The sequence below is a fragment of the Panulirus ornatus genome, chromosome 7, assembly GCF_036320965.1.
Source record: "Panulirus ornatus isolate Po-2019 chromosome 7, ASM3632096v1, whole genome shotgun sequence".
NCBI lineage: Eukaryota > Metazoa > Arthropoda > Malacostraca > Decapoda > Palinuridae > Panulirus > Panulirus ornatus.
Window position 1 is genome coordinate 25,530,026 of NC_092230.1, and position 139,777 is coordinate 25,669,802.

The 139,777-nt window shown below is 43.2% G+C and overlaps 3 protein-coding genes and 1 long non-coding RNA gene across 5 annotated transcripts; 1 reads left to right on the forward strand and 3 right to left on the reverse strand.

Annotated features, from left to right (window-relative positions):
- Window positions 1-32,453: 32,453 nt before the first annotated feature.
- On the reverse strand, window positions 32,454-96,891 carry LOC139749461 (acyl-coenzyme A thioesterase 3-like). The gene is made up of 6 exons (XM_071663361.1): window positions 96,547-96,891; window positions 79,174-79,356; window positions 78,384-78,606; window positions 77,062-77,841; window positions 42,692-42,796; window positions 32,454-33,677 (listed from the first exon to the last, which is right to left on the reverse strand). Exons 1-5 carry the CDS (start codon window positions 96,793-96,795, stop codon window positions 42,747-42,749), a joined length of 1,485 nt encoding a protein of 494 aa, XP_071519462.1. The 5' UTR covers window positions 96,796-96,891; the 3' UTR covers window positions 32,454-33,677; window positions 42,692-42,746.
- Window positions 64,066-65,273, forward strand: LOC139749458 (uncharacterized). The gene is made up of 2 exons (XR_011712976.1): window positions 64,066-64,321; window positions 64,552-65,273. It is a non-coding gene; the product is annotated as an uncharacterized lncRNA (long non-coding RNA).
- Window positions 96,892-100,189: 3,298 nt separating the features above from the next.
- Window positions 100,190-107,688, reverse strand: LOC139749462 (uncharacterized). The gene is made up of 2 exons (XM_071663363.1): window positions 105,792-107,688; window positions 100,190-100,574 (listed from the first exon to the last, which is right to left on the reverse strand). Exon 1 carries the CDS (start codon window positions 107,679-107,681, stop codon window positions 106,206-106,208), a length of 1,476 nt encoding a protein of 491 aa, XP_071519464.1. The 5' UTR covers window positions 107,682-107,688; the 3' UTR covers window positions 100,190-100,574; window positions 105,792-106,205.
- A 533-nt stretch (window positions 107,689-108,221) lies between these two features.
- Window positions 108,222-121,107, reverse strand: LOC139749463 (uncharacterized). Of its 2 annotated transcripts, none has more exons than XM_071663365.1 (9): window positions 120,304-121,107; window positions 116,735-116,833; window positions 114,671-114,795; window positions 113,905-114,004; window positions 111,856-112,095; window positions 111,175-111,424; window positions 110,552-110,775; window positions 108,859-109,174; window positions 108,222-108,357 (listed from the first exon to the last, which is right to left on the reverse strand). In XM_071663365.1, the coding sequence occupies exons 3-8, from the start codon at window positions 114,757-114,759 to the stop codon at window positions 108,860-108,862; spliced, it is 1,218 nt and encodes a 405-aa protein (XP_071519466.1). In that variant the 5' UTR covers window positions 114,760-114,795; window positions 116,735-116,833; window positions 120,304-121,107; the 3' UTR covers window positions 108,222-108,357; window position 108,859. The 2 variants fall into 2 exon arrangements, with proteins under 2 accessions (XP_071519466.1, XP_071519465.1); XM_071663364.1 differs by having other exon boundaries at window positions 113,905-114,009.
- Window positions 121,108-139,777: the final 18,670 nt, after the last annotated feature.

Genomic DNA, 139,777 nt, shown 5'->3' on the forward strand with positions numbered 1-139,777 from the left:
CGCGCTCCTTACCTCTCGAGAGCCTAGCGGGCACACAGAGTGTCGGAGGGCAAAAATGTGCCTGAAGACGCTCCGTCACACTGCGTTCTTGACCTCTCAGCCTAGCTGGCACAGACTGTCGGAGGGCAAAAATGTGCCCGGAGACCCGTCACTTTGCGCTATTTACCTCTCAGCCCAGCGGGCACAGACTGTCGGAGGGCAAAAATGTGTGCGGAGACGCTCCATCACTTTGTGCTCCTTACCTCTCAGCCTAGCCGGCACAGAGTGTCGGAGGGCCATGAAGCGCCCGGAGACGTTCAGTCACTTTCCGCTCCTTACCTGTCAGCCTAGCGGGCACAGAGTGTCGGAGGGCAAAAGTGCGCCCATACACGCTCCGTCACTTTGCGCTCCTTATCTCTCAGCCTGGAGAACATTGAGGGTCGGAGTTGGAAAATGTGCCAAAGGTGCTCTGCTAACCCTTGCACCCTCCTTGCATGGGAGGTAAGGGGGAACATCAGCTGACAATTATCGACGCCAATTGCGTCCTCAGCGAATTTCCTTCTTACCTGAGAACATATGAGTCACAAGGTGAGGGAACACACTTCTAATGCCTGGTGGAGTCTGATCAATATTTCCTCTCATAGCAGAGGTGAGGGACGATATCTTTATCCGACATTGCGACTTAGAGCAATGAACGCTCTGTGATGTGAGGATTTACGGAAACGAGCGACCGAGGGAGGGACCCAACCACCCAGCAACCTCACCTTCGGTGACAGGAGGAGAAGGAGGAGGAGGAGGAGCAGCAGCAGCAGCAGCAGAGGCACCTCATACGTCATTCCATTTCTCTATAGCCAATCAACCACATGACTGCGACCTACCTTTCAGTGCTAAGGCGAGCCGAAAACTCCCCCAGACCATCAGAGAATGTAACATTGGTTTTCCGCAAAAAACGCGTAGCAATCTCTAAATTCCTCCATGACGGGACTGGCGGCAGGCGGAGGTGGCTTTCTGGGTGTTGGGGGAGCCAACAACACCATCTGGCCACCGGAAGGGAGCAAAGCGCGTTTCCACAAAAAACGCGTAAAATTCACTAAAATCATTGAAAATCCCCCAGGCACACAGTGCAGTGGGCTTGTTGGGTGTGGCCCCACATCACCACCAGACGACCGGGGGGGAGGGGGGGGACCTAGACTACGATTAGACGACCAAAAGGCATTCCTGGACATTCTCAGAAAAACCCGTAAAAAAATGTTATTCCTCCGTCAACCAAGGACTCTCTCCTTACGTCTCAGGCCAGCGGGCACAGGGAGTCAGAGCGCGAAATGTGTCCAGAGAGGACTCCGTAACTCCGCGCTCCTTACCTTTCGGCCTAGCGGGCATACAGTGTCGGAGGGCCAAAAAGCGCCCGTTGGCGCTCCGTCACTTTGCGCTCCTTACCTCTCAGCCTAGCGGGCACACAGTGTTGGAGGGAAAAAATGTACCCGGAGACGCTCCGTCACTTTCCGCTCCTTATCTCTCAGCCTAGCGGGCACAGAGTGTCGGAGGGCAAAAATGTGCCCGGAGACGCTTCGTCACTTTGCGCTCCTTACCTCTCAGCCTAGATGGCACAGAGTGTCGGAGGGCAAAAATGTACCCGGAGACGCTCCGTCACTTTGCGCTTCTTACCTCTCAGCCTAGCGGGCACAGAGTGTCGGAGGGCAAAAATGTACCCGGAGGCGCTCCGTCACTTTGCGCTCCTTACCTCTCAGCCTAGATGGCACAGAGTGTCGGAGGGCAAAAATGCGCCCGGTAACGCTCCGTCGCTTTCCGCTCCTTATCTCTCAGCCTAGGGGACATTGAGGGTCGGAGCTAGAAAACGTGCCAAAGGTCCTCCGCTAACCCTTGCACCCTCCTTGCATGGGAGGTAAGGGGGAACATCAGCGGACAATTATCGACGCCAATTGCGTCCGCAGCGAATTTCCTTCTTACCTGAGAGCATATGAGTCACAAGGTTAGGAAACCCACTTTTAATGCCTGGTGGAGTGTCTGATCAATATTTCCTCTTATGGCAGAGGTAAGGGACGATATTTTTAGGCGACATTGCGACTTAGAGCAATGAACCCTCTATGATGTGAGGATTTACGGAAACAAGCGACCGAGGGAGGGACACAACCACCCAGCAACCTCACCTTCGGTGACAGGAGGAGGAGGAGACGGAGGATACCGAGCAACTTTCAGAAAAAACGTCTAAGTTTTTCCTCCGTCAACCAAGGGCTCTCTCCATACGTCTCAGGGTAGCGGACACAGAGTCGGAGGGCAAAAACATGCCAAAGTCCCTTGCACCCTCATCGCATGAGAGGTAAGGTGTGGTGGCAAACCAGCGGACATTTATCGACACTAATATGCGTCCGCAGAGAATTTCCCCGTAAGCTGAGAGCATAGGAGTCACAAAGTGATGGAACACACTTTTAAGCTAGGAGGAGTGTCCCATCAATATTTTCTCTGATGCCAGAGCCAAGGAAGGATTTTTTTAGGGGCGACACTGCATCTTGGGGGTGATAGCCGCAAACAGTCTCCGTGGTCAAATTCCTTCTAACCACAGAGCATAGGAACTACGACGGGACACACACACACACACACACACACACACACACACACACACACACATACACACACACACAGCTTTTAAGCTCGGTGTGCCTCAGAACATAATCTCCACAAAACCCTGTGGGTTTTCGAGGAGGAGGAGGAGGAGGAGGAGGAGGAGGAGGAAGAGGAGCACAGCAGACGTCATTCCACTTCTCTAAAACCAATCAACCACATGACTAGGACGTACCTTTGAGAGTGCCAAGGCGAGCCCAAAACTCCGCCAAACCATCGGACAATGTTACATTGGTTTTCCGCAAAAAACGCGTAGCAATCTCTAAATTACTCCATGATGGGACTAATGGGAGGCGGAGGTGGCTTTCTGGGTGTTGGGGGGCGCCAACAACACCATCAGGCCACCGGAGGGGAGCAAAGCGCGTTTCCACGAAAACGCGTAAAATTCACTAAAATCATTGAAAATCCCCCTGGCACACAGCGCAGTGGGCTTGCTGGGTGTGGCCCCATATCACCACGAGACGACCGGAGGGGGCCTAACCTACAATTAGACGCCCGAAAGGCATTCCTGGACATTCTCAGAAAAACCCGTAAAACCAAGGACTCTCTCCTTACATCTCAGGCCAGCAGACACAGGGACTCGGAACGCGATATGCGTCCGGAGAGGACTCCGTCACGCCGCGCTCCTTACCTCACAGCCTAGCGGGCAAAAGTGTCGGAGGGCAAAAATGTGCCCGGAGACGCTTCGTCACTTTGTGCTCCTTACCTCTCAGCCTAGCGGGCACAGGGTGTCGGAGGGCCAAAAAGCGCCAGGAGGCGCTCCGTCACTTTGCGCTCCTTACCTCTCAGCCGAGATGGCACAGCGTGTCGGAGGGCAAAAATGCGCCCGGAGGAGCTCCGTCACTGCGCTCCTTACCTCTCAGCCTAACGGGCACAGTGTCGGAGGGCAAAAATGCGCCTGGAGACGATCCGCCACTTTGTGCTCCTTATCTCTCAGCCTAGGGGACATAGAGGGCCGGAGCTGGAAAACGTGCCAAAGGTGCTCCGCTAACCCTTGCACCCTCCTTGCATGGGAGGTAAGGGGGAAACATCAGCAGACAATTACCGACGCCAATTGTGTCCGCAGCGAATTTCCTTCTTCCCTGAGAGCATATGAGTCACAAGGTGAGGACACCCACTTTTAATGCCTGGTGGAGTGTCTGATCAATATTTCCTCTTATGGCAGAGGTATGGGACGATATTTTTAGACGACATTGCGACTTAAGAGTGAATAGCCGCAAACGGACTCCGTGGTGAATTTCCTTCTTACCTGACAGCATTATATGAGTCACAAGGTGAGGGAACACACTTTTATACCTGGTGGAGTGTCCGATCATTATTTCCTCTTATGGCAGGGGTAAGGGACGATATCTTTAGGCGACATTGCGACTTAGAACAATGAACCCTCTGTGATGTGAGGATTTACGGAAACAAGCGACCGAGGGAGGGACACAACCACCCAGCAACCTCACCTTCGGTGACAGGAGGAGGAGGATACCGGGAAATTTTTAGAAAAAACATCGAAGTTTTACCTCCGTCTCTCCATACGTCTAAGGGTAGCGGGCACAGAGAGTCGGAGGGAAAAAACGTGCCAAAGTCCCTTGCACCCTCCTCGCATGAGAGGTAAGGGGTGGTGGCAAACATCAGCGGACATTTATCGACACTGCGTTCGCAGAGAATTTCCCCGTAAGCTCAGAGCATAGGAGTCACAATGTGATGGAACACACTTTCATGCTAGGAAGAATGTCCGATCAATATTTTTTCTGATGCCTGAGCATCGCATACGTCAATCCATTTCTCTAAAACCAATCAACCACACGACTAGGACGTACCTTTGAGTGCTAAGGCGAGCCCAAAACTCCCCCAGACCATCGGAGAATGTTACATTGGTTTTCCACAAAAAACGCGTAGCAATCTCTAAATTCCTCCATGATGGGACTGGCGGGAGGCGGAAGTGGCTTTCTGGGTGTTGGGGGGCACCAACAACACTATCAGGCCACCGGAGGGGAGCAAAGCGTGTTTCCACAAAAACGCGTAAAATTCACAAAAATCATTGAAAATTCCCCAGGCACACAGCGCAGCGGGCTTGCTGGGTGTGACCCATATCACCACGAGACGACCGGAGGGGGCCTAGACAACAATTAGACGCCCGAAAGGCATTCCTGGACATTCTCAGAAAAACCCATAAAAAAAATGTCTGTTATTCCCCCGTCAACCAAGGACTCTCTCCTTACGTCTCAGGCCAGCGGGCACAGGGAGTCGGAGAGCGAAATGTGTCCCAAGAGGGCTCCGTCACTCTGCGCTCCATACCTCTCAGCCTAGCGGGCACACACAGTGTCGGAGGGCTAAAATGTGGCCGGAGACGCTCCGTCACTTTGCCGCTCCTTACCTCTCAGCCTAGCGGGCACAGAGTGTCGGAGGGCAAAAATGTACCCGGGAGAAGCTCGGTCACTTTGCGCTCCTTACCTCTCAGCCTACAGGACACAGAGTGTCGGAGGGCCAAAAAGCGCCCGGAGGCGCTCCGTCACTTTGCGCTCCTTACCTCTCAGCCTAGCGGGCACAGACTGTCGGAGGGCAAAAACGTGCCCGGAGATGCTGCGTCACATTCTGTTCCTTACCTCTCAGCCTAGCGGGCACAGAGTGTCGGAGGCCAAAAAGCGCCCGGAGGCGCTCCGTCACTTTGAGCTCCAAACCTCTTAGCCCAGCGGGCACAGATTGTCGGAGTGCAAAAATGCGCCCAGAGACGCTCCGTCACTTTACGCTCCTTATCTCTCAGCCTAGGGGACATTGAGGATCGGAGCTGGAAAACGTGCCAACGGTCCTCCGCTAACCCTTGCACCCTCCTTGCATGGGAGTTAAGGGGGAAACATTAGCGGACAATTATCGACGCCAATTGCGTCCGCATCGAATTTCCTTTTTACCTGAGAGCATTATATGAGTCACAAGGAGAGGGAATCCACTTTTATGCCTGGTGTAGTGTCCGATCAATATTTCCTCTTGTGGCAGAGGTAAGGGACGATATTTTTAGGCGACATTGCGACTTAGAGCAATGAACCTTCTGTGATGTGAGGATTTACGGAAACAAGCGACCGAGGGATGGACACAACCACCCAGCAACCTCACCTTTGGTGACAGGAGGAGGAGGAGGATACCGGGAAATTTTCAGAAAAAACGTCGAAGTTTTTCCCCCGTCAACCAAGGGCTCTCTTCATACGTCTCAGGGTAGCGGACACAGAGTGCCGGAGGGCAAAAACGTGCCAAAGTCCTTTGCACCCTCATCGCATGAGAGGTAAGGGGTGGTGCCAAACATCAGCAGATAATTATCGTTACTAATATGCGTCCGCAGAGAATTTCCCCGTAAGCTGAGAGCATAGGAGTCACAAAGTGATGGAACACACTTTCATGCTAGGAGGAGTGTCCGATCAATATTTTCTCTGATGCCACAGCCAAGGAAGGATTTTATTAAGGGGCGACAATGCGACTTGGGGGTGATAGCCGCAAACAGTCTCCGTGGTCAAATTCCTTCTAACCAGAGAGCATAGTAATTACGACGGGACACACAGACACACACACACACACACACACACACACACATACACGTACAGCTTTTAAGCTCCGTGTGCCTCCGAACATAATCTCCACAAAACCCCGTGGGTTTTGGAGGAGGAGGAGAGGAGGAGGAGGAGCACCGCAGACGTCATCCCATTTCTCTAAAACCAATCAACCACATGACTGGGACGAACCTTTGAGAGTGCTAAGGCGAGCCCAAAACTCCGCCAAACCATCGGAGAATGTTACATTGGTTTTCCGCAAAAAACGCGTAGCAATCTCTAAATTCCACCATGATGGGACTGGTGGGAGGCGGAGGTGGCTTTCAGGGTGTTGGGGGGCGCTAACAACACCATCAGGCCACCGGAGGGGAGCAAAGCGCGTTTCCACAAAAACGCATAAAATGCACTAAAATCATTGAAAATCCCCCTGGCACACAGCGCAGTGGGCTTGCTGGGTGTGGCCCCATATCACCACCAGACGACCGGAGGGAGCCTAGATTACAATTAGACGCCCGAAAGGCATTCCTGGACATTCTCAGAAAAAACCGTAAAAAATGTCTGTTATTCCTCCGTCAACCTAGGACTCTCTCCTTACGTCTCAGGCCAGCAGGCACAGGGATTCGGAACGCGAAATGTGTCCGGAGAGGACTCCGTCACCCCGCGCTCCTTACCTCACAGCCTAGCGGGCACAATGTGTCGGAGGGCAAAAATGTGCCCGGAGACGCTTCGTCACTTTGTGCTCCTTACCTCTCAGCCTAGCGGGCACAGAGTGACGGAGGTCAACAATGTACCCGGACACGCTCCGTCAATTTGCGCTTCTTACCTCTCAGCCTAGCGGGCACACAGTGTCGGAGGGCCAAAAAGCGCCCGGAGGCGCTCCGTCACTTTGTGCTCCTTACCTCTCAGCCTAGATGGCACAGAGTGTCGGAAGGCAAAAATGCGCCCGGAGACGCTCCGTCGCTTTCCCCTCCTTATCTCTCAGCCTAGGGGACATTGAGGGTCGGAGCTGGAAAACATGCCAAAGGTCCTCCGCTAACCCTTGCACCCTCCTTGCATGGGAGGTAAGGGGGGGAACATCAGCAGACAATTATCGACGCCAAATGCGTCCGCAGCGAATTTCCTTCTTACCTGAGAGCATATGAGTCACAAGGTAAGGAAACCCACTTTTAATGCCTGGTGGAGTGTCTGATCAATATTTCCTCTTATGGCAGAGGTAAGGGACGATATTTTTATGCGACATTGCGATTTAGACTGATAGCCGCAAACGGACTCCGTGGTGAATTTCCTTCTTACCTGAGAGCATTATATGAGTTACAAGGTGAGGGAACACACTTTTATGCCTGGTGGAGTGTCCGATCAATATTTCCTCTTATGGCAGAGATAAGGGACGATATTTTTAGGCGACATTGAGACTTAGAGCAATGAACCCTCTGTGATGTGAGGATTTACGGAAACAAGCTACCGAGGGAGGGACCCAACCACCCAGCAACCTCACCTTCGGTGACAGGAGGAGGAGGAGGCGAAGGATACCGAGCAACTTTCAGAAAAAACGTCTTTTTCCCTCCGTCAACCAAGGGCTCTCCATACGTCTCAGGGTAGCGGACACAGAGAGTCGAAGGGCAAAAACATGCCAAAGTCCCTTGCACCCTCATCGCATGAGAGGTAAGGGGTGGTGGCAAACATCAGCAGACATTTATCGACACTAATATGCGTCCGCAGAGAATTTCCCCGTAAGCTGAGAGCATAGGAGTCACAAAGTGATGGAACACACTTTCATGCAAGGAGGAGTGTCCCATCAATATTTTCTCTGATGCCAGAGCCAAGGAAGGATTTTTTTAGGGGCGACACTGCGACTTGGGGGTGATAGCCGCAAACAGTCTCCGTGGTCAAATTCCTTCTAACCAGAGAGCATGGTAATTACGACCACACAAACAAACACACACACACACAGCCTTTAATCTCGGTGTGCCTCCGAACATAATCTCAAAACCCCGTGGGTTTTTGGAGGAGGAAGAGGAGGACCTCATGCGTCATTCCATTTCTCTAAAACCAGTCAACCACATGACTGGGACGTACCTTTGAGAGTGCTAAGGCGAGCCCAAAACTCCCCCAGACCATCGGAGAATGTTACATTGGTTTTCCGCAAAAAACGCATAGCAATCTCTAAATTCCACCATGATGGGACTGGCGGGAGGCGGAGGTGGCTTTCTGGGTGTTGGGGGGCGCCAACAACACCATCAGGCCACCGGAGTGGTGCAAAAAGCGTTTCCACAAAAACGCGTAAAATTCACTAAAATCACTGAAAATCCCCCTGGCACACAGCGCAGTGGGCTTGCTGGGTGTGGCCCCATATTACCACCAGACGACCGGAGGGGACCTAGACTACAATTAGACGACCGAAAGGCATTCCTGGACATTCTCAGAAAAACCCGTAAAAAATGTGTTATTCCTCCGTCAACCAAGGACTCTCCTTACGTCTCAGGCCAGCAGGCACAGGGAGTCGGAGGGCGAAATGTGTCCCGAGAGGGCTCCGTCACTCCGCGCTCCTTACCTCTCGAGAGCCTAGCGGGCACACAGAGTGTCGGAGGGCAAAAATGTGCCTGAAGACGCTCCGTCACATTGCGTTCCTGACCTCTCAGCCTAGCTGGCACAGACTGTCGGAGGGCAAAAATGTGCCCGGAGACCCGTCACTTTGCGCTATTTACCTCTCAGCCTAGCGGGCACAGACTGTCGGAGGGCAAAAATGTGCCCGGAGACGCTCCATCACTTTGTGCTCCTTACCTCTCAGCCTAGCCGGCACAGAGTGTCGGAGGGCCAAAAAGCGCCCGGAGACGTTCAGTCACTTTCCTCTCCTTACCTGTCAGCCTAGCGGGCACAGAGTGTCGGAGGGCAAAAATGCGCCCATACACGCTCCGTCACTTTGCGCTCCTTATCTCTCAGCCTGGAGAACATTGAGGGTCGGAGTTGGAAAATGTGCCAAAGGTGCTCTGCTAACCCTTGCACCCTCCTTGCATGGGAGGTAAGGGGGAACATCAGCGGACAATTATCGACGCCAATTGCGTCCGCAGCGAATTTCCTTCTTACCTGAGAACATATGAGTCACAAGGTGAGGGAACACACTTCTAATGCCTGGTGGAGTCTGATCAATATTTCCTCTCATAGCAGAGGTAAGGGACGATATTTTTATGCGACATTGCGACTTAGAGCAATGAACGCTCTGTGATGTGAGGATTTACGGAAACGAGCGACCGAGGGAGGGACCCAACCACCCAGCAACCTCACCTTCGGTGACAGGAGGAGGAGGAGGAGGAGGAGCAGCAGCAGCAGCAGCAGAAGCACCTCATACGTCATTCCATTTCTCTATAGCCAATCAACCACATGACTGCGACCTACCTTTCAGTGCTAAGGCGAGCCCAAAACTCCCCCAGACCATCGGAGAATGTTAAATTGGTTTTCCGCAAAAAAACGCCTAGCAATCTCTAAATTCTTCCATGGTGGGACTGGCGGGAGGCGAAGTGGCTTTCTGGGTGTTAGGGGGCGCCAACAACACCATCTGGCCACCGGAGGGGAGCAAAGCGCGTTTCCACAAAAACGCGTAAAATTCACTAAAATCATTGAAAATCCCCCTGGCACACAGTGCAGTGGGCTTGTTGGGTGTGGCCCCATATCACCACCAGACGACCGGAGGGGACCTAGATCACAATTAGACGCCCGAAAGGCATTCCTGGACATTCTCAGAAAAACACGTAAAAAATGTCTGTTATTCCTCCGTCAACCAAGGACTCTCTCCTTACGTCTCAGGCCAGCAGGCACAGGGAGTCGGAGCGCGAAATGTGTCCAGAGAGGGCTCTGTCACTCCGCGCTCCTTACCTCTCGAGAGCCTAGCGGGCACACAGAGTGTCGGAGGGCAAAAATATGCCTGAAGACGCTTCATCACATTGCGTTCCTGACCTCTCAGCCTAGCTGGCACAGACTGTCGGAGGGCAAAAATGTGCCCGGAGACCCGTCACTTTGAGCTATTAACCTCTCAGCCTAGCGGGCACAGACTGTCGGAGGGCAAAAATGTGGCCGGACACGCTCCATCACTTTGTGCTCCTTACCTCTCAGCCTAGCCGGCACAGAGTGTCGGAGGGCCAAAAAGCGCCCGGAGACGTTCAGTCACTTTCCGCTCCTTACCTGTCACCCTAGCGGGCACAGAGTGTCGGAGGGCAAAAATGCGCCCATACACGCTCCGTCACTTTGTGCTCCTTATCACTCAGCCTGGAGAACATTGAGGGTCGGAGTTGGAAAATGTACCAAAGGTGCTCTCTGCTAACCCTTGCACCCTCCGTACAGGCGAGGTACGGGGGAACATCAGCGGACAATTATCGACGCCAATTGCGTCCACAGCGAATTTCCTTCTTACCTGAGAGCATATGAGTCACAAGGTGAGGGAACACACTTCTAATGCCTGGCGGAGTCCGATCAATATTTCCTCTCATAGCAGAGATAAGGGACGATATTTTTATGAGACATTGCGACTTAGAGCAATGAACGCTCTGTGATGTGAGGATTTACGGAAACGAGCGACCGAGGGAGGGAATCAACCACCCAGCAACCTCACCTTCGGTGACACGAGGAGGAGGAGGAGGAGCAGCAGCAGCAGCAGCAGAGGCACCTCATACGTCATTCCATTTCTCTATAGCCAATCAACCACATGACTGCGACCTACCTTTCAGAGTGCTCAGGCGAGCCTAAAACTCCCCCAGACCATCGGAGAATGTTACATTGGTTTTCCGCAAAAAACGCGTAGCAATCTCTAAATTCCTCCATGATGGGACTGGCGGGAGGCAGAAGTGGCTTTCTGGGTATTGGGGGGCGCCAACAACACCATCTGGCCACCGGAGGGGAGCAAAGAGCGTTTCCACAAAAACGCGTAAAATCCACTAAAATCATTGAAAATCCCCCTGGCACACAGTGCAGTGGGCTTGTTGGGTGTGGCCCCATATCACCACCAGACGACTGAAGGGGACCTAGACCACAATTAGACGACCGAAAGGCATTCCTGGACATTCTCAGAAAAACCCGTAAAAAATTACTACTATTCCTCCGTCAACCAAGGACTCTTTCCTTACGTCTCATGCCAGCAGGCACAGGGAATCGGAGGACGAAATGTGTCCCGAGAGGGCTCTGTCACTCGGCGCTCATTACCTCTCGAGAGCCTAGCGGGCACACAGAGTGTCGGAGGGCAAAAATGTGCCCGGAGACCCGTCACTTTGCACTATTTACCTCTCAGCCTAGCGGGCACAGACTGTCGGAGGGCAAAAATGTGCCCGGAGACGCTCCATCACTTTGTGCTCCTTACCTCTCAGCCTAGCGGGCACAGAGCGTCGGAGGGCAAAAATGCGTCCATACGACGCTCCGTCACTTTGCGCTCCTTATCTCTCAGCCTGGAGAACATTGAGGGTCGGAGTTGGAAAATGTGCCAAAGGTGCTCTGCTAACCCTTGCACCCTCCTTGCATGGGAGGTAAGGGGGAACATCAGCGGACAATTATCGACGCCAATTGCGTCCGCAGCGAATTTCCTTCTTAACTGAGAACATATGAGTCACAAGGTGAGGGAACACACTTCTAATGCCTGGTGAAGTCTGATCAATATTTCCTCTCAGAGGTAAGGGACGATATTTTTATGCGACACTGCGACTTAGAGCAATGAACGCTCTGTGATGTGAGGATTTACGGATACGAGTGACCCAGGGAGGGACCCAACCACCCAGCAACCTCACCTTCGGTGAGAGGAGGAGGAGGAGGAGGAGGAGGAGGAGGAGGAGGAGGAGGAGCAGCAGCAGCAGCAGCAGCAGCAGCAGCACCTCATACGTCATTCCATTTCTCTATAGCCAATCAACCACATGACTGCGACCTACCTTTCAGTGCTAAGGCGAGCCCAAAACTCCCCCAGACCATCGGAGAATGTTACATTGGTTTTCCACAAAAAAACGCGTAGCAATCTCTAAATTCCTCCATGATAGGACTGGCGGGAGGCGGAGGTGGATTTCTGGGTGTTGGGGGGAGCCAACAACACCATCTGGCCACCGGAGGGGAGCAAAGCGCGTTTCCACAAAAACGCGTAAAATTCACTAAAATCATTGAAAATCCCCCTGGCACACAGTGCAGTGGGCTTGTTGGGTGTGGCCCCATATCACCACCAGACGACCGGAGGGGAACTAGACCACAATTAGACGCCCGAAAGGCATTCCTGGACATTCTCAGAAAAACCCGTAAAAAATGTCTGTTATTCCTCTGTCAACCAAGGACTCTCTCCTTACGCCTCAGGCCAGCGGGCACAGGGAGCCGGAGCGCGAAATGTGTCCCGAAAGGGCTCTGTCACTCCGCGCTCCTTACCTCTCAGCCTAGCGAGCACAGAATGTTGGAGGGCAAAAATGTGCCCGGAGACGCTCCGTCACTTTGCGCTCCTTACTTCTCAGCCTAGCTGGCACAGACCGTCGGAGGGCAAAAATGTACTCGACGCTCCGTCACTTTGCTCTCCTTATCTCTCAGCCTATGGGACATTGAGGGTCGGAGCTGAAAAACATGCGAAAGGTCCTCCGCTAACCCTTGCACCCTCCTTGCATGGAAGGTAAGGGGGAAACATTAGCGGACAATTATCCACGCCAATTGCGTCCGCAGCGAATTTCCTTCTTACCTGAGAGCATTATATGAGTCACAAGGTGATGATACCCACTTTTAATGCCTGGTGGAGTGTCTGATCAATATTTCCTCTTATGACAGAGGTAAGGGACGATATTTTTAGGCGACACTGCGACTTAAGAGGAATGAACCCTCTGTGATATGAGGATATAGGGAGGGACCCAACCACCCAGCGACCTTACCTTCGGTGACAGGAGGAGGAGGAGGAGGAGGATGATACCGGGAAATTTTCAGAAAAAACGTCGAAGTTTTTCCTCTGTCAACCAAGGGCTCTCTCTATACGTCTCAGGGAAGCGGGCAAAAATGTGCCAAGTCCCTTGCACCCTCCTCGCATGAGAGGTAAGGGGTGGTGGTGGTGGTGAACATCAGCGGACCATTATCGATCGACCCACATTGCGTCCGCAGAGTTTGACCTTACTCACTAGGTCGGCGGTTGTTCTTTAGCAACCTCTCCTCTCTCATGTGAGGAGGTACGGGAGCGAGCGAGCGACCCCTCCCTACCAAACACACACACACACACACACACACACACACAGCCAGCCACCTCACTCTCACTTTCGCTGACGGAGGATGAGGAGGAGGATGGTGTCCAGCCAGCACAACGAAATACAAACACCTACATCATTGGAGGAAGAGCTTCTTATTACAACCAGTCATTATTGATTATCATTAATATATGTAGAGGCTTTTGCCATCGAATGGCGTGACCAATCCCCTAACCTTTACCCGGGTAAAACCTTAGTGGGTCGCAGTGAGGAATCTGTTCTGCTACTTACGGCACCCTAGCTGGTATGTAAGTCGTATGCAAACGGTTTGATACAGCACATCAGGTTTTGGTCGATCCGTATGTGGGACGGGATAGAGCTAGTGTAGCTCTCAACTCTACCCAATTTCCCCTTGCATGGGCCCATTCAAGCTTCCGATCCCGGTCACTTTGGTGTGAAGACCGTCCGGAAGCTTGTCAATGTAATTGTGGCCTTAACCTAATGCTAGCCGTACACATACCGCTGCTTCTATAGCTGGGATGCTGCCTTAGAGGCTTTCAGGCATAACCCCACGGACGCAGCTTGGCTCCAATGGCCGCTCAACCAACAGCCGAACCATATGTCCGAAACTGCCGTTCCTCTCGTACTGAGCAGAGTTGCTATAGCAACGAGTGTCTAAACCAGACTTTGAACAGAAGGTTGAAACTAACTTGTCTCACGACAAACAAACCGCCCCCGGGGATTGGGACCCACCTGTACGCCACGGGGCAACGGACAGCCAACCGTCTCCCACAAGCACACAGAGGGGGACGCGCATCTAGCAGCCCAAGAGACGACACCAGATAGACACGGCGGGCTATTGACCTAACTTGTGCTCTTGGACCACATCCTGTAAAGGGTATGGGTCCAGGTTAAGGCTTTCACGGAGCACACCTTTAGGTCCCGGTAGGAGAGCCCTAGCCCACGGAGAGCACTCGAGCTTTCTTGACACCATGCTCAGCGCCAGTTAAGAGTGGCAGATGTTACTCGCACGGTCTTTCCCGGATAGTTCCCGTACACCCCTAAGGGCTTCCGGGGTACCGTAGTAGCTGCACTTAAGATGGTGTGCAGCTGGAAGAGCGAAGCCGACACGAGACCTGTGTATCAATGATGACGGTCTCTGACCCTCTGGAAGCCACGACGTCCGGCTTCCGGAAGGACCCCACAACAGGAATGCGAGGCTCGCAGACCACCTCGTAACCTTTTTGTCTCAACCGCCCAGCTAAAAAGGCACTGATGTTGTCGTGCCTTTTAATTCTTCCCTCGCAGGTACGTGGGCACATCTGTGAGATGTGCGCCAACGTCCCGGGCTTGTGACATGTGTCACAGAGGCCAGAGATCTCGGGTCGGCCTCTTCTAACCCCTGCTGGGGTAGCAAGAGATGCAGATCGCACTTGGACTGCTTTAACGTAATCACTACCTGAGAGGAGTCGGGACCCGCTAGTAACCTATCTGCTGACCTGAGGTACGGCAGCAGAGAGTTCGAGACCCGACCCATCACAGGTGTTGACCAAGTTAGAGCGCCATGCGCGCGATCTCTCGATTTTATTTCCCACCTGTCGACCAGCAATGCATGCGGGACCCGACCGCCTCTGCAGATGTTGGTTGAATCTCTTCACTTTGACATTCAGAGCACTGGGCAGATATCACATTGCGTCAACATCCATTACGACCATCGCAATGCTTTGTTTTAATTAGACAGTCGGATTCCCCTACTTCCGTGTATGGCCCAATACCAATCAATCCCCAGGTCAACTGAACTACTAGCTCTACTAACTCCAACAACAACTCCTCCTCCTGAACCCCTGACTAACATACATACATACATACATACTGAGACGACCTGCTTAGAGCTTATTAACTTAGCTGATGACTAATAATAGCAAACCGACTGACTGTTACAACTAACAGCAGCGGCAGCACCTTGCAGAGCAACACAGATATACCAACAATGGATGGAGGAAGAAGATTGATGTAGACTTGACACCAACACCTCTTTCACCTTGTCCAGTCCTGCGCCCGAACCCAGGCCCGCTTCCTGCACAGGCCCGACTGGCTCAACCCTCGGAGCCAATCCTTGTCCCGAAGTTACGGATCTAACTTGCCGACTTCCCTTACCTACATTAATCTGTCGACCAGAGGCTTCTTACCTTGGAGACCAGATGCGGATATTGGTACGCGCTGGCCCGAGACTTGGCGTAGCCAACTTTACAGGGAGGAAAAGTCTGCTCTACCTCAGTGACCTCCCTCGCGTTTTCAAGGGCCGGCAGTGGAGCGCGGGACGCCCCGAGAACCGCGGCGCTCTACGGCTAACCGTCTTACAAGCACCCTTTCTTCCGGCGAATGGCTTCCAGGGTCACGGCGCCTTAAACAGAAAAGAAAACTTTCCCGGTCCACAATAGAATAGAGGTAGTACGTAGGAGCAATACGCATGAGCATTAGGCAGAAGTACTAGATTGAAAAAATAGGTAGACGCATTAGGCAGAGGTAGTCAGTAGGAATATCAGTTAGGAGCCTCTGAAAACGCTCATGAAAACACTGCTAGATTTGTCCTCTACCAGTGACCTGTAAACAGTGAGGCAATAATGATTATAGACTATGAAGCAGCACTGAAGTTCACCAGCTATGGAGACTATTTTGCTGTGGCCACCCCGTCGAGGGAGTTTCTGGAGGGAACGGGCATCAGATATACATATATAAATATAAATATATATATATATATATATATATATATATATATATATATATATATATATATATATATATATAGCATCAGATTGCGGAAGAGCAGTGTGGTTTCAGAAGTGGTAGAGGATGTGTGGATCAGGTGTTAGCTTTGAAGAATGCACGTGAGAAATACTTAGAAAAGCAAATGGATTTGTATGTAGCATTTATGGATCTGGAGAAGGCATATGATAGAGTTGATAGAGATGCTCTGTGGAGGGTATTAAGAATATATGGTGTGGGAGGCAAGTTGTTAGAAGCAGTGAAAAGTTTTTATCGAGGATGTAAGGCATGTGTACGTGTAGGAAGAGAGGAAAGTGATTGGTTCTCAGTGAATGTAGGTTTGCGGCAGGGGTGTGTGATGTCTCCATGGTTGTTTAATTTGTTTATGGATGGGGTTGTTAGGGAGGTGAATGCAAGTTTTGAAAAGAGGGGCAAGTATGAAGTCTGTTGGGGATGAGAGAGCTTGGGAAGTGAGTCAGTTGTTGTTCGCTGATGATACAGCGCTGGTGGATGATTCATGTGAGAAACTGCAGAAGCTGGTGACTGACTTTGGTAAAGTGTGTGAAAGAAGAAAGTTAAGAGTAAATGTGAATAAGAGCAAGGTAATTAGGTACAGTAGGGTTGAGGGTCAAGTCAATTGGGAGGTAAGTTTGAATGGAGAAAAACTGGAGGAAGTAAAGTGTTTTAGATATCTGGGAGTAGATCTGGCAGCGGATGGAACCATGGAAGCGGAAGTGGATCATAGGGTGGGGGAGGGGGCGAAAATCCTGGGAGCCTGGAAGAATGTGTGGAAGTCGAGAACATTATCTCGGAAAGTAAAAATGGGTATGTTTGAAGGAATAGTGGTTCCAACAATGTTGTATGGTTGCGAGGCGTGGGCTCGGAGGATGGATGTGCTGGAAATGAGATGTTTGAGGACAATGTGTGGTGTTGGGTGGTTTGATCGAGTAAGTAACGTAAGGGTAAGAGAGATGTGTGGAAATAAAAAGAGCGTGGTTGAGAGAGCAGAAGAGGGTGTTTTGAAATGGTTTGGGCACATGGAGAGAATGAGTGAGGAAAGATTGACCAAGAGGATATATGTGTCGGAGGTGGAGGGAACGAGAAGTGGGAGACCAAACTGGAGGTGGAAAGATGGAGTGAAAAAGATTTTGTGTGATCGGGGCCTGAACATGCAGGAGGGTGAAAGGAGGGCAAGGAATAGAGTGAATTGGATCGATGTGGTATACCGGGGTTGACGTGCTGTCAGTGGATTGAATCAAGGCATGTGAAGCGTCTGGGGTAAACCATGGAAAGCTGTGTAGGTATGTATATTTGCGTGTGTGGACGTATGTATATACATGTGTATGGGAGGTGGGTTGGGCCATTTCTTTCGTCCCTTTCCTTGCGCTACCTCGCAAACGCGGGAGACAGCGACAAAGCAAGAAAAAAAAAAAAATATATATATATATATATATATATATATATATATATATATATATATATATATATATATATATATATATATATATATATATATATATATATATATATATATATATATAATAATGTGGCAGTTGAGGGAATAATTGGTGTACATGGGGTGTTGAGTGTTGTAAATGGAAATGGTGAAGAGATTGTAGATTTGTGCGCTGAAAAAGGACTGGTGATTGGGAATACCTGGTTTAAAAAGAGAGATATACATAAGTATACGTATGTAAATAGGAGAGATGGCCAGAGAGCGTTATTGGATTACGCGTTAATTGATAGGCGCGCGAAAGAGACTTTTGGATGTTAATGTGCTGAGAGGTGCAACTGGAGGGATGTCTGATCATTATCTTGTGGAGGCGAAGGTGAAGATTTGTAGAGGTTTTCAGAAAAGAGGAGAGAGAATGTTGGGCTGAAAAGAGTGGTGAGAGTAAGTGAGCTTGGGAAGGAGACTTGTGTAAGGAAGAACCAAGAGAGACTGAGTACAGAAAGGAAAAAGGTGAGAACATAGGACGTAAGGGGGGTGGGGGAGGAATGGGATGTATTTAGGGAAGCAGTGATGGCTTGTGCAAAAGATGCTCGTGGCATGAGAAGCGTGGGAGGTGGGCAGATAAGAAAGGGTAGTGACTGGTGGGATGAAGTAAGATTATTAGTGAAAAAGAGAGAGGCATTTGGACGAGTTTTGCAGGGAAATAATGCAAATGAGTGGGAGATGTATAAAAGAAAGATGCAGGTCAAGAGAAAGGTGCAAGAGGTGAAAAAGAGGGCAAATGAGAGTTGGGGTGAGAGTATCATTAAATTCTAGGGAGAATAAAAAGATGTTTTGGAAGGAGGTAAATAAAGTGCGTAAGCCAAGAGAACAAACAAATGGGAACATCGGTGAATGGGGCAAATGGGGAGGTGATAACAAGTAGTGGTGATGCGAGGAGATGGAGTGAGTATTTTGAAGGTTTGTTTAATATGTCTGATGATAGAGTGGCAGATATAGGGTGTTTTGGTCGAGGTAGTGTGCAAGGAGAGAGGGTTAGGGAGAATGATTTGGTAAACAGAGAAGAGGTAGTAAAAGCAGTGCAGAAAATGAAAGCCGACAAGGCAGCGGGTTTGGATGGTATTACAGTGGAATTTATTTAAAAAAAAAAAAAAAAAAAAGGTGGGGGCGACTGTGTCGTTCACCGGTTGGTAAGGATATTTAATGTATGTATGACTTTTGGTGAGGTGCCTGGGGATTGGCGGAATGCATGCATAGTGCCATTGTACAAAGGCAAAGGGGATAAAGGTTAGTGCTCAAATTACAGAGGTATAAGTTTGTTGAGTATTCCTGGGAAATCATATGGGAGGGTATTGACTGAGAGGGTGAAGGCATGTACAGAGCATCGGATTGGGGAATAACAGTGTGGTTTCGGAAGTGGTAAAGGATATGTGGATCAGGTGTTTGCGGCAGGGGTGCGTGACGTCTCCATGATTGTTTAATTTGTTTATGGATGGAGTTGTTAGGGAGGTGAATGCAAGAGTTTTGGAGAGAGGGGCAAGTATGCATTCTGTTGTGGATGAGAGAGCTTGGGAAGTGAGTCAGTTGTTGTTCGCTGATGACCAACGTACTCTACCGTAAACTATGTACTGGTATGCTTACCTGGATTAAACTCAGAGCACTGAGAGCTGCGGTCGTAGTGGTCTTCCTCCTTGTCATCCACAAGTCACACTAGCCGCTGTTTCTTCGACTAGACTGCGGAGGGTAGAGCTTGCTGGCAGTGACGAAGTGGTGTAGAATCCTCTCCTCGCTGCAGTGTGACAATCATGTATTGCACCAAGTGCTGTTTGAAGGACACGGCCTCGTTGCCAGGCTGCGTCATCCAGTCCACAATCACTTCTGCATGCGAATATTGGTGTTGTGTGGGTCAACAAGATTCTTGGAGAGGTTAATCCTCATAACAAGCAGGCTACCCACTTGCCACTCACAACTGTTGTCCCTGGCCGTATATACTGCTTCATTAAAGGAAGCAGTGTAGCCGAGTGCGTTTAAGGGAAACACGTACAATTTCTTGCCTGGTTCTTAATGCCGCCAAACACCCAGGTGTCACTAAAAACACGGCCTTTCTTGTATTTCCTTTTTTCACATCGCGATGGCCAATTTCCACAATATCAAGGCTGCCTAGTGGCTGCTGAAGGTCATTTCCGAAAGGACACTGTGACACGACCTCTTACTAAGACAGGTTCAAACACTTGATATGACTCCAGACCTCATGGAACCAATGATCAATAAATAAAGTCAATTTCGACAAATGTTCCTTTAAATTGACACTTGGTAATTGCACTTCACCTTGCTCCTGGGAATAACTCATCTAACATAACTGCCATTTTTCTTTTGTCAGCTCGGTAACTCCAAGGCTGGTTACACTTGTACAATTCACTTCTTCCTTGTTACACTTCTAAGTTCACACAATTCACTTCACTAGGGATTACACCTTGCTCTTCGAGAACTTTCCACGCTTCACCATCTTTTCCGTAATATGTAATATGAAATCTTGCAACACTTTCGAATTATTCGTGCCAGATCCACAGCAGAGAGACAACATGGCGGAACTGACTTCAAATTCAAACGCGGGGCTGCGGAGGCCTATACTGAGCTGTGATTGGTTGATATAAATTCAAGCCGACCAATTAATGTCTAGAAGGCAACTGCGCATGCGTAAGGTTTGATCATGCGCACTGTAGCCTACTACCAATAACATATGAACACACACGAGCTTTGTTCGACGTTCGTCACGTAAATAATGGACAGAAAAGAAATACTTGATTTTCCAACAAAAAGTATTGTAGTTTACGAAATGAGTAATCGTTTGCAGGAAAAATTGTGAAATCCCAAAATTCGCTGAATGTCCGGAATGGTAATTGCCCACAAAAAAATTTCTGTAAAGAGTAATTATACTACAATTTACCATACCATTCACAAAAAATAATGTTTTTTGTTTATGATCGCATGCCTTACCTTGCTTACGTGAATTGTAAACGTTCATCTGTAGCACCTGACATTTCGTTTTTTTCTTAATGTCATTTATTTTTTGCGTGAAAGTCTTAAACCTACTAAAGAAATAATGCACAGAAAAACATTTAAACAATACCATTTACCGTATCATTTACCAAGTAAGATTTCTAAGTTTCGAACTGAGCTGACCGGCGACCACTCCACACACCCTTCCGGAACCAAAAACTTTCAAAACTGTGCACTGCTGTTTGCTCCGCTCATATTTCAGGAACAGTATTTTTTAATATTGTGCTTAACATAATCAATTTTTATTGTATAGATTATTCTTGTACCTACTAAATAATGTCAATGCCATGTGTTGTTACTCGTAAGTGAATAAGGCAGGACTTGTATATTCTGGAGCAGTGTGATACGAGTTTGTGCAATAGGAGAGATTTGAGGACGGAAGACGCAATCAAGAAGAAGAGCATGAATCAAAAGATTATAACATTCTTTTTATTGTATACCAATTGTACTGAATATTATTTGCAGTGCGCTATTGCCGTAGTCTATCTAACGACATCTCTATCACCCATTCCTTCCGGGAAGTTCCATCCAGTGGATGACCACAAAAAACGTCTCCACTAATCTGTCCTTACATGCCTTTCTCGCATACATCATACCATGCATTCTTCCACCACTTCTCTCACTCACTATTATTGTAGTAAATGACAGACATAACACCCATATCCAAATCGATGTCAAAACAGAACAAATAGGTTTTCCTAATATGAAAGTAAAACTATACGAATTGCAAAGAAAACCATCGTTCATTTGGTTAGTAAGACTGTCTCAAAAGTGAGTTAGTATGGACTTGTTCCAGGAAAGACTACACAAATACAGATACTAGCTCATTATAACTAAGTGTTAATGTTTAATGCATGGGAAAAAGAATGAGCAACATCTTTGTAGATTTTGCCAAAGCATTTGACAAAGTAGGTAACGTAGAGTTATTAGCCTGTTTCAATATATCCCAAGACACTTCATAAAGAATGCACCGAGAACTTAACGCTCAGCTACCCTGCAGTCTCGGCTTACAGAACATTTGACGTGGACCCAACGAGGAACTAGTAACTGTGGCCTCTTTCCTGAGTACTGCGGGAGCCTCATAAGGAAAGAAGATATTCCCGGAGAAGCAAGATAGTTTTTTTTTTTTTATTCTTATGCTGTTTCCTGTGTTAGCAAGATAGTGCCAAGAACAGATAAAGAAAGGCTGCATTTGCTCTCATCCTGTCTATAGCAGTCATGTGTAATGCTGACAACACAGCCTCCTATCCATATTAGGCCTCACAAACCTTTCCATGGTTTTCTCTGGATGCATCATATGGGCTGTATAGATAGGGTGGTACGGAGGGTGGATGTGTTGGAAACGAAATGTTTGAGGACAGTATGTGGTGTGAGGTGGTTTGATCGAGTAAGTAATGAAAGGGTAAGAGAGATATGTGGAAATAAAAAGAGTGTGGTTGAGAGAGCAGAAGAGGATGCGTTGAAATGGTTTGGACATAAGGAAAGAATGAGTGAGGAAAGGTTGACAAAGAAAATATATGTGTCAAAGGTGGAGGGAGCAAGAAGTGGGAGACCCAATTAGAGGTGGAAGGATGAAGGGAAATCGATTTTGGACGAACGGGGCCTGAACGTGCAGGAAGGGGAGAGGCGTGCAAGGAATAGAGTGAAGTGGAACGATGTGGTATACAGGAGTCGATGTGCTGTTAATGGAAACGTCTGGGGTAAACCATGGAAAGGTCTGTGGGGCCTGGATGTGGATAGGAAGCAGTGGTTTCGGTTTATTACACATAACAGTTAGACTGTGAACAAACGTGGCCTCTTTGTCCGTTTCCCTGGTGTTACCTCACTGAAGCAGTGGGTAGAGATCCTGTTTCCTGTGGGAGAGGGGTGACATAGGGAATGGACCATTGTGGTATACTGGTGTCGACGTGCTGTCAATGGACTGAACCAGGGCATTTGAAACGTCCGGGGTAAACCATGGAAAGGTCTGTGGGGCCTGGATGTGGATAGGGAGCTGTGGTTTCTGTGCATTACACATGACAGCTAAAGACTCGGTGTGAACAAATGTGGCCTTTTTTGCCTTTTCCTGGCGCTAACTTGCTGAAGCAGGTGTGTGTGTGTGTGTGTAGCGATACTGTTTCCTGTGTCATGAGGTAGTGCCAAGAATGGATGAAAGCGTGAATATATTCATGCAAATAATTGTATATATCTGCGAATGTATATGTGCGTGTGTGCGCGATCATGTATATGAGTGGAGGAGCCATTCTTTGGCTGCTTCCTGGCACTACCTTGCAGATGCAGGAAATGATCAAGTATAATGAAATACATATATGTGTGTCAGAGATGTAAGGAACGTGGGTGACCAAATTAGAGGTGGAAGAATGGAGTGAAAAAGATTTTGAGCGATCGGGGCCTGAACATACGGGAGGGTGACAGGTGTGCAAGGAATAGAGTAAATTGGAACACTGTGATATACCGGTGTTGACATGCTGTCAATGGACTGAACCAGAGCATGTGAAATGTCTGGGGTAAACCATGGAAAGGTCTCCAGGGTCTGGGTGTGGATAGGGAGCTGTGATTTCGGTGCATAACACATGACAGCTAGAGACTGAGTGTGAACTAAAGTGGTATTTTTTGTCTGTTTTCCTGGCACTACCTTGCTGAGTTGGAGGGTAGCGATGCTGTTTCCTGTGTGGTGGGGTGGTGCCAGGAATGGATTAAGGCAAGCATGAATATATACATGCAAATAAATGTATATGTCTGCGAATATATATGTGCATGTGTGCGCGATCATTTGTATATGAGTGGAGGAGCCATTCTTTGTCTGTTTCCTGGCACTACCTTGCATATGCAGGAAATGGTGATCAAGTATAATGAAATACATATATGTGTGTCAGAGATGTAAGGAACAAGAAGTGGGCGACCAAATTGGAAGTGGAAGGATGGAGTGAAAAGATTTTGAGCGATCGGGGCCTGAACATACGGGAGGGTGAGCGGTGTGCAAGGAATAGAGTAAATTGGAACACTGTGGTATACCGGTGTCGACATGCTGTCAATGGACTGAACCAGAGCATGTGAAACGTCTGGGATAAACCATGGAAAGGTCTGTAGGGTCTGGGTGTGGATAGGGAGCTGTGATTTCAGTGCATAACACATGACAGCTAGAGACTGAGTGTGAATGAATGTGGTATTTTTTGTCTGTTTTCCTGGCACTACCTTGCTGACTTGGGGGGTAGCGATGCTATTTCCTGTGTGGTGGGGTAGTGACAGTAGATGAAGGCAAGCAAGTTTGAATATGTACATGTGTATATATGTATATGTCTGTGTATGTATGTATATGTTGATATGTAAATGTGCCTGTATGGGCGTTTATGTATATATGAGTGGATGGGCCATTCTTCGTCTGTTTCCTGGTGCTACCTCTCTGAAGCGGGAAACAGCGATTAAGTATAATAAAAAGAATATAACATGACAGCTAAAGACTGAGTGTGAACGAATGTGGTCTTTTTTTCTTTTCCTGGCACTACCTTGCTGGAGGGGGGGAATGATGTTTCATGTGTGGTGGGGTGGCAATAGAAATGGATGAAGGCAACAAGTATGAATATGTACGTGTATATATGTATATGTCTGTATACGTTGAAACGTATATGTGCGTGTGTAGGTGTTTATGTATATACATGTGTATGTGGGAGGGTTGGGCCATTCCTCGTCTGTTTCCTTGCGCTACCTCGCTAATGTGGGAGACGCTAATTAAGTTTATTAATAATAGTAATATATATCTTTTTTTCTTTCATACTATTCGCCATTTCCCACCTCAGCGAGGTAGCGTTAAGAACAGTGGACTGGGCCTCTGAGGAAACATCCTCACCCAGCCCCCTTCTCTGTTCCTTTCTTTGGGAAAAAAAAAAAAAAAAAAAAATGAGGGGAAGATTTCCAGCCCCCCCCCCCCACTCCCTTCCCTTTTAGTCGCCTTCTGCGACACGCAGGGAATACGTGGGAAGTATTCTTTCTCCCCTATCCCCAGGGATAAACAATATATATATATATATATATATATATATATATATATATATATATATATATATATATATATATATATATATATATATATATTACTTTGTTTTTTAATAAAAATTTCACAACTTATAATTGCAATTTGTTTTACCTTTCTTTCACTATTAGCATGAAGTTAAACTACTAATAAAATGTAATTTGCAGCTGGTTGACATTATATTCAGGAGTAATAAAATACTAATAAACTATGCTCTTTTATGATCAAAATCATGTTAGACAATAAATAAACTGTCTCCTTTTTTAGACAACAATAACTCATTATTACTAAACATTCACTGTTAGAGAAGACGTGTCCAATTCAGTGGTACTTATGACCAACATAAATGTGCTATCAATGGAGTCCAACTTGTTTTGCTTACTATCAAAACTACTGTATGAGATTTGTTGCCCATAATGTATTTTCCATTTACAAAGCAAAAACTACATTTAAACTCTTAGGTACAAAATAATCTTTTGGCAACTTATGCACAACAAAATGTCACAAATTTGAAAATTCTTTAGTAACCCTTTTCATACAATATCCCATGTATCTGTTCTACTCACACTCTTATGGTTTACTTTCCATAGTTACTCATGCCAAAGGCACAAAAAGTAAATAAAAGACAATATCCTGCTAAGTTTATGAGAAGCGTTTTAATTCTGGGTAAGATATCCAAATGAGTCCTTAACCTATCTTTGCAAAGACTTAATGAATATAATATACAAAACTATCAAACTATACACAGTTCACAAAATCTTATGGGTAAAATGCCATAGCTACAACACAGTAAAATAAATAATTCCATTATTCTGATGATCCACACCCTTGTAGTCACAATTCACAAAACATATTTTCATAAAAATCATGCACTCTTCCTTCACAGAGGTTTTTCTTCTTAACAGCAAATATCTCAATTTTTAGGTGATCATATTTACAAACTCAAGATTAGAAAATGTCAGAAGTTTAAAACACACATTGACCAGTATATTTACCCTTCTAAAATTCTACTTGTCCCAGTCCTTTTCACACTAAAAATTCCCTTTTTTCACCAGTTTCCTATCAAATACTTCACATGTGCAAATAACCATCTTCAGATGTGCAGCATCACTAGTCATTTGTCACACCACCCCCTGATGCAGGACCAGGACCTGCAAATTTAGAGCATCATCATCAATCAGAGTCACAAATTTATTTATGGACAGTGCCACTTTCCTGCAACTAAAACAAGATGCTAAGTGTTGAAACTTATCTTGGCCATCAACTATCTCTACATGTTCTACACATCAAAGTCCTAACAGCAAAAGGCCTAGCACTTGATAAGGGGTTTTACATGGTGGTTTGGCTGTCATGTATGAAAAGCATTTGCCAACCCTTCATCCTATTTCATCTATTATCCTTAATTCACTTCCCATGAAGTTGGAGGCTCCAGTCACGGACTTAAATCCACATGAAGGCTTGGCCTTAATTGAAATAAAGAGAAGTTAATAAAAGAGAAAAAGAGGAGACATGGAAAAGTATTTACTAACTTTGCAGAAAGTGAAAAAAACCAGTCTTTCAAAATGTGCCAGGTCACAGTTATTGGGAAAGACATAACAGGTTACAGAGTTCCAAACATTTGAGGTGTAGGGAAAGAAACGCTGATCAAATTGGCCCAATCTTGAGTTGCCAATGGTCACACAGTAATCATATGATGTGGCATCTTGCCAAGTATTGCATGGTTTAGCTAGTAGTGGGAGCTTAAAACCAGCCAGCTGTCCAAATAAAAAAACCAAAGTAATACCTATAGAAGAGGGGAAGTGAACTAACATTGTGGTGGATGGTAAGTTTTCAAGATAGCTTCTGTAAGAGACATGAACATTTGACACAATATACTGAGATGATAGCCCACTTGCACCCCAACTTTTGGTGCAGAACTATCCAATATCCAGCACCCTATCCACAACCAGGCCCAACAAGCTTTCCACAGCTTACCCCAGCCACTTCACAGGCCTTGGTTCAGTCCACCAACAGCATGTTGACCCCAGTATATGACTTCTTTCTAATTCACTACATCTCATGTAAGCCTTTCATCCTTCTGCGTGTTTAGGCTCCGATTGCTCAAAATCTTTTTCACTCCATTCTACCATATCCAATATGGTCTCTGTTCTCCTTGTTCCATCCATTTCTGACACATGTATCCTCTTTGTAAACCTTTCCTCACTCATTCTCTCCATATGTTTAAACATTTTAGCACACCCTCTTCTGCTCTCTAAACCACTCTTTTTAATATATTGCACATCTTTCCTACCCTTCAGTTACTCACATGATCAAACCACCTCACACCACATACTGTCCTTCAATATTTTCATTTCCAACACATCCACCCTCCTCAGCAAAGCCTCATCTATAGTTCATGTCTTACATCCATATAATATTGTTGGGAATACTATTCCTTCAAGCATACCCATTTTTGCCCTCCCAGATAACGTTATTTCTTTCCACACATTCTTCAGCGCTCTAAGAACCTCCCCCTTTACCACCACTCACTTCTGCTTCCATGGTAGCATTTGCTGCCATATCCACTTCCAGATATCTAAAACACTTCATTTCCTCTAATTTTTCTCAATTCTAACTCAGATTCACTCTGAACTCTCTCCCTTCACCCAATTTTCCAAACTCAGTCACCAACTTCTGCTGTTTCTTACCTAAATCTGCCACCAATGCTGTATGATCAGCAAACAACAGCTGACTCACTCATCTCTCACAAGACTCATTTGTCACTCACTACCCCATCCATACACTAACTACACAACTATATATATGTATATGGAGTAAACCATGGAAAGGTCTGTGGTTCTGCTGCATTACATATGACAGTTAGAGACTGAGTGTGAGTGTATGTGGCCTTTTTCGTCTGCTTCCTGGTGCTACCTTGCTGGTGCAGGAAGTGGTGATGCTATTTCCTGTAGGCCAGGATGGCACTGGGAATGGATGAAGGTGAGCAAGTATGAATATGTACATGTGTATTTATGTATATGTGTATGTATATGTGCATGCAAGGGTGTTTATGTATATATACGTGTATATGAGTGGATGGACCATTCTTCTTCTGTTTCCTGGTGCTACCTTGCTGACATGGGAAACAGCAGTCATGTATAATAATAATAATGATAATGATAATAATAATAATAATTATATGTATGTCTATGTATATGTATGTACGTATATATATATATATATATATATATGTGTATATAAGTGGATGGGTCTTTCTTCGTCTGTTTCCTGGCGCTATATTGCTGACACAGAAAATTGTGATCAAGTATAATGAAATATAAATAAAAGTATTTATTTTTTTCATTTATTATACTTGATTGCCATTTCCTGTGTCAGTGAGGTAGCGCCAGGAAACAGACGAAGAAAGAATGGCCCATCCACTCATACACACACACACACACACACACACATATACATACATATATATATATATATATATATATATATATATATATATATATATATATATATATATATATATATATATGTGGCCATACATGCACATATACATAAATAAACATGTACATATCAGCATCATTATTTTCTATTATCATACTTAATCGCTGTTTCCCAAGTCAGCGAGGTAGAGCCAGGAAACAGAAGAATGGCCCATCCACTCATATATACATATATACATAAATGCCTATACACGCACACATACATACATATACATAAATAAACATATATACACATGTACATATTCATACTTGCTTGCCTTCATCCACTCCTGTTGCTAACCCACCCGACAGGAAATAGCATCACTACCCCCCCTGCTTCTGCAAGGTAGCACCAAGAAAACAGATAAAAAAGGCCATATTCGTTCACACTCAGTCTCTAGCTGTCATGTGTAATGCATCAAAACCACAGCTCCCTATCCACATTCAGGCCCCACAGGCCTTTCCCTGGTTTACCCCAGATGCTTCATATGCCCTGGTTCAGTCCACTGACAGCACATCGACCATGGTATACCACATCACTCCAATTCACTCTATTCCTTGCATGCCTTTCACCCTCCAGTATGTTCAGGCCCCGATCACTCAAAATCTTTTTCATTCCATCCTTCCACCTCCAATTGGGTCTCCTGCTTCTATTTGTTCCCTCCACCTCTGACACACATATATCCTCTTTATCAGTCTTTCCTCACTCATTCTCCCCATATGTCCAAACCATTTCAATACACCCTCTTTTGCTCTCAACCACACTATTTGCTCATCTCACCCTTTCATTACTTACTCGATCAAACCACCTTACACCACATATTGTCCTCAAACTTTTCATTTCCAACACATCCACCCTCCTCCGTACATCCCTATCTATAGCCCATACCTCACAACCATATAACGTTATAACAGTGAACAAAAAGTATGTTAAAACACTTTCATTGTGCAGTGTCTGGCAAAATGGATGAGAAGCTGCCTGAGGAGGTGCAGGAAGAGGAAGGTGGGGGCGGACTGAAGATGCAGACGTCTTTCAGGATGATGATCCGGCATCGGTATTGGAAGGTAAATAGGGATTATTGATAATTTCTTGATTTCTTCAACTTTACAAATCATGTAAAGTATTTTATTTTCACTCAACCATACTAATTAAATAAATCTAACATTTGTTTTCAGCCAGTTTGATGGAAGATTCTGAATATGTCCTGTTGAAGCACACCAGGTGCGCTGCCCACACCATAAACTTAGTGGCCACCTCTGATGCTGACAAAGCCTTGAAGGACTCACCATCCTACAGGAAGATGTACTGGACTGCTCTTGGTAAAGCTACGGAGCTGTGGAATAAGCAGGCAAGAAGTTCACAAGCCTCAGACACCATCAAGGCCGAGATAGGGATGCTGCTGACTGTCCCCACCATTACAAGATGGAACTCAGTCCACGGTAGGGTGTCTCATCTGGCCAACATCTTCCAAGATAGGGAGAAGCTTCATGGACTACATTGGGCATGCAACATTCTTGGGGTTCCTTCCTTCTTGTCTAGTGAGTAATTTTTTACTCTTCTTTTGTTATTTTATTCAAAAGTAAAAAACAAGACATATAAACTAAAAAATTTAAGTACAGGAATAAAATATTCACGGTTTTTCTTTAGGTTAATATTTGCTTCTTCAGAGTACCTAAAGGTGATGCAACTGGTCTGTAAGGCATTGGGCATCATGCAAGGAGAGGACAAAGCCAACATGAGGGCACATCTGCCCACCTTGGCCATCTCTCTCAAAATGTTGAAGGAGCTGAAGGAAAGCACTGATGTTAAGATGTGTCAGCCACGGGTTGTTGCTGTCTGAAGTGGCATCAAAAGCAGGTTTGGTCCCCCTTTTGAGGACATGGACTTCCTCCTGGCAGCTGCACTACACTCTCAGTTCAAACTGGGCTTGGTGAGACTGTTGGGAGAACAGTGTCATGTATGACATCAAGATCACAGCCACAGTGAAGAAGCAGATGGTGATAATCGTGTCGTGGAGAAGATTCTGACGGACTCGGGCAAAGAACCCAGCAGCATTGAGGGTGAGAATGACCAGGATGAGGACTTCTATGAAGGAGGGGCGAAAAGCAAAGAAACCAGGATCAAGTTGGTGGAAACATTTCTCAACGAGAAGCCTGTGAAACATTTCATCAAGAACAAATACTCATTCCCAAGCCCAGCACTGAAGGATTTGTTCATACAGTTTAATACGCCTAACAAGGGTTAGGCGTATTAAACTGTATGAACAAATCCTTCAGTGCCTCCATAGAGTGGCTCTTCTCTCTGGGGAAAGGCTTCCTCAAACTGAAAAGCCCATGGCTCAGTGACAGCCATTTTGAAATGCTGGTTTTCTTGAATACTATTAATTACTATTAGTATTACTAGTACCAGTGTTTTCAATTGGTTGTTTGTGTTTCATTTCAAAAAAATATTTTTCATTTAAAATAAGTGAACAAGTAGTGATGAAGTGAGGAGGCAAAAGAGTGAATATTTTGAAGGTTTGTTGAATGTGTTTGATGACAGTGGCGTATGTAGGGTGATTTGGTTGGATGGTGTGCGAAGTTTGCTGAGTGTACCCAGTAAGTTGTATGAAAGGGTGAAGGCATATGCAGAGCATCAGATTGGGGAGGAGCAGTGTGGTATAGAATGTGTGGATCAGGTGTTTAATCTGAAGAATGTGTGTGTGAGAAATACTAAGAAAAACAGATGGATCTGTATGTAGCATTTATGGATCCAGAGAAGGCATATGATAGGGTTGATAGAGATGCTTTTTGGAAGGTACTAAGAATATAAGATGTGGGAAGTAAGCTGCTACAAGCAGTTAAGGTTTTATCAAGGGTGTAAGGCATGTGTATGAGAAGGAAGATAGGAGATTGAATGGTTCCTAGTGAAGGTTGGTCTGCGGTAGGGTTGTGTGATGTCACCATGGTCTTTTATTTGTTCATGGCTGGGATGGTGAGGGAGAGGAAGATAAATGCAAGAGTCTTGGAGAGATGGGCAAGTGCACAATCCGTTGGTGATGAAAGGGCCTGGGAAGTGAGATGTTGTTCCCCCATGATTCAAGCGAGAAACTGTAGAAGTTGATGACTGAGTTTGGAAGAGTGTGTGAAAGGAGAAAGTTGAGAGTACATGTGAATAAAAGCAAGGCTATTAGCTTCAGCAGGGTTAAGGGGTACATTAGCTGGGATGTAAGTTTGAATGAAGAAAAACTGGAGGAAGCGAAGTGTTTTAGATATCTGGGAGTAGACTTGGCAGCAAATGGAACGATGGAAGTGGAAGAGAGTCATAGGGTGGGGCTGGGGTGAAGATTCTGGCAGTAATGAAGAATGCGTGGAAAGAGAGAACGTTATCTCAGAGAGCAATTATGGGTATGTTTGAAGGAAAAGTAGTTCCAACAAAATTATATGGTTGTGAGGCATGGGCTATAGATAGAAGGGTGGATGTGTTGGAAATGAAAGGTTTGAGGACAATATGCAGTGTGAGGAAGTCTGACAGAGTAACTAATGAAAGGGTAAGAGAGATGTGTGGAAATAGAAAGAGAGCGGTTGAGAGAGAAGAAGAGGGTGTGTTGAAATGGTTTGGACATATGGACAGAATGAGTGAAGAAAGGTTGAAAAAGAGGATATATGTATCAAAAGTGGAGGGAACAAGACCTGGGTGATGAAACGGATATGGAAGGATGGAGTGAAAAAGATTTTGAATGATTGAGGCCTGACCATCTTTGTCTGTTTTCTGGCGCTATCTCGCTGATGCAACAAACGGAGACCAGGTACAAAAAATAATATGAATATTCTTTTTTTTCTTCTTTTTATTCACCATTTTCCGCATTAGCGAGGTTGCGTTAAGAACAGAAGACTCAGCCTTAGAGGAAATATTCTCATTTGGGCCCCCTTCTCTTGTTTCTTCTTTAGGAAAATTAAAACGGAAGGGGAGGATTTCCAACACCTGCTCCCTCCCCTTTTAGCCGCCTTCTACGACACGCAGGGAATACGTGGTAAGTATTCTTTCTCCCCTATCCCCAGGGGGATATATATATATATATATATATATATATATATATATATATATATATATATATATATATTTTTTCTTTCAAACTATCCGCCCTTATAAAACACTATACTTCATGGACACATAAGATCTATTTTCTAATTCATTATAGTTTCAGCTTTTCACAATCTCTTCTTAATTAGAATGAGATAAAAAGCAGAGAACCAAGCTATGTATACACACACAATGTAATATCTTTACCTAATACAAACCCAGCCATTACCAAACTTAACCTCTTACCCTGCCCTGCTGTCTGGGGATTAAGTGAACCCACTATATATGTTGTCAGTTTTACAGACTTCTTAACTTTATTAAATACGATTTTGTTACATAAGTTATCCTTGAAAACATTATCTATTGATTCAATATGATTGAATTCAACAATTCTGCATTTTAAATAATCATTTGATTTTAAAACAATGTTACAAATACTGTTGAAATCAATAGCATGGTCAGCATTTCTTATGTGAATGAATAAAGCACTTTTATCATTTCAAACTCTCACATGTCTATTGAGCTCATAAATTTATTTACTGATATCTCTTCCCATTTCTCCCACATTATCAGGACATTCTTTGCATAGTATTACATATACACCTGTGTCTTCATTTACAGTTGTCAATAGCTAAAACATCTTTTATGGAAATGCTACATTAAAATGCTCCATTAATGTGTATTTCTCAACATGATTTCTTGAGCTCTTTCAAGCATTCACTGCAGGGGAGGACAATACTCTTCTGAAAACTGTTGTTAGCAGTTGCACAATCATTAAACGAACATATTTCTAGCTAAATGGACAATGAAGAAGACACATTTACGATAATATATTCATTCAAATATAATGTAATTTTTTGTATTTTATCAACAATATATGAAGTATGCCCAATTCTGTGTACTCTTAGGAACAATGAAGAAACTACTGACTATTTTTTTGCCAGATCATCATGAGAAGTATTGCATATAAAAATGTGAGTTGGTCACTTCCTTACGTACCGATAATCTTATTGTTATATTCTGGCCACACTGAAAGAATGTTGTCCACTTAGCTATATTTGATAATGAAAAGAATTCTACAAAACAATTTTTTGTCATATATCTCCATAAATAAAATGGCTAAACAGGGGAAAGAGGATTACCCATGTTTATGCCATACTTTTGTTTGTAGTATGATCCATTTGCTATAAACACATTCTCCTTAACACTTATAAAAGCTGCAATATAGAGATAATAACATGCAGTAAGTTAACTAAAGCATCAATTACAAACATGAAGTTCTCAACTCATACCAAATGGTTACCCAATTGTATGATTCACAATTATGTCTATGTTGGCCATAAAATATCCTGATCTCACTGCTGTTTAGAAGTCTCACCTCTACCATCACAAGCAACAATCTTCAACTTGTCCACTTGCGCAAATTCTTGAACTTCTCTAAACTCCACCTCAGTCATCAGAAAGGTCCAAACATTATCACAAAACCGGTAAGTGTTCAATTTGTTAGCCTGAAATAAAGAATCTCAGTAAGATATTCTATTTCCATAGAACTAGTGTTTTCCATAGAAAGGTAAGCAACTTATGCAAAAGCATACCCTAACTGTAGCCACTTTGGAAAAAATGAGAAACAAAGAGTAAGAGGTAAAGAACAGAGATTATCCTAATCTGTTTGTACACCTTAGCTATTTGTTAAACTGACACTTAAATGTGGAAGGGTAATACAAAGAGGGAAAACAAGTATAAGAATGCCACAGCTTTGCTGTGTGAGGAAAGGAAGTATAATAAGAAGTATAATAAGTCAATATTTATGTGGCTGGTCTCCAAACAGAAACTATGGGAAGCAGCAGACAGTCATGGTCCACAAGTCCAAACCTTTGTAAGTGGGACATATGCAGGCAGGTCACAAGAGTACTGACCAAAATAATGAATGTAAGACTGAGAGAAGATAGCAACATTACAGAAGATGGATAGGGATGGCTGAAGAGTGATATAATAAAAGGAGGTGATGGGCCAGAAAAAGAGAAGTGAAGAAGGAACGTAGACAGATGAGTCAGTAATGCACAAACACAAAGACATTATCAAAAATTTATCTATGGTACTGTAACGGATTGTAATATTATGCAAAGAGTAGCTTTAACCAACTGGACTATGATTACAATGGTATGCCTAAGGATTCTTGTTTACTAAACACATAATTTCCCAACACAAAATACCAAAGCAGGCCCATAATTCAGGATCTTTATGTGTAATTTTCCCAAATCTATAATGGGACAGTCCATGCAGGATCATACCAATACATCTATATCAATGATCAAAGCTTCACTCTTTCAAGAAATAAAGATTTCACAAAAAACCTGAGATAGTAATCAACTCATTAGCTGTTGCCAAAGAAACAGGTTTTCTGATCTGCCTTTGACTTATCTTTAAATAAAAAATATATATACACACTGTATTGTGAATATGAATGCATAAAAAAATAAATAATAATAAATAAGAAAAGAGAATTCAGAGTTAAGTGTCACACCCCAGCCACTTGATTAGTATTGTTTTTGGCCATACTCTTTTTCAACATGAATTTATTCATAACTGCTCTGCTGATTTGCTGCATTCACCACAGTAAATATTATAACTTTAAAGTGATTATATTGTTAAGCAGTTTTTGGTCTTATTTTTGTTCTTTACTTGCACTTGTTCATAAATGCTTGCTCTCTATTACTATTTACACCATATCATTTTATAATAACTACTATTACAAAAGAATTGTACTAAGGTAATTACTACCACCATAACATAAATGTTGACAACATTTAACAAACTGTACTGCTGTCTTTGGTCTTACATTGATTTTTGTACATGCATTTATTCATAAATGATAATTTTACTGTAAAGCACCGCATTTGACATTTAATAAATCTAATACCAACATAACCATCACAAAAGAACCTTAGTGTTACCTAGGAAGGATTTCCAGAGGCTTCTACAGCCCAAGGATGTGCTACTTCCAGTAACAGGGTAATTTGGACACCTTTGGAGTAAAAAGTTCTTTGACAAGATTGCACACCCAAAAATACAATACTGCCAAAAGTGGCTTTTCACTTGTGGTGTAAACACATACAGGTGGAGTCTGGTAACACCTAAACAGTAAAATAACATGATTTTCTTCATATTTGTTTGCCATTCCTCCATTAGCAAGGTAATGCTAGGAACTGATGAAGACCACATTTGCTCACATTCATTCTCAAGCTGTTATGTGAAATCAAATCCACAGCCAGGCCTGATAGACCTTTCCATGGTTTTGCCCCACTGCTTCACATCCCCTGACATATTTGTTCATTTTACTCATAAATACCCCAGGACCAATTTCTATGAAAGAATCCTGGTGTTACCAGTTCCTTTATAAAGGCTCGTGCAATGCTAGGCTGCCCTATTTCCACTAGCAGAGAAATGCTGACGCATTTAACAAGACTGTACTCCAATAATACAGCCTCGCCAAAGGTGAATTTTCACTCATGGTGTAACCTCAAGCTGGTAGAGTGCAGTAGCATCACATGAGTGAGGAATAGGATGTATTTAGGAAAGCATCACATAGATGAGGAATGGGATGTATTTAGGGAAGCAGTGATGGCTTGCACAAAAGATGCATGTGGCATGAGAAAGGTGGGAGGTGGGCAGATTAGGAAGGGTAGTGAGTCGTAGGATGAAGAAGTAAGGTTGTTAATGAAAGAGAAAAGAGAGGTGTTTGGACGATACTTGCAGGGAAGTAGTGCAAATGACTGGGAGATGTATAAATGAAAGTGGCAGGAGGTCAAGAGAAAGGTACAAGGATTGAAAAAGAGGGCAAATGAAAGTTGGGGTGAGAGAGCATCATTAAATTTTATGGAGAATAAAAAGATGTTTTGGAAGGAGGTAGTGACAGGAATAGGTGAAGGCTAGCAAGTATGAATATGTGCATGTGTATATATGTATATGTCTGCATATATAATTTTTTTTTTTTTTTTTTTTTTGCTTTGTCGCTGTCTCCCGCGTTTGCGAGGTAGCGCAAGAAAACAGACGAAAGAAATGGCCCAACCCACCCCCATACACATGTATATACATACGTCCACACACGTAAATATACATACCTACACAGCTTTCCATGGTTTACCCCAGACGCTTCACATGCCCTGATTCAATCCACTGACAGCACATCAACCCCGGTATACCACATCGCTCCAATTCACTCTATTCCTTGCCCTCCTTTCACCCTCCTGCATGTTCAGGCCCCGATCACACAAAATCTTTTTCACTCCATCTTTCCACCTCCAATTTGGTCTCCCTCTTCTCCTCGTTCCCTCCACCTCCGACACATATATCCTCTTGGTCAATCTTTCCTCACTCATTCTCTCCATGTGCCCAAACCATTTCAAAACACCCTCTTCTACTCTCTCAACCACGCTCTTTTTATTTCCACACATCTCTCTTACCCTTACGTTACTTACTCGATCAAACCACCTCACACCACACATTGTCCTCAAACATCTCATTTCCAGCACATCCATCCTCCTGCGCACAACTCTATCCATAGCCCACGCCTCGCAACCATACAACATTGTTGGAACCACTATTCCTTCAAACATACCCATTTTTGCTTTCCGAGATAATGTTCTCGACTTCCACACATTCTTCAAGGCTCCCAGAATTTTTGCCCCCCTCCCCCACCCTATGATCCACTTCCGCTTCCATGGTTCCATCTGCTGCCAGATCCACTCCCAGATATCTAAAACACTTCACTTCCTCCAGTTTTTCTCCATTCAAACTCACCTCCCAATTGACTTGACCCTCAACCCTACTGTACCTAATAACCTTGCTCTTATTCACATTTACTCTTAACTTTCTTCTTTCACACACTTTACCAAACTCAGTCACCAGCTTCTGCAGTTTCTCACATGAATCAGCCACCAGCGCTGTATCATCAGCGAACAACAACTGACTCACTTCCCAAGCTCTCTCATCCCCAACAGACTTCATACTTGCCCCTCTTTCGAAAACTCTTGCATTCACCTCCCTAACAACCCCATCCATAAACAAATTAAACAACCATGGAGACATCACACACCCCTGCCGCAAACCTACATTCACTGAGAACCAATCACTTTCCTCTCTTCCTACACGTACACATGCCTTACATCCTCGATAAAAACTTTTCACTGCTTCTAACAACTTTCCTCCCACACCATATATTCTTAATACCTTCCACAGAGCATCTCTATCAACTCTATCATATGCCTTCTCCAGATCCATAAATGCTACATACAAATCCATTTGCTTTTCTAAGTATTTCTCACATACATTCTTCAAAGCAAACACCTGATCCACACATCCTCTACCACTTCTGAAACCACACTGCTCTTCCCCAATCTGATGCTCTGTACATGCCTTCACCCTCTCAATCAATACCCTCCCATATAATTTACCAGGAATACTCAACAAACTTATACCTCTGTAATTTGAGCACTCACTCTTATCCCCTTTGCCTTTGTACAATGGCACTATGCACGCATTCCGCCAATCCTCAGGCACCTCACCGTGAGTCATACATACATTAAATAACCTTACCAACCAGTCAACAATACAGTCACCCCCTTTTTTAATAAATTCCACTGCAATACCATCCAAACCTGCTGCCTTGCCGGCTTTCATCTTCCGCAAACCTTTTACTACCTCTTCTCTGTTTACCATATCATTTTCCCTAACCCTCTCACTTTGCACACCACCTCGACCAAAACACCCTATATCTGCCACTCTATCATCAAACACATTCAACAAACCTTCAAAATACTCACTCCATCTCCTTCTCACATCACCACTACTTGTTATCACCTCCCCATTTGCGCCCTTCACTGAATATATATATATATATATATATATATATATATATATATATATATATATATATATATATATTATATATATTCTTTTCTTTGCTTTATCGCTGTCTCCCGCGTTTGCGAGGTAGCGCAAGGAAACAGACGAAAGAAATGGCCCAACCCACCCCCATACACATGTATATACATACGTCCACACACGTAAATATACATACCTACACAGCTTTCCATGGTTTACCCCAGACGCTTCACATGCCCTGATTCAATCCACTGACAGCACGTCAACCCCGGTATACCACATCGATCCAATTCACTCTATTCCTTGCCCTCCTTTCACCCTCCTGCATGTTCAGGCCCCGATCACACAAAATCTTTTTCACTCCATCTTTCCACCTCCAATTTGGTCTCCCACTTCTCGTTCCCTCCACCTCCGACACATATATCCTCTTGGTCAATCTTTCCTCACTCATTCTCTCCATGTGCCCAAACCATTTCAAAACACCCTCTTCTGCTCTCTCAACCACGCTCTTTTTATTTCCACACATCTCTCTTACCCTTATGTTACTTACTCGATCAAACCACCTCACACCACACATTGTCCTCAAACATCTCATTTCCAGCACATCCATCCTCCTGCGCACAACTCTATCCATAGCCCACGCCTCACCACCATACAACATTGTTGGAACCACTATTCCTTCAAACATACTCATTTTTGCTTTCCGAGATAATGTTCTCGACTTCCACACATTCTTCAAGGCTCCCAGGATTTTTGCCTCCTCCCCCACCCTATGATTCACTTCCGCTTCCATGTTTCCATCCGCTGCCAGATCCACTCCCATATATCTAAAACACTTTACTTCCTCCAGTTTTTCTCCATTCAAACTTACCTCCCAGTTGACTTGACCCTCAACCCTACTGTACCTAATATCCTTGCTCTTATTCACATTTACTCTTAACTTTCTTCTTTCACACACTTTACCAAACTCAGTCACCAGCTTCTGCAGTTTCTCACATGAATCAGCCACCAGCGCTGTATCATCAGCGAACAACAACTGACTCACTTCCCAAGCTCTCTCATCCCCAACAGACTTCATCCTTGCCCCTCTTTCGAAAACTCTTGCATTCACCTCCCTAACAACCCCATCCATAAACAAATTAAACAACCATGGAGACATCACACACCCCTGCCGCAAACCTACATTCACTGAGAACCAATCACTTTCCTCTCTTCCTACACGTACACATGCCTTACATTCTCGATAAAAACTTTTCACTGCTTCTAACAACTTTCCTCCCACACCATATATTCTTAATACCTTCCACAGAGCATCTTTATCAACTCTATCATATGCCTTCTCCAGATCCATAAATGCTACATACAAATCCATTTGCTTTTCTAAGTATTTCTCACATACATTCTTCAAAGCAAACACCTGATCCACACATCCTCTACCACTTCTGAAACCACACTGCTCTTCCCCAATCTTATGCTCTGTACATGCCTTCACCCTCTCAATCAATACCCTCCCATACAATTTGAGAACAGAGGACTGGGCCTTTGAGGGAATATCCTCACCTATGCCCCTTCTCTGTTCCCTCTTTTGTCTCCATGGTTGTTTAATTTGTTTATGGATGGGGTTGTTAGGGAGGTGAATGCAAGAGTTTTCGAAAGAGGGGCAAGGATGAAGTCTGTTGGGGATGAGAGAGCTTGGGAAGTGAGTCAGTTGTTGTTCGCTGATGATACAGCGCTGGTGGCTGATTCATGTGAGAAACTGCAGAAGCTGGTGACTGAGTTTGGTAAAGTGTGTGAAAGAAGAAAGTTAAGAGTAAATGTGAATAAGAGCAAGGTTATTAGGTACAGTAGGGTTGAGGGTCAAGTCAATTGGGAGGTGAGTTTGAATGGAGAAAAACTGGAGGAAGTGAAGTTTTTAGATATCTGGGAGTGGATCTGGCAGCGGATGGAAACATGGAAGCGGAAGTGGATCATAGGGTGGGGGGAGGGGGTGAAAATTCTGGGAGCCTTGAAGAATGTGTGGAAGTCGAGAACATTATCTCGGAAAGCAAAAATGGGTATGTTTGAAGGAATAGTGGTTCCAACAATGTTGTATGGTTGCGAGGCGTGGACTATGGATAGAGTTGTGCGCAGGAGGATGGATGTGCTGGAAATGAGATGTTTGAGGACAATGTGTGGTGTGAGGTGGTTTGATCGAGTAAGTAACGTAAGGGTAAGAGAGATGTGTGGAAATAAAAAGAGCGTGGTTGAGAGAGCAGAAGAGGGTGTTTTGAAATGGTTTGGTCACATGGAGAGAATGAGTGAGGAAAGATTGACCAAGAGGATATGTGTGTCGGAGGTGGAGGGAACGAGGAGAAGAGGGAGACCAAATTGGAGGTGGAAAGATGGAGTGAAAAAGATTTTGTGTGATCGGGGCCTGAACATGCAGGAGGGTGAAAGGAGGGCAAGGAATAGAATGAATTGGAGCGATGTGGTATACCCGGGTTGACGTGCTGTCAGTGGATTGAAGCAAGGCATGTGAAGCGTCTGGGGTAAACCATGGAAAGCTGTGTAGGTATGTATATTTGCGTGTGTGGACGTATGTATATACATGTGTATGGGGGGTGGGTAGGGCCATTTCTTTCGTCTGTTTCCTTGCGCTACCTCGCAAATGCGGGAGACAGCGGCAAAAAAAAAAAAAAAAAAAAAAAAAAAAAATATATATATATATAGTGCCATTGTACAAAGGCAAAGGGGATAAGAGTGAGTGCTCAAATTACAGAGGTATAAGTTTGTTGAGTATTCCTGGTAAATTATATGGGAGGGTATTGATTGAGAGGGTGAAGGCATGTACAGAGCATCAGATTGGGGAAGAGCAGTGTGGTTTCAGAAGTGGTAGAGGATGTGTGGATCAGGTGTTTGCTTTGAAGAATGTATGTGAGAAATACTTAGAAAAGCAAATGGATTTGTATGTAGCATTTATGGATCTGGAGAAGGCATATGATAGAGTTGATAGAGATGCTCTGTGGAAGGTATTAAGAATATATGGTGTGGGAGGAAAGTTGTTAGAAGCAGTGAAAAGTTTTTATCGAGGATGTAAGGCATGTGTACGTGTAGGAAGAGAGGAAAGTGATTGGTTCTCAGTGAATGTAGGTGTGCGGCAGGGGTGTGTGATGTCTCCATGGTTGTTTAATTTGTTTATGGATGGGGTTGTTAGGGAGGTAAATGCAAGAGTTTTGGAAAGAGGGGCAAGTATGAAGTCTGTTGGGGATGAGAGAGCTTGGGAAGTGAGTCAGTTGTTGTTCGCTGATGATACAGCGCTGGTGGCTGATTCATGTGAGAAACTGCAGAAGCTGGTGACTGAGTTTGGAAAAGTGTGTGGAAGAAGAAAGTTAAGAGTAAATGTGAATAAGAGCAAGGTTATTAGGTACAGTAGGGTTGAGGGTCAAGTCAATTGGGAGGTGAGTTTGAATGGAGAAAAACTGGAGGAAGTGAAGTGTTTTAGATATCTGGGAGTGGATCTGGCAGCGGATGGAACCATGGAAGCGGAAGTGGATCATAGGGTGGGGGAGGGGGCGAAAATCCTGGGGGCCTTGAAGAATGTGTGGAAGTCGAGAACATTATCTCGGAAAGCAAAAATGGGTATGTTTGAAGGAATAGTGGTTCCAACAATGTTGTATGGTTGCGAGGTGTGGGCTATGGATAGAGTTGTGCGCAGGAGGATGGATGTGCTGGAAATGAGATGTTTGAGGACAATGTGTGGTGTGAGGTGGTTTGATCGAGTGAGTAACGTAAGGGTAAGAGAGATGTGTGGAAATAAAAAGAGCGTGGTTGAGAGAGCAGAAGAGGGTGTTTTGAAGTGGTTTGGGCACATGGAGAGGATGAGTGAGGAAAGATTGACCAAGAGGATATATGTGTTGGAGGTGGAGGGAACAAGGAGAAGAGGGAGACCAAATTGGAGGTGGAAAGATGGAGTGAAAAAGATTTTGTATGATCGGGGCCTGAACATGCAGGAGGGTGAAAGGAGGGCAAGGAATAGAGTGAATTGGAGCGATGTGGTATACCGGGGTTGACGTGCTGTCAGTGGATTGAAGCAGGGCATGTGAAGCGTCTGGGGTAAACCATGGAAAGCTGTGTAGGTATGTATATTTGCGTGTGTGGACGTATGTATATACATGTGTATGGGGGGGGGGGGGTGGGGCCATTTCTTTCGTCTGTTTCCTTGCGCTACCTCGCAAACGCGGGAGACAGCGACAAAGTATAATAAAAAATAAATATAATATATATATATATATATATATATATATATATATATATATATATATATATATATATATATATATATATATTTATATACATATATATATATATATATATATATATATATATATATATATATATATATATATATATATATATATATATATTATCCCTGGGGATAAGGGAGAAAGAATACTTCCTACGTATTCCCTGCGTGTCATAGAAGGCGACTAAAAGGGGAGGGATAGTTCACTTAATACAGACAGGCATTAGTTTCACTTAAGACATCATTCAATTATCACATCCATTTTTTTTTTAATTTGTTTGTTCTGCATATAATTTTTCTGGCAAATTATATACCTGGCAGTCATAACAGCTTAAACACTAAAATGAGAAAACTAACCTTAAAATTTATGCGAGCACGAACTTTATTTGCCAGTGCCATATTAATGGCACGGTCAAACTGAAGAAGAACACGAAGTGCTAGGCTTGGAGAAATCTGCTGGAACTGGAAAGAAATTATGATTTGCTTAATTCAAATACATTGCAGAAACATTTGTATTAATCTAAATTCCTTTTCTTGAATCAAACCTTATATTTTTTCTCAATTTACATAAATACCAAAACAAGCCATCATATACATCATTAGTGCTCAGCTGATGACTTCAAAAATAATACATTTTATAAGTGTATATGCTACTGGATACATCATTTTATAACTGTCAGCCACATATCAAAACATTCTAAATATAAGGCGTAACTACGGAAATTCCCTGAAGGAGGTTCATAAACAGAAAAGGAATATCAGCAATAAATTCAGTTTTAAGTTATTCATTATATTTAATTACCGTCTCCTGCGTCAGCAAGGTAGCGCAAGGAAACAGACGAGGAATGGCCCAACCCACCCACATACACATGTATATACATAAATGCCCACACACACATATACATGTATATACATTTCAACGTATATACACATATACATACACAGACATATACATATATACACATACATATTCATACTTGCTGCCTTCATCCATTCCCATCGCCACCTCGCTACACATGAAATAGCACCCCCCCCCAGTGAGGTAAAGGTAAAAGGGATAGAAAAAGAACAATCCTGGCACATGTACAATATCCCTAGCTTCTGAGATGTAAATTCTATGTTTATTATTAGCAGTTCACTAAACCAAAATCATCCAATTCACAGCCAAGCCTCACAGACCTTCCTGGTGTTTCCTCTGACAGTTTCATATTCCCTGGTTCATCCTTATGACAGCACCTCACCCCTGCATGCCACATCTATCCAATTTGCTCTATCCCATCCATGCTCCATATGGTAATCCTGCACATTCATTACCAATAACTCAAGGTGTCTTTCACTCCATTCTTCCAACTCATCCTCAGTCTCCTCTTCCTCCTTGTTCCCTCCACTTCTAACATATATTCTCTTGGTTAACCTCTCCTCATTCATCCTTTCCACATGTCCAAACTATTTCAGCACACCCTATTCAACTCTCAATCACAGTGTGTTTACTACCCCACCTCTTTCTTTTCAAAGTCATTCTTTACTCAATCAACCCTCCTCACACCACGTATTGTCCTATGGTACTTCATTCCCTACAAATCCATCCCTTCAGTAGATTTGCATTACAGGCCTATTTCTTGCATTCATACAGTAGTTTTGATCGGTATGACAACAAAAATATCCATCTTCACCAACACAGTCAGTGACCTCTCTCTCTGTTTGCTGTGTACTTCAATGCATCCAGGGCCTTTGCCCCATCACCCACCCTAATGTTCACTTCAGGTCCAATAGTTCAATCAGCTATCTATCCCAGGTATTTAAGACATCCCACTTCTTACAAGTTTACTCCATTCAAACTTAAATTGAAGTGTCTCTCTCCCATGGTATACCTAATTACCCTCCTTTATCATTAACATTCAAACTAGTCCTTTCACAAACTTTCAAAAACTTAAGACACCAGCTTGTACCTAAGTATACTCATCATCCCAGATTACACAATGTATGTACCTGCTGAACTGTGCTTATCTTGCACCTACAATTTCAATTTGAGGGTAAGAATCTTGATATGTGCAAATAATCTTAACTCTTTTAAACATCAACTGAATTTTTCATGTTGACAATCACCTTCAAATAGTGGTATGATCTTCAGAATAAAGATATATCATGACTCGCTAAAAATTAAGGTACGATCAAAGTAATAATGATGCTACGCTACTCAAGTCTATGATGCTGTTAAGTAAAACAAAAGGCTTAGTTAAGTGCCATCTACCTTTTGTCATTATTCATAATTACCACAGGGTGGTTTTAGTGCATTACACATGACAGCTAGAGATTGATTGCCAATGAATGTGGCCTTTTTTGTCTGTTTCCCTGGCGCTACCTCGCTGAAGCAGGGGGTAGCGAAGCTATTTCCTGTGGGGTGGGGTAGCACTGGGAATGGATGAAGGCAAGCAAGTATGAATATATACATGTGTATATATGGATATATCTATTCCTATGAGTCCACAATAAGATCCCAAGTGCACTTTCATGTAATAATCACATCACCATGGGAGATACAAGAATGAAATATAACAGTCAGTTGACATACAATGAAGAGACATACCTAAGATGCCATTTGGTAAACAAGTGACTGCTCAAAAATCTGTGTATGTGTATGTACATGTTATTTTTATTCATTTATTATACTTAATTGCCATCTCCCTCATCACTGAGGCAGCACAAGGAAACAGACGAGGAAAGGCCCAACCCACTTATGAACACATGTATACACATAAATGCCCATACATGCATTCAGTAGTTCAATCAGCTATCTATCCCAGGTATTTAAGACATGACAGTCTCTGGCTGTCATGTGTAAATGCACCAAAACCACAGCTCCCTATCCACATCCAGGCCCCAATGGCCTTTCCATGGTTTATCCCAGACCCTTCACATGATCTGGTTCAGTCCATTGACAAGAAATCAACCCCGGTATACCAAATCGTTCCAATTCATTCTATTCCTTCCACGCCTCTCCCCCTCCCATATGTTCAGGCCCAGATCGCTTAAAATCTTTTTCACTCCATCCTTCCACCTCCAATATCGTCTCCCACTTCCTGTTCCCTCCACTTCTGGCACACATATCCTCTTTGTGAATCTTTCCTCACTTCTCTCCCTATGTCCAAACCATTTCAACACACCCTCTTCTGCTTTCTCAACCACACTTTTTTTTTTTTATTTCCATGCATCTCTCTTATCCTTTAATTACTTAACTGATCAAACCACCTAGCAATACATATTGTCCTGAAACATTTCATTTCCAACACATCCACCCCCCTCTGTACAGCCATGTCTATAGCCCTTGCCTTGCAACCATACAACATTGTTGGAACTACTATTCCTTCTAACACACTTTATTACATTTGATCACCGTTTCCCACATCATAATTAACAATAAGGTAACTTACAAACTTAATAAAGCTCTATAAAATCAAAACAAGCACCAGTTGGAGTACTGTATGTCTTCAGCAGTCCATATGATGTCCAGTATGAATGTCTGCATGAGGACATTCTTAAATTACTTTGATACTCCACAGGTATACCTCCTGTGTTTCTGCTGTGACAAGACATCGATGGTGACACAGAGAGAGCAATAGATAGGCCAAAAGTGCAGACAAAAAATTGATTAAATGGATCATAACTTACTGTATGTTAAAATTTGTTTATATACTAACTTACAAGCTGAATAAAGCTCTATAAAATCCAAACAAGGACCAGATGGAGTTTCTGTATGTCTTTGGCAGTCTACTGGATGTTCATTTATGTCAGCATGAGGACACTCACATTACTTTGGAACTCCACAGGTATACATCCTGTTTTTCCACTGTGACACGACATGCAAGGGGACACAAAAAAGGCAAGATAAAGAGCAAATGGTGTAGATCATTTTTTTTTGTTTATATGGGTCATAACTAAAAGTAAAGTTAAAACTGGTACGCATACTAACATACAAACTGAATTAAGCTCTATAAAATCCAAACGAGCACCAGATGGAGCAACTGTACTTCTTCAGCAAGCTATAGGATGTTTATGTATGAATGTGTTCTTGAGGACATTCTCAAATTACTTAGGTACTTCATAGGTATACCTCCTGTACGAGTTGACAGATTTGAATAAAATGGAACCAGCTGATTCTTTACAGAATGCCAAATCTTGAAACATGCCAAAATATACTTGAATATCAAACTGTATGAGAGATAGGTAGTACGTTTGAGGAAAGGAACCTGGAAGTTTTGGCTCTGAGTGAAACGAAGCTCAAGGGTAAAGGGGAAGAGTGGTTTGGAAATGTCTTGGGAGTAAAGTCAGGGGTTAGTGAGAGGACAAGAGCAAGGGAAGGAGTAGCACTACTCCTGAAACAGGAGTGGTGGGAGTATGTGATAGAGTGTAAGAAGGTAAACTCTAGATTGATATGGGTAAAACTGAAAGTAGATGGAGAGAGATGGGTGATTATTGGTGCATATGCACCTGGGCATGAGAAAAAAGATCATGAGAGGCAAGTGTTTTGGGAGCAGCTGAGTGAGCATGTTAGTAGTTTTGATGCACGAGACCGGGTTATAGTGATGGGTGATTTGAAGGCAAAGGTGAGTAATGTGGCAGTTGAGGGAATAATAGGTGTGCATGGGGTGTTCAGTGTTGTAAATGGGAATGGTGAAGAGCTTGTAGATCTATGTGCTGAAAAAGGACTGGTGATTGGGAATAACTGGTTTAAAAAGAGATATACATAAGTATACATATGTAAGTAGGAGAGATGGCCAGAGAGTGATATTGGATTATATGTTAATTGACAGGCGCGCGAGTGACTTTTCGATGTTAATGTGCTGAGAGGTGCAACTGGAGGGATGTCAGATCATTATCTTGTGGAGGCGAAGGTGAAGATTTGTAGAGGTTTTCAGAAAAGAAGAGAGAATGTTGGGGTGAAGAGAGTGGTGAGAGTAAATGAGCTTGGAAAGGAGACTTGTTTGAGGAAGTACCAGGAGAGACTGAGTACAGAATGGAAAAAGGTGAGAACAAAGGACGTAAGAGGAGTGGGGGAGGAATGGGATGTATTTTGGGAAGTAGTGATGGCTTGTGCAAAAGATGCTCGTGGCATGAAAGCATGGGAGGTGGGCAGATTAGAAAGGGTAGAGAGTGGTGGGATCAAGAAGTAAGATTATTAGTGAAAGAGAAGAGAGAGGTATTTGGATGATTTTTGTAGGGAAATAATGCAAATGAGTGGGAGATGTATAAAAGAAAGAGGTAGGAGGTCAAGAGAAAGGTGCAAGAGGCAAAAGAGAGGGCAAATGAGAGTTGAGGTGAGAGAGTATCATTAAATTTTAGGGAGCATAAAAAGATGTTTTGGAAGGAGGTAAATAAAGTGCGTAAGACAAGGGAACAAATGGGAACATCAGTGAAGGGGTCTAATGGGGAGGTGATAACAAATATTGGTGATGTGAGAAGGAGTTGGAGTGAGTATTTTGAAGGTTTGTTGAATGTGTTTGATGATAGAGTGGCAGATAAAGGGTGTTTTGGTCGAGGTGGTGTGCAGAGTGAGAGGGTTAGGGAGAATGATTTGGTAAAGAGAGAAGAGGTAGTAAAAGCTTTGCGGAAGATGAAAGCCAGCAAGGCAGCGGGTTTGGATGGTATTGCAGTGGAATTTATTAAAAAAGGGGGTGACTGTATTGTTGACTGGTTGGTAAGGTTATCTAATATATGTATGACTCATGGTGAGGTGCCTGAGGACTGGCGGAATGCTTGCATAGTGCCATTGTGCAAAGGCAAAGGGGATAAGAGTGAGTGCTCAAATTACAGAGGTATAAGTTTGTTGGGTATTCCTGGGAAATTATATGGGAGGGTATTGATTGAGAGGGTGAAGGCATGTACAGAGCATCAGATTGGGGAAGAACAGAGTGGTTTCAGAAATGGTAGAGGATGTGTGGATCAGGTGTTTGCTTAGAAAAATGTATGTGAGAAGTACTTAGAAAAGCAAATGGATTTGTTTGTAGCATTTATGGATCTGGAGAAGGCATATGATAAGAGTTGATGAAGATGCTCTGTGGAAGGTATTAAGAATATATGGTGTGGGAGGTAAGTTGTTAGAAGCAGTGAAAGGTTTTTATCGAGGATGTAAGGCATGTGTACGTGTAGGAAGAGAGGAAAGTGACTGGTTCTCAGTGAATGTTGGCTTGCGGCAGGGGTGCGTGATGTCTCCATGGTTGTTTAATTTGTTTATGGATGGGGTTGTTAGGGAGGTGAATGCAAGAGTTTTGGAAAGAGGGGCAAGTATGCAGTCGATGAGAGAGCTTGGGAAGAGAGTCAGTTGTTATTCGCTGATGATACAGCGCTGGTGGCTTATTCGGGTGAGAAACTGCAGAAGCTGGTAACTGAGTTTGGTAAAGTGTGTGAAAGAAGAAAGTTGAGAGTAAATGTGAATAAGAGCACGGTTATTAGGTACAGTAGAGTTGAGGAACAAGTCAACTGGGAGGGAAGTTTGAATAATGAAAAACTGGACGAAGTGAAGTGTTTTAGATATCTGGGAGTGGATTTGGCAGCAGATGGAACCATGGAAGCGGAAGTGAATCATAGGGTGGGGGAGGAGGCAAAAGTTCTGGGAGCGTTGAAAAATGTGTGAAAGTCGAGTACGTTATCTTGGAAAGCAAAAATGGGTATGTTTCAAGGAATAGCGGTTCCAACAATGTTATATGGTAGCAAGGCATGGGCTCCAGATACAGTTGTGCAGAGGAGGGTGGATGTGCTGGAAATGAGATGTTTGAGGACAATATGTGGTGTGAGGTGGTTTGATCGAGTGAGTAATGAAAGGGTAAGAGAGATGTGTGGTAATAAAAAGAGTGTGATTGAGAGAGCAGAAGAGGGTGTTCTGAAATGGTTTGTTCAAATGGAGAGAATGAGTCAAGAAAGATTGACAAAGAGGATATATGTGTCAGAAGAGAAGGGAACAAGGAGAAGTGGGAGACAAAATTGGAGGTGGAAAGATGGAGTGAAAAAGATTTTGAGTGATCGGGGCCTGAACATGCAGGATGGTGAAAGGCGTGCAAGGAACAGAGTGAATTGGAATGATGTGGTACACTGGGGTCGACCTGCTGTCAATGGATTGAACCAGGGCATGTGAAGCATCTGGGGTAAACCATAGAAAGTTTTGTGGGGCCTGGATGTGGAAAGGGAGCTGTGATTTCGGTGCATTATACATGACAGCTAGAGACTGAGTGTGAATGAATGTGGCCGTTGTTGTCTTTTCCTAGCGCTACTTCACGCACATGCGTGGGGAGGAGGTTTTCATTTCATATGTGGTTGGGTGGCGATCGGAATGAATAAAGGCAGACAGTATGAAGTATGTACATGTGTATATACCATATATGTCTGTGTGTGTATATATATATATATATATATATATATATATATATATATATATATATATATATATATATATATGTATATATATATATATATATATATATGTTGAGATGTATAGGTATGTATATGTGCGTGTGTGTACATGTATGTATATACATGTGTATGTGGGTGGGTTGGGCCATTCTTTCGTCTGTTTCCTTGCCCTACCTCACTTATGTGGGAGACAGTGACAAAGTATAATAAATGATAAATCAAACTGTATGTCATTCACAGTGCAAGTGTTAAAATGACCTAGTAGACTAATGCTTGATGAAAAAAAATAAAAAGATTTGTAACCAAAGCATAAACAGTTTCACTTTGTGCTTTCAGCAGGAGAGTCTGCTTAATACTGAAACACAGCTTTAAATGCCATTACTGTAAAATGAAAAACTATTTCCGACAAATTTAGTAGGTGCTGGCAAGTAAAAAGGTATTTTAATGCTTACTTCTATAGTTTTTTTCTTATGTTAAAGTGACTGGCCATATTTAATCTGGGGGAAAATGCATCCTTACATGAGGGTTCAAGTAACCTACCACCATACTAGATGAGTAGGTTTGACTTCTTTAACCGTCCTCTTATTTTCTTGGTTCAGGTGATCTAATGCTCTCAAAGTGCTTCCCTATAATAGTAAAAATAATAATAATATAGTTAGTTGGCAAAAAAATACCTTTTATGCTAAGAAAACGTTTCCATAGCTATGTTCTGTTAAGTAAACTCCAAAAACAAAAAGCATTTTTTTGGTCACAGCTAAAATCTAAAGTACTCCCCAAAACAAATATCAATTTCTCATGTCTTTTCTCAATAACTATGACCTGGCACATTTCAAAAGACAATCTTTCACTTTCTCAAAAATTCGTAAATACTTTGCTTGTCTTTTCTTTTCCATTTCATAATTCTCTCTGTATTTCAATTAAGGCCCAGCCTTGATTTGGACTTCTGTCCATGAATGGAGCCTTCAACATAAAAAACAAGGCATCAAAATTTATACTAGAAAAAATATTTCTGAATGCTATTGTGCTAAGACAATAATTGATTCTGACTCTGGCTATAAATCCTTTCTATATCAATATTTGTTTTACTCAAACAACTGAACTCGACTAATTCTGGATGGCATACATCTTTCTTTTTTTTTTTTGGTACATTTTGGGGTTTTCTAACAATCAATTCCTTACAAAATAAAGAGCTGGTAAGGAGTAATTCTATCCCCCAATATCCAAGTCAAAGCAATGCCCACTTAGTGAGGACTTGAAACTTTGGAAGTAGGAGGTGCTACAGGTAAAATCTTGCCCTTATTTTCAACTATACAAAGTAAAACGAATCCTCTGATACAAGTTCCATCAAATAAAACATGCTCATCAACTTTGTAATAAACTATCATTACCTAAAATTTTATGCCCCAAAGTTTGCTCTGAAACTCTTCTTAAAACACATTAGCATTATACCACAAAGCCAATCAACACCCAAAGCTACAGTCCGTGCTCGAAAGGTAATTTACCAATCCTAATATTCCATATTCAACTAATTAAATTCCAGAGTTAATAAGGTTGTGGAACTTTAGTACACTTATACCCAGGTCTCCCTAAACAATGAAATCCCAAGAGGATTGCAGCGCCTACATGCTGTAGAAAATCCAGTTGACTCCTAAAATATATCTATATTATCAAAATTTTCTGCATCTTTGAGATGTTTTGTGACCTCTACCTCAATGAAGCGACACCATAGTTACCACTGTGTTAAGCGCTACACAACCTTAACCAACCAACCAAAGTACTCTAACCTTTAAGGGTAGGGATGTGGCTCTTAGGAATACTTCTTTTACACTTCTTGTTTAAATCTATTTTCAGTTAATTTGTTACTGAAATTTTATGTAGTTTCGATTGAACTACTAGTTAAATACTATCACTGTCAGAACTCCGAATCCGTGAACCCGTAATGCTAATGTCGATGATGAAATACACGAACAGCTGGTAAACTTCTTAGGCTTATGATCATTTTCTTGTTATACCTATTATTACCATTACCATTAAACTCACTTGTATAAGCTCATCAAGGCTCTCCTGCAGAGTATTCCCCAATGTAGTATTTCTATACAACTGATAAGCCATTGTATACGTGTTTTCGTTGCTGGCGGCCAAGTTTGTTTTGGAAATTTTTTTTGACACTGATGATAGGTTTGAGCTTATGGCTTGGTTCTTATTCATTTTGATATAAGATTGAATAAAGAAAATATGAATTAGATATCATACCATGTTTTTCAAACAAATACTTTATAAAACAATTAAAAAGTTCCTAAACTACCATTTGAGAAAAAAAAAACACTTTCTCATACGGCTTACATCAACTTCAAATTTGTATATTATCAATACATTTACTTTAGTTATAACGTTTCCTCCGCAATTCAGATATGTTAAGCTTTCCTAGAAGTCATAGGAATAGTTTTACTATACAAGTTGTGAGGCCTAGAGACCTGCACGAGTTTGGGAAGACAGTAGCCTATATTAATATCATCACCTCATTAGATGTGTTTAAATCATAGACGCCTTCTCGGAGGTTTCTGCAGTCAACAAATGAGAAAGAGAGACTTCTCTACAGTGAGAATCTCCTCACCGAGTTTGTACTCTAATGATAAAACCTCATTCAAGGTGACTTCTCACTTAGACATATTCTTCCTTCTCAAATGCACTGGAAGGGTAATAACAAAATGGAGTGCAAAGTTCACCAGCAAGTAAATAAGATGTGTACGTTGGGGTAAATGGCAGGGACAGATGACAGACGACCTGGTCCCTGCTAATATCTGTCATAATAGTAACAACAGGATAGTAAAGAAGGAACCAAACCACCCGCTTAAATACATACATATGTGTGTGTGTGTGTGTGTGTGTGTGTGTGTGTGTGTGTGATAAAGAAATACCATACAGTATGGGAGGAGTGAGTTACATATTGCCAATGAACTTTTATAGGAAAGTGTTGAAAGTAAGATTTCCTCTACTATCCGGTTTCATTCTAATCTGGAAGAAGAGCCACCCCAACATAAGCGAGTATATGGTGCTTCTTCATACTTGGGCGAAAGAAACCTTCGTAGATACGGAATAGCAGCTCGAGAAAATTTATTTCGGCACCTATGCAACACCCTAGCTTTTGAAAAGCAGATTATGTGATTTTACTTGAAATTTCCCTGGAAAGAATAAAGGATATTCTTATGTCCAACATGTATTCTTGTTATGACTAGGTTATTTAGTGGCGTTATGGAATCTTATAATAGAAAGAGAGTGAGTAAGATTTAGATGTAGGTAGGAATTGCACTTGTGTAGTGTTGAATGTAACCAGGTTACTGCCTCCCCATTCTGAGATGCTGTACAGATCCGCATTACGAGAGGAAATGCTGAATGTGGAAGAAAATGAGCCAAAGTATATGTATAGTGGTGTCAGTAATGTACGGGCGAATAGAATTAGAGGTTAAAGTAAATCTGTTTATGGCGAGAAGAAAGAGGCTAAGCGACGAGATACTAGCCTGTGGAACACCTGTTGACGGGGTAGGAAAGGGGACTTCCCTCCTTATTGGTGTAGCGGTTAGCGTTTCTGCTGTAATGTAAAGGTTCGTATCCTGGTTTGCGGCATTCAGACCACAGTCAACGTAACTGCTCATCCACCCCTGAGAATTGGTCGATAGAGTATGTGTCTGTCTTAGGCTAATAATTTTTTTTTTTTATGTTAGCTGAGGCGGCAGGGCAGCTGAGACCCTAATCAAGGCCATGCCATTAATACTTCCCACGTATTCCCTGCGTGTCGTAGAAGGCGACTAAAAGGGAAGGGAGCGGGGGGCTGGAAATCCTCCCCTCTCGTTTTTTTTTTTTTAATTTTCCAAAAGAGGGAACAGAGAAGAGGGCCAGGTGAGGATATTCCCTCAAAGGCCCAGTCCTCTGTTCTTAACGCTACCTCGCTATCACGGGAAATGGCGAATAGTTTGAAAAAAAAAAAAAAATATATATATATATATATATATATATATATATATATATATATATATATATATATATATATATATATATATATGTTAGGGAGGTGAATGCAAGAGTTTTGGAAAGAGGGGCAAGTATGAAGTCTGTTGGGGATGAGAGAGCTTGGGAAGTGAGTCAGTTGTTGTTCGCTGATGATACAGCGCTGGTGGCTGATTCATGTGAGAAACTGCAGAAGCTGGTGACTGAGTTTGGTAAAGTGTGTGAAAGAAGAAAGTTAAGAGTAAATGTGAATAAGAGCAAGGTTATTAGGTACAGTAGGGTTGAGGGTCAAGTCAATTGGGAGGTGAGTTTGAATGGAGAAAAACTGGAGGAAGTGAAGTGTTTTAGATATCTGGGAGTGGATCTGGCAGCGGATGGAACCATGGAAGCGGAAGTGGATCATAGGGTGGGGGAGGGGGCGAAAATTCTGGGAGCCTTGAAGAATGTGTGGAAGTCGAGAACATTATCTCGGAAAGCAAAAATGGGTATATTTGAAGGAATAGTGGTTCCAACAATGTTGTATGGTTGCGAGGCGTGGGCTATGGATAGAGTTGTGCGCAGGAGGATGGATGTGCTGGAAATGAGATGTTTGAGGACAATGTGTGGTGTGAGGTGGTTTGATCGAGTAAGTAACGTAAGGGTAAGAGAGATGTGTGGAAATAAAAAGAGCGTGGTTGAGAGAGCAGAAGAGGGTGTTTTGAAATGGTTCGGGCACATGGAGAGAATGAGTGAGGAAAGATTGACCAAGAGAATATATGTGTCGGAGGTGGAGGGAACGAGGAGAAGAGGGAGACCAAACTGGAGGTGGAAAGATGGAGTGAAAAAGATTTTGTGTGATCGGGGCCTGAACATGCAGGAGGGTGAAAGGAGGGCAAGGAATAGAGTGAATTGGAGCGATGTGGTATACCCGGGTTGACGTGCTGTCAGTGGATTGAATCAAGGCATGTGAAGCGACTGGGGTAAACCATGGAAAGCTGTGTAGGTATGTATATTTGCGTGTTGACGTATGTATATATATGTGTATGGGGGTGGGTTGGGCCATTTCTTTCGTCTGTTTCCTTGCGCTTCCTCGCAAACGCGGGAGACAGCGACAAAAAAAAAATATACATATATGAACATAGTGCATAGGAACGCGCACTTTCATAGAATATACAGACCTCCAGCAGCCAGGATCGAACCCGGGACCCCTGTGCAACAGACGGGAATGCTACCGCTAGGCTATGGGCATGGCTTATATGATATTTATATTCGAACACTATGTACTCGAATACCCTTCGTCTCATGTTGGTGAGCAACGGGGTCTACACCCAATTCATCGACCAACCAACAGCTAGCTAGGTTGACTGTGGACCGACTGCCGCAACCAGGATTTGAACCCACGCGCTCGATCCTGGACGGTCCATGATTGCGTCACGATCAGGAACTCTAACCGATACATCACGGGAGTTCAAATACATATATACATATATTCCTATGAGTCCACGGGGAAAATGACACACGAAACACGTGGACTCAGGAATATATTTGACCACCCGCAAAATTGTGATCTTTTCCAATATATATATATATATATATATATATATATATATATATATATATATATATATATATATATATATATATATATATATCGTTGCGTTGATGAAATGGCCTAGATCAGGGCCTTAGTTATCCCTGCCTTCTCAACACACATAAAGGCTATTACGATGGAACGACTAGATATCTCGTTAAAAGTCAAAGTCAAAAGTCAAAGAATGGAAGTTTAGTAAGTAAAAACCTATGCATACCCTGTCAAAGACTTCGGAAATGTCAAAAGCCATGGCAATTGATTTGCCAAAATTTTTGAGAGAAGAGTACCAGAGGTGAACCACATAGTAAAGACGATCGCCAACAGAACTTGCACTAGAAATACATTACACAAGAAATACCATCCTGGTGATCTGAATGAGAGGTATTAGTTTAAGAAAATGAGAGTTAAGGAGTTTTAGAGACCTTGGGAGAGAAAGAAGTTTGAGCTAAAAGAATTAAAACGCTCCTCTTCTTGAGGGAGGGTCGTGCTTGACCAAGGAAGGCTTCTAAGAAGAGAGGAAGTCTATGTTGTTTTCAGATGAAGAAACAGAGAGAACGATTCGGAACTAGCTCGGGGGCACTCTGCTAAAACAGGAGGCGTACAGTCTAGATTATACGCCTTGCTCACTTATCGATGGCGGAGGACTTGCATGGCAATTCGCGGTTGAAATATACAAAAGGGCGTAGGCTTTTTGTGAGAAGATGGTGCTGGGGACTAGATGCGGAATCCACCAGAGTAGAATTAATGAAAAATACGATACCAAAAGGAGCGGCTTTATCAACTGGGGTGTTAGTTCCAGACTAATCAAGATGGAAAGCAGGGGGAAAGGCTGAAATGCAGAATGTATTTAGGTAGAGGTGTGGAGGGTCTAGGCCATTTGGTGTCAGCCAAGGGGGATTCTAAAATGCTTTGCTTTTTCGATTCGTGGCATCATCTTAGCTCAGCATTGTTTGGATATGCTTGTATGTGTTTTGTACCAGATGAGTTTAAGACTTTAGTGGTTCACACTACAGAGGTGTATGATGTGTTGTGTTATGTGAAGGGACAGGATATTTGTGGACTGAGTTCCAGAAGCCTATCAAAGCACAAATCATATAAAAATCTACTGGTGTCCTGAACATGCATGCTGGTAGGAAAGAACGGTAACGAAACAACATATGCTGAGGCTAAACCAGCTATATGTAGCAATTTATATACATGTTATATTCATAATGATATTTATGGGCAGAATAAATAATCATGTTAAATGTCACTGACAAGTTAGATGGGACTTAGATCCCGAAAGAATAACAAACTACGGAAGAAAAGTGTGTTTTGAGTTTTGGCCTTCCTTCAAAAGGAATCAACATTTTAAGACTTCTTTGTGTTATTGACTGAAGAGTAGCTGCATTATGTTGGCCCATGGTCGACAAAGACTGGCAGGTATAAGCATAGGAAAACACTTAGCATCCATATAAGGTTGAATACATTTAATAAACTTTCTAAATAGGCTACAAGAATATGTTTTAACGTATCATAGAGTCTTCCATCCTCCCTTGGAGCAATAGATTCAGAGTCTGATAGAGCTGTTATAATTTCCTTCATATGAAATGGATCATCATAGTCTTCTTCATGACTACAGAAGACATGTATGGAAAAATGTTACTGGAACTCCTTTCTATATCTGCTGACACTAAACGCTGACGAGAAACCGCAGTAATTTTCTTTAACACCTTAGTTAATGCAAGGCGAAGAGAATGGGAGGAAACTTTCTAACTACCTTCTTTATTCTCTCCCTGACTTTTTCAGGTTTGGCATTGGAGCTGGTGTCTTCCACACGTTTTACCTTTTATCTGTTTGTTTATTTATCTATTTTGTAAAAACTTTGAAAAAATGAATCTACGAACCAAAGGATTACTATCCTTTAATCTTATATTAACGGACCTCACAATCTTGAGAAGCTTATCATTTGACTGGTTTCCACCATGAGATTGATGATGGTCGGGGCTTCTGGTACCGGGCTTCAGGAATGATGCTCTCGCCTGCATATTGAATAATGTTTACGTAACATTCATATGTTCGTTCAGGACACCAAAACATTATATAGAAAATAGACACAAAACGAACGAATGTGGCCTTTGTTGTCTTTTCCTAGCGCTACCTCGCACGCATGAGGGGGGAGGGGGTTGTCATTTCATGTGTGGAGGGGTAGCGATGGGAATGAATAAAGGCAGCAAGTATGGATTATGTACATGTGTATATATGCATATGTCTGTGTATGTATATAAATGTATATGTTGAAATGTATTGGTATGTATGTGTGTGTGTGGACGTGTTTGTATATGCATGTGTATGTGGGTGGGTTAGGCCATTCTTTCGTCTGTTTCCTTGTGCTACCTCGCTAACACGGGAGACAGCAACAAAGTAAAATAGATAGAATAGATAGACACAAAAGAAAAAGTTTGGATAAATTGGATCTATTTCACAATGATTTTCATTCTTAATTGTCGCATGAGTAATTTGGCTGACAGCAACTCTCATTAAATTTCCAACACAACAAAAGACAGTGTTGGTCAGTATCAGTCTGACTACCGTCACAGTCTTATATCTCAGCTCTCTGTCTCAGGAGTACGGGTAAATACACTGTATTTTCTGAAATAATCTTATTATTAATGCCTGTGGGTCGTACGTGGCCCTCGTTCCCTTCAAGGACAAAGTTTACTGCATAGGGAGGGGTTTAGGAGTCTCTATAGTTGTCCCAGGGGCGCTACAGGTATCAGTTCAGATCTACTTCATACTTTCTCTCCTCTTTTCGATACAATTGGCTTGTGACAAAAGTAAGTCAAACTTGCCGTTGCAGTACTACTAGGTAGTAGTAATTTTCATATATCCTGTGTCTTGACTGCTTTTTTCTTTTCTGATCATCCACTAACAGATCACATTATTGATCTTTATATTTCAATAATTCTTTACATAATACAAAAAGCCCGAAGTTCTTTTTTTCGCGTTTTTCCGAATTTCGTAATCTTTACGAGTCAATTTGCTGAGGATAGGCCAGCATCGTAATCATATTCACTTTGTATCCGTAGTAATTTTATAATTCGATGATAATCACAAAAATCAATACCAAACACCATGTTTTATTGCACTCCAGGATGAAGACGTATCTATTAATATATTCTATTCCTATCTTTTCTCAGTGCTGCCAGCTTGCACCAGTGGTTGCGGATGCTCTGCCAACAACGCGGTGTTCGCTGGGAGGTTGAGAAGACACAGTAACCTCTCACCAACTTTGTACTCCGATATTCATATATTTTTCTCTTGACTCTATTATCTATATTCAATAATTTATCTATCTATATTCAATTTTCCCCTATTGGTTTAGGGTGTACTTGTAGGATCTTTGGATATGGGCTTAATACAGCTAAACATCAATCAAAAGGCGTTGCAGGCCTAATGACGTTCCTCACAGTTCGCTGGCCCAACAAACAACACCCAAGCACCAATCTCTCCAGTTAAAATTCCTAATTCAACTATTGAACTACATACTATCTTAATCTAGTTTATAAGTTTATTTCATAATAAGGCATTTAGGTAACTTAGATAAGTGAATGTAAAAAGTAAAAAGGGTTGCTGGCCTACTGACCTCCCTCATATGTCCCTGACCGATGCATCCAATCAAGCAACTAATCAAATATGCAAAGTTCTCTTATGTAAGCAAAGTAATTTTCATATATATATATATATATATATATATATATATATATATATATATATATATATTCTTTCATACTATTCGCCATTTCCCGCGTTAGCGAGGTAGCGTTATGAACAGAGGACTGAGCCATTGGGGGAATATCCTCACCTGCTCCCCCCCCCCCCCCCTCTCCGTTCCTTCTTTTGGAAAATTGAAAAAAAAAAAAAAAAAAAAGAGAGGGGGAGGATTTCCAGTCCCCCGCTCCCTCCCCTTTTAGTCGCCTTCTACGACATGTAGGGGATACGTGGGAAGTATTCTTTCTCCCCTATCCCCAGGGATTATATATATATATATATATATATATATATATATATATATATATATATATATATATATATATATATATTATATATATATATTATATATATATATATATATATATATATATATATATATATATATATATATATATATATATATATATATATATTGGAAGAGATCACAATTGAGCGCATGATCAAATAAATTCCGTCCTAACCACAGGGAAATGAAACAGTAAGTTCCCAAGTACACTTTAGTGTAATGATCACATCATCAGGGGATATACAAGAAAGAAATATAAGTCAGTTGATATACAACGAAGAGACTACCCAAATGGAGGTCATGTGGACAAGAAAGGGAACTGTTTACAAGTTTTATCAACAATAAAGCTATCCAATTTGTATAGACCTTCACAAACACTGTTACAATTCTTTGTGTATTTACTAAAAGAAGAGTCATTGATATTTCTCGTGGTACAAGAGTTAGTTGATAACTGATATAGCATTACTCCAGTTAATACAATGATCGTAGTTTTTAACATGATTAAACAAGGCTTTTGATTCTTGTCCTCTCCTTATACTATGTTTATGTTGCTTAAGTCTAACAAAAAGATCCTTAACAGTTTGCCCAACATAAAACTTAACACAGTTTTTACATGGTACTCTCTAAACACACGATGTGGAACTTTCCAGCGAGTTCCTGATTCAGATATTCTTTATGTCCTTGTTCATACATTATGAACTCGACTGAACAGTAAGTGATGAATAGTTGACATACCACACAGCCTAACGGAAAACTGAACTGCTCACTTGCATAGCTATGCACTTGTTCACATATTGTTTATGAAATTCACAATGGTAGGCATAGGACTATTCTTATATCTATCTGTATGAGTTCTGATTGGAGTTAGTCGATTGCGGTGACGAACGGAGGTCCGTGGTATAGGGACGTCTGGGAGAGAGAGAGAGAGAGAGAGAGAGAGAGAGAGAGAGAGAGAGAGAGAGAGAGAGAGAGAGAGAGAGAGAGAGAGAGAGAGAATTTAAATGAGAAAGACAGACAACAGGGGGCTTGATTGGCCCACGACTGAGTTGTCTGAAAAAAATCTAACGACAAACAAGAAAAATGTAATTCCACTCAGTAGTTTTTACGCTATCACCGACTCCCCACTGCTGCTCATTAGCCTTCTAGTGTCTCTGCTTCCGCTGTCGTTTATACGTGTATATCTGGTGTTGTTCTCAAAGCATACCTGAATTTATAAAACATTTGTCTAAACGACTTTTGAAGGTAATTATAGTCTTAGCATTCACTACGTCTGACGGTAACCTATTCCGATGCTCAACACACCTATAGGAAAAGCTTTTTTTCCATTTGTCCCGGTAACAGTATTTTCTTGTATTTCGAAAAGATGCTCGTGGTTTACCTAATTGAACTCGTTGAGAATTTTGGACATTTGGATTAAGTCGTCGCGAAGCCTACGTTTTTTAGGGGAGAAGAGATCTAATCGTTTTAGCCTCTCTTCGTATACTAGATTTCTAAGGGATGGGATCAATTTTGTCGCACGTACTTGTACTTGCTCTAATTTTCCTCGTCTTTTTTTATAGTTTGGGGGACCAAAACTGGACTGCATGTTCAAGGTATGGTCTTACTAGAGAGATATTAAGTGCAAGAATTGTTTCTGGTGTCTTGTAATCTATATTTCTGGCTATAAAACTTAACTTTTGATTGCCTTTTTTACTTGCTGCTTGACACTGTTTAGAATATTTCAAGTTGTTGCTAATAACAACTCTATAGTCCTTTTCTTCATTCACTTTAGTTAGAGAGTTTCCGAATAGTTTGTAGTCGTAACGTATATTCTTGTCTTCAAAGTGCATAACTTTACACTTGTCTATTGCAAAATTCATTAGCCATTTGTCTGACCACTCTGCTAGTAAGTTAAGATCTCTTTGAATCATTTCGCAGTCCCTCATGTTTACAGCTCTACCTCCTAGTATAGTATCGCCAGCAAATTTGGAGATCTTAGATATGAGACCGAGTTCTGGGTCATTAATGTATATTATGAAAAGAATTGGGCCTAGGGCTGACCCCAGTGGCACACTTCTCGTCACATATAGCCAATCTGAGGCTTCGCCGTTTAATACCGTACGCTACTTTCTTCCGGTAAGTCAGTTTCTGATTCATGTACAGAGTTCTTCACCGATTCCGTGTGCTTTGAGTATATGGATGTCTCTTGTGAGGTACTTCATCGAAAGCATTTTTGGAAATCTAAATATACTACATCAGACGTCAGTTTTTCGTCCTAATTCTAATAAACAACTTTAAAAAATTCCTGCAAATTCGTCATGCAGGATCTTGTACAGCAGAAACCGTGTTGGTTTTCCGATAAAATCTTGTGTTGTACTCGAAACGTGACCATTGTATCGTATAATTCTTTCCATCATTTTACCTAACACTGACGTAAGGCTAGTTGGGTGGTAGTTCAAGGCACACTTTTTGTCTCCTTGATATATAGGAGTAACATTTGCTAGTTTTCAGTCAGTTGGCACCTGACCATCCGATATATATATATATATATATATATATATATATATATATATATATATATATATATATATATATATATATAGAGAGAGAGAGAGAGAGAGAGAGAGAGAGAGAGAGATTGTAGGAGGTCTCTGTGACGTGTGTGTCAGCATTTCATTACCAAACTGTCGTGTGATCTGTCACATGTTGGTTGGGGAGGGTGGACAGGTTCAGCATGATGAGGGAAGCTTGTTGCTAGGTGGTGTAAGAAGGACCCAAGATGATTCTGCATGTCCTTTACTGCACTCCCTCTAGCTGGTCTCTCTGTGTATCTCTTAGCGAGGAGGACCAGGCTAGAGAGGCGTTGGTGAGCTTCAGCAGAATGTAGAGTGTTGACATTCTTAAATTCAACTGATGGGACACCTGGTAATTCCAGTCTGCGGGGATGATAGTGCTTAAATGACTCCTCCAGTTTACTGCTGTCGTTTACATTGACACAGGAGAATGTTAAGGCCTAGTGTGATGTCAGGGGAAAGGATGTTGTCTGCACACAGGTTGATGTGCATCATCATAGTCTTGGTGTGGTTGATGATGGCGCCGTTGGCCATAGTCCACTCCTGTTGATGATGTGCTGAAGGATTATGAAGTCAGGAGAGTTGATGTTGATAATAATAACAAAGGTGGAGTCGTCCACGTACTTCCTGTGGTCGTTTGTGACCGCAGGGCGTCACCGATAAGGGTAAGAAAACAACGCGGCTCTGTCTTGGTGCCCTGTGGTAAGAAACGCGGCTCTGTCTTGGTGACCTGTGGTAAGACAACGCGGCTCTGTCTTGGTGCCCTGTGGTAAGAAACGCGGCTCTGTCTTGGTGCCCTGTGGTAAGACAACGCGGCTCTGTCTTGGTGCCCTGTGGTATACGGCATGACTAGGATAGTGACTCCAATGTCCCAAAGCGGACGGCTTGGTGTCGCCTGTTCACTGCCAGCCAGCCATTCGACGAGACACCCCCGTAATCCCAGGTCGAGGGCTTTCTTTATGAAGAAGTTATGGTTTACTAAGTCGAAAGCCTTGGAGAATTCTACGAAGGTGAGTGCCACCTCGGTCTTGCGTTTCTCCAAGTTCTGGTAAATGAAGTCTGGGAGGTTGACAAGGCAGTAGGGGGTAGAGAATGCCTACGTTTCCAAAATGATGAGGATCTACTGAATCAGCAATGTCAACACAGGCCCTGACAAACACAAAACTTGCATAAATGAGACTGGGGATTGGAGTGATTGCAACAGGACGTAAGATATCAATAGACTCCGAGTTGGTAGATTTGGGTAGTGGAGTGACATATGCTGTCTTCCAAGCTGTGGGGCTTTTAGATTGTTTGAGCGAGGCATTAATCATGGCGGTTAGCAGTGTAGCTAATTCACGAGAGAATTCCTTATACAGTTTCATTGATGATCTAAGGGTGTTGTTGCGCGTTTGCTTTTAAGGCGCTTTCCTACTTGACATTCTACTGCGTTTGGGGAAGATGGGGTTGGTAGGTATGCTGGGAGGAAGTTGATGCCGAACGGTAGTAATCGATGAGAAATATTGGCAAAGTCAATGTTAACTTTGGTGTTCGGTCTCCTCAGTGCTAACCTGGTCTACTCAAGGGGGAGAGGCTTCGCTTGTCACAGCCAGTTTCTTCTTGTACTTTATCATACCACTAACCAATGTTAGCCGGCTTTAAATGCTGCATCTTGTTTCGGTAATAAGCTTTCTTTGCGATTCGGACTTTACGTTGCACTTTATTGCGACGTTGCTTGTAGAGGTCGTTGTTGCGACTGTGAACGCTCGATTTTGCTGTTGCATGAGGCACTTAATGCAGTGGATAATCCAAGGAGCGCCGGCTGGGTGTAGTGTTACTATCTTCTAGGAAAAGAAATGTTGGTAGGCCTGGCTGCAGGTTTCAAAACACTTCTCCCACATGACTTCATCATCATCGTCTTTTGTCACTTCACTTCACCGATGACGTGTTACCCACCAACCGAAATATCTCTTCGAATAGTCAGTAAGTAGGGGGTAAATTTAGGCGTCCGCCAGCTTGTCTTGGCAGACGGTGGGGGCGCGAGAGCACAACACGCACAAATGAGTACCGAGTCCGAGATGGGAGAAAGGCTCAGGTGGTAGGTAGCGGTCAGCCATGTCAATAAGAACCAAGTCGAGTGTTTTAACCATAAGTGGGAAAGTGAACAATCTGAGGTAGACGTTAGTTGTTTTTGGAGAATGGTGGTGTCTATCTCAGTGAAATCCCTACCTATCACGAGGCTAGAACACAGATATCTCGTGCTGAGTGTGTCGGATGTGCACAGGTAGGTTGTTACAAGTGCTTCCCTGGTGGGGTGCGTGGAGGGTGGTATACCACACCATTCAGGCATGGGTGTAATGTGGGCGAAACCTTAAACCACAATACCGTCAGACATTATTGATTTATCATGCTTTGTCGCTGTCTCCTGCGTTAGCGAGGTAGCTCAAGAAAAGAGACGAAAGAATGACCCAACCCACCCACATACACATGTATATACATACACGTCAACACACACACATATACATTTCAATGTATATATATATATATATATACATATATATATATATATATATATATATATATATATATATATATATATATATATATATATATATATTTTATTTACTTATATTTATTTTGCTTTGTCGCTGTCTCCCGCGTTAGCGAGGTAGCGCAAGGAAACAGACGAAAGAATGGCCCAACCCGCCCACATACACATGTATATACATACACGTCCACACACGCAAATATACATACCTATACATCTTAATGTATACATATATGTATACACACACAGACATATACATATATACACATGTACATAATTCATACTGTCTGCCTTTATTTGTTCCCATCGCCACCTCGCCACACATGGAATAACAACTCCCTCCCCCCTCATGTGTGCGAGGTAGCGCTAGGAAAAGACACCAAAGGCCCCATTCGTTCACACTCAGTCTCTAGCTGTCATGTAATAATGCACCGAAACCACAGCTCCCTTTCCACATCCAGGCCCCACACAACTTTCCATGGTTTACCCCAGACGCTTCACATGCCTTGGTTCAATCCATTGACAGCACGTCAACCCCGGTATACCACATCGTTCCAATTCACTCTATTCCTTGCACGCCTTTCACCCTCCTGCATGTTCAGGCCCCGATCACTCAAAACCTTTTTCACTCCATCTTTCCATCTAAAATTTGGTCTCCCACTTCTCCTCGTTCCCTCCACCTCTGACACATATATCCTCTTTGCCAATCTTTCCTCACTCATTCTCTCCACGTGACCAAACCATTTCAAAACACCCTCTTCTGCTCTCTCAACCACACTTTTTTTTATTTCCACACATCTCTCTTACCCTTACTTTACTTACTCGATCAAACCACCTCACACCACATACTGTCCTCAAACATCTCATTTCCAGCACATCCACCCTCCTGCGCACAACTCTATCCATAGCCCACGCCTCGCAACCATACAACATTGTTGGAACCACTATTCCTTCAAACATACCCATTTTTGCTTTCCGAGATAATGTTCTCGACTTCCACACATTCTTCAAGGCTCCCAGAATTTTCGCCCCCTCCCCCACCCTATGATTCACTTCCGCTTCCATGGTTCCATCCGCTGCCAGATCCACTCCCAGATATCTAAAACACTTCACTTCCTCCAGTTTTTCTCCATTCAAACTTACCTCCCAATTGACTTGACCCTCAACCCTACTGTACCTAATAACCTTGCTCTTATTCACATTTACTCTCAACTTTCTTCTTTCACACACTTTACCAAACTCAGTCACCAGCTTCTGCAGTTTCTCACATGAATCAGCCACCAGCGCTGTATCATCAGCGAACAACAACTGACTCACTTCCCAAGCTCTCTCATCCACAACAGACTTCATACTTGCCGCTCTTTCCAAAACTCTTGCATTCACCTCCCTAACAACCCCATCCATAAACAAATTAAACAACCATGGAGACATCACACACCCCTGCCGCAAACCTACATTCACTGAGAACCAATCACTTTCCTCTCTTCCTACACGTACACATGCCTTACATCCTCGATAAAAACTTTTCACTGCTTCTAACAACTTGCCTCCCACACCATATATTCTTAATACCTTCCACAGAGCATCTCTATCAACTCTATCATATGCCTTCTCCAGATCCATAAATGCTACATACAAATCCATTTGCTTTTCTAAGTATTTCTCACATACATTCTTCAAAGCAAACACCTGATCCACACATCCTCTACCACTTCTGAAACCACACTACTCTTCCCCAATCTGATGCTCTGTACATGCCTTCACCCTCTCAATCAATACCCTCCCATATAATTTACCAGGAATACTCAACAAACTTATACCTCTGTAATTTGAGCACTTACTCTTATCCACTTTGCCTTTATACAATGGCACTATGCACGCATTCCGCCAATCCTCAGGCACCTCACCATGAGTCATACATACATTAAATAACCTTACCAACCAGTCAACAATACAGTCACCCCCTTGTATAATAGATTCCACTGCAATACCATCCAAACCTGCTGCCTTGCCGGCTTTCATCTTCCACAAAGCTTTTACTACCTCTTCTCTGTTTACCAAATCATTTTCCCTAACCCTCTCACTTTGCACACCACCTCGACCAAAACACCCTATATCTGCCACTCTATCATCAAACGCATTCAACAAACCTTCAAAATACTCACTCCATCTCCTTCTCACATCACCACTACTTGTTATCACCTCCCCATTAGCGCCCTTCACTGAAGTTCCCATTTGCTCCCTTGTCTTACGCACTTTATTTACCTCCTTCCAAAACATCTTTTTATTCTCCCTAAAATTTAATGATACTCTCTCACCCCAACTCTCATTTGCCCTCTTTTTCACCTCTTGCACCTTTCTCTTGACCTCCTGTCTCTTTCTTTTATACATCTCCCACTCAATTGCATTTTTTCCCTGCAAAAATCGTCCAAATGCCTCTCTCTTCTCTTTCACTAGTAATCTTACTTCTTCATCCCACCACTCACTACCCTTTCTAATCAACCCACCTCCCACGCTTCTCATGCCACAAGCATCTTTTGCTCACTCCATCACTGATTCCCTAAATACATCCCATTCCTCCCCCACTCCCCTTACTTCCATTGTTCTCACATTTTTCCATTCTGTACTCAGTCTCTCCTGGTACTTCCTCACACAAGTCTCCTTCCCAAGCTCACTTACTCTCACCACCCTCTTCACCCCAACATTCACTCTTCTTTTCTGAAAACCCATACAAATCTTCACCTTAGTCTCCACAAGATAATGATCAGACATCCCTCCAGTTGCACCTCTCAGCACATTAACATCCAAAAGTCTCTTTTTCGCGCGCCTGTCAATTAACACGTAATCCAATAACGCTCTCTGGCCACCTCTCCTACTCACATACGTATACTTATGTATATCTCGCTTTTTAAACCAGGTATTCCCAATCACCAGTCCTTTTTCAGCACATAAATCTACAAGCTCTTCACCATTTCCATTTACAACACTTAACACCCCATGTATACCAATTATTCCCTCAACCGCCACATTACTCACCTTTGCATTCAAATCACCCATCACTATAACCCGGTCTTGTGCATCAAAACCACTAACACATTCATTCAGCTGCTCCCAAAACACTTGCCTCTCTTGATCTTTCTTCTCATGCCCAGGTGCATATGCACCAATAATCACCCATCTCTCTCCATCAGCTTTCAGTTTTACCCATATTAATCGAGAATTTACTTCCTTACATTCTATCACATACTCCCACAACTCCTGTTTCAGGAGTAGTGCTACTCCTTCCCTTGCTCTTGTCCTCTCACTAACCCCTGACTTTACTCCCAAGTCATTCCTAAACCACTCTTCCCCTTTACCCTTGAGCTTCGTTTCACTCAGAGCCAAAACATCCAGGTTCCTTTACTCAAACATACTACCTATCTCTCCTTTTTTCACATCTTGGTTACATCCACACACATTTAGACACCCCAATCTGAGTCTACGAGGAGGATGAGCACTCCCCGCGTGACTCCTTCTGTTTCCCATTTTTAGAAAGTTAAAATACAAGGAGGGGAGGATTTCTGGCCCCCGCTCCCGTCCCCTCTAGTCGCCTTCTACGACACGTGAGGAATGCGTGGGAAGTATTCTTTCACCCCTATCCCCAGAGATAATATATATACATATACATATATATATATATATATATACATATGAAAAATGTAAGAAATAATTTAGAAAACTGAAACTTCTAGCTTGAAATGAAATGAAAAATGAATGTCACATAATGGTTCAACCTCTGGCTATGGAAAAGGGAAATGTATAATTTATTTACACAAACGTCAATAGTAGTTTTCATCAATTTAACCACTGTATCATACTGCCTGGTCCACTTCTCTTATCATGAAACTGGAATATTGGCTTATGATGTTTCTCAATTGTCTTCATTACACAAAGTACAACCATATCTTGGATACATGAGGGTAGGTAGTTGGTCATCCGCCATAATAAAGCCTTGACAGACCAAAAATTTATCTGGACCTCAACTTTTCCAGTACATTCATGAAAAACACCTTTTTGCTTTCCATCTCTATCACTTTGAAAAAAAATGCTCCCTTTGTTCACATTTCAATGAAAGAATAAGCTTCAATGTCTACGCTACATTCTTTTCCAATTTCACTATTTTCTTGTCAGAGCACCATGTATGAAAAACTATCACTCCAGTAACACAACTATAAACATTTACTTCCCCTTTAAAAAAGTTCTGGGGAAGTCTGTCTCGATACACTGCGGGTCACTCTACCACCTGGCGAGGTTTGTGTTGCAATGGTTCTTAATTCACAAAAGTAGTAGCATCACTGTTGGGCGGAAGAACATTCTTGTAACCAAAGCGAGGATCACAGTCCGTGCAACTACTTGTACCACCACGTCCAAGTATGTTCACCCGAAGCGGTTCCGTGCACCTTTCATCTGAGCGATGACCTCTCCAGGGAGGAATCAGTAGATGACTCTATCAATTCCACTGCTCGAGGAGTTGGAGATGGTAGAAAATCCTCACCAGCGTTGATTCTGGGATTATTTTTCTATTATCCACCATAACGCGGCCCATCAAGAGGTTCTTGGCTCAGAACTACCATGAGCTCTTACAGCCGGTATGCTAGACGTGTATATAACCCTTCATATCAAGACAACAGCTCAAGTTTCACACATCAATGGTAGCAAGTATGCTCGAGAACTGACGGCGTTTCCCCACCCGGCGGCACGGCTGACGGTATTTATATATATATATATATATATATATAATATATATATATATATTTTATATATTTTATAATATATATATATCCTTAACTTACTTACTCGATCAAACCACCTGACACCACATACTGTCCTCAAACATCTCATTTCCAGCACATCCACCCTCCTGCGCACAACTCTATCCATAGCCCACGCCTCGCAACCATACAACATTGTTGGAACCACTATTCCTTCAAACATACCCATTTTTGCTTTCCGAGATAATGTTCTCGACTTCCAAACATTCTTCAAGGCTCCCAGAATTTTCGCCCCCTCCCCCACCCTATGATTCACTTCCGCTTCCATGGTTTCATCCGCTGCCAGATCCACTTCCAGATATCTAAAACACTTCACTTCCTCCAGTTTTTCTCCATTCAAACTTACCTCCCAATTGACTCGACCCTCAACCCTACTGTACCTAATAACCTTGCTCTTATTCACATTTACTCTCAACTTTCTTCTTTCACACACTTTACCAAACTCAGTCACCAGCTTCTGCAGTTTCTCACATGAATCAGCCACCAGCGCTGTATTATCAGCGAACAACAACTGACTCACTTCCCAAGCTCTCTCATCCACAACAGACTTCATACTTGCCCCTCTTTCCAAAACTCTTGCATTCACCACCCTAACAACCCCAGCCATAAACAAATTAAACAACCATGGAGACATCACACACCCCTGCCGCAAACCTACATTCACTGAGAACCAATCACTTTTCTCTCTTCCTACACGTACACATGGCTTACATCCTGGATAAAAACTTTTCACTGCTTCTAACAACTTGCCTCCCACACATTATATTCTTAATACCTTCCACAGAGCATCTCTATCAACTCTATCATATGCCTTCTCCAGTTCCATAAATGCTACATACAAATCCATTTGCTTTTCTAAGTATTTCTCACATACATTCTTCAAAGCAAACACCTGATCCACACATCCTCTACCACTTCTGAAACCACACTACTCTTCCCCAATCTGATGCTCTGTACATGCCTTCACCCTCTCAATCAATACCCTCCCATATAATTTACCAGGAATACTCAACAAACTTATACCTCTGTAATTTGAGCACTTACTCTTATCCCCTTTGCCTTTATACAATGGCACTATGCACGCATTCCGCCATTCCTCAGGCACCTCACCATGAGTCATACATACATTAAATAACCTTACCAACCAGTCAACAATACAGTCACCCCCTTTTTTAATAGATTCCACTGCAATACCATCCAAACCTGCTGCCTTGCCGGCTTTCATCTTCCGCAAAGCTTTTACTACCTCTTCTCTGTTTACCAAATCATTTTCCCTAACCCTCTCACTTTGCACACCACCTCGACCAAAACACCCTATATCTGCCACTCTATCATCAAACACATTCAACAAACCTTCAAAAAACTCACTCCATCTCCTTCTCACAACACCACTACTTGTTATCACCTCCCCATTAGCACCCTTCACTGAAGTTCCCATTTGATTCCTTGTCTTATGCACTTTATTTACCTCCTTCCAGAACATCTTTTTATTCTCTCTAAAATTTAATGATACTCTCTCATCCCAACTCTCATTTGCCCTCTTTTTCACCTCTTGCACCTTTCTCTTGACCTCCTGTCTCTTTCTTTTATACATCCACTCAACTGCATTTTTTCCCTGCAAAAATCGTCCAAATGTCTCTCTCTTCTCTTTCACTAGTAATCTTACTTCTTCATCCCACCACTCACTCTCCTTTCTAATCAACCCACCTCCCACGCTTCTCATGCCACAAGCATCTTTTGCGCACTCCATCACTGATTCCCTAAATACATCCCATTCCTCCCCCACTCCCCTTACTTCCATTGTTCTCACATTTTTCCATTCTGTACTCAGTCTCTCCTGGTACTTCCTCACACAAGTCTCCTTCCCAAGCTCACTTACTCTCACCACCCTCTTCACCCCAACATTCACTCTTCTTTTCTGAAAACCCATACAAATCTTCACCTTAGTCTCCGCAAGATAATGATCAGACATCCCTCCAGTTGCACCTCTCAGCACATTAACATCCAAAAGTCTCTTTTTCGCGCGCCTGTCAATTAACACGTAATCCAATAACGCTCTCTGGCCATCTCTCCTACTTACATACGTATACTTATGTATATCTCGCTTTTTAAACCAGGTATTCCCAATCACCAGTCCTTTTTCAGCACATAAATCTACAAGCTCTTCACCATTTCCATTTACAACACTGAACACCCCATGTATACCAATTATTCCCTCAACCGCCACATTACTCAACTTTGCATTCAAATCACCCATCACTATAACCCGGTCTTGTGCATCAAAACCACTAACACATTCATTCAGCTGCTCCCAAAACACTTGCCTCTCATGATCTTTCTTCTCATGCCTAGGTGCATATGCACCAATAATCACCCATATCTCTCCATCAACTTTCAGTTTTATCCATATTAATCGAGAATTTACTTCCTTACATTCTATCACATACTCCCACAACTCCTGTTTCAGTAGTGCTACTCCTTCCCTTGCTCTTGTCCTCTCACTAACCCCTGACTTTACTCCCAAGTCATTCCCAAACCACTCTTCCCCTTTACCCTTGAGCTTCGTTTCACTCAGAGCCAAAACATCCAGGTTCCTTTCCTCAAACATACTACCTATCTCTCCTTTTTTCACATCTTGGTTACATCAACACACATTTAGACACCCCAATCTGAGTCTACGAGGAGGATGAGCACTCCCCGCGTGACTCCTTCAGTTTCCCATTTTTAGAAAATTAAAATACAAGGAGGGGAGGATTTCTGGCCCCCGCTCCCGTCCCCTCTAGTCGCCTTCGACACGTGAGGAATGCGTGGGAAGTATTCTTTCACCCCTATCCCCAGAGATAATATATATACATATACATATATATATATATATATATACATATGAAAAATGTAAGAAATAATTTAGAAAACTGAAACTTCTAGCTTGAAATGAAATGAAAAATGAATGTCACATAATGGTTCAACCTCTGGCTATGGAAAAGGGAAATGTATAATTTATTTACACAAACGTCAATAGTAGTTTTCATAAATTTAACCACTGTATCATACTGCCTGGTCCACTTCTCTTATCATGAAACTGGAATATTGGCTTATGATGTTTCTCAATTGTCTTCATTACACAAAGTACAACCATATCTTGGATACATGAGGGTAGGTAGTTGGTCATCCGCCATAATAAAGCCTTGACAGACCAAAAATTTATCTGGACCTCAACTTTTCCAGTACATTCATGAAAAACACCTTTTTGCTTTCCATCTCTATCACTTTGAAAAAAAATGCTCCCTTTGTTCACATTTCAATGAAAGAATAAGCTTCAATGTCTAAGCTACATTCTTTTCCAATTTCACTATTTTCTTGTCAGAGCACCATGTATGAAAAACTATCACTCCAGTAACACAACTATAAACATTTACTTCCCCTTTAAAAAAGTTCTGGGGAAGTCTGTCTCGATACACTGCGGGTCACTCTACCACCTGGCGAGGTTTGTGTTGCAATGGTTCTTAATTCACAAAAGTAGTAGCATCACTGTTGGGCGGAAGAACATTCTTGTAACCAAAGCGAGGATCACAGTCCGTGCAACTACTTGTACCACCACGTTCAAGTATGTTCACCCGAAGCGGTTCCGTGCACCTTTCATCTGAGCGATGACCTCTCCAGGGAGGAATCAGTAGATGACTCTATCAATTCCACTGCTCGAGGAGTTGGAGATGGTAGAAAATCCTCACCAGCGTTGATTCTGGGATGATTTTTCTATTATCCACCATAACGCGGCCCATCAAGAGGTTCTTGGCTCAGAACTACCATGAGCTCTTACAGCCTCGGTATGCTAGACGTGTATATAACCCTTCATATCAAGACAACAGCTCAAGTTTCACACATCAATGGTAGCAAGTATGCTCGAGAACTGACGGCGTCCCCACCCGGCGGCACGGGCTGACGGTATATATATATATATATATATATATATATATATATATATATATATATATATATATATATATATATATATATATAAATTAGCATAAACCAGGTGCCCATTTCATCGACCAACCCTTAGCGATGGATGTACAGCTGGGTTGACTGTGAACCTACTCAAGCAAACCAGGATTTGAACCAATGCATTCTTCGACCATGAGCGGCCCATGAATACGTCACGGACGGAAACGCTAAACGTTACACCAATAATTTCTACTTTTAGACTGAGCTACCTATCCATAACCAGGCTTCACAGACCTTTCCGTGGTTTTCCCCAACGGCTTCACATGCTCTGGTTCTACCCACTGATAACACGTCGTCCTCTGCATACCGCATCGCTCCAATTTGCTCAATCTCTTGCATGCCTCACACCCTTCATGTACAGACCCTAAACATTCCACCTGTTTGCTTATCCCCATTTTCTTGCTCCCTCTACGTTTGACTTATTCATCCTTCCCTTATTCATCCTCTCCATATGTCCAACCATTTCAGAACACACTTTTCAGCTCTCTCATACATACTTATCATACAAAATCTCTCTCTTACGTGTTATTAAAATCAACCCTACTTCCCATGTATTCCCTGCGTGTCGTAGAAGGCGATTAAAAGGGGCGGGAGCGGGGGTCTGGTAACCCTCCGCTCCTGTTTTACAAAAGAAGGAACAAAGACGCAAGCCAAATGAGGATTTTTCCCTCTGAGGCTCAGTCGTCTGTTCTTGATGCTATCTCGCTAACGCGGGAAAAGGCGAATGAGTATGAAAGAATATTTCTTTCCCTTTTTTGCCATACTCGATCATCGTTTTCCGTGTCAGCAAATAGACGCAAAGAAGAGACAAAGAAAGCCCGCATTCGCTGACATTCAGTCTCTAGCTGTCATGTGTAATGCAACGTAACCATGGCTCCCTATCCTTCACATCCACGCCCCACAGACCTTTCCTAGGTTTACCCCGGAGGCTTCACATGCCTTGGTTCAGTCCACTGACATCACATTGACCCCTGCGTACGAAATCATTCCAATTCATTCTATCTCGTGCACGCATTATACCCTCTTGCATCTTCAGGCTCTGATCACTGGAAATCTTCACTTCACCCTTCAACCTCCTTGTTCACTCCACTTCTGACACACATATATCCTCTTTCTTAGACTCTCTTCATTCATTCTTTCCATATGTCCAAACCATTTCAGCACACACTCTTCAGCTCTATTAAGCACACTTCTTTTATTGCCGCATCTCTCCCTTATCCTTTTCTTACTGAATCGATCAAATCGCTCACACTGCATACTGTTCACAAACATTCCATTTCCAACACTTCTACCCTTCTCTGAGGAGCACCATCTATAGCCTATGCCTCGCATTCACATAACATTGTTGGTACTACTATATAAACTTCAAAAATACCAATTTTTGCCCTACGAGACAAATGACCTCTCTTGCCATTCATTCTTCAGTGCTCCTAGAACCTTGGCCCTCCTCTCGTGGGAAGAAATACCAGGAGAGATTGAGTATAGAAAGACAAAAGGTGAGTCAATGAAGCTAGGGAAGTCGGTGAGGAATGGGAGATGTCTAGGGAAGCAATGCTAGCGTATGCGAGAGAAGCACGAGGAATGCATAAGGCGGAGGGTGGGAAGATTAGAAAGGATAGCGAGTGATGGGATGAAGAAGTAAAGTTGCTAGTGAGAGAAAAAAGAGGTGTATGGGCAGTTCTTACAAGGAGGGAGTTCAAAAGATTGGAAAATGTATATGAGAAAGCGGCAGGTAAAAAGGAAAGCACAGGGGTTGAAAAAGAGAGCAAATGAAAGTTGGGGTAAACTTCAGGGAGAATAAGATGTTTTGGAACGACGTGAAGTGTGTTTAAAACAAAAACAAACGGGAACATCGGTGAAGGGGGCAAATAGGGAAATGGTAACTCGTCGTAATGAAGTGAGGAGATGGAGTGAGAATTCTGAAGGACTTTTTTCATGTTGAAGGCTCCAGCCACGGACGAAAGTCCACATCGAGGCCGGGCCTTAATTGAATATAGAAAGAATTATGAAACGTAAATTGGAATGACAAGGGAGTGTTTATTAATTTTTGAGAAAGTGAAAAACCTGTCTTTTGAGATGTTCCAAGTTATAGTTACTTGGAAAAACATGAGAAAGTAGAAGAGTTCCAAAGCTTCGACGTGTAGGGAAAGGAGGTTTCAAAACGGCCCACCCTTGAGTTGCCGATGGCCACACAATAATCATGTGACGCAGCAGCTTGCCGAGTATTGATGGCCCAGCCAGTGGTGTGGGCACAATCAACCAGCTCTCGGGAGCAAAAGCCAAAGTAATACCTGCAGAGGAGGGAAAGTGAACCAACATTGGGGCGCAGTTTATAAGGCGGACCGCTTTCGTCTCAACTCTGTCAAGTAAGGATGCAGAGCTACAGCCACCCCAAATGCGAGAACAGTACTTCAAACATACCAAGGACGCATTAATCACCTTGTATGATCGGAGCAACTCTTCAGAAGACAAGTTTCGACATCTAAACGGGACACTCAGTTTCTTTGAGGCAGACTTAGTAATGTGGGGTCTCCAAGAAAGAGTGAATGTTACAGTAATACCAAGTATGTTTATTGAGGCAAGAGGCCGAATCACAGAATTGTCAAAGTTGTTAGGAGTTTTCGATAGAGATAGGTAGAAACTGGGTCTTGGAGGCACTAAACTAACATTTTGCGTACCCCACTGAGATATCCTGTCCAAGTCTGAGTTTGCTGAGGAAGCTGTGTTAAGATGCGACGCAGATCGAGTAAAAGAAGAGGGAGCAGAAGTGAAGGATGTAGATGAATGCAGTGTTGAGTCGTCAGGTAAATGTGTTTGATGACATGGTGGCAGAAGTATAGTGTTTGGGTCGAGGTGGTATGTGAAGTAAGAGTTATGGAGAATGGTTTGGTAAAGAGAGATGAGGCGGTGAAAACCTTGCATAAGATGAAATGTGGCAAGGCGGCTAGAGTGCATTGTCTTGTACATGAATTTCTGAAGGTAGGAGGTAACTGTGTTGTTGGTTGGTTAGTTAGGATTTCCAATGTATGTATGGGTCATGATGATGTGCCTGAAGGTTGGCGGAGTGCATGTATAGTGCCACTGTATAAAGGCAGGGGTGTATAAGGGTGTGTCCTCAAATTAAAGAGGTTACTGAGTGTATTTGGAGAGTTGTATGAGTGACTAATGATCAAGATGTAAAAGAATATACAAAGCTTCAGACAGGGGTGGGGGAACAGTGAGGTCTCAGAATTGGTAGAGGATGTGTGGATCAGGTGTTAGCTTGAAAGAATGTGTGCGAAAAATACTTAAGAAACAGATGGATTTATGCGTGGGATTTATGGGTCTGAAGAGAGTATATGGTAGCGTTGACAGAGATGCTTTGTGGAAGGTCTTAAGGATACAAATGAAGTAGAAGGATGGCTTTTATAAGGAGTGATTTTTTTTTCGAGGGTGTAAGGAATGTGTACACGTGGGAAGAGAAGGGAGTGAGCAGTTTCACGTGAAGGTTAGTCTGTGGAAGGGTTGTGTGGTCACCATGGCCGTTTAATTTGTTTATGGATGGGATGGTCAACGAGGTAAATGCAAGAGTCTTGGAGAGTGGGGCGAGTATGGAGTGTGTGGAGATGAGGGGGCTTGGAAAATGAATCAGCTGTTGTTTGCTGATGATTCAGCGATAGTGGCAGATTCGAGTGAGAAACTGTAGACTTTGGTGACTGTTTAGAAGGTGTGAAAGGAGGAACGACACTGTTGGAGGTTTCTCCATTTCAAAATGAAACTCTCTCTCTAGGTGCTGGAATGAGTGAGTTAGATATACCTCATTATGACTATGGGTCACCTGTTGTGGGTCGTGTTGCAGACGAGCGTTCACTCAGGCAGTCTTGGTACCAGGGGCTCTCGTCCCTCACGTGTGTCATTATGAAGGTCTGCATGCGTCGCCACAGATCCACCTGGGCCTCACAAGTAGGCTGAGGCTTCCCACCCCACTTCAGGATGCATCCTCCCTCTTTCCATGGTAAGTGAGCCTGATAGCAATGTCGGACATGGGGAGCATATGGAGGCTCAATGATGTGGCCAGCCCCAGGGTACAGCACTGTCTCAAAATTCCGCTTGCCATGTTGTTGCATCCGCTCGCGGAACGGGGTTAAGATACCCTTAAACCCCCATGGGTCGTCTTCTGCAGCTATCACCAGGAAATGGGTGTCGTCGTCTGCATCCTCTACCGGTATGATCTCCTGCCTGCTATTGTCAAAACAACTTCCGAGATCTATCCAGTATTTCCCATCTTCATATCTGAAATGTTGGTCTTTCATTCGAAATCCTTGCTTGTACAACTTGCCCCTATACATGAAGCGCGAATGCAAGACCATGATGCAGGGATTAATACCCACAATAGCTTTCATAGGTTCCATGAGCGTGGCCAAAGTGAAGGCAATGTCGCCACTTTTGCTGTTGGCTACGGCCCCACAGCGGTCAGGGATAACCTCAGACCAAGACAACAGTAGTTGCATCGCCTCCTCGAAGTAGGCTAGGTCGATTTCATCGGTTGTCTTGGGGAGGTCTTCGTAGCCGAAATATGCCAGTGCTAAGCTTGCAATCCCCCTCGAGGCAAGCATAGCTGTTCGGGATAAAGCAGTAAGTGATATTAGAAAAAGAAAATAATAGAAAAAAAAGGAACCCACTCGCAAAAATAATGTTTTTTAAAAGTCTGAAATACGAATATTCAATGATACATAGTGTAAAGGGTTGGAAACATGTATGTCTTAAATACATATCATCAAATACTTACAAATAACATATATCAGTATCATGTAACCTGGAATATTTCACCATCAATGGCGGTTTCCTTTTGGTACATTGCTTTATAGTTTAGCCACCTGACCTCATGGGTATGAGTTGTACGACTCTTGAGCACGACGGTACGACACTTGGGCATGACGGTATAACCCTTGACCTGAACCCTGGAGGCCAGACCTTCACACTCAAGGGTCGTACGATCATGCTCAAGCAACGGACATCTTTTTAAGAAGCTAAAATGGCGTACACTTCTTTGATAAGCAAGTTCAACCTTCTCTAACACTTTCGGAAAGAATAATTTTGACAAACTTTCACATACAAGTTTTGAAATACTCATATATGGGTCGTTTCCACCCGACATACCTGATCTGGATTCTATGAGACCCAAAGCCACGCCATATAAGTCAAAGATGCCCGGGAAAGGTCCGTTCCCTGGAGGGAGGTAGAGCGTTCCTCTGACGCGCCCATGTCGCACGGGGATCCGTCGCACCCCTGGCGCCATCAAGTGGCGCTCCAGTTCGACTTCGGCAAGCACTTCCGTCTGCGTCCACAGTGGCTGGTGGCCAGACACGACGCTTACTCGGATCTTGGTGCGACAAGGGTCATGGTGAGAACTTCCAGGAAACATGTCAGAGAATATGCATATATAAATAGATCATATATGGGATACACAGACAAGTACAAGAAGTATCTCTATGGGAAACTACAGAACACATCATGTCACATCATATGTGTGGTACAAATCATTATACACCTACGACTACTTGTTTAGACAAGGTGCTGTTGTGGTATAAAGAAGAAAAAGGAAATATCTAGGACGGGGCCTGGTCGTGGCAAATCAAAGACTTACCTTTTAGGGCGGGCGTAAGTTGTTTTAAACCACAAGACTTCTCTTTCCGGGTTTGACTTTCCTTTCCGGGCAGGCAGTGGCTGGAGTAAGGTGTAGGCCCTTGGTCATTAGGACAAGGTAAGGATGCAAAAGTTACCTCGTAGGGCAGGAGCTGGCTCACCTTCTAGGGCATGTGGGTAGGTGTTGTGTTGAGGGGGTAAACCTTACCGTCTAGGGCAGCTGGCGTGTTGGGGCAAGATAAACAGCTTACCTTACCTTCCAGGGAAGGTAGGGTGTTGAGGTAAGATGGTATGGCTCACTCACCCTCCAGGGCAGTTGGGGGTCGTTGCGGACGAGCCGAGGGAATTGTCGTTCTTGTGGGGAAGACGTGAGGGTCGTGAGAAGGCCTGGGGGGAATACCCCAGTGTAAGACCCGCCCACTGACGAGGCCACGCCCAGGTCCACGCCTCCTCCGTCGTCAGTCACGTAGTGGGCGTGGGAGCCGAACTGTCAAGGGATGAGAGATCTATTGAACACCACGGTACGAACCCCCACGCGACCAAGGTGCGACCCCCCGAGGACCAAGATACGAACCCCAGAGCACCAAGGGACGACCCCCGAGCATCAAAGCTCGACCCCCATGAGCACCAAGATACGACCCCTTTGAACACCACCGTACGACCATGGTAAAACCTCTTGAGCACCAGGGTACGACATATTGAACACGATGGTACGAGCCCGTGGAAACTACAGCACGACCCTCTGAACACTCGTTGGTATGATGGCCTAGCTTTCCACTTGACCCGTATGAGGTCAAGTCAAAAGCAAGGCTATCATCGTACTATTAGGCTCAAAAGTCGTATTATCTTACTCAACGGAGTAGTACCATCGTGCTCAAAGGAGTTGTACCACTGTGCTTAAGGGGTCGTACTACAGTGCTCAAGGAGTCGTAACGTCGTGCTCAAAAGGTCGTAACGTCGTCCTCAAGGGGGTCGTACTACAGCGCTCAAGGGGTCATACAGTCGTGCTCAAGGACTGTAAGTAAGGCACTTCTCAAGGTGTTGAAAAAAGTAGTTTAGTTTACGTAAAAAAAAACTACGAGTTTCCCATTTTTCTCATCAAATGTTTGATTACTTTAAGTACACACTTAGTAAATCCAATTACTTTTGCTTCAATCCTCACATCAATCAGATTCCCAATTAGATTGAATGATCATTAACGAAAATGATAAATTAAGGGTGTCTTTTTTAACACTCTTTGGATGCAAGGATAATCATAATTTGTCTAACTTTCTTCATTTGTACTAGACCTGTTTGCATTGTCACCACTGGTGTTTAATTTGATTATGGATGGGGTGGAGAGGGGGGTAAATGCAAGAGTTTTGGAGAGAGGGACGGGTATGCAGTCTGTTGGGGATGAGAGGGCTTAGGAAGTGAGTCAGTTGTTCGCCGATGATATAGCACTGGTGGCTGATTCGAGAAACTACAGAGGCTGGTGACTGAGTTTGGAAGAGAATGCGAAAGGAGAAAGTTGAGAGTAAATGTGAACAAGAGCAAGGGTATCAGGTTCAGCAGGGTTGAGGGACAAGTTAGTTGGGATGTAACTCTGAATGAAAAAAAAAAATTGGACGAAGTGAAGTGTTTTCAATATCCGGAAGTGGACTTGGCAGCGAATGGAACCATGGAAGCGGAAGTGAGTCATAAGGTGGGGGAGGGGGCAAAGGTTCCGGGAGCGTTGAAGAATGTGTGGTAAGATAGAACGTTATCTCGTAGAGCAAAAATGGGTATGTTTGAAGGAATAGTAGTTCCAACAATATTATGTAGTTGCGAGGCTTGGGGGGAGGGGGGAATGGTGACGTAGTGTTACTTTCCTTTCAAAGTTTGTATCAAGATTGTAAACGCAAGTTAGTGGTACCAATTAAAGCGTTAAACCCACGATACCTGGCATCGTCCATAGCAGGTCTCCTTTATAATCAAGCTGTAGCGGGCTTGTGTGCAGTCGGCTAGGTTATGATCCATTAGACCCCAATTACATTGCAATCACAGTAAAATTCCCTGCTTCAATTATGGCATGGGATTGTTTCAGTTATGGTTTCGGGGACTGTGTAGTGTTGACAAATTATGAAACTATGAACAGACATATTCACCTCGAGGTACTGTGTGACCATCTTCCAGATTCGTTCCAAAAGTGCAAGGCCGAGAGGTAGGTGTTCATGCTGAATGGGGCTCTCTGCTACACTGCCAGACTAGACACTGATTGGCTTGAGGACTGTGCAGTGGAGGTTTTCAGTGACAGTCCCGGGAATTCATCGGTCAAGATCTTTAGCTGCCTTATTGTAGTACCATGCCCTCTTCAAATGCTTTATTGTAGTACCATGCCCTCTTCAAGTGCTTTAGTTTTCTCATTTTTCCTTTTCAAAAGAGACATCTATCACTTGCGACTTTAGTAGCTTAGATGAGACTGGTAGCAATGTTCGTATCCTTCTCCCAAGGGTCCGCTGAGTTGGACTCATTTTCATATCTTGCGTAGGGGTGTTTCTTTAGTCCCATATGGCTTCCCTCCCTCACTGTACTACTTCATATCTAGCTTCCTCTCTGGCCGATCTGTCTCCGTGGTTGTTAATGTATCAGCCTTCCCTCCTTTTTTCCATCAACAACGGTGTCCTTCAAGGTTCCGTCCTGTCTTCTACACTTTTTCAACTTTATTGTCAACGATTTCCTCTCCTCCACAAATAATCCAATGCACTCATAGGCTGACGATTAAACATTGCATTCATCCACATCCTTCAATTCTGCTTCCTCCTCTTTCACTCGATCTGCACCTCGTCTTGACACAGCTTCCTCAATATACCCAGACTTGCACAGGATATCTGTTGGGTTCTCAAAATCTTGTGAAGTTCAATGCCTCCAAGACCCAATTTCTACCAATCTCTACAGAAAACGCTTCATAACTCTTGTATTTCCTTTTACGGTTCAGTAATTCCACTTCTTAACTCAGTGAACATTTTTGGTATTACTGTAACATGCACTCTTTCTTGGAAACCCTACATTACAGGAATAGCTGTCTATCTCTAAGAAACTGGGTGTCGTGTTTGATATCGAAACTTTTTTTCTTCTGAACCGTTGCTCTGTTTATACAAGGGATTAATTCGTCCTTTTATGGAATACTGCCCTCACATTTGGGGTAGTTCAAACTCTATATGCTTAGTTGACAGAGTTGAGTCGAAAGCGATCCACCCTATAAACAGTCCCAGGCTAACTTCCGATTCTTGTCCGTTTTGACAGCTGATTTAGCCTGTCCATTTGAGTGAGGGCACTTAGGCCTGCTTGTATTATGCTGATAATCATATTTGTCTCCACATTCATTTAGCTTTTCACCGATAAACTTTGGTCCAGTATTACTGATAAGCACTGATAAAATCTCATATCTTACAGTGTTAGCGATAGCCCTCTGATGACTACGCTGGTTCATGTCGACTCCGTCACACCAACTTTCCAAACGTTGCTAAAATAATCTACCGTCAATGAACCGTTCTGATTCGTCAGTTCAAACCAATCAAGACCTAGTCTCTCCCATGGTCGTTCTGCTGTTTCACGGGACATTAGGGTTTCCCTCTGTTGGGAAACCTGTTGCATATTTCACACTCAGTGATGTGCTCATTGGTCTGACCATTCATACTCGGCCGTTATGCACATTCCCTTGCACGCCTGAGACAGCCTTCTACACCTGTTTGAGTCGAGCATATTACCTTCTTGATCTCGGCGGTGGAGGCTATCGTTAATTTCAGGCCACCAAAAGATTATGGTTCTCAAGAGGAAATTCACTGCCTTCCCCTTTTTGTTGCTGTTTTTATCTTCTCCAGAAGCTTTAGTCTGACAGGTAAGAAAGACAACACGTTTGTTATCAAACATTTGTCCTCCTCCGTTCCCCGTTTTCTGTCAAGGCCACACTTATCAGAGAACGGAGGACAAATGTACCCCACTGAGATATCCTGTGCAAGTCTGGGTATATTGAGGAAGCTGTGTCAAGACGAGATGCAGATCGAGTGAAAGAGGAGGAAGCAGAATTGAAGGATGTGGATGAATGCAATGTTTAATCGTCAGCCTATGAGTGCATTGGGTTATTTGTGGAGGAGAGGAAATCGTTGACAATAAAGTAGAAAAAGTGTAGAGGACAGGACGGAACCTTGAAGGACACCGTTGTTGATGGAAAAAAGGAGGGAAGGCTGATACATTAACAACCACGGAGACAGATCGGCCGGAGAGGAAGCTAGATATGAAGTAGTACAGTGAGGGAGGGAAGCTAAAAGAGGGGAGCCATATGGGACTAAAGAAACACCCCTACGCAAGATATGAAAATGAGTCCAACTCAGCGGACCCTTGGGAGAAGGATACGAACATTGCTACCAGTCTCATCTAAGCCCCTAAAGTCGCAAGTGATAGATGTCTCTTTTGAAAAGGAAAAATGAGGAAACTAAAGCACTTGAAGAGGGCATGGTACTACAATAAAGCATTTGAAGAGGGCATGGTACTACAATAAAGCATTTCAAGAGGGCATGGTACTACAAGAAGGCAGCTAAAGATCTTGACCGATGAATTCCCGGGACTGTCACTGAAAACCTCCACTGCACAGTCCTCAGGCCAATCAGTGTCTAGTCTGGCAGTGTGGCAGCGAGCCCCATTCAGCATGAACACCTACCTCTCGGCCTTGCACTTCTGGAACGATCTGGAAGATGGTCACACAGTAGCTCGAGGTGAATATGTCTGTTCATACTTTCATAATTTGTCAACACTACACAGTCCCCGAAACCATAACTGAAACAATCCCATGCCATAATTGAAGCAGGGACTTTTACAGTGATTGCAATGTAATTGGGGTCCAATGGATCAAAACCTAGCCGACTGCACACAAGCCCGCCATAGCTTGTCACTGAAAAAGGAGTGCTCATCACCCAAATGAACACTTCTGAACTGAGCAGTGTCGCACATCACAAAAACCGACTCTCTACCTCCGGTACCTACGGGTTACGAGTGGTACGGACGTAGCCTGCAGTTTCTTAAGATCCTCGTGCAAGCGGCGCTGCACTGTTCTTACCGACACATCACTGGGCAGTCTACTTTTCTTTTTCTTATTCTTAGCACTCAAGCGTGAATCTACATCCACTTGATGTTTAAACACATTCCAAGTACTAATAGAGGTTTTCTAATCTCTATGTTCACACCAGTAATATTAGATATTTCCTTAAGTGATTTATTCACCTTTGAAATTGCAACAATAGAAGATATTCCTTCACGCGTAAACTGAGTATTTTCAACCACAGTATGTGGATATATATATATATATATATATATATATATATATATATATATATATATTTTTTTTTTTTTTTTTTGTTGCTTTGTCGCTGTCTCCCGCGTTTGCGAGGTAGCGCAAGGAAACAGACGAAAGAAATGGCCCAACCCACCCCCATACACATGCCTTGATTCAATCCACTGACAGCACGTCAACCCCGGTATACCACATCGCTCCAATTCACTCTATTCTTTGCCTTCCTTTCACCCTCCTGCATGTTCAGGCCCCGATCACACAAAATCTTTTTCACTCCATCTTTCCACCTCCAATTTGGTCTCCCTCTTCTCCTCGTTCCCTCCACCTCCGACACATATATCCTCTTGGTCAATCTTTCCTCACTCATTCTCTCCATGTGACCAAACCATTTCAAAACACCCTCTTCTGCTCTCTCAACCACGCTCTTTTTATTTCCACACATCTCTCTTACCTACCCTTACGTTACTTACTCGATCAAACCACCTCACACCACACATTGTCCTCAAACATCTCATTTCCAGCACATCCATCCTCCTGCGCACAACTCTATCCATAATCCACGCCTCGCAACCATACAACATTGTTGGAACCACTATTCCTTCAAACATACCCATTTTTGCTTTCGGAGATAATGTTCTCGACTTCCACACATTCTTCAAGGCTCCCAGAATTTTCGCCCCCTCCCCCACCCTATGATCCACTTCCGCTTCCATGGTTCCATCCGCTGCCAGATCCACTCCCAGATATCTAAAACACTTCACTTCCTCCAGTTTTTCTCCATTCAAACTCACCTCCCAATTGAATTGACCCTCAACCCTACTGTACCTAATAACTTTGCTCTTATTCACATTTAACTCTTAACTTTCTTCTTTCACACACTTTACCAAACTCAGTCACCAGCTTCTGCAGTTTCTCACATGAATCGGCCACCAGCGCTGTATCATCAGCCAACAACAACTGACTCACTTCCCAAGCTCTCTCATCCCCAACAGACTTCATACTTGCCCCTCTTTCCAAAACTCTTGCATTCACCTCCCTAACAACCCCATCCATAAACAAATTAAACAACCATGGAGACATCACACACCCCTGCCGCAAACCTACATTCACTGAGAACCAATCACTTTCCTCTCTTCCTACACGTACACATGCCTTACATCCTCGATAAAAACTTTTCACTGCTTCTAACAACTTGGCTCCCACACCATATATTCTTAATACCTTCCACAGAGCATCTCTATCAACTCTATCATATGCCTTCTCCAGATCCATAAATGCTACATACAAATCCATTTGTATGGATATATATATATATATATACATACATATATATATATATATATATATATATATATATATATATATATATATATATATATATATATATGGCATTTATGGATCTGGAGAAGGCATATGATAGAGTTGATAGAGATGCTCTGTGGAAGGTATTAAGAATATATGGTGTGGGAGGTATGTTGTTAGAAGCAGTGAAAAGTCTTTATCGAGGATGTAAGGCATGTGTACGTGTAGGAAGAGAGGTAAGCGATTGGTTAACAGTGAATGTTGGTTTGCGGCAGGGCTGCGTGATGTCTCCATGGTTGTTTAATTTATTTATGGATGGGGTTGTTAGGGAGGTGAATGCAAGAGTTTTGGAAAAAGGGGCAAGTATGCAGTCTGTTGTGGATGAGAGAGCTTGGGAAGTGAGTCAGTTGTTGTTCACTGATGATACAGCGCTGGTGGCTTATTCATGTGAGAGATTGCAGAAGTTGGTGACGGCGTTTGGTAAAGTGTGTGAAAGAAGAAAGTTGAGAGTAAATGTGAATAAGAGAAAGGTTATTAGGTACAGCAGGGTTGAGGGACAAGTCAACTGGGGGGTAAGTTTGAATAATGAAAAACTGGAGGAAGTGAAGTGTTTTAGATATCTGGGAGTGGATTTGGCAGCGGATGGAACCATGGAAGCGGAAGTGAATCATAGGGTGGGGAAGGGGGTGAAAATTCTGGGAGCCTTGAAGAATGTGTGGAAGTCGAGAACATTATCTCGGAAAGCAAAAATGGGGATGTCTGAAGGAATAGTGGTTCCAGGAATGTTGTATGGTTGCGGGGCGTGGGCTATGGATAGAGTTGTGCGCAGGAGGGTGGATGTGCTGGAAATGAGATGTTTGAGGACAATACGTGGTGTGAGGTGGTTTGATCGAGTAAGTAATAACAGGGTAAGAGAGATGTGTGGGAATAAAAAGAGTGTGGCTGAGAGAGCAGAAGAGGGTGTTTTGAAATGGTTTGGTCACATGGAGAAAATGAGTGAGGAAAGATTGACCAAGAGGATATATGTGTCAGAGGTGGAAGGGACGAGAAGTGGGAGACCAAATTGGAGGTGGAAAGATGGAGTGAAAAAGATTTTGAGTGATCGGGGCCTGAACATGCAGGAGGGTGAAAGGCGTGCATGGAATAGAGTGAATTGGAACGATGTGGTATACCGGGGTCGCTGTGCTATCAATGGATTGAACCAGGGCATGTGAAGCGTCCGGGGTAAACCATGGAACGTTCTGTGGGGCCTGGATGTGGAAAGGGAGCTGTTGTTTCGGTGCATTATTACATGACAGCTAGAGACTGAGTGTGAACGAATGGGGTCTTTGTTGTCTTTTCCTAGCGCTACCTCGCACACATGAGGGGGGGAGATGGTTGTTATTCCATGTGTGGCGAGGTGGCGATAGGAATAAATAAAGGCAGACAGTATGAATTATGTACATGTGTATATATGTATATGTCTGTGTGTGTATATATATGTGTACATTGAGATGTATAGGTATGTATATTTGCGTGTGTGGACGTGTATGTATATACAAGTGTATGTGGGTGGGTTGGGCCATTGTTTCGTCTGTTTCCTTGCGCTACCTCGCTAACGCGGGAGACAGCGACAAAGCAAAATAAATAAATAAATAATATATATACATATAGATCTTTCACTAATAAATCCCTGAAGTTAGCAAAGAAATCATTTTATAGAGTTGAGCTCAAACCTCCCATTGACACCTAGAATCTTTTAGCTCTCCCTTTTAATAATAATTTTACTTTACTTCCCATGTTGCTTAAATCCTTTAATGTAAATGTTGCCTTCAGCAACAATAATACTATAAAGAATATCTTAATCAGGAGTTTACCAGAAAATTCTGGATGCATCTATAAAGTGCAATGTAGAAATTGTGATAAGTTTTATGTTGGGCAGACTGGCAAGGATCTTTGTGTTAGACTTAAGCAACATAAATATAGTATATGAACGGGACAAGAATCAAATGCCTTATCTAATCACGTTAAAAACTATGATCATTGTATTGACTGGAGCAATGCCATCTTAGTAATTAAATCTAACTCTATTACCACGAGAAACATCATTGAATCTTCTATTATCAAATACACAAAGAATTATAATCTTAATATTAGTGATGGTCTATACAAATTAGATAACTTTATTGTTGATAAAATTTGTAAAATGATAAGTTTATGAACGCTCGTTGTCTGTCTTGGACATTCGCATGTTTACCAAATGGCGTCCTAGCTTCGTCTCTTTGATGTATATCAACTGACTTATATTTCTTTCTTGTGCCTTCCCTGACAATGTGATTATTACACGAAAGTGCACTTGGGAACATATCGTGTTTCATTTTCCCCGCGGACTCAGAAATATCTTGATCATGCGCAAAATTGTGATCCTTTCCAATATATATATATATATATATATATATATATATATATATATATATATATATATATATATATATATATATATATATCAAATTTATCATACTTTGCCGCTGTCTCACGCGTTAGCGAGGTAGGGCAAGGAAACACACGAAAGAATGGCCCAATCCACCCACATACACATGTATACACATAAACGCTCACACACGCACTTATAGATACCTATACATTTCAACGTATACATACACTGAAATATACATATATACACATGCACATATTCATACATACTGCCTTCATCCATTCCCACCGCCACCCCACCACACATGAAATGACACCCCGCTCCCCCCGCGTGCGCGCGAGGTAGCGCTAGGAAAGGACAACAAAGGCCACATTCGTCCGCACTCAGACTCTAGCTGTCATGTGTAATGCACCGAAACCACAGCTCCCTTTCCTCATCCAGGCCCCACAAAACTTTCCATGGTTTACCCCAGACGCTTCGCAAGCCCTGGTTTAATCCAATGACAGCACGTCAATGATATATATATATATATATATATATATATATATATATATATATATATATATATATATATATATATATATATGAATGAGTGTGTTAGTGGTTTTGATGCACAAGACCGGGTTATAGTGATGGGTGATTTGAATGCAAAGGTGAGTAATGTGGCAGTTGAGGGAATAATTGGTATACATGGGGTGTTCAGTGTTGTAAATGGAAATGGTGAAGAGCTTGTAGATTTATGTGCTGAAAAGGGACCGGTGATTGGGAATACCTGGTTTAAAAAGCGAGATATACATAAGTATACGTATGTAAGTAGGAGAGATGGCCAGAGAGCGTTATTGGATTACGTGTTAATTGACAGGCGCGCGAAAGAGAGAGTTTTGGATGTTAATGTGCTGAGAGGTGCCACTGGAGGGATGTCTGATCATTATCTTGTGGAGGCGAAGGTGAAGATTTGTATGGGTTTTCAGAAAAGAAGAGAGAATGTTCGGGTGAAGAGGGTGGTGAGAGTAAGTGAGCTTGGGAAGGAGACTTGTGTGAGGAAGTACCAGGAGAGACTGAGTACAGAATGGAAAAAGATGAGAACAAAGGAGGTAAGGGGAGTGGGGGAGGAAAGGGACGTATTTACGGAAGCAGTGATGGCTTGCGCAAAAGATGCTTGTGGCATGAGAAGCGTGGGAGGTGGATTGATTAGAAAGGGTAGTGAGTGGTGGGATGAAGAAGGAAGATTATTATTGAAAGAGAAGAGAGAGGCATTTGGACGATTTTTGCAGGAAAAAAATGCAAATGAGTGGGAGATGTATAAAAGAAAGAATCAGGAGGTCAAGAGAAAGGTGCAAGAGGTGAAAAAGAGGGCAAATGAGAGTTGGGGTGAGAGAGTATCATTAAATTTTAGGGAGAATAAAAAGATGTTCTGGAAGGAGGTAAATAAAGTGCGTAAGACAAGGGAGCAAATGGGAACTTCAGTGAAGGGCGCTAATGGGGAGATGATAACAAGTAGTGGTGATGTGAGAAGATGGAGTGAGTATTTTGAAGGTTTGTTGAATGCGTTTGATGATAGAGTGGCAGATATAGAGTGTTTTGGTCGAGGTGGTGTGCAAAGTGAGAGGGTTAGGGAAAAGGATTAGGTAAACAGGGAAGAGGTAGTAAAAGCTTTGTGGAAGATGAAAGCCGGCAAGTCAGCAGGTTTGGATGGTATTGCAGTGGAATCTATTAAAAAAGGGGGTGACTGTATTGTTGACTGGCTGGTAAGGTTATTTAATGTATGTATGACTCATGGTGAGGTGCCTGAGGAATGGCGGAATGCGTGCATAGTGCCATTGTACAAAGGCAAAGTGGATAAGAGTGAGTGCTCAAATTACAGAGGTATAAGTTGTTGAGTATCATTGGTAAATTATATGGGAGGGTATTGATTGAGAGGGTGAAGGCATGTACAGAGCATCAGATTGGGGAAGAGCAGTGTGGTTTCAGAAGTGGTAGAGGATGTGTGGATCAGGTGTTTGCTTTGAAGAATGTATGTGAGAAATACTTAGAAAAGCAAATGGATTTGTATGTAGCATTTATGGATCTGGAGAAGGCATATGATAGTGTTGATAGAGATGCTCTGTGGAAGGTATTAAGAATATATGGTGTGGGAGGCAAGTTGTTAGAAGCAGTGAAAAGTTTTTATCGAGGATGTAAGGCATGTGTACGTGTAGGAAGAGAGGAGTGTGATTGGTTCTCAGTGAATGTAGGTTTGCGGCAGGGGTGTGTGATGTCTCCATCGTTGTTTAATTTGTTCATGGATGGGGTTGTTAGGGAGATGAATGTAAGAGTTTTGGAAAGAGGGGCAAGTATGAAGTCTGTTGGGGATGAGAGAGCTTGGGAAGTGAGTCAGTTGTTGTTTGCTGATGATACAGCGCTGGTGGCTGATTCATGTGAGAAACTGCAGAAGCTGGTGACTGAGTTTGGTAAAGTGTGTGAAAGAAGAAATTAAGAGTAAATGTGAATAAGAGCAAGGTTATTAGGTACAGTAGGGTTGAGGGTCAAGTCAATTAGGAGGTAAGTTTGAATGGTGAAAAACTGGAGGGAGTAAAGTGTTTTAGATATCTGAGAATGGATCTGGCAGCGGATGGAACCATGGAAGCGGAAGTGAATCATAGGGTGGGGGAGGAGGCGAAAATCCTGGGAGCCTTGAAGAATGTGTGGAAGTCGAGAACATTATCTCCGAAAGCGAAAATGGGTATGTTTGAAGGAAGAGTGGTTCCAACAATGTTGTATGGTTGCGAGACGTGGGCTATGGATAGAGTTGTGCGCAGGAGGGTGGATGTGCTGGAAATGAGATGTTTGAGGACAATATGTGGTGTGAGGTGGTTTGATCGAGTAAGTAATGTAAGGGTTAGAGAAATGTGTGGAAATAAAAAGAGCGTGGTTGAGAGAGCAGAAGAGGGTTTTTTGAAATGGTTTGGGCACATGGAGAGAATGAGTGAGGAAAGATTGACCAAGAGGATATATGTGTCGGAGGTGGAGGGAACGAGAAGTGGGAGACCAAATTGGAGGTGGAAAGATGGAGTGAAAAAGATTTTGAGTGATCGGGGCCTGAACATGCAGGAGGGTGAAAGGCGGTCAAGGAAAAGAGTGAATTGGAACGATGTGGTATACCGGGGTCGACGTGCTGTCAATGGATTGAATCAGGGCATGTAAAGCGTCTGGGGTAAACCATGGAAAGTTCTGTGGGGCCTGGATGTGGAAAGGGAGCTGTGGTTTCGGGCATTATTGCATGACAGCTAGAGACTGAGTGTGAACGAATGGGGCCTTTGTTGTCTTTTCCTAGCGCTACCTCGCACACATGGCGGGGGAGGGGGATGTTATTCCATGTGTGGCGAGGTGGCGATGGAAATGAATAAAGGCAGACAGTGTGAATTGTGTGCATGTGTATATATGTATGTGTCTGTGTGTGTGTATATATGAGTACATTGAGATGTATGGGTATGTATATTTGCGTGTGTGGACGTGCATGCATATACATGTGTATGGAGGTGGGTTGGGCCATTTCTTTCGTCTGTTTCCTTGCGCTACCTCGCAAACGCGGGAGACAGCGACAAAGCAAATAAAATATATATATATATATATATATATATATATATATATATATATATATATATATATATATATATATATATATATATGTGTGTGTGTGTGTGTGTGTGTGTGAGTGGATGAGCCGTTCTTCATTTCCTGGCACTACCTCGCTGATACTTTGCTGATGCGGGAAACGGCGATCAAGTATAATAATAATAATTTCAATATATATGGACTTCCGTGGTGTAGCGGTTAGCGTTCCTGGCATGACGCATTCACGGGCCGCCCGCAGTCGACCGTATGGGTTCGAATCCCAGCTGTAGCAGTCCACAGTCAACACAGCTGTTTTTCTCCCCTAGGGTTGGTCGACAAAAAGTGTAGGATATATATATATATATATATATATATATATATATATATATATATATATATATATATATATATATATATATAGTTAATGTGATGGCCTTGATTAGGGCCTCAGTTGCCAGTGCCGTCTCAGCTAATATTAGAAAAAAGTATATACGTATAAAGTCGCTGGAAAAATAAACAAAGTTCAAAGTACCAGGGAACCACATGTCTGTGCTTGCGGGAATTATCCGTGGTGCAAAGATCAATCACGAGTAACGTGCAGTAAGATACCACGAACTACGATGATCCCGCCCACTCAGGATCGTGGCGTGGATTAAACTGGTGAGACGTCATTCCCACGACGCGCAGTGATTGGTCCCTGTATCCAATGTTGCGCGTGTTTTGGTTCCTTCGAGTGTGCACACACGTTCAAGTGTGCATACTGCTGTATGTGGTAGTGTAGCTCCGTTTTCTCTTGTGGCCTACTTTCTATATCATCTCCCTCCTCCCGGTGTCCACGGAAGCCGCTGGCGAGTCTTGGGCGGTGTCGGGAGATCGAGAGGATGTGTGGAGAAATCATAGGAAACGACGGTTGCGGTTGCGGGTTGCGACACGACTGGATCCATCAAGGCGTACGGTATATTGCCGATGTAGGCCGACCTCCACCACCGTGCCTATCAGGTCCCAGCGTCGAGGGTGAATCATGTGTTGGTTCTGCACGGCAGCGCCGTCACCAAGTCGCAGGGGAGGGACGGCTGTGGAGGTGGCATCGTGGCGGCGAAGGAGGGCAGCGCCGACGGGCAAAAGCAGCCTCACGTTCCTTGGCGAAGTGGAGCCACTCAGGGTGGAGGTGCAAGTGTTGTGGGTTGGTCGGGATATTGATCACGAAGGACGCGTTCGAATAGTAGCTGTGCCGGAGACTTCTCGATGTGTGAAAGTAGTGGCTTCCGGTACTGTAGGACGTCTCGGGGTACTGCGTCAGTGTCCACAAACCCGTCTCGAACCGAGTACTCGGCAATGATGCGTCTCGCTGCCTTCAACACCAGTTCAACCCGGCCGTTGGACTGTGGATAGCGCGCAGAGCTGAGGTGGTGGGAGACACGCCAGCGGTCAAGGAAGTATGGAAACTCCTTACTAACGAATAAACGGCCACCATCAAATGCCAGTTCCCACGGGGCGCTGTGATGCAGGAATATATAGATCTGCAAGAAGAGATAAGGTGATGGGCTTTAGAGCGACCCGGAAGGTGGTGGAAGATGTGACAGTTGCCAACATAGTCGAAGTAATCGACTGCTACATGGTCGTGAGGCCATGATGGGGGCTGGGCGAAGACCAGCTGCTGCCAGTGACACGTTCCAGGGTGGAACGTCGAGGCGTGGGAGGCGTGTTGCATGCAGCACGGGCGTCGTGCACAGAGCCTGGCGTGTGTTCAGTGTGGAAGTCCTCTTAGTCACGTATCGCACTCTCTAAATCCACACAATAACTGACGACGTCAGCGAAGATTGGGAGGTTGCGGTTTTACTGTGTGAGGGAATGGAAGTGTTTCCGACCGCGGCCTTGTTCTACTGTTGGGTAACCAAAGTGAGATGAGGGAGGAAGGCAAGTTCGGTGAGGGCAAAGATGTTGGGAACCGACGTGAGGATGATGGACTTGGAATCGCAGATGAGATACAATTCCATTGCCAGGTTTGTGGGTGGTATACACACCAAGTGTTTGTAGATGGCCCAGACTGCACAAAACTAGCGGAGCGGGTGACTTGGCGCCGGTGGGTCCGGGAGCCATGCAGGCGAGTCCGAGCGGGCTCCAAGGAATACGCGGTGGTGGCGTAGGTATGCATATATATGTGTATGGGAGCGGATGCGTCTTTCTTCTTTTTCCTGGGGCTACCTCGCTAACGTGGGAAACCGTAATCAGTATAAAACAATAATATATAGACGTTACCAGGCTCTGCCTGCATTAGGCTTACGCCGCATGTAAAAAGTCACCTTTGGCGAGGCTGTATTACTGGGAGTATAGTCTCATCAAAGAACTTTTCAATCCACATTTTCCCACTACTGGAAGCAGAGCAGTCTTTGGCTACAGTAGCCTTTACAAAGGTTCTGGGACATTAGTAATATAACAGACAGATCATTTTGTTGCCTTTTCCGTCCGCCATTTATGATCATCACTTGCAGCAGAGTCTTACTGCTACCGATCATTACTTGCAACAGAGTATTACTGCTACCACCTGCAGCTCCATACTGAAATTAAGCATGGGCTTATGTAGCTTTCCGTTAGTTGGCGGATAGATATTCAAGACATCACTACTTACATATAACAACAGCAACAACACCAACAATAATTACAACAATACTAATCGTAGTAGTAATACTACTACTACTCCTAATAATAATAATAATGACAATAATGTCGTAGAAGGCGACTAAAGAGAGCGGGAGCGGGGGAGGTTTCTAGAAACCTTCCCCTTGTATTTCAATTTCTAAAGGAGGAAACACAAGGAGTCAACCGGTGAGTGCTGAGCCTCCTCGAAGGCTCAGGCTGGGGTGTCTGAATGTGTGTGGATGTAAACAAGATGGAAAGAGAGGAGAGATAGGTAGTATGTTTGAGGAAAGTAATCTCAGTGTTCTGGCTCTGAGTAATACGAAAGTAAAAGGTAAGGGGAAGATTGGTTTGGAAACGTCTTGGGAGCAAAGTCAGGGGTTGGTGAGAGGACAAGAGTTAAGGAAGGAGTAGCACTTCGCCTGAAACAGGAGTTGTGGGAGTGTGTGAGTGTAAGGAAGTAAATTCTAGACTGATTTGGGTAACAATGTTGATGAGCTTGTAGAGTTGTGCTGAAAAAAAAAAAAAAAAACTGGTGATTGGGAATACCTTGTTTAAAAAGAGATATACACAAGTATACGTATGTGAGTAAGAGAAATGGTCAACGGGCATTATCAGATTAGATATTAATTGATAGGCGCGTAAAAGAGAGACTTTTGGATGTAAAGGTGCTGAGAGAATTATCTGGCGGAGTGTCTCATCACTATCTTGTGGAGGTGAGGGTTAAAATTTGTGGAGGTTTTCGAAAAAGAGGAGACAATGTTGGGGAGAAGAGAGTGGTGAGTATGTGAACGAGGACAGCGGACTTGAGTGAAGAAATGCCAGGAGAAACTGTGTGTAGAATGACAAAGGGTGAGAGCAAATGAAGTGAGGGAAGTTGGTGAAGAATGGGAGGTATTCAGGGAAGCAGTGATGGCATGTGCAAGAGATGCATGCGAAAGGTGGGAGGAGGGCAGAGCAGAAAGGGTAGTGAGTGGTGGGATGAAGTTAAGTCACTAGTGAAAGAGAATAGAGAGGCGTTTGGGCGGTCCTTACAAAAGAAGGAATGCAAATGATTGGGGAATGTATAAGAGAAAGCGGTATGATATAAAGAGAAAGGTGCAGGGGTTAAAAAAGAGGGCAAATTACAGTTGGGTGAGAGAGTGGTGAGTTTGGGAGTAAGAGAAATGGTCAACGGGCATTATCAGATTAGATATTAATTGATAGGCGCGTAAAAGAGATACTTTTGGATGTAAAGGTGCTGAGAGAATTATCTGGCGGAGTGTCTCATCACTATCTTGTGGAGGTGAGGGTTAAAATTTGTGGAGGTTTTCGAAAAAGAGGAGACAATGTTGGGGAGAAGAGAGTGGTGAGTATGTGAACGTGGACAGCGGACTTGAGTGAAGAAATGCCAGGAGAAACTGTGTGTAGAATGACAAAGGGTGAGAGCAAATGAAGTGAGGGAAGTTGGTGAAGAATGGGAGGTATTCAGGGAAGCAGTGATGGCATGTGCAAGAGATGCATGCGAAAGGTGGGAGGAGGGCAGAGCAGAAAGGGTAGTGAGTGGTGGGATGAAGTTAAGTCACTAGTGAAAGAGAATAGAGAGGCGTTTGGGCGGTCCTTACAAAAGAAGGAATGCAAATGATTGGGGAATGTATAAGAGAAAGCGGTATGATATAAAGAGAAAGTGCAGGGCAAATTACAGTTGGGTGAGAGAGTAACGTTAAACTTTAGGAGAGAAAATGTTTTGGAAGGAGGCAAATAACATGCTAAAGGGAAGAGAATGAATGGGAACTTCGGTGAAAGGGGCGAAAGGGGAAGTGATAACAGGTAGTGGAAGTGAGGAGGTGGAGAGTATTTTGAAGGGTTGCTAAATGTGTTTGATGACAGAGTGGCAGGTGTAGGGTGTTTTGGTAGAGGTGGTATGTGAAGTGAGAGTAATGGAGAGTGGTTTGGTAAAAATGGGAAGAAATGGTGAAAGCCTTGCGGAAGATGATATGCAGCAAGGCGGCGGATGAAGGCAAGGAAGTATGAATATGTACATACTATATTTATGTATATGTATGTATATATGCGTATATGTACGTTTATGTGCGTATCTATATATACATGTGTATGAGTGCATGTGTCTTTCTTCGTCAGTTTCTTCGCGCTACCTCACTAACACGAGAAACAGCGATCAAATATAAAAGATAATGATAATTTTGTGATTAATATCTCATCTGTAGTGAAAGGCTTAAAAAAATACATGGAGAACATGCGTACAATACACAGCGGAAATTTTATAAAAAGTAGCAGTTCAACATTTAAGTCTGGTACATATACTATGGTGGAGGTTAATCAACAGTCTACCAATGATAATGTTAAAAATGGTTCACAGTCTAGTACTGTGATTATTTCCTCAAGCACTTGGTGTAATTTCGTCGTGAAATATTGCCACTTACTAATCTCCCTTTCTCATCGGTGAGGTGAGCGAAGAACGTTACGGGAGTGTTGGGTTGAAGGCCTCCCGCCTGTAGTGTAGTGGGAACGTCATGGAGGCACACCCGAGGAGTGGCCGTTACCCACACCTCCTCCCTGCCTGCTGGATGTTTCACGGCTGCCAGGCCCCGCCACCACACTCTACTCCAAGTTGGCATGGTAGTGCGCACAATCAAAACATTGACCGCAGCTCTGTATGTCTTAAACCACATAGTGGTAGATCTGAAGCAATGCCAACCTATATCAGACAGTGCAGAAGTCTGTGTATTAGGCCCGAGTGCTGTCCCTGTTATGATCAACAATTAATCCTAACTGAACCGGTCACAGAGTTGCCAAGTTAACGCGCGTCGCTTATCATCTTTACAGTAAGGAAATTGTCTTGGTTAACTTGATGCAAAGTAATACTCTCTAAATTTAGATATGTTCAAAGTGCTTATAAAGTTTTCTGCTAGAATTGCCACTCCGCTATCATATCCAACCAAAACAGACCATGACGTAAATGATGAAAGATTATTCAGCAACCAGAGAAATTAATGTTTAAGCAAGGAACTAGTTAAAACAAAATGTAAAGAAGTACTTTTATAGTATAAGAATGGTGGCCGAATAGACTAGAATGACTGAGGACATGGTTAATGTAGAAAGAATACATAAATTTAAGTTGTAATACTTTTTCCTCGTACAGCGAAAATAGGCAATTACATGCAGATGATACCAGCACACCGTAACGTACGATAGCATAATTCTAGCATTTACTGAACAACTGTGACATTTGTACAGGTTCCTCTTTTGATTAACACTTTTGCTCTATGGTTAGTTTGAATATGTAAGTGACGTCATATGTCTGGTGTGTGTTTTAAAAAAAAGTCTAGAGTCATCGTAATGATTCCCTGTCTGTCGGCTTAGGGAACTAATGTTTTTGATTATACCTTTTCTTTCAGATTCGTGTAACAGGGCATCAGTAATTATAAAAAAAAATATTTTAGAATTATTGATAAATCATTATCGAAAACTCTCCATGCGTTAATCTTTATTAGATTTGTTTCATTATCATTATGCTTCTTACGCCACGACTTTTCTAGAAATGTCGCTTGAACAAATCTGCATAAGGGATTATGTGACCTGTCAATCGGTACATTACATACATCAGTTTGTATGTAACGTTCTGAGCTAGATAATGATTAGGGTTTAGAGTGAATACAAAACAGCGTTAGATCTTAAAACTGTTGTGTAAAAAGGTACAATAACCACAAAAAAACCCCACCAAATTTAGTTTCATAAGTCGAGATTACTGTTAACGACTACTTCACTACAACCTGTTGTGTGTCATCCATACAGGCTGTGGAATATTTTCATTAGTGATCTCATTCTCTTTCTGGCTTCGCATGTTCGACGAGTCCACAACTCTGTTGCTTGGGGAATCATTACCTCAAGTACCCCTCCGGACCCTTCTCTGGCCTGACTTCAAGTAGCAATTTCTCTTCTTGTTCTGGAATTTCTTCTGCCATTATATAGATATTCTGTTCTTACGTTATTATGGTACCAGAAAACATACATCTATCTAGTTTTGTGTCGTCTGCTGGCCATTGCCACAGCCAGCCCGATGGTGCCGTTTGTCGGCCAGAGGCGACCTTACAATACCCGGGGATCGTAACGTATTGCGTTCTAGGCTTTACCGTCGTTACCGTCGTGCTGTAGTGCTCGCTCAAGGTTCATAAAGTCGTATTCAGGGTGTTTTCAAAGGGTTGCATTGTAGGGTGTCTCCAGATAAGTGATTCCGGTCGCGCAACTGTTTGTGGTGTGTGCGTATTCCGGTGGTGAATTCAAGTCATGAAGTATGGTAGAGCTCGTATTGGCTCGTCAACCTAGCCATCCTAATCCGTCCAATTCAATGTTACGTTGGTCGTCATGAAATCATCACCCTTTTATCGGAGCTGAAAAATTATTTCCACTTCATCATGTACTTGTATTCTTAGATGACATTTCCAAACGTAGACATAATTCCACAAACCTAAACAAACGCTTCGTCGCAATGGTTATTTGACACGTTGGTCTGGGAACACTGGTCCGTGTCGGATGTTGCCATTTCGCCCTCTCATTCTATCATTATTTTCCGAGTTAGATTTTACCGACCGTTGCAATATTCTGGTAAGATTTTTTTGTCGTTTAACATAACGTTAAACACTACAGACCTAACAAATGGCCCTTGAGCGGATGTACTATGTGTGTGTGTGTGTGTGTGTGTGTGTGTGTGCGCTTACACATGTACACATGTACACAAGAATAAAAAATGAGTTAAACCATAAATATCTTCGATATCTGTAATCATTTAAAAAACACTAAACTAGAAAAACTGCATTGGTTTTCGTAAACAGATGTACATTGTTATGGGCCACATACACGACGGAAATGTTTATGGCATCACAATTACCTTGACGTCAGAAGATGGTGTCCCAAAGTTGCCAACTGAGTGCTTTTGGAGTTAGACCTAGCGCCTAAATTCCATGTTCAGCACCTTAGCGCGTTTTTCGTAGCCTTTTTTGTATTAAGCGCCAAACTTGTGTTATTTCAATATATGAGGAAATTCAAACATTGAAATATGTTAATGTGATTTGGGAAGTTTAATCGAAACCTATTAAGATAACAAGGACAACAATACAAATATTGCACGTAATCATTTTCATGAAAATGAATATGTTCGAAATTTTTATGAACAGGTTCCTCAAGTTTCCCGTTCAGTTCAGGTTCAGTCGAGCTCTCGGTGGTGACAGAACCATCCGCGGGCCATGAAGGACAGTAACACTGCTGGTTGTGTGTGTGTGTGTGTGTGTGTGTGTGTGTGTGTGTGTAGGCTATTACATTTAACGAACACAAGAGCGAGTAAGAGATATACTCAACATTTCAGAAGAGAGTGGTTGAAAGACCCCAAATATGAAAAGTGGTAAAGAAAAGTAGAGGGGATGACAAAAAAAAAAAAAAATGTTGCAAGCACTGCCATTGTCCATTGTATGCGAAACAGTGATGCTGAGAGAGACAACAAAATACCTGAAGAGAGAGAGAGAGAGAGAGAGAGAGAGAGAGAGAGAGAGAGAGAGAGAGAGAGAGAGAGAGAGAGAGAGAGTATTTCCCTATGAATAATACGGTGGCTCCCAGCCTAATTGATGGCTCAGTATAGCTCATCTGAAAATCTTGTGGTCCACCTCTGTGTCAGCTGTTACAACACAAGCACCATTGTGAAAAATGATAACAATATTTGTACAGTAAACGAGATATCATACAGTTTTATGGACGACAAACAACACAACTGAACTACCGTAAACATTCTAAAAAAATGAGTGTAAATATCTTGATATGTTATACAGAATCATCACTTATCATGGCCATTCAGTTACGACCATATGCTCCACCACTTGACAACAGTTGCATACAGCGCGTGTGTGTGTGTGTCCTCATAGCTGACCACATCTAATCTGGACTTCACCCAACAAGATTTGGATAAGTAGGTCTATTTTCAAGATACAATGACGAGCGTATTCTTTGAAATAATTAGTGGGTGTTCTGGTCGGAATAATTGGATGGGTAAAACTGAAATCGGGGGACGGAAACACGTTAAACAACAACAACGATGATTTATTAGAATATACCAGGTGAGGTAACAGAGGGCAATGGGCTGCTGGAGGTGCAGGATCATGCTGAAGCAGAGATCAAGTAAGGTACATGAGACAGGCTTGGCAGAGGTCCTGTGATGCTGGTGATGGTACGAGGCGTCAGATGAACACTTGGGGGAAGTACGAGGCTGCTGAGTCAACGTGGAGCTCCTGTAGGAGGAGGTGGGGTGGTGCTTGGGTTGCAGGAGGCTCCTGAAGAGGCGCTAGGGATGCAGGAGTGCCGCGAGCGTGGCCGTAGTTCCCTTGCTGTTATAGCTGCTGCTCGTGACGGGCGGAGGCAATTCCTGCCGAAGGTGTATGTCGGAGATGAGGCACCACAATGAGACCTACCGGGAAAATGAAACGTTAGAAGTCACGTTGGGACATCTACTGACGGAGGAGACGCCCCAAGGGTGGCTTGAGTCTGGTGTCACATCGCCAAGACTTGAGGTACCGGAGTGGTAAACTTGTCTAGTGACGAGTCAACTGCCTGGCTGACTTGCTGCCGTGACGCCCGGGTACTTAAGAGGCGATGAAGTCAGGTCTGTGAGGGGTAGCTATTCCTAAAGGGAATTCGAAACGTTGAAGCCGAATGTCGCAAGCTTCTGACCTTTCTCCATGCTGGTGAACTTCAGGTTAAGTCCGTAAGAGCGACGCTTCTTATGGAAAGTTTCAAATCGTCTATAATTACAGAAGCAGCTTTTGATCACCTACGGCCGACATCGAGTGTGGGTGTCAGGGATCAATACCGTAGGTGCAGATGTGTAGGATGGGCCACCAAACACAGTCTTCCGGGGATGATTAGGTCAGGTGAGGTCACAGGTTGTCACTCAGTCAATGGCGCCGTCATATAGGTGACCTTGGGTCACTACAAATCCTATCTTTGTCAAAAAAGAATGATCTCCTTAGGTAGCTAATGTTTCCAGCTATTTACCTGCTAAATTATCATCATCATCATAATAATAATGATAATAATAATGACAATAATAATGATAACAGCAATTGTTATGATAATGATTTATCCCAGGGGATAGGGGAGAAAATGCTTCCCACTTATTCCCTGCGTGTCGTAGAAGGCGACTAAAAGGGGAGAGAGCGGGGGGCTGGAAATCCCCCCCTTCCGTTTTTAATTTCCAAAAGAAGGAACAGAGAAGGGGGCCAAGTGAGGAGTTTTCTCTCTAAGGTTCAGTCCTCTGTTCTTGACTCTACTTCGCCAACGCGGAAAATGGCGAATATGCATGAAAAAAATGATAAGAAGAATACTTAAGTCAAACATTTATATCAAGAGCCATATTCTCTATGCTCTTTGATTTATACCATTCTTATGTATCGTTAAAGATTTAGTCAAATAGATTTAACAATAATACACAGCACAGGTAGACTTCAGGCGCTTGCGTGTCTTTACCATTCCACTGAAAATTCTACAGACATTGTTCCAGCAGCCAGAAAACCTGACGTCCAAGTAGCTAATGTACAACAATACAACAGCTAAAAGCGACCACATCGAACACTGCCCTGAGGCTGTGGCAGGTAGTGTGTTCAGTATTCCTGATAGAAGTTGTCAAAGAAGTTACGTCAGAGTGGGAAATATAGATATGCATTAGCCAGCATGAATACGGCATCGAAAACGGTCATCATGGTATAAACCACCATAAACACCCTTGTGATCACTGTATTGTGCAACCACAAACACCCTTGTGATCACTGTATTGTGCCACCACAAACACCCTTGTGATCACTGTGTTATGCCACCTCAAACACCCTTGTGATCACTGTGTTATGCCACCTCAAACACCCTTGTGATCACCATATCATACCACCACAAACACCCTTGTGATCACTGTATTATGCCACCACAAACACCCTTGCGATCGCCATATACCACCACAAATACCCTTGTGATGACTGTATTATACCACCATAAACACCCTTGTGATCACCACATCGTACTACCACAAACACCCTTGTGATCACTGTATAACACCACCAAAAACACCCTTGTGATCACCATACCATACCACCACAAACACCCTTGTGTTCACTATACAGATTGTTTAAACACTTCCCCCATTACAAACTAAGACTGTGCTCTGGAAGGAGTTTGTAAGAGTGTTTCATCTCGCGCAAAGATGATGGCAACGTTAACATAAGTTATGACATTTCAGACGTGACAAAATGATCGGACCTGATATGTTCCTATATTCCTCCCCCGTCATCAGCGCTAGCCCACCCACCTCTCCACACCTCACTTAGATCTTGCACGAAATTAAGAACACATCCTCTGGAGACTGTCAACAGTAATTGCAATCAAAAGGTGAAACATCTACTCAAATGTAATGATGTTTCTATTAAATAAAGTATACAACTCCTCTTTCACTCCCGTATACTTACGGTCTATTCAAGACATACAAACCTAACAATCTAGCAAGACCAATTATCAGTTCAGTTAGGTCAGTTACATACACGTTCAAAGTTTGTGGCTTTGTTAAACCCACTGGTTGTTACAAACTCCCAGTCAAACATGCGACATAACGAGAATCTTGAATATAAATCAAATAACACACAGGTAAACTTCAACTGTAAGCTTGTAAGTTTTGACGTGGAGTCACTCTTCACTAATGCTCCAGTGGATGGCTTTGGGTATTATCTGAAGAACTTGGTAGGCACACCCATCCCTTATCTCCGGCTACCATTATGGAACTAATGAAAGTCTGCATCAAGAACTACAAGTCTGTGTTCAATAATGTATACTTTCAACATATATTCAGTATGGCGATGGGAAATGCCTTTTCTACACTACATATAATCTTCACCTTCAACACTTCGCCAAGATCAGCGCTCTTGAACATATACAGAAACTCCAGACTGACAATAACATAGCCCAGTGCATCATCTGTACTGACGGTTCTCGCGACTCTGCCACTGGGGAGGCAGGCAGTGCTGCCATTGTGATTAAGCCCAGTGGTAAAAGATTAAAGGAAAATGTCAGAATAAACAACTGAGCATCTACTCTACAAACTGAATTGTTTCGCCATAGTTATCGTTCCTTTGAGCAGGTAGAAATCACTACCACAGTTAGTTCAGTTATCTCTGACTCTTTATATATTCACTACTTGCACTTAACACCATGAGATAGAATGTAACATGCTGGTCTTTGAAGCCAAACACAAATACTCAAGACATTATTGCTCAAGGGATTCAAATGAAATTGTTATTGGATTCCCTTTCATATAGGCCTCCGTGAGCATGACAAAGCTGATGCTTTAGCCAACTTACTCTTAATAAAGGTGATGTTGAAAGCAACATTGGGTTGTCAATTAAAAGCCTCAAAACTGTAATTAGCAAGGGACTAACTGACCTCTTTGAAGCACGAAGACGAGTTCAGATAAGCATAAGTAGAAATAGTTTCCATCACAGTGAGATGTGTCAAGTACAACATGTATCTGGAGAAGGTAATAAGATCAGCAGATTACATGATGATGTAACTGTGAGATTAAGGCTAGGCTATAGGTGCTATAGGCGCTTTGGCCTAACTGGAGGTGTTATCCATGTGAAATGAAAAGTTTGTAACATCTTATGTAATATGAAACTGTGTAATGTATGTACTGAAATACGAATTGTAACATCTTATGTAATATGAAACTATGTAATGTATGTACTGAAATACGAATTGTAACATCTTATGTAATATGAAACTATGTAATGTATGTACAGAAATACGAATTGTAACATCTTATGTAATATGAAACTATGTAATGTATGTACTGAAATACGAATTGTAACATCTTATGTAATATCAACCCACTGGGGTCTGACTAAGACCCTTGGTGACCCCTTGTAATCCTTTTGCGCTACCGCTCACAGGATGAACATGGGGTGCACAATAAATTTGCCGGGGACACCAACACAAATTAATCATACAATGGTGGATGATCTCTATATGAACTTCTCCGAAGTTAAACTTCTTCCCAGCGTCATAACCACTGAGTCTGTTATATAGACAACGTAATTTGCATATGGCCGAATCATGAAGAATCAGACGATTTTCTCCCTTGACATAGTAATCTAATAATTCTACAAAATACATCAATGAAGATGAAGAAAGAGGGTACCTTGCCTTTTTAGGATGTCACAGTGCACAGACATAAGAACTAGTTTAAGTTCAGCATTCTTAGAAAACCTACAGAGTAGAACAATCCCAGTTGACCTCAATGTGAGTTTGTGCGCACCTCAACGGAAGTCTACGATTTCTTGATGGGGAAACTTATGAAAACGCATCATCCTTGAAGGATCCATGACCTTTACAGACAGATTTGCTTGAGCCATCATATCACAACACCTTCCCGAGACTACCTCGACTACTTAGGGAATTTGATATCAACATTAAGGACAACAAGACAGCGAGGGAAATTGTTCGTAAAAATTCGCCTGAAGGTTCAGTTGGTCGTTTACCAGATACCATACAAGGAATGCAATATAGTTTACTTTGGAGAAAGTGGAAAATAGATAATTTTAAGAATAAAGCGGCACCAGTTTAGTGTTCATGTTGGACAAGAACCAGTTGCTTTATTCCTGCATGATGCGAGATTTCAGTCACCCTAATGACTACAGCAACGCTCAGAAAATTGCATCTTGTCTTTCAACTGTGAGGAGAAATATCATGGAATCTAGCATTATTAACATAGCTTTCATAATCATGTCAGTATCAGTCTAGTCATATATGAATCAGACTCTTTCATTATAAAAAGAATCGTTCACATGTCCAGTTTATGAGCTGTTCCCTGACCTGACACCTGCTTTGGATCCACCTACTTTTGCCTTTGGTCATCCGTCCTTTGCCTTTGGTGATCATATTTCTTACTTGACCTTCTCGCCTGACCTTCCTGTGTGTGTGTGTGTGTGTGTGTGTGTGTGTGTGTGTGTGTGTAAAATAAAACTAACATTTTTTTCAATATCTCTAAATTCCTGAAGATGTAAAATAATTAAGAAAGCACTCGGATCTTCGTGTATCATTTTCCTTGTGGATTTCCAAATATATATATATATATATATATATATATATATATATATATATATATATATATATATATATATATCGTTACCAGACTCCACTTACTTGTGATTACGTTGAGTGAAAAATTACTTTCGGTAAGGTTGTATCGTCGGTGTACAATCTTGTCACAGAACTCCTAACTCTAAAAAGAGTCCAACGATTCCCTGCTTCTGAGTGTAACGCAGCCTTAAAGCTACAGAAAGAGTCCTGAGATTATATGACAAAGAATGATGATGATGATGATGATAATGATAATGATAATAAAACAAAAAACTGCTACATTTTCGACTGGAAGATAACTGGTTATCTAGACTTCATTTCTGTTTTCTGAATTCATGTGCAGATATGAAGGACTGCAGTATTCAAACGTAAGTCACTGGTTGAAAGAAAGTGGTAAAATTAAAGAAAACGATAAAACCAAGAAATGAGATATGCTCTCTGATCTCGGATGTGATTCTAAGTTTACAAAATCATCCTCACTGATAAAGGCTGTATAATGATACACACTCACATGAACACTGCACATCAGCTTGGTAGACCATGCAGTACTTGGCAAGCTGCTGCGTCACATGATTGCTGTGTGGCCGTTGGCAACTCGAGGGCAGGCCGTTTTGAAGTGTTTCCTCCCCTGCACCTCGAAGCTTTGGAACTCTTTACCCTCATGACACATTTTAAGAGACAGGTTTATCACTCCCTCTAGAGTTCGTAAACGCTTTCCCTTGTCTCTACTTTTTCCCTTTCACAATCCTTTCTATCATTCTATCAAGGTCTGGCCTTCATGTGGACTTTTGTCTGTGATTGGAGCCTCCAACGTCAAAAAAAAACAAAAAACACCTATTGAACCATATATATAACACAGTGATGGATCTAACGTTGTCATATGTACATAGGAAGGTTGATAGGTCATTGGCCCTTTGCCAGGACATTAAGAGATTGAGACGAATTTAACCTTTGGTGTCTTGTCTAATGCAGTCTGAGCCTCCCGGAGTTCGTCTAGGTACAGAAGGATCCCGCACACCGAGACGCTCACGTCGGAGCAGTAGTGTTGTGGGGGTAAGGAGGAGTTAATCTTATCTTGGGGAACCCGTTTCCCCCTCATGTCCCTCTGAGTTGCTTGCTCGTAGACGGAGGCAACTCGTTCAAACATCTGTTGGCTGCTGCTCCACTCCTCAGACTCGGCCATTTCTCTCAGAAAGAGTGTCTTCAGGGCTCGTTCGGGGAGGCCCTCAAACCCAAGGGAGAGTGTGTGCCACGGGGTACACTGTCGTCCACTACTCACCTCAGGCGACCACCAGCACTTGCGCAAAAGTTGGTTCACAAAATGGCAGGCCAACCAAACCTTCCTCTGGTTACTGGCCAGGGCAGTGAAGGCGTCCCTCTCGTACATATATGGCCGACATAGCCACTCGTTGTCCACATTAACAACGTGCAGACGTGGGCTGCCTTCTGAGCCTCTCGCTCGGCCTGGGTCTGAGGACGAACCGTCAGCACAGTCATCAGATGAAAGCACAGCCGGCAGTACTGGGGCAACGTGGCTCCTTAGTAGTAAGATCTTCCCGTCAGTGTTCCATATCCAGTGAAGATACACACCGCTCGCTGTGGTCATGACAAATGGCGGCGCCAGGGATATATCTGACGCCAGAGGCTCATGTGTTCTCACTAATGTCTTTACCAAGTGAGCAAAGAAGTTCTTGAAAGTGTCAGCAGCAGAGAGCTGAGAGTCGTGTGGGATGAGCTCGGGCACCACTGTCCTTCTGTCATTGGTCACCACCTCCCTGCAGACAACGTCAGCGCCGCTGCCAGGGGACGCCTCACGGACGCTGACCTCATAGATGAAGCTAACGTCGCTGAAGTTCAGCCTCCCGCTGCCCTCCATGGGGGAGCCAACGAGGATGAGTTTACCTTGGAATCTGGGGTCAGTAATTTGTTTACAGAGGTTGGCCGTCTCCTCCTCCAGTTTCCTTAAGCATTTCTGCACAGAGAATTTGTTGCTGTCAGCCTCTTTACAAGCAGTACGTAACAAGTCCTCGGGCAGGTTTATGTTCAGTATCTTTCCCTTTTTCCGTAACAACTCATGAGCTTGGATGTCCTCACCTGCCTCGTTCTGGATATGGAGGGCGTCTTCATAAGCCAGCAATGGCAGCTTACTGTTCCTGCAAACCTCATCATATTTGACCATCATTTCTGATGGACTCAGTCCAATAAGGCACTTAGTCATCGTTGTGAGTCCCTTATGTGACATAAAAGCCAAGATGTACTCGAAGGACTTCTTCTGGCCAGCCAGAGCAGCCAGGTGGGCTGCTGTGAACCCTCCCACCGTCAGCAGTTCGAGGTCAGCACCACAGTGCAGCAAGTACTCCGTCACGTTCATCTGGCCGTGTGTCGCAGATACATGTAGCATCGTACATGAGGAACATCTCTCCACCACTTGGTTAATGTCCAGGCTGGCACACTTGTTCACTAGTGTGTGGAGGAGTACGACCAGCCCATGCTTCGATACCAGGTATAAAAGTTTGTCACTGGGCTTTTTGCATCCCAGTCTGATCTTGTTCTGCTAAATGATTGTTCATAAATTCTTTCATTTCCTTTAATGATGTTTGCATCGATGTCTTCATGTCCTCATCACTCTCACTGGAGCAGAGGTTTTCAAGAAGATGGTATTCACTTAGCCAGTGATATCCGAGCTGCCGAAGAGGCCAAGCTTCCAGGCAGAGTGAGTCACAGGGGAAGGGAATCAGCTTCAAGTCCCGGTAGAGCACGTGCTGTGTGTCGATGTTCCTTTGCGAGACGGCACTCTGGAAGGGCCTGTCCTCCCCTGGCAGTGACTGGAGGTAGACGTCCTCCAGGCCCAGAACCTGGCACGTCACAGATAGTCCCAGCTCAGCGGCTTGAGTGAGAAGACGGCGAGCCTCCTTCACTCTCTCGCTCGGGTCTCTCTTCGTAAATATCCACTTGGCTTTGCTGCCTACGTCCGTCACCTGCAAGATGTAGTCGCTGATGCCTCGCCTCAAGGCGCTCAGCGATCCATCACCATCGGGTACGTTCAGTAACTCGTCTTCCAGATGCTCACAACACGCCTGAGGATAAACAATAAATGAATTACACAAAGAACATATATGTCTATCTTGCTGTCAGTTACAGTGCTCCGAAACTTTGACCGCTTCATTTGTCTTGGCTCAGACCAGTCATAGCACGTCACTCCCCATATACTACATTAGTCCAATTCATTCTATCTCACGCAAATCTCTCACAAGCCTGAATGTTCAAGCTCCAGAACCTCAAACCCCCTTCATAATCATCCTTCCACATCCTTCAAATCCCTTTCCTCCTCTGGTCTCTCTACTTACAACATACAGATCCTCTTTTTCAATCTCTCTTCGCTCATCCTCTCTATATGTCCGTACCATTTGAACAAACTCAGGTCAACATACTGTCCTCAGAGATTATATTTCCAACACGTCTCACCCTTTTCCGTTCTTTTGCAGCCAAACTACTCTGCCAAGACTAAACAGTACGCATCTTTATGCATCCTCATCTTTACCCTAACATTCGATTGCCAGGTTCAGCGAGTGTCATACCTTACGCATGAGGGCTGGGAAGACTGCAGGGAGCCCGCGTGTGGTGTGAGCTGCCTCTAACGGGCGTGATGCCTTCACTTGACGGGCTACACAGAGGCGCCCCGGCACACAATAGTAGCATCGCAGCATCTCGTTGGCTGTGTCGGATGGCCTCCAGCAGTGGGTGGGTACGAGCACCTCCTGCGGGTAAGAGGGGCATTCCGCCATCTAGCAGTTCCCGCAAGTAGGCTGTGTCTCCCTGCTGAGCCGCCCGCACCACCTCCTCCTGCTGACCTGCTGCCTGCTCCACGTCCACCTCCCCAAGCTCTCGACATTTCTACCAGAGAAATAGATTTCTGTGATGAGACAAATGTAGACATATACGTACCTTCAGGCATCTTGTAAGTACTAAATAACTGTTTGATAATCACTATAGAAAACATTACTTGTGTAGTAACCAAAATCAAAATTAACATTTTATGGCCAGGGTGTAATGAATTCCGTTCTCAAGTATGGGAGCCCGAGCTGTGGTAGCGCGTTGTGGCAATCATCTACCCTCAGACAAGAGCCCAGGGATGAAAGTAATATATTCCATATTATTCTCAGGACATCTTTATCATCGGTGGCCGCTCTGCAGCAACACAACAACTTCCAGGTTCTCTTCATTGTCACTAATGGTTCAGTAGGGAAGGGGGAGGGGGGCTACATAACTAATCACTATATCGTCCTCCCTCCTTGTTTCGTTATCTGCAATTCTGTGAAAAAGGGAAACAGTTGCTTGTTTTTACGTTGATGATAAGACTGATACGTCACGGAGGCGATAAAGACTTCGAAAATGCTATATTCAGTCGACACTGGGAGACGGACGGTCCTGTACGTGGTGAAAATTGAATACACTCATACGCTGTCGACTCAACACTACATTCTCCACACCCTTTCAATCTTCTCCCTCTTCTCTCACTCGATCTGCATCTCGTTCCTACACAACATGGACAAGATATCTCAGTGAGGTTGACGAAATCTGGTTAAATTTAATGCCTTTAAGACCCATTTTTTGCCCATCTACTATCGAAGATTCCCAACAACTTTCCTCTCTCCTTCGACTTAGTCTTCAACTCCATCTAAATTCTAACTCTATGAACATACTTGGTCTTAAGATACAAACCCCACAGTACGGAAATAAAACTGGAAGTTCTGTTTAGATGTCGAAAATCTCTTTTCTTCTGAACAGTTGCTCCGATTATACAAAGGATTGATCTGTCCTTGTATGGAGTACTGCTCTCACATCTGGGGTGGTTCTAGCTCTGCATCCTTACCTGACAGAGCTGAGTCAAAAGCGGCCCGACTTACCAACTCTCCAAGGCTAACTTCCAAACTTGACCTCCGTGCCCTACGCCGCAATGTTGGTTCACTTTCCCTCTTCTACAGGTATTACTTTGGTTTTTGCTCCCGAGAGCTGGCTGCTTGTGTACCCCCACCACTAGCTAGATAAAGCAATATTCGGCAAGCCGCTGCGTTACATGATTATTCTGTGGCCATCGGCAACTCGAGTATAGGCCGTTTTGAAACCTGCTTCTTTTCCTGCACGTCGAAGTTGTGGAACTTCTCTGCCCTCTGTGCCCTAGCACTTAAAAATTCGTAATTACTCCTCCTTTTCTCTTACATTAACCTCTCAAAATTTCAATAGAGGCCGTGCTTAATGTGGACCGCTCACCTCTTCCAGGAAACTGGCCAGTTCGTGGTTGTGAGCCTCCCTAGCCAGCTGGTGAGGCAGACGCCCCTTGTGGTCGGGTATCCTTGGATCACAGCCGTAGGAGGTCAGGAACCGTGCCACGGCCAGCCAGGCGTCAGCAAGGATCCATTCCTTTCCGTCCCATATGATGTCTTGGACGTCGGCTGTTCGTGGGTGTTGCGACAGCTCGTGGAGCGCAGTGCGACCTGGAACAAGAGTGAGAAACGTTTGTAAACATCGTTTGTCTGCCGTCTGGTGCATCAGTATGCCATCAGGTATGTCTGTATACATGAATTCAGCACACCATGAGGTATATCTATCCATCCGAGCGTCAGCATGCCATGAGGTATATCTATATACCCGAGCGTCAGCATACCTTCAGTTATATGTATATACCCGAGCTGTAGCATACCATCAAGTATATCTATATAACCGAAGGCTGAACATACCATAAGGTAAATATATATACCCGAGAACGTACGTACAGTATCAGGTATATCTTTATGCACAAACGTCAGGATACCATCAAGTATATCTATACGTATACCAGAGCGTGGATATACCATGTGGAATATCTATACGACCAGAGGAACACATGAACGCACCGCAGTGGTCCACAGCGTTGACGTGATGCTCGTGGTTGGCGAAGAACTCCTTCATGTGCTGGGGTTGCCATGAAGGCTGGCCGTCCATGGCGGATATGCTGGCCATGCAGTGCAGGAGGGAGCGACCCCGACGGTCCCTGACGGTGCCAGGAAGTTGGTGCTGCTCCAAGAGGGCTCGGACTCCCTGCTCGTGCGTGTACATACCACACTCAGCAGCCACGAACACCGCCTTCAACGCCTTCTCCAGTTCCTGTCGTGTCAAGGTATATTGTGTCAACAACACGACTAGTGAAACATGTCCTCCCTACAGTGATCACATTCGTATCTAAACAGTTTCGTTTTGGGATGAAGTGGAAAAGTTCCCATACTTTCAGGGAGGTTTAGTTGAATCAATCACAGATCAATTGTGATTCATTCTATCCAAGTTCTAAGGGGAAAGTTCCTCCAGCCTCTCCCAGTAAAACATGAACTTGAGCGAAAATTAAGTTACGAGAGAAGACTCCAGTCTACGTTCAACAGCTGGTCTTCATACAACTCTCACTCACACACACGGATGTATTCTGTCATCATCAGCTATATTCCCATCTCCACTGAGGATAGACTATTTATATCATAGCCTTTGAAATGCACCCCATCTACACACACACACACACACACACACACACACACACACACACGTACATGTAAGACTGACTTGATGACATCATCTGTGGGGAGGCCTGGCTCCTCCTTCTTGTGTTGGGTGAAGACGCGCAAGACGTCCTTGTTGCCAGCGAGGTGGGCGTCCATGACAGGGGTGGTGTGGCGTCCTTTCTCCACCAGGTCCGGCCGGTGGAGACCTCCGTCCAACAGCTCCTCCACAACCTCCGTCTTTCCCTCCAACACCGCCTCCCACAGTGTCGGCTCCTCCTCCACCTCCTCCTGTACACACACACAAACATACGCTAAGGGTCAGGTCAAAGGCCAGGCCATCATACCCAAAGATCAACTGATGTGGTCAAGTGTCGCACCATCGGACTCAAAGGGTCGTACCGTCGTGCTCAAAGGGTTGTACCGTCGCGCTCAAAAGGTCGTACCGTCGTGCTCAAAGGGTCGTACCGTCGTGCTCAAAGAGTTGTACCGTCGTGCTCAAAAGATCGTACCGTCGCGCTCAAAAGGTCGTACCGTCGTGCTCAAAGGGTCCTACCGTCGTGCTCAAAGGGTCGTACCGTCGAGCTCAAAGGGTCGTACCGTCGTGCTCAAAGGGTTGTACCGTCGTGTTCATAGGGTTGTACCGTCGTGCTCAAAGGGTTAGAAAAAAAGGATAATTCTGGCCTCGAGGGTAAAACTAAAGCAGATATTGACGTCTGCTCACGACCACTCGGTTCGTTCACTTCCAAACATAGTGAATCACAGGAAACAATTCACCCAAGATCGAATCACTCAACACTGTCTCACTGACTTACTGCATAACCTGAGTGATGTAGGTAGAAACCCAGGACAAATTGATCTCACTGACTTACTGCATAACCTGAGTGATGTAGGTAGAAACCCAGGACAAATTGAGCTGGATAATGATTGGAATGTTAGGTCCACAAACACTGTGAAAAATGAATCAAGTTTACATTTAGAAATCCGGCTCTCATTGGTTCTTGAGTTCATAATGGTTAGATTGCCAGTGCTTTGGTGATATGTTTATGGCTGTATAATTGAGAGTAGACCAGTCAGGGATTCCTCGTTACTATTTTGCCAGTGATCAGGAAAGACCTGTTCTTGGCCACGACGTTCTTGTACCGTGACGATAACAAAATATTTAAGAATGTTAAAAACAAACTCACAGGTAAGAAGGGTTACAGTAAGAATGAAATAATTTAGAATTGAATAGAAACCCATCATCTGGAACACGCATCACGTTCATATATATATATATATATATATATATATATATATATATATATATATATATATATATTTTTTTTTTTTTTTTATTTTTTTTTTTAACTATTCGCCATATCCCGCATTAGCGAGGTAGCGCTAAGAACAGAGGACTGGGCCTTTTTTGGAATATCCTCACCTGGCCCCCTCTGTTCCTTCTTTTGGAAAATATATATATATATATATATATATATATATATATATATATATATATATATATATATATATATATATATATATATATATATATATTTTCTTTTTTTCATACTATTCGCCATTTCCCGCGTTAGCGAGGTAGCGCTAAGAACAGACGACTTGGCCTTTGAGGGAATATCCTCATCTGGCCCCCTTCTCTGTTCCTTCTTTGGAAAAATTAAAAAAAACGAGAGGGGAGGATTTCCAGCCCCCCGCTCCCTTCCCTTTTAGTCGCCTTCTACGACACGCAGGGAATACGTGGGAAGTACTCTTTCTCCCCTATCCCCAGGGATATATATATATATATATATATGGCTCAGATAGCATACCTCCTTAGGTTCTACTGAAATGTGCCTCTGAGTTTGCACAGATCCTTGTTCACCTATTTCGTCTCCTGTGTAAAACAAACAAACAAACAAACTTTCTCTTCCTCTTGGAAGCCCGCCAATTTGTGCAGTCCATCCCAGAGAAAGGAGACTATCCTAATATCTTCTTTCTATCGCCTTCATTACTCTCACTTCTGCTATTTCTAAAGTCTCTGAAACGCGTTTATTGTCTCATACACTTAAGGAGTCCCACATCCACACTGATATGCACTGACTGTCAGAAGATCAGACTTACCAATATGATATTATCCTTATTGTCATATTCTGCATCATCCTCCTCAATGAAGGCTCTGAATTCCTGTGCTATCTGGTCGTGGAAGGTCAGCCGAGTCAATCTTTTCTGCCAAGTGATATTACATTAAAATAAGTTGAATAGGAAAGAAATCTGGAACATCACCCATGGATTTCCTCCAAAGATAAAAAGCGGTCAAGCAAGGCGTGAGGCGGCATTCGCAATGAAAAATGCTTAAGAGAAACGGGACATAGTCAGAGAAAACGGAAGGGAAAACAGAGAGTGAAAGTATGGGAGACTTATTCAAGTGGTTAACTACCGTAAGGACGCAGGGAAGCTGAACTTTAAAACAGAGAAGGGAAAAGCCCAGCCGGTAACATATTTTCATGAAATCTACAACGAAGGACAGAGAGAAATTAGGACAAATGAAAGTGAATTACAAGCGGTGGTTTTACAAGTGATGTCAGAAGGATTACGAATAAGATACTTGATATATATATATATATATATATATATATATATATATATATATATATATATATATATATATATATATATATATATATATATATGAACAACTAGGCCATAACGCAATGGAAAATGAAGGAAGGTGGTGAAGAAGATGCAGAGCCCATGGAAGATAGTGGTACGAACGGGATGTTGAGGTTGTAACGGTGAAGTGGATGGTGAACATCAGAGTGAAAATGATATCGGTAATATGAAGGACAAGGATAGTGACTGTGAGAATGAAAACGTGAGCTCACTTCACCTTCGAGGGGCTGGGTCGCCAGCTGGAGAAGACCATGATGAAGATGATGCCAGCAAACACCAAAGCGATAGTGACAACAGCGGCCACATAGCCAGGCATCATTACCTGACCCTCATTTTCGTTGCCTGTTGGGTGACACAAAGGGAGACGTGACAGTTTCTCTACCAGTAGCAGCGCTATACGTTCGACTCCCGTAGAATATATGAGGGTGTCTGCACAAAGTTGGTAACCTGCCAAATCCATTTCTGTATTGGCCGTCAATATTACTTAAAAAAAAAAAAAAAGACATCCCAGGAAAGACTTCTGGCAAAATCTACGCTTTCTAGCTAATGGACTCTCATCAGAACCTTTCATTGACTTAATGTATGATAATGAACCATGGGATTTGCATATGGAAAGATACTTTTTTTTTTTTCAAAGCTGGGCTGCAGAGGACCAACCAGGGGATATAAGCAGAAATTACGAAAAAAATACTGAAAAGTGATATTTCTATATTTTCAGTAACAATTGAAAAAGAAAATAGCAATTTAGTGTATATGAGAAATGCAAATGTCTTCAGAAAGAGACGATACCAGCGTATATATTTGAATAGCGGGACGATCATAGGATTATTGCTCACTTCCCGTATATATATATATATATATATATATATATATATATATATCCCTGGGGATAGGGGAGAAAGAATACTTCCCACGTATTCCCTGCGTGTCGTAGAAGGCGACTAAAAGGGGAGGGAGCGGGGAGCTGGAAATCCTCCCCTCTCACTTTTTTTTTTTTTTTCCAAAAGAAGGAACAGAGAAGGAGGCCAGGTGAAGATATTCCCTCAAAGGCCCAGTCCTCTCTTCTTAAATATTCTTACATATTTGCCATTTCCCGCTTTAGCGAGGTAGCATCAAAAACAGAGACTCGAGCCTTTGAGGGAAAATCCTCTGCCTGGAATCGAAGCCGGAATTAACGGTTTAGAGATCGTGTGTGATATCAGTTAGTTCCCCCGGCCAGGACAGACGACATTCACTGGTGACATGGAGGTTGTGACCTTTTTTTCTTTCTATGGTTTCTCAGTGTCTCTAGTGCTTGTCTTCAGAGCTGGAGTTATGATACTGATATTACACATCTATATTAATCCTACTAGCACAGGCAACAACGTTATATGACTCACATGTTACAATGTCGACTTACTTGGCTTTTAAGATAATGAAAGTGTAACGATGAGTTTGTGGTGAAGATGGTGTGGTGATGATGACGGTTAATATAAGATGAAGATGTAGTGAAGATGAGGATGTGGTGGTGAAGATAAAGGCCTGGTCAAGGTGAAGTTCATCATTCGTAATGAAACTGGTGGTCATGAGGGTGTAGTGAAGATGAAGGGAAGGAAGGTGAAATTGTAATGAAGATGAGGATGTGGTGAAGATAATTAATAATGAAGGAGGTCAAGTGAATATGAAGTTGTAGTAAAGATGTACTTCCGGGAAGATGAGGGTGAAGAAGTGAAGATGGCCTCTTTAGAGGCATAACCCCTAAATGGATCCATTGTATGAATTCCAAACCTGTCGGAGGAGTTAATTAATTAGCAATGAAAACCCAGAGTTTATATTCCTAAATCTAGTTAAGTTGAAACCAAGACACAGCGAGTATTCGAACCAGTCTCCCAACTTCCTCCACCATACACCACGGAGAAGTTTGTTGAGGTGTACATATAAGCTGAATGAATTTATGACGACGGATTTGTTTACTGAAACACTATGCAGAGATGAAGACTTTTGTTATCTACGTATGGAAATCATGATTACATGCTAACTATACTCAATGATAGACAAAAATACACAGAATGACAATGTATATGCAAAGTAAAGTTTATTCTGAATTCGTCCCTGTATCAAACATTCAGGCTGAAAGAGGAAAACCTACAATTCCTTTTGTGTGATCTCTGAAAAGTTTATATTGTGTAATACTGCATTTAATCAACATGAATCCACAGACGTATGGGATACATCAGTGATATCTTTAGTGCCGTGAAAATGACTGTGAATTGATTACGAGGAAACTGTTGGCGATGCTTACCTGGTGGTGGGGTCTGGGATGTGGTAGAGGGCGAGGGGTACTGATGCCCAGCGGGAGGGAGCAATATATAATCTTGCTCGCGGGATGCGTGTCCTCCTGCTGCGGGTAAAGCTTTAGAAAATAATATTTCTGGCAGTACTGCTCAGTTTTCACCCTTGCAACCATGGGCTAAAGGGGTCTAATAAATGGAAAATACAACCGTAGTCTTTAACTCTAATCCTCCGAACAATACATACATCAAAAACCACACTCCCTAGACACACACGAGTCACACTCTCTCTCGTCTACGCTCTGGACGTCATCCATCAAGACAGTACTGCTAAAATGGCTTTAACATACCCCAAGACCCTTCATGCCCACGATGCATCTACCTGGATAGAAACACCGAACAATTATCATTACTCGATTGCCCTGCACTCTTAAAACACACACACACACACACACACACACACACACACACACACACACACACACACACATCACAACACTTTATGACCTGCGGTCCCGACCGGTGGACGTGGCCAGCTTCCTGAGTGCTGCAGGAGCCTAATAAAGATAGAAGGGACCGCTGACACACACACACACACACACACACACACACACACACACACACATATATATATATATATATATATATATATATATATATATATATATATATATATATATATATATAATATATATATATATATATATATATATTTTTTTTTTTTTTTTATACTTTGTAGCTGTCTCCCGCGTTTGCGAAGTAGCGCAAGGAAGCAGACGAAAGAAATGGGGGGGCGCCCCCCCCCCCCCCCCCCATACACATGTACATACACACGTCCACACACGCAAATATACATACCTACACAGCTTTCCATGGTTTACCCCAGACGCTTCACATGCCTTGATTCACTCCACTGACAGCACGTCAACCCCTGTATACCACATCGCTCCAATTCACTCTATTCCTTGCCCTCCTTTCACCCTCCTGCATGTTCAGGCCCCGATCACACAAAATCTTTTTCACTCCATCTTTCCACCTCCAATTTGGTCTCCCTCTTCTCCTCGTTCCCTCCACCTCCGACACATATATCCTCTTGGTCAATCTTTCCTCACTCATTCTCTCCATGTGCCCAAACCATTTCAAAACACCCTCTTCTGCTCTCTCAACCACGCTCTTTTTATTTCCACACATCTCTCTTACCCTTACGTTACTTACTCGATCAAACCACCTCACACCACACATTGTCCTCAAACATCTCATTTCCAGCACATCCATCCTCCTGCGCACAACTCTATCCATAGCCCACGCCTCGCAACCATACAACATTGTTGGAACCACTATTCCTTCAAACATACCCATTTTTGCTTTCCGAGATAATGTTCTCGACTTCCACACATTTTTCAAGGCTCCCAAAATTTTCGCCCCCTCCCCCACCCTATGATCCACTTCCGCTTCCATGGTTCCATCCGCTGACAGATCCACTCCCAGATATCTAAAACACTTCACTTCCTCCAGTTTTTCTCCATTCAAACTCACCTCCCAATTGACTTGACCCTCAACCCTACTATACCTAATAACCTTGCTCTTATTCACATTTACTCTTAACTTTCTTCTTCCACACACTTTACCAAACTCAGTCACCAGCTTCTGCAGTTTCTCACATGAATCAGCCACCAGCGCTGTATCATCAGCGAACAACAACTGACTCACTTCCCAAGCTCTCTCATCCCCAACAGACTTCATACTTGCCCCTCTTTCCAAAACTCTTGCATTTACCTTCCTAACAACCCCATCCATAAACAAATTAAATAACCATGGAGACATCACACACCCCTGCCGCAAACCTACATTCACTGAGAACCAATCACTTTCCTCTCTTCCTACACGTACACATGCCTTACATCCTCGATAAAAACTTTTCACTGCTTCTAACAACTTGCCTCCCACACCATATATTCTTAATACCTTCCACAGAGCATCTCTATCAACTCTATCATATGCCTTCTCCAGATCCATAAATGCTACATACAAATCCATTTGCTTTTCTAAGTATTTCTCACATACATTCTTCAAAGCAAACACCTGATCCACACATCCTCTACCACTTCTGAAACCGCACTGCTCTTCCCCAATCTGATGCTCTGTACATGCCTTCACCCTCTCAATCAATACCCTCCCATATAATTTACCAGGAATACTCAACAAACTTATACCTCTGTAATTTGAGCACTCACTCTTATCCCCTTTGCCTTTGTACAATGGCACTATGCACGCATTCCGCCAATCCTCAGGCACCTCACCATGAGTCATACATACATTAAATAACCTTACCAACCAGTCAACAATACAGTCACCCCCTTTCTTAATAAATTCCACTGCAATACCATCCAAACCTGCTGCCTTGCCGGCTTTCATCTTCCGCAAAGCTTTTACTACCTCTTCTCTGTTTACCAAATCATTTTCCCTAACCCTCTCACTTTGCACACCACCTCGACCAAAACACCCTATATCTGCTACTCTGTCATCAGACATATATATATATATATATATATATATATATATATATATATATATATATATACAGAAGCACCTCTATTTGTAGCTATATATGACACGTTACTTGCTTGCACGCAAAAGGGCATGTGGATGTAAAACGAACTGGGTATCAAGTTTCACCTGCTAGTTTCATTTGCTTCAGGAGGGATTAAAAACATCATTGTCTACCACAACCACTAATCCTCTACCACACTTAACTCACCACCACCGGAAAAAAAAATCGACCACACTTCTAATGCAGCCTTCATCCCCCCTACCACACTTTTATTACTACATCTCACCCATCACCACAGGTTTACCGCTGCTGCACCAGTGCGTCATGGGACAAGAAGACTGTCCCAGTGCGTCATGGGACAAGAAGACTGTCCCAGTGCGTCATGGAATAAGAAGACTGTCCCAGTGCGTCATGGAATAAGAAGACTGTCCCAGTGCGTCATGGAATAAGAAGACTGTCCCAGTGCGTCATGGAATAAGAAGACTGTCCCAGTGCGTCATGGGACAAGAAGACTGTCTTAATTCGTCATGGGACAAGAAGACTGTCCCGGTGCGTCATGGGACAAGAAGACTGTCCCGGTGCGTCATGGGACAAGAAGACTGTCCCAGTTCGTTATGGGACAAGAAGACTGTCCCAGTTCGTTATGGGACAAGGAAACTGTCCAGCTATGTCATAATTGACCCCTTATATAACCCCATTATACCATTTCATTACACACCCCATTCATCCCAATTATGCCACAATCAACCCATAATAAAGACATACACAAGGTACCATTATACAACACACTCTCATGTACGTAATAACCATACCAAACTGACGAGAAGAAATGTGTCATACTTCTTACTTGACGCATCACATGCCAAAGTTCCCAGCAAAGGCTTTACTCACACACACACACACACACACACACACACACACACACAGTTTTCATACAGAGTTTGATCATGATACAAAAATTCAACATTCGAGTTCTCAAGCATAATATGGAAGTAACTTTCTTGAATGAATGTTAAGTTATTGTCTAACCTTTCTGTGTCTGTCGTTCAGCCGCTGCCTCCAACACCAGCAGAATCACCACCATCTTCGCCTCCCCGCCCCACATACTGACACACTGCTGGCCTCTGGCAGCACTTGTGGTGCCTGGTGGATCCGTGGGGTGATCTGTGTGGTCTTGGGACCTGGACAAGTCTCATGCAGGAGTTTCTGACAAAAAGCCTAGTTTCCCTTGTAAGGTCCTGGTGCGAGGATGTCATCTGTAGCACCAGGTACCTTCTAGTAATGCCTTTTACTTTATGGCTGTGCCTGGTAGTGCCTTGTACACCGACGGGTAGTGTCCACTTGTTTCATGTATCCCCTCGTTCGTTGCATCAGTAACACCTGCTTGTTAAGAATGTCTGGCAACGTCTATGGAGCAAATGTTAGTCCATGGAAATTGCTGACTACCCTCCCCCTAGTATTGCCTTGTATTAACACTGATGTTGTACTGTACGTTAGTACCTGGTAGGCACTTGTACTGCCTGGTGGGTCTTTGTAGCTTCCCTGGTAAAGCTTGGTAGCTTCCCTAGTAAAGCTTGGTGGTTCCTGGTCATGTTGTAGTAGTTATGACTGGTACCTTTTAGTATTCTCCGTTGGTGCCCTGTGATGACCAGACAAAATTCCTGTAGTCCCAGGTAGAACATTGATAATTCCCAACAGCCCTGGTATATCTCTGAACCGCCTGAAAGTACCAGAGGAAACTTGGTGGTAACTGCTACCAGTGGTTAACTTCCTAGTAGTCTGACGGTTCAGCCTAAAGTTTACCACCGCAACAAAAGAACAGTTCTGACCAGGCGCGACGCCTCTCTCACCACACACTGGGGCTCAGGGGGGCCAACCTGTTATCTAAAGAAGGATTATGATAATCAGAAAGTGAGATTATCCGTCCTTCGTCATAATGATTCGCTTTATCCCACTTGCACTCTATCTAATGGCACCTGACCCGTAATTTCCTGCCCATTGAACTAGGATATTATTGTTTTCATGTGACGATGAGTGTGTGGTGATAGTTCGCTCTTGAAGTGATGGTTAACTATACAAGAGTATGTCATCTAAGACCTTAAGCCTTTCTCATTTTATTCAGCGCTGATAAGGAAAACGTTGTTCAAACCTTGTGAAGGCTTGGCTTTGGAGATCACCGCCTACTCTTATCACTGTTTTAATCGAGAGATTTGAGTATGAAAATCCTATACAAAATTGACAGCCCAGACATTTCACAGAAGGGTGACATTAAGTGTATTTCTGATGTAACAAAGGAAGGTTTGATATGTTCCGCATGATATCTTACCAGAACCACTATGGGTGGTGTAGAGGAAGAAGCCAGGTGGGTGATATGTGTTACGTAACTCTACATACATAACGCTAAGTAACGTTGCTTCACGACAGACGTGCTACATGCGTGTCGCAAGACACTGTTCCTCGATTACGAAAGACGCTCAGCTTCTGACGTGCGGTATATTGACATCCCCTTAGCTTTTTAGCTCAGACGCCCGATATTGCATATAGGAAAATCCTAAGAAACGAAACAGTGAAACTCATTTTCTATCAATTACCACTGTACTACACAGCGTGTGGGTCGTGAATCTACGTTTAGTAATGTTCAACTGTGAGTTAATCAAAACGCGAAGGAACCAGCTCCCCGCCTTGTTGGACACTCTCTCACCTGAAACTTCAGTGGGTAACTAAAGAAGTTTCCCTCGTCACTAGTCACAATGAATCAGGACTTTAAGCAGTGGTACTGAATCAAAGTTTACATGTGGTCAAGTTGATGAGGAGTAAGGTTTTTGCAGTGGTGAAGTTGTGATAACGAGGATCCATGGCGAAAAGTTCAATTACTGGAAGGCAATAGGTCTATGACGGTCCCAAACTCAAGGGAAGGTCTCGGATATGATCAGATGCTCACAAAAGACGGATATAGACACTGTCACTTCATCAGGAGTGAAGCAAAAAAATGGTAAAAGTATCAATGACGAGAGCGTAGTATACGGTATACCTTGTGCTGGATGACTGGCCATATGCTATAGGCAAAATAGACGAGGTATGGCTCATGGAATCTGTGAGCATAAACCTAAGTACGTCATCACAGGGCATCGGATGCTCTCGTTGTCCAGCTAGACAAGTGTGGACACCTAACAAGGTGGCAACAGGATGAAGTAATACATAAAGGATTGAGAGAACAAAAATGGAAAAGCATAAGAAGCAGCCCACATAATGACTGGGAGAAATGACCAACAACCGGGACGGGTCTGTGTGCTTGGCAAGATCGGGAGAGCAATTAGGGTAACAGAATACAGGAAGAGAGGAACCAGACGCCTGGGAAAGGAAATGCAGTCAGTGCTCAGTGGGGTGCAGGAGTAAGCTTGCGGGAATACATAGTCTCGTGCCTTTCTATTTCCCGCATTCGTTCTGAAGAAAGCTTTAGCGCAAGATGACACGTTGGAGAAATAAAACTCAAAAGGTCTCATCTATGTTGCCTCACCGTCCCAATCTATCTATCTAAGTGTCCATGTACCTGTCTGTCCATCTATCTATCTATCTATCTATCTATCTATCTATCTATCTATATATATATATATATATATATATATATATATAGAGAGAGAGAGAGAGAGAGAGAGAGAGAGCTTTCATTAAGATCTTGATCACATTACCACAGCAAGACACTACTTCTTATCATGTCACACCATCGGTTATCTATCCTATCATTATTCCACCAGGATCTGCAACGGTGCCAAGGCTGAGCCAGGTGGTATGCTGTAGGCTGGGGACACGAGGGGTCTCATGTCGATAACGTATCACCACCTGTTATCACCTGCCAGTCATCCCCAGCCTCCGCCTCAGGTCACACTTGATAAGCTTTGCCGTCAGTAGAGGTCTTGGAGACATGTAGGTATGCTTTCTTACGCTTGGAGACGTCCAGGTTCTATGAGGCTGGTGTTGGTGAGGTGAGCAACAAATCTACGTGCAAGGGTCTCGCGTCCCAAGTGCCGTAGATCATTTCTGCTGAGGGTAATGATTTTGCTTTCCTTATAATGTTATGACTCTCTGTGTTTACAACTATGAGAGAGCTATATATAGCAGTACCCAATGTGGAAGTGGTTGAACCCAAGACTCAGTCAGACTTGTATCTTCAAAGATGTTGACTCTTTACTCCTTCTTTTCAAAATCTGAATTGAGTTGGTTTAACTTCCTGGTAGTGCTGCCAGCAAAGGCGTCAACCTTTAGCCAACTTTCTGATGTGGATTCTAACACAGCCGCGTCATTGTCACCAAACACGAGCTTCACTCTCCTTGTCTTATCTCAGCTCTGAGTCATTACGGCATTGATGTATCACCGCCATTATCGAAACGGCGATCATCAACTCAATCACAACCCATTATGTCTGAGAGTCTTTCACATTATCAGTACGATGACGACCATATATCTTCGAATGCTTTCTTGACTGTGCGATACACCTATTTCTGTTCATCATTCATTATTCAGTAGCAGCTGGAAGTCAGTGGTAAGAGCACGTCATGACAGGAGGCCGTTTGAGGTAAATGCAACAGCAGTTGTATCTGATCCTATCAAAACGAAGACTGAAACTGACTGGCTAATCTGCGCACCAGTTCTGTTCTTCATCACTACACCTGAACCTTCTTTGTCATCAGACGTGACAAAGAACATCTTCTCAGGCTAACCAGTCAGCTTTATCATTTCAGTTAAAGTATAGCTTTATGGAATGATTGTAGATATTCATAAATCCTAATTATCAAATATGACACGATCATTGATGTTCATGTAATACTTGTATTTGCTATAGAACTATAGACGGCGAAAAAAAGGGGGCGGGGGCGGTGGATGGGGGCGGGGGCGGGGGGATCCTTTGCGATGAAGGTGATGTTTCCAAATCTTGAGGAGGTGGCGGACGACGAAATGACTTGGTAATGATACCGTTCAAGATGTTCCAGGCTCCGGAGACTATGTTTCTCTATCTCATACAAATTCTCCTGAAAGTCCTGCTCCTGGACCTTGTAAGACGACCACGCAAAACCCACCAAGAGACAAAATGAAGAAACTCAGCGAATTTGAACCAAGTAACTGGACGGACGGAAAATATTGGTAAGTACTCGAAAAAACTGACGAGAAACTCGGGAAATTTAATAACTTTTGAAATGTATGACATGATCATGTCTCCAGGAATCTATGACGTCATAAACGAAGAAACCAGAAAATGTTTACTGCTCTCAAGTGTCAAAATAAAATTGATTTGATTTCAAATTATGGAAAATGATCTTTTATGGCAAATTCTCTGTTTGGATGTGGTCACAAGAACGGCATAAACTGGTCAACAGATGAAGTTCTGGGCGTCTCTGTCGTCTGGGCAGGAGTGAGGATGCTGCAGGGAAGGAATCCGATCCAGTTTGAGGCCTTTGAAGAAAGTGTTGCTGTGGGGGATTTGATTGTGTGGGATTATGGGCATCACCTACCCTACTCCCCCGTGGTGAGGCGGGTCGAGTTGCTGACCTATGAAGCATTCACGGGTCGCACGAGGTCAAGCGCATAGGTGCGAATCCTGGTCGTGGCAGTCAGTCCATAGTCAACCCAGCTGTTCATCCTCTCCTGGAGCTTGATCGATAAATTGAGAAGGGGTCCAAGTGAGGATATTCTCTCTAAGGCTCAGTCTTCTGTTGTCAACGCTACCTCGCAAATGCGGGAGATGGCGAATACATACATATATATATATATATATATATATATATATATATATATATAGGGGAGAGAGAATACTTCCCAAATATTCCCTGCTCGTCGTAGGAGGCGATTAAAAGGGGAGGGAGCGGGGGGCTGGAAATCCTCCCCTCTTGTTTTTTTTTTTAATTTTCCAAATGAAGGAACAGAGAAGGGGATCAGGTGAGGATATTCTCTCAAAGGTCCAGTCCTCTGTTCTTGATGCTACCTCGCTAACGCGGGAAATGGCAAATAGTATGAAAGAAATTTACATATATATATATATATATATATATATATATATATATATATATATATATATATATATATATATATATATATAAAGTGAAATGGTCTTGATTAGGGAATTCAGTTACCCATGCCGTGCCAGCTAACATAAAACAAATGACACACACACACACACACACAAAATCGGTGTAGACAGCAGCTGAGATTTGACTATAAAACTTTGTGCGCGTTGTGGTTATAACTTTGGTCTCTATTGTGGCAGGGGTTCTCCTGGTGGAGGGGATGTAGAAGGCCACTTGGCTGAAACGGTCTTGCTTGAAGATGCTTGAAGCTGTCGAAACAACCAAGTCATATCTACGTTTTCCCGCTGAATGCGACCTGTAAGTTCACTTTAGTTTATACTCAGGTCCAGGTCCTATCACGCGGCCCCAGGTCTGCAGGACATATTCAGGTCCAGGTCCTATCATGCTGCCCCAGGTCTGCAGGACATATTCAGGTCCAGGTCCTATCATGCTGCCCCAGGGGTGCAGGACATACTCAGGTCCAGGTCCTATCATGCTGCCCCAGGGGTGCAGGACATATTCAGGTCCAGGTCCTATCATGCTGCCCCAGGTCTGCAGGACATATTCAGGTCCAGGTCCTATCACGCGGCCCCAGGTCTGCAGGATATATTCAGGTCCAGGTCCTATCACACCGCCCCAGGTCTGCAGGACATATTCAGGTCCAGGTCCTATCATGCTGCGCCAGGGGTGCAGGACATACTCAGGTCCAGGTCCTATCATGCTGCCCCAGGGGTGCAGGACATACTCAGGTCCAAGTCTAATCACGTCGCCCTAGGGAGGTAGGATACCATGGTGCTACCACACCACCTCACAGGTCTGCAGGATACTCGTAAGGACCTTGGCAGGATCCTGAGATGGGTTTTAAGCGTCTGGTAGGACGCGGGGGTCGCGGACGTCTGAATGAAGACACAGTACTCGCCAGAAATAATGACGGACCTCCGTCGTATTCAACTGATGATGAGAACATCTCGTACTGCGGTGTGGGAACACTTACAGCTCCTGCTGCAGTACGAAGATGAAACACTGCAGTAAAAACACCAACCGCTGCTGTAGGAACAACAGCCGCTGCTGTAGAGACAACAGCCGCTGCTGTAGGAACAACAGCAGCTGCTGTAGGAACAACAGCCGCTGCTGTAGGAACAACAGCCGCTGCTGTAGGAACAACAGCCGCTGCTGTAGGAACAACAGTAGCTGCTGTAGGAACAACAGTAGCTGCTGTAGGAACAACAGCCGTTGCTGTAGGAACAACAGCCGCTGCTGTAGGAACAACAGTAGCTGCTGTAGGAACAACAGCCGTTGCTGTAGGAACAACAGCCGCTGCTGTAGGAACAACAGCCGCTGCTGTAGGAACAACAGCCGCTGCTGTAGGAACAACAGTAGCTGCTGTAGGAACAACAGCCGCTGCTGTAGGAACAACAGCCGCTGCTGTAGGAACAACAGCCGCTGCTGTAGGAACAACAGTAGCTGCTGTAGGAACAACAGCCGCTGCTGTAGGAACAACAGCCGCTGCTGTAGGAACAGCAGAAGAATGAAAATCAGTATCACTTAAAAGCTGAGAAATTGTAATATCACAAAATAATAGCAACCAATCAATAATGTTAACACTGCGAAAGAAAGCAAAGTCTTCCTTCGCTGAATTCAATTTACCGCTTTCTCAACAGATGGCTCTATTATGGAAGTATCTGGCATTATTACCGCACACAGCAGATTCTGGTCGTTTTAGTTGAGTTGTCCTGTCTTTATACTATGGTCATGGTAGTGATCACCCTTGGTTCTCATACAGTATCTCAGATTCCTTACACTCCAGTGTCTCAGAACGATGTGGAAGGCATTACCTTCGAACCTTCCATAGCCTTCAAGAATCCTCTCCAACGTGTATCACCAGGTCTGGTCTCTCATGACACACTCGTGTTTCCTCCGTCAGGCTATTTCATTCTCCCTCCTCTCCGTCTGTTTCCATCACAAACTGTTTCCCTCCATTAAGCTGCTCAGTCTATAATCCCGAGATGTAATATGTTCTGGACTGTGTTAATACCTCCACTAATGCTCGATCTCCTCCCCTGACGCCCGTTATGGCCGGATGCTTTCAGCAGGATCCTCACTGTCCCTCCCCTCTACGGGAGGATTATGATCCACGATAACAGTCCGTTGAGAGGGCTCCAGGGCATTAGACAAAGAGGTAGTACATTAGCCAATGATACCGGTGTCGTCCTACGGTTATCTCTGTCGTTTCTCTTGGAGGTCTATGGCATCCCCACCGACGTGAGTGAAGTCTCATAAAGACGAAGAGGAGAGAAGTGCCTCTGGAAGTGTCAGCCATCATTGTGTAGCGACTGTCGTGTGGCAGACCCCCGTCTTAGTGTGGGATGCAAGAATAGATTGTCTAGTCGAAGTGGATTTTCGTCTGGCCTTCAGATTAGAAAGTCTCGTGCCACTGTAAGTTCGAACCTTACCCAACGGATTAGCGAAGTTTGTCAAACAGATGTGCAAATCTGGTCTCTTTCGTGGTTTCAAAGTCTGTCTACCAGATTAGCAAGTCTCTTCCTGAACATGGACGGAAAAAAAGTGATGAATGATGAGTCCTCTTCAGCGTGAAGTGTGATGCAGCGTGTCTGCCTTTAGATGAGGTTATGAGCTGCAAGTTCCATGAAAGAATGGGAGGAACGGCTTCATCACTGGAACATTACGGTCTAAATCAAAAGGTATTTACCCTATAAGCTTCGTTGCCTTTGGTTTCTACCTACATGTTAGATGGTGGCGGGTTGGAGGGGTCTGTTGTTCAGAGTCTTTCAGGAGAAGAAAGCACTTGGCCATCGTCTGTGTCAAGGAAGGAGAAAAACAGATTCGATTTGATCGTTTTCTTCCATAAGTGAACTTGAGGTGTGTGTGTTTCACGGAGCAGCAAGGGGTGAGTGAGTGAGATTATAAACTTCTTGAAAATCGAAGGTCCTCAAGTTGGCCTTCTCATACTTTCCCGCTGAGAACATTTTCTCAGACAGTGAACATCTCAGTGTATCAGTGAATGAGAAGACTGCAAGAGATAGACACGAAGAAGAAAGGTAGATTTTAGCATCATTGCTGAAGCCCCTCGTCGCAGACACAAGTCCTCATTAGTGCCGTATATATATATATATATATATATATATATATATATATATATATATATATATATATATATATATATATATATGAGCACATATCATTGTATGTGTCTGTGTGTGTATATATATATATATATGTGTGTACATTGAGATGTATAGGTATGTATATTGTGCGTGTGTGGACATGGATGTATATACATGTGTATGTGGGCGGGTTGGGCCATTCTTTCGTCTGTTTCCTTGCGCTATCTCGCTAACGCGGGAGACAGCGACAAAGCAAAACACAAATATATATATATATATATATATATATATATATATATATATATATATATATATATATATATATATATATAATTATCATTTGTAGCTATATTCATATTTCTACGTATATGATATATATAATCCAGGCAGACTTTGGCAAGAATTCTCCTTATACAGTCTGACCTACGCGCCACGCAACACTACATTATAAACAAGCAAATATTTTTCCCTCTGAGAAATTGCACAGCGGCAACAAACTAGCTACCAAACACAGAAACATTTGTGGTCCAAGTGGGTAAGACGTAAAGCTAAGGCTATATATCCTGATAATTGGCTTGGGGGAGGGGAGGGACTTTTCTTTTTTTTGAGTGGAAGAATTAGGGAGAGTTTTGCTGGCGAGTTCTGGGTGTGTGTGTGGTGAGGAAGTGAACGAGAGGCAAAGAGGAGGAGAGGAAGGCATGATAAGCCATGGGACTAGATCCAGGTGTTCCACTGTCAGTCAGGCTAAAGCCAATCGACCAGTTTGGTTTGGTTATTTAGGCTTCAGGCCTAACGAACAACTAAGGGGTGCCTGTGTTAAGCTATAACTAATTCTTCAGGTGTTCAGGATATTTCAAAAACCACACACGCTCATCACTGTTTAGATATGGACGTTTGATCAGCTTCATAAAGGTTGGTCGGTTAATTTTGGGCTTGAAGGATGGTCGGTTAATTTTGGGTTTTAAGGTTGGTCGGTTAATTTTGGACTTTAAGGTTGGTCGGTTAATTTTGGGCTTGAAGGATGGTCGGTTAATTTTGGGTTTTAAGGTTGGTCGGTTAATTTTGGACTTTAAGGTTGGTCGGTTAATTTTGGGCTTTAAGGTTGATCGGTTAATTTTGGGCTTTAAGGTTGGTCGGTTAATTTTGGGCTTTAAGGTTGATCGGTTAATTTTGGGCTTTAAGGTTGGTCGGTTAATTTTGGGCTTTAAGGTTGGTCGGTTAATTTTGGGTTTTAAGGTTGGTCGGTTAATTTTGGACTTTAAGGTTGGTCGGTTAATTTTGGACTTTAAGGTTGGTCGGTTAATTTTGGGTCTTAAGGTTGGTCGGTTAATTTTGGACTTTAAGGTTGGTCGGTTAATTTTGGACTTTAAGGTCGGTTGGTTAATTTTGGGCTTTAAGGTTGGTCGGTTAATTTTGGACTTTAAGGTCGGTTGGTTAATGTTGGGCTTCAGGCTTATCAACAGCCAGGGTCGTGCACGCCATCATCGTCAAGCTACAGCCACCAATCGAAAAATCTTGAACGCCTTCAGGGGTTAAGACCACATACACTCTCACTGCCCAGAAAACGATGAAAACTGGATATATATATATATATATATATATATATATATATATATATATATATATATATATATATATATATATATATATTTTTTTTTTTTTTTTTTTTTCTTTTTTTCTTTGTCGCTGTCTCCCGCGTTTGCGAGGTAGCGCAAGGAAACAGACGAAAGAAATGGCCCAACCCACCCCCATACACATGTATATACATACGTCCACACACGCAAATATACATACCTACACAGCTTTCCATGGTTTACCCCAGACGCTTCACATGCCTTGATTCAATCCACTGACAGCACGTCAACCCCGGTATACCACATCGCTCCAATTCACTCTATTCCTTGCCCTCCTTTCACCCTCCTGCATGTTCAGGCCCCGATCACACAAAATCTTTTTCACTCCATCTTTCCACCTCCAATTTGGTCTCCCTCTTCTCCTCGTTCCCTCCACCTCCGACACATATATCCTCTTGGTCAATCTTTCCTCACTCATTCTCTCCATGTGACCAAACCATTTCAAAACACCCTCTTCTGCTCTCTCAACCACGCTCTTTTTATTTCCACACATCTCTCTTACCCTTTCGTTACTTACTCGATCAAACCACCTCACACCACACATTGTCCTCAAACATCTCATTTCCAGCACATCCATCCTCCTGCACACAACTCTATCCATAGTCCACGCCTCGCAACCATACAACATTGTTGGAACCACTATTCCTTCAAACATACCCATTTTTGCTTTCCGAGATAATGTTCTCAACTTCCACACATTCTTCAAGGCTCCCAGAATTTTCGCCCCCTCCCCCACCCTATGATCCACTTCCGCTTCCATGTTTCCATCCGCTGCCAGATCCACTCCCAGATATCTAAAACACTTCACTTCCTCCAGTTTTTCTCCATTCAAACTCACCTCCCAATTGACTTGACCCTCAACCCTACTGTACCTAATAACCTTGCTCTTATTCACATTTACTCTTAACTTTCTTCTTTCACACACTTTACCAAACTCAGTCACCAGCTTCTGCAGTTTCTCACATGAATCAGCCACCAGCGCTGTATCATCAGCGAACAACAAGTGACTCACTTCCCAAGCTCTCTCATCCCTAACAGACTTCATCCTTGCCCCTCTTTCCAAAACTCTTGCATTCACCTCCTTAACAACCCCATCCATAAACAAATTAAACAACCATGGAGACATCGCACACCCCTGCCGCAAACCTACATTCACTGAGAACCAATCACTTTCCTCTCTTCCTACACGTACACATGCCTTACATCCTCGATAAAAACTTTTCACTGCTTCTAACAACTTGCCTCCCACACCATATATTCTTAATACCTTCCACAGAGCATCTCTATCAACTCTATCATATGCCTTCTCCAGATCCATAAATGCTACATACAAATCCATTTGCTTTTCTAAGTATTTCTCACATACATTCTTCAAAGCAAACACCTGATCCACACATCATCTACCACTTCTGAAACCACACTGCTCTTCCCCAATCTGATGCTTACTGTACAACACGGAAATATATGAATACGAATATAGTGCATATGAACGCGCACTTCATAGAACATACAAACTCCCAAGAGCCAGGCTCGAATGGAAATCAACATAAGTAACAAAGAAATATGAATGAAAACCGATTTTTTGTTGTTATGCAAGGAGTAATCTAGATATAATCTGTAGCACAGAATAGCAACGAAAATGCTGGCAATCGATTATGGAAAAATCTAAGCTGAAAAACGAAAACGTAATTCCAAGCTAAAGCTTAAAGAATACGTCACTAGTGCTTTTTTTTTTCTTTCCAGTAAATCCGGGGTGGGCAGGAGTGTCACGAGTGTACATTACAAGGGAGTTAAAGTCATTTTTCAGACGCCCTTTGTCATGCACACAGGTATCAAAGAGACGACACTGCTCTTTGATATCGGAACTGAAAGCTTTTATAAAAGGCGTGTGTGATTCAGGGCAGCGGCGTCGCCAAAGCGGGATGGATGTTGAGGAGGCTCTGGAAGTGAGCCGGTGCCATGCTGATATGATTTCCATCACCCAGGAACCCAGTGTCAGACAGACCCCTGCTGAAGGTCGGAGGAACGTGTCACTACATTATGAAACCAATACAATAGGATCCCACCTCACTATGAAACCAATACAATAGGATCCCACCTCACCATGAAACCAATACAATAGGATCCCACCTCACTATGAAACCAATACAATAGGATCCCACCTCACTATGAAACCATTACAGTAGGATCCCACCTCACTATGAAACCAATACAGTAGGATCCCACCTCACCATGAAACCAATACAGTAGGATCCCACCTCACTATGAAACCAATACAGTAGGATCCCACCTCACTATGAAACCATTACAGTAGGATCCCACCTCACCATGAAACCAATACAGTAGGATCCCACCTCACCATGAAACCAATACAGTAGGATCCCAGCTCACTATGAAACCAATACAGTAGGATCCCACCTCACCATGAAACCATTACAGTAGGATCCCACCTCACCATGAAACCAATACAGTAGGATCCCACCTCACCATGAAACCAATACAGTAGGATCCCAGCTCACTATGAAACCAATACAGTAGGATTCCTCCTCACCTTGAAACCACCGCTGTATGAAACCACCACAATAGGAACCCACCACAAGGTGAAACCACAGCAATACGAAAACACTACAATAGGAACCCCACAAGATAAAACCACTGTTACATGAAACCATTACGAGGGGCCCACCACAAAATGAAACCACTGCAATACGAAACCACTACAATTGGAAACAAGATGAAACCACTGCAATACAAAACCGCTACATTTAGAAACGAGATGAAACCACTGCAATACGAAACCACTACAATTGGAAACCACTAAGTAGGAAACCAACACAAAATTAAACAATTGCAACATATGATTACGAAAACAGGAACCTACTGCAATATAAGACCACTTAAATAATAACCCACGCTGCAGTATCTATTCACTATACTTGGTTACACAGAGGCAGTTGATCATAACGGTTACTTGAAATAGACGAGGTATGATGACGAAGTTCTGGGAACCGCTGTTCCTGCAACATGGAACGCTCACCTAAACACCGGTCATTTTCATGAAGAATGATAGATATCAATAATAACAACCTGACAATGTCTTTGCATGAATTTATGTGCACTTTTACCTTATACATTGTGTCGACTTGCGCCTGGCAGCGCGGTAAATGCTTCTGATAGCTAAATTGCGTCTGGCAGCGCGGCATTCCATAAAATGCGGTACGACGATAATCATCTCTACCTAAGAAGTGCTCCCTATCTATATTTGCTCTTCATTGTCTACCTCAATAGGGAAGGGTTATCTGGCCATATCAAGTAAGTATTTGTCACTGAAATTTGTCACTAAAGCCAATGACATTCAAAAGATTTTCCTCTTAACCTAGTTAAACCTGATTTACAATGGGAAAGATATTATTGTGAGATATCATTTGACATTAGTAAAATGATTTGTATTCATTCTGGCTCTTACGTCTGCCAGTGTAAGAGTACCTACGACGAGATATTGCAAAGAGGCAAGAGAAGAGCGTGGCAATCACCCCTCTGCCGCCGCGATCCTTACTTAACTATCAATCCCAGGTTCATCTGGAACTGACGTCAACCATATATCAAGTTTTCTTTTAGATGTTTTTCTGTGGCTGTTCCTTGCATGTTTCTCATTCACCCTGGCAGCATACTCAACAGGCCTTCAATAATCTTTGCTGTGATCTCGTACATTTTAGTTTAATATTTCTGTACTACTGATCCGCGGTATTCTTGCAGAATAAATAATACTGTCCCTTTCCTCCGTTGACTTGCTTAAAGTCTCGCACTGCTGCCCTTTCAGAATGAGAGAGAGAGAGAGAGAGAGAGAGAGAGAGAGAGAGAGAGAGAGAGAGAGAGAGAGAGAGAGAGAGAGAGAGAGAGAGAGAGAGAGGCTCAATATCATAACCACCAGTCGAAAAAATAAATCTTGAACACCTTCTTCAGGTGCTGGAGATAATTCTATGACCGTACAGGCGTTCACTACATGTATGGGTCTTGAAACAACGTCCAATACATATAATAGAGAGAATACTATACCTTCTTATTAAATATGGTTGAATTTAGTGTAGTTAAATCTGATTTCAATCTAATGCAAATTTCACCCAACCACTCTGATGGCGGGAACATTTACCCAAGTCTTTGTAGACTACAGTCTTATGTATTCTTATGCGAATGATGGAGCTGTTAATTAGGAGACCTCACTCATGTATGGATACATAACTGCTTAAATCTACATAATCTGTAGATTTAAGGCAGCACTGATACTTGAGGGGAATTTCTTGAGTTAGGGAGAAATCGTTGAGTATCTGCTATACAGAAACAGAGAACCAAGTAGAGGGGAGACTGAGATAGACAAAGTTTCCCACCCCACTAATAAATGTAGAACGCACTTTGCAGGTTTTTGATATATATATATATATATATATATATATATATATATATATATATATATATATATATATATATATATACATATATATATATATTCTGCCTTCCCTGAGCTGTGGCGCTAGAGTCTGAATCGCTTGTACTTCTGAGCACACGACGGTACGAACTTTGAGCACCACGTAACGACCCTTGAGCACAACGTTACGACCCTTGAGCGCGACGATACGACCCCCTAGCATTGCCTTTGGCCTGATCTTTACAGCGGTGGAAAAAGCTTTGGCCAAAAGGGTCTTGGGGCCAGGTATAACGCATCACTAACGCAAATGATTCCATGTCAATATCATGGATCGTAGTTGTGGTGCTGGTAACGAACACATACCAGACAAGAGCAGGTGTTGGCAGGATAGATTGGCATCCTTGACAGCCAGTTTATAATAGACTCATACGTTTACATGAAACGCAGATAGATATGGGGAACTTCTCTCCATAAAGCAAAGATAACTTGTCATATAAACTGGCAGGTATGAACATTAAAAGAACATGACATAGGACGTTGTAGGAACAGTCCACCAATTACATTGAGCTGTGTACTTCAGTCCTACACACACACACACACACACACACACACACACACACACACACACACTGATCACAGTCAGCACGGGTCCACCTAGGGTAGGGCTCGCATGGGTTGGAAAGCTGGGCAAGGCAGTCGACCCGCAGACAACCCAGGTGCGCATTCGCCCCTCGGGGCTGGTCGATACTCGGGTACCTGGCTTAATGTGGTGTGTGTGTGTGTGTGTGTGTGTACATAAGAGTAAATACATGGTGCATATATACAAAGTTAAGGAGGCGATGCAACACGATTGTAAAACTCTCTCCACAACCCAGAAATATCAAGCACACACACAGACAGACACACAGGCACAAAAACAGACAGACAAAAACTCACAGACAGAGAAAGAGATAGACAAACACAGCAACACGGTGGAAAAACACATGTCCGTTTTCTAATGTAGCATCTAAGGAGAAGACGATGTTTGTGATGTGAGGTTCCATCTGGGAGAGTGCTTCCCCCACTCACTACCTCACCATAAGTCAAACGAATGAACCACTAGACTGCGTATGGTCGGTAACCAAACCCCAATATTTAAAGTGGATTTTTTTTTTTCAAGGAAAACTCTCTCTCTCTCTCTCTCTCTCTCTCTCTCTCTCTCTCTCTCTCTCTCTCTCTCTCTCTCTCATATCCATCCTACGAGGTATTTCTTCTACCAGCTTTCCATCCGGCGTGTTCCCGGATGGGAGTGGAGGGTGGGAAGAGAGCCATGGCTTTGCTATTCCTTTTTTTTTCCTAATGCTTTTAAAGTGGTCTGCATCTTTTCCAGGAATGTTAAGACCGATCACCTCGCTCGGGCCTTGGGTCTGTGTGGTCTGTCTATCTATGTCACTCTCCTTCTATGTCCCAGCAGTCAGACGTGGATCTTCTCCTCCTGTCATTTACCCAGCGAAGTCTTCTACCTTGACTCCTGCTGCTAACCCAACCTCGTCCCCTCCCGACCTAGCCATTTTATTGCACAGGAGAATTCCGTATGTACAGTAAAGAATCTCTCTTTTCTAACTTTGCATTTTTCATGTCAGATAGCATCTATAACCCTTGGTCTGTCAGACTTCTCTATACTGATATATCTGTATGTATTCATAAGACTTTTCCAATACGCATATATTATCTTTTTATTATTATACTTAGTCGCTGTCTCCCGCGTGGTAGCGCAAGGAAACAGACGAAAGAATGGCCCAACCCACCCACATACACATGTATATATATACACGTCCACACACGCACATATACATACCTATACATTTTAACGTATACGTACATATACATACACAGACATATATATATATACACAAGTACATATTCATACTTGCTGCCTTTATCCATTCCCGTCGCCACTCCGCCACACATGAAAACCAGCAACCCCTTCCTCCCCCACGCGCGCGAGGTAGCGCTAGGAAAAAAAAACAAAGGCCACATTCATTCACACTCAGTCTGTAGCTGTCATGTGTAATGCACCGAAACCACAGCTCCCATTCCACATTAAGGCCCCACAAAACTTTCTATGGTTTACCCCAGACGTTTGACATGCCCTGGTTCAATCCATTGACAGCACGTCAACCCCGACATACCACATCGCTCCAATTCACTCTATTCCTTACACGCCTTTCACTCTCCTGTATGTTCAGGCCCCGATCACTCAAAATCTTTTCACTCCATCCTTCCACCTCCAATTTGATCTCCCACTTCTCCTCGTTCCCTCCACCTCTGACACATATATCCTCTTGGGCAATCTTTCCTCACTCATTCTCTCCATGTGACCAAACCATTTCAAAACACCCTCTTCTGCTCTCTCAATCACTCTATTTATTACCACACATCTCTCTTACCCTTTCTTTACTTACTCGATCAAACCACCTCACACCACATATTGTCCTAGAACATTTCATTTCCAACACATCCACCCTCCTCCTCACAACCCTATCTATAGCCCATACCTCGCAACCTTATAACACAGTTAGAACCACTATTCCTTCAAACATACCCGTTTTTGCTTTCCGAGATAACGTTCTCACCTCCCACATATTCTTCAACGCTCCTAGAACCTTCGCCCCCTTCCCCACCGTGTGACTCACTTCCGCTTCCATGGTTCCATCCGCTGCTAAATCCACTCCCAGATATCTAAAACACTTCACTTCCTCCAGTTTTTCTCCATTCAAACTTGCCTCGCAATTAACTTGTCCTTCAACCCTACTGAGCCTAATTTCCTTGCTCTTACTCACATTCACTCTCAGCTTTCACACTTTATCAAACTCAGTCACCAACTTCTGCAGTTTCTCACCCGAATCAGCCACCAGCGCTGTATCATCAGCGAACAACAACTGACTCACTTCCCAAGCTCTCTCATCCACAACAGACTGCATACTTTCCCCTCTCTCCAAAACTCTTGCATTCACCTCACTAACAACACCATCCATAAACAAATTAAACAACCATGGAGACATCACGCACCCCTGCAGCAAACCGACATTCACTGAGAACCAATCACTTTCCTCTCTTCCTACTCGTACACATCCCTTACATCCTTCATAAAAACTTTTCACTATTTCTAGCAACTTACCGCCCACACGATATACTTTTAGTGCCTTCCACAAAGCATCTCTATCAACTCTGTCATATGCCTTCTCCAGATCCATAAATGTTACATACAAATCCATCTGTTTTTCTATGTATTTCTCACATATATCCTTCAAAGCAAACACCTGATCCACCCATCCTCTACCACTTCTGAAACCACACTGCTCGTCCCCAATCTGATGCTCCGTACATGCCTTTACCCTCTTAATCAATACCCTCCCAAATAATTCCCCAGGAATACTCAACAAACTTATACCTCTGTGATATATATATATATATATATATATATATATATATATATATATATATATATATATATATATATATATAAATAAAGTGCTGTCATTGTGTGCGAGCAATTTGTACCATTAATCGTCATTACTGGAGTTGGAGAATAGCATGATTAGTCAGACAATTGTTGTAACTCCTCCTCGTTGTCCTGGTTATGTGTCCTGCCCTAAGATTGTGTAGCTGTATCAAGATGGGAGGGAAGATTTGGATGCGAGTCTGGTTTTATGGCTGAGAACTATGGGGATGTTGTGTTCTCGGAGTTGGTTGCGCATTTTTGTGATTCCTTTTTTTCTTTGGTGCCTTTGGTACCGACTGGTGGGATGTTTAGTTTGAGGTTGGGGTTCTGTGAAGCAGCAGGTTCTTTATATGTGTGTTTTTTTGTACTTCAGCCTTATAAATACGACATGATCAATATCTTCATACCTACCACCTTTTACATGTGCCTCCGGATATACTAACCAACTACATAGCCTGATCATCATACTCAACACTTATCTCCACCTGGTCCATCCAACCACAAATAAAAAGAAAGACGTATACACTACAGGAAGGCAGACTAACCATCCTTCACACAAAATTTCCCTATAGAGGAGTTCCCATTCCTAAATCATGCTATCTCACACTTCATCAGAATCACTAAACAAGCCAGCAAAAAGTACATACCAGCAAAGAATTAGAACCCAAACCTCTCCCCACAAGTCACACATAAACACACCAGCTCCAACAAGACCACTCACCATCAGTAGACACCAGAGAACAACCCCAAACTCTAAACAACAGCGTCGCTAACCTAGTCACTGGTACTCATTCCTCAACACAGTGAACCACAAGACCCCCTACAGGCAGTCTACTCCGGCGCACGTAAGGGAAGATCCGCACTTACCCCATCAATCCAGACCCCATTCATGGTGCACTCCTGACCCATTCTCATGACATCCCTTCCCCCAACATAACACGCAACTATACTCATCAGATGGGTGATTACTCACTGGTGGTCCAAAACAATCCATCAGACCAGCGACACACTCTTATCATCAACCAGGCCAAAGAAACATTGCAAAGTCAAGGAGCTTGGGAGAAGCCACGGGAACGGTGATGGCGCTCCCTGACGAGAGGGAAGCAGTGGTAGGATTTCGCCAGAGTGAAGGATCTCTCTCGCTAAAGCCCCAGAAGGACCTTGCGTGGTCTCTTTCCGTCCCGGAGAGGATTTTCTCTCACCAGGTTACCAGGACACAGGAAATCATTTCGAGCATCCTGCAACTGTCGCACCTTCAGGTAAAAGGATGAATTTTTCAATGAAATACGTTGCAAAAATTAACACAACATAGGGTTTCGAATGAGCTCATGATATGAAACTGATATATATATATATATATATATATATATATATATATATATATATATATATATATATATATATATATATATATATATATATATATAAGTGTGACACAGATATATCTATATCGCCTAGTATCTTAGAGATTGTTTCCAATTCACATTTCAAGATATGATAAGAGATGAATATATGGTGAAAGATGACATCACTTCAGGCTCGATGTGACAATAGTTCAAAGTCTTTTGTTACCACTACTGCTAAAAGCTTGGACAAAAGAAACATGAAAAATCAACCTTCAGTCCGGTTGATATATATATATATATATATATATATATATATATATATATATATATATATATATATATATATATATTTATTTATTTTGCTCTGTCGCTGTCTCCCGCGTTTGCGAGGTAGCGCAAGGAAACAGACGAAAGAAATGGCCCAACCCACCC

Bases quoted from the DNA above. Each gene is read 5' to 3' on its own strand.
- LOC139749462 (XM_071663363.1), bottom strand. From the start codon at position 107,681: ATGCTACATGTATCTGCGACACACGGCCAGATGAACGTGACGGAGTAC.
- LOC139749461 (XM_071663361.1), bottom strand. From the start codon at position 96,795: ATGTGGTTTAAGACATACAGAGCTGCGGTCAATGTTTTGATTGTGCGC. The intron at 79,357-96,546 runs GTAAGTGGCAAT...ATCCCTTGACAG, and splicing joins CCGATGAGAAAGGGAGATTA to TTCGGCTCCCACGCCCACTA. The intron at 77,842-78,383 runs GTATGTCGGGTG...TATCCCGAACAG, and splicing joins TCTCATAGAATCCAGATCAG to CTATGCTTGCCTCGAGGGGG.
- LOC139749463 (XM_071663364.1), bottom strand. From the start codon at position 120,379: ATGTGGGGCGGGGAGGCGAAGATGGTGGTGATTCTGCTGGTGTTGGAG. The intron at 114,010-114,670 runs GTGAAGTGAGCT...ATCACTTGGCAG, and splicing joins GGCGACCCAGCCCCTCGAAG to AAAAGATTGACTCGGCTGAC. The intron at 109,175-110,551 runs GTGAGCGGTCCA...TTTCTCTGGTAG, and splicing joins TGGCCAGTTTCCTGGAAGAG to AAATGTCGAGAGCTTGGGGA.